Raw genomic sequence first — 130,934 nt, forward strand, 5'->3', positions numbered from 1 at the left:
CACAGAGGCATGCTGCCACTGAATCTGTAGGTTCTCCTGGATCTTGTGGCTTATACAGTGGTACCTTGGTTCTCAAACGCCTTGGTACTCAATCGCCTTCATTCTCAAACGCCAAAAACCCAGAAGTGCTCCAGTTTTCAAACTTTTTCAGAAGCCGAATGTCTAATGCAGCTGTTGGCTATTGTTTCCGGGGCACCTGCACCAATCAGAAGCTGCCCCTTGGTTTTCAAATATTTTGGAAGTCTAACGGATTAAGTTTGGCACTTTTGTTTTTGCTATTTATTTTGCATTTTTGTCTTTGAGGCTTTTTTGTTTAATTTGTTTTTGTGTGGAACCCAGTTCAGCTACTGATTGAATGTGTGACTGTGGAAATGGATAAAAGCCCCCCATCCAAACAGTGACTATCATCAGTGCAGGTAATGTTTTTTTAAAAAATTATCATCTACAATGCTGTCTTATTTATTTTCTAGTACAGTACATTGATTATTACGGGACACGGGTGGTGCTGTGGGTTAAACCACAGAGCCTAGGACTTGCCGATCGGAAGGTCGGCAGTTCAAATCCCTGCGACGGGGTGAGCTCCCGTTGTTCGGTCCCTGCTCCTGCCAACCTAGCAGTTTGAAAGCATGTCAAAGTGCAAGTAGATAAATAGGTACCGCTCCAGCGGGAAGGTAAACAGCGTTTCTGTGCGCTGCTCTGGTTTCGCCAGAAGCGGCTTAGTCATGCTGGCCACACGACTCGGAAGTTGTTTGCCGGCTTCCTCTGCCAGGAAAGCGAGATGAGCGCCGCAACCCCAGAGTCGGCCACGACTGGACCTAATGGTCAGGGGTCCCTTTACCTTTACCTTACATTGATTATTGCTTTCATTTTATGGATCAATGGTCTCGTTAGATAGTAAAATTCATGTTAAATTGCTGTTTTAGGGGTTGTTTTTAAAAGTCTGGAACGGATTAATCCGTTTTGCATTACTTTGTATGGGAAAGCATGCCTTGGTTTTGGAACGGACTTCCGGAACCGATTAAGTTTGAGAACCAAGGTACCACTGTATCTGTTAACATCTGTCATGAATGTTCCACTGTCGAACAGCTCTTACTGTGATAAAGTTATTCCTGATGTTTAGCTGGAATCGCCTTCTTGCCATTTGAAGCTTGCCCCATCTTCCATAATAATAATAATAATAATTTATACTCCGCCCTCCCTGGCCAGAGCTGGGCTCGGGGCAGCTAACACTAGTAAAATTACAGTAGAAACATAATAGGAAAAAAGAAAACAATTTAAAATACAGGTTAAAATGCAATTTAAAATGCAGCCTCATTTTAAAAGTAGCTCATAGATCAAAACCATAAGGGGAAGGAAACATAAGGGTCAGACTGAGTCCAAACCAAAGGCCAGGCGGAACAGCTCTGTCTTGCAGGCCCTGCGGAAAGATGTCAAGTCCCGCAGGGCCCTAGTCTCTTGGGACAGAGTGTTCCACCAAATCGGGGCCAGTACTGAAAAGGCCCTGGCCCTAGTTGAGACCAATCTAAGCACCTTGCGACTTGGGACCTCCAAAATGTTGTTATTTGTGGACCTTAAGGTCCTCCGCGGGGCATACCAGGAGAGGCGGTCCCATAGGTACATGGGTCCCATGCCACATGTGGATATTTGTAGATGGCTCTCATATACCTTTTCAGTCCTCCTCTTCTCCAGGCTCAACATACCTTGCGTCCATTAATTCTTTTGCAGAGAGTCCGGCTTGTTTGACAGTGAAACCAGATAGACAGGGAACAGATGAACACGAATAAATTGGTTGTTGCTGTTTCTTTAAAGGGCAGTTCCATGCATTGCTCCATTCCATCAGTTTGTCTCCCAAGGAGATGTTTCTCTCTTTCTCCTCCTTTGCAACCCCTCCCTGCTCCTTTCTCAATCCCCAGCAGGGACAGGGTGTGAAACCCAGGACTGGGGTGAACAGCAGGTTAATTTCCAGCCCTGGCTTCCCTCTGAAAACAATAGGACAATGCCCTGCCGGGGGCTGCCTGCGTAAACCAGCCCCAAGGAGGGGAAGTTGTAATATTTGTATTTAGCACTCAGTAAATTAGGAAGGGGAGAGGAGAAGGGGGGGAAAAACGGGGAGGCAATTAGAGCACTCCTTGGCCCAGTTCCTCGCTGAGCTGTCCAGGGGAAGTCTCCAGGGCCTATTCAGCCTTTGCTTGAAGGTCACCTGGACAACGCTCCATAAAAACAGCCGCCACCTCTCTGCAGAAGCAAGAAAACAAGGGGAAGTGGCATCTCTGCATCCACCCAAGAGCCCGAGGGCTCGACCTCCATGTGCTCTTTCCCCCTCTTCCTGGCTCGGCCAGCCCTTGTGGATCAGGTCAGTGCTGTGCTGCGAAACAGCCACGGAAAGGGGAGCCCTTAGGAATTAAATATGAACCTGCGTTCACATTTTATTTTACTTTTTTGCTGCTGTTTTGCACAGGTCACTTCTGAGCATTTTCAGGATGGACAAGTATGTCCAGATGGGTGGGGTGTAGATGATGATGATATTATTATTATTATTAGTGCTTTTTCTAAAAAAAATGTTTAGGGGTACAGTGGTACCTCTGGATGCGAACAGGATCCATTCCGGAGCCCCGTTCACATCCTGAGCAGAACGCAACCTGCGTCTGTGCGTGCGAGGGTCGCGATTCGCCACTTCTGCGCATGCAGTAACCCGTTCCGTTACTTCCTTCAGAATGGATAGGTGTGATCTTCTTGCAGTCCATGGGACTCTCAAGAGTCTCCTCCAGCACCACAATTCAAAAGCATCCATTCTTCGGCGATCAGCCTTCTTTACATAATAAAACATTAAAAAACCTTCCCTGTACAGGGCTACCTTCCGATGTCTTCTAAAGGTTGTATAGTTAGTTATCTCCTTGGCTCAGGGGTCACATAGCTCCTTACCCTCCCATGAAAATAGGGATGTCCCAAGGAAAAGCGGGACATTCCGGGATCATATCAGAAACCGGGACAGCTTCTGTAAATCGAGGACTGTCCCTGCAAAATAGGGACACTTGGAGGGTCCGCAAAAGTTCTTTTAAATGTGGAACAGGTATGATGTGGCACTTGTAGCAGTGCCAGTTCTGCCAAAGGAAAAAAGTGGGTTGGGGTAAGGCGACCTTGTAGGTAAACTGGTCCCAAGTTGCTAAGAGCTTTATAAACTGCATGTAACACCTTGAACTTGGCACAGGAACAAATCGGAAACCAGTGCAGATCTCTGAGCACAGGTGCTATAGCCTGACAAGGCCTCACTCTGGTCAGTCACCCTCCTATAGGTGTCTCTTCAATGCTGGGCCACTGCAATGAGGTCTTAAGAAGAAGAAGAAGGGTTTGGATTTGATATCCCGCTTTATCACTACCCAAAGGAGTCTCAAAGCGGCTCACATTCTCCTTTCCCTTCCTCCCCCACAACAAACACTCTGTGAGGTGAGTGGGGCTGAGAAACTTCAGAGAAGCGTGACTGGCCCAAAGTCACCCAGCAGCTGCAGGTGGAGGAGCAGGGAAGCGAACCCAGTTCACCAGATTATGAATCTACCGCTCTTAACCACTACACCACGCTGGCTCTCGTCCCCATGATGCAGTGCGACTGCGAGCCAAGCACCCCGGCCTTTAATTGAAAAGAGCCACTGGCTGTACCAAAGAAACAGCAGCCCACACAACAAAACTGGTTGGGCAGGTAGATGGGTTTCCCACGGAAAGGCACCACTAGGGATTGGGAGTAGCACAGAATTTGTCCTGGAAGGGATTTTTTTTTTTTGCAAATTTCCCTAGTGAATACAATAGGATGGGCTGGATGGAAAGGTTGATGGTTGAATGCAACCATGTTGGCCATGTTGTATTATCCGTTGACCCGGACACTTCCTGGCTTAGTCCTGGGTGGACAAAGGTGTCTTTGGGATAATGGAACAACAGAGAATCGTTTAAGGCTGTGGTCGGGTCAAAGAGGAGTCCGTCCAGCATTCCTCCCGGTCTTGGAGAAGCCCAGTGGAAAACCTGAGTCCCCGGCCACGTTTCACCTTGTTTTCCCGTTTCAGCAGGAGCTTTGCCCACCCCCTGACGGCAGCTTTCCTGCCCTCTCCCAGGGTCATTGGCATTGGGTAAAGGAGCAGATAATCTCTGGCTTGCAGTGTCTGTCTGTCTCTCTCTCTCGGCTCCATTTTCCTTGCATTGTACACCTCCAAGCCATCGAGGAAATCTTTCGGGCCTTTCTGCAGCCGAGTGGTCACTGGGGGGGAAACCCAGCCCCCTTCCCCCCATTGTCAGAGTCCTGGCTGTATCCTCACTCTAAAAATAGGCCTTGTTATCAAGTGATTGTTCTGACACCTCAGCTTGAAGCGTTTGACGTGGGTTTCGGCCAGAAGGGCAGGTGGGGTCCGATGGAGAAAGGCCCATTGGGAACGACCTCTTAAAAAATAATAAAAATTAGCCGATACTGAGAATTCTTCCAGTACGCTTCATGCTCCCGAGCCTGGGAGAAGCTGAAACACATTCCTGTATCCCCCTAAAAAGGTCTTTATAAGCACCTCAATTGGACAGGAGTGGGGAGAGATTTCTCCTTGCTGGCTTTCGTTAGGCAATTGGGTTTGCAAAACTCTTGCCAATATCCTGCAAATTGCACTGAGTTCTACCAGTACCACTTTCTGCCCACCCTTGGTGAACTTTCAGTAATGCAGCCACCATCAAAAAGAACTTCTAGCATTTTATTGTATTTTTCTAACTCTAAAAATACTCTTTATTATACACCAATCTACACAAAGCTTAAGCAGAACAATACATACAATACCGACATACATACCCAACATAGACACACCATGAATTAGACTTCCAGCTATTCTCATTGTGCTGCTTTATAATTTGTTAATCGGTACGCATTTCACTTTTATTATTCTGCTTTCCTATTTTTTATCTAAACAAGTTTTGCTATACATTTTCTCTGTTTTCAAGATTCATTCTAAATCTGCCAGGAGATTTACATTGTCCGTGTAATTTTTTAGGTATTCTTTAAATATTATCCATTATTGACTTTTTGTATTGTGTTTCCTCTTATTCTCCCTGTCAATTTTGCAAGGTGTAAATAGTCAATCATTTTCGCTAACCAGTCTCTTTCTGTGGGAATATCGTTACTTTTCCAGTTCTTGGCTATTAAAATCCTCGCCGCTGTGGTTGCGTACATGAATAGAGGTCTCCAAGTTTTCTTAATTTCCATGGACATGATACCAAGCAGGAAGGCTTCATGGTTTTTAGTAAAAGAGAATCTGAACATTGTTTTGAGTTCGTTATAAATAAGAAGTTAAGAGAATTTTGGGACATTATTTATTAAGAACTTCTAGCATTTTTCGTTTCACACCCACCCAGCGATACGTGTGTTCGGTGACTATCCACTGTGAACCTGATGGATTGCTAAAAGTCAGAGGGTGGGATGGGTGGGCGGGATTGCTAAAAGTCAGAGGGTGGGATGGGTGGGCGATTCAGTGCTTGACATTTCTCCAACAGGAGTTAATAACTGCCTTCCTTAATGATCTGGAATCTCTCTCCAGCCATTGGAGTGCAGCACCCTTTGGAGTTTGCGGGGAAGGACAGAGGCATATCTGGAGAGAATTTTGGCGGTTAAAATTTGGACACGGAGGGAGCAGAGTGGTATGAATTTCAGCTGTACTGGAGGCATGCTGGGGAACCGTGAAGGTATAAGTTGTTGGTCTCGGAACCTGATGCAGGACAAGAGGTTTTGCTATCTGTCTATTGATTCTGTTCGTGTATAAACTCAGGTTTGTAGTTCTTCCTCTAGGGTTTCCCACAACTGTTCCTTGAACTTCTCTGCCATTAGAACAAATGGGTCTGCCATCATAATCTCTCTCTCTAGCCCTGCCCAACCCACAGTCAACCTACCCAGCCTGAACATCTGGCGAAAGCTATAAATCAATGGGTTGTTGGCACCTTTCTGTCTTGAGAGACAACAGAGTGTGCCTTCAGCGTGATGTCAAATAGATGCAATAGCAGCACCAAAGTGACCTACTGGATGGAATCTACACACTTATAAAAAACAATGCTGTAAAAATGCTTTTTTAAAAAACGTTTTGAAAAATGCATTGAATTTGGCATAGCTCACTGTCGCCATCTAGTGTCACATTTGTATATTGCACTTTGCAACACATTTAAATCATTTTATTAGCAGCTGTGTAGCTGAGACCCCGGGTGAAAGAGGAGAGCACAAAATATGGTTTGAAGCTCAACATCAAAAAAACGAAGATCATGGCCACCTGGCCCATCACCTCCTGGCAAATAGAAGGGGAAGAAATGGAGGCAGAGAGAGATTTTACTTTCTTGGGCTCCATGATCACTGCAAATAGTGACAGGAGTCACGAAATTAAAAGACGCCTGCTTCTTGGGAGAGAAGCAATGACAAACCTAGACAGCATCTTTAAAAGCAGAGACATCACCTTGCCGACAAAGGTCCGTATAGTTAAAGCTATGGTTTTCCCAGTAGTGATGTACGGAAGTGAGAGCTGGACCATAAAGAAGGCTGATCACCGAAGAATTGATGCTTTTGAATTATGGTGCTGGAGGAGACTCTTGAGAGTCCCATGGACTGCAAGAAGATCAAACCTCTCCATTCTGAAGGAAATCAGCCCTGAGTGCTCACTGGAAGGACAGATCCTGAAGCTGAGGCTCCAAGACTTTGGCCACCTCATGAGAAGAGAAGACTCCCTGGAAAAGACCCTGATGTTGGGAAAGATGGAGGGCACAAGGAGAAGGGAACAACAGAGGACGAGATGGTTGGATAGTGTTCTCGAAGCTACCAGCATGAGTTTGAACAAACTGCGGGAGGCAGTGGAAGACAGGAGTGCCTGGCGTGCTCTGGTCCATGGGGTCACAAAGATTCAGACACGACTAAACAACTAAACAACAACCATGTTTCTATATATGTTCGAAGTTGTCCATTGTGGCTCAGGCAACCCAGTCAGATGGGTGGGGTAAAAATTAAATCATCATCATCCCTACTTAGGAACTCCCTGCCTATTGATATCAAGCAGAGGCCTTCTCTGTACAGTTGTACCTCGGAAGGCAAACAGAATCCGTTCCGGAAGTCCATTCGACTTCTGAAACGTTTGGAAACCAAGGCAAGGCTTCTGATTGGTTTCCGATTGCGCAGGTGTGCCGGAAACAATAGCGGAAGCTGCACTGGACGTTCAGCTTCCAAAAAAACACTCACTTCCAGTTTTCGATCATTCGGGAGCCATTCAACTCCCAAGGTGTTCGGGAGCCGAGGTACAGTGGTACCCCGCAAGACGAACGCCTCGCGAGACAAAAAACTCGCAAAACGAAAGGTTTTTTCGTTTTCGAGTTGCCTCGCAAGACGAATTTCCCTATGGGCTTGCTTCGCAAAACGAAGCTTGCCCCGGGGACAGCGGGTCTTCTCTTTTGAAGCAAGGGGCTGCGGGGAGATCGCTTCTCCCGGTGCTCCGAAGCGGGGCGGGGGGCGGGAACACCTTCTGAAGGCTGGCGGGGGGCAAAAGTCTGCCTGCCTTCCCAGGGGCTTTTAAATCGCCCCGGATAGCGGAGAAGTCCTCCGCTGTCCCGGGGCGATTTTAAAATGCCGCCCGCCAGCATTTTAAGATTGCCCGGACAGCGGAGAAGTCCTCCGCTGTCCCGGGGTTTTTTAAAATGCTGGGGGTGGGAAGAAAAGCCCTTATCCCCCCCCCCCAGCCTTCAGAAGAGGTCCGGGGACAGACTGTCCCCGGACCTGGTCTGAAGGCGGTTTCCCTAGGAACGCATTAATTGATTTTCAATGCATTCCTATGGGAAACCGTGCATCGCAAGACGAAAAACCCGCAAGACGAAGAGACTTGCGGAACGAATTAATTTCGTCTTGCGAGGCACCACTGTACAAATGTACTCCTTTCAGCACCTGCTAAAACCATTCCTACTCAGATGCTTAGAAAGTCGATGAGTTTTAATCTGTTTTTAGTCTATTGTTATCTTCACTTTTCAAAAGTTTTAAGTTCTTGCTAACTTTTCCTACTGATAACTTTTATGTTTTACCTTTTTCCATAAACCGCTTTGAGGATTTATTTTTTTTACAATCAAGCAGTGTATAAATGTTATCAAACAAACAAAGTTGGGCATCTTCCAAGGCCCAGATCCCCAACAGGAGACCCACTGCCAAACACCAGGGCCTCGCCTGAGCCTGCTCTCCTCCACCTTGCCCTCACTGACTGCTCACTTGCCATCATTTGCCCTCACTTAGTGAGTGAGCAAGGGACGCGGGTGGCGCTGTGGTGTAAACCACTGAGACTAGGGCTTGCCGATTGGAAGGTTGGCGGTTCAAATCCCCGCGACGGGGTGAGCTCCCGTTGCTCGGTCCCTGCTCCTGCCAACCTAGCAGTTCGAAAGCACGTCAAAGCGCAAGTGGATAAATAGGTACCGCTCCAGCAGGAAGGTAAATGGCGTTTCCGTGCGCTGCTCTGGTTCGCCAGAAGCGGCTTAGTCATGCTGGCCACATGGCCCGGAAAAACTGTCTGCGGACAAATGTCGGGTCCCTTGGCCAGTAAAGCGAGATGAGCACCGCAACCCCAGAGTCATTCGCGACTGGATTTAACTGTCAGGGGTCCTTTCTCTTTACCTTAGTGAGTGACCATTGGCACCCTCTGCTCTCTCCCTCTGGGTGCTGACTTGACCTTGAGGGACAGGACAAGGAAATGGGCAGCAGCAACTGCCAGCAGGAAAAAGTGGCATCTTTTGTCAGGAGCCCTCAAAACCTGGCCAGCACCTGGGAATGCTTGGAAGTGGTCTGATCACACTAGGGTGGTTGGGTGGCAGGGAGGGCCTCAAAGTTGCTCTCCAGCTGTTAACATCTGGACAGCAGAATAAGCAAGCACACAGGCCTGCTATGGTGAGATGTTTTTCTGTTTCCATTGCAGTCAAATGGCTTCTAAATTTGCATCTGTGCATATAAATTAGCCCATGCAAACTTTACGCACACCTGTCCCCTGCATCTTTTGCAGCGATTCACACAACCACATAATTCACACAACGACTTGGATGGATGCTAGCCTTCAGAAAGGTTATTGTTGTTTGGCACAGAAATGGAAGCAAGAAGAATTACTGACGAAAGAAGAATGGCAGACGAAATTAATGGACTATGCGGAATTAGATAAGATGACAGGAAGGATTTGAAACCTGTGGGACCAGAGATTCTCAGAAGACTGGAATAAATATGCGAACTATTTGAAAAGCAACTGTAATCAACAGATTACGCTAGTATGACTGCAAGAAGTTTTCTAAGGAGGAATATATGAAATATTGCAAGGAAGGCTATGATGAGAGAGTTAATAGATAAGATAATTAAAAGCAATAGTAAAATTAGGAAATGTAAATGAAGTGGAAAAAAATTCAGAAGTCCAAAAAATTGTACAGTGGTGCCTCGCAAGACGAAAAGAATCCGTTCTGTGATTCTCTTCGTCTAGCGGTTTTTTCGTCTTGCGAAGCAAGCCCATTGACAGATTAGTGGATTAGCGCTATTAGCGGCTTATCATCTTATCGGATCAGCTGATAAGCGGCTTAGCGGCTTAGAAAAAGGGGGGGGGGAGGAAAAAACCCGCAGGAACTCGCAAGACATTTTCGTCTTGTGAAGCAAGCCCATAGGAGATTCGTTTTAAGAAGCACCTCCAAAACGGAAAACCCTTTCGTCTAGCGAGTTTTCCGTCTTGCGAGGCATTCGTCTTGCGGGGCACCACTGTATAAGATATGAACTAACAGTATGTTGAATGACTGTTGAAAATGATATATTAAAAAACTAAAAAAGAAAGAAAAGAAATGTTATTGTTGTTGCTGTAGCAGACTGAGATGGCTAGGATTTACCCGTCCAGGCTACATTGGTACATTTATCCTTTTCAGGAATGGGTGGAAGCTGAACCATCCGTTTGTATGCAGTCCAAACTCCCATTCTTTTAATATACAGTGGTACCTCAGGTTACATAGGCTTCAGGTTACAGACTCCGCTAACCAAGAAATATTGCCGCGGGTTAAGAACTTTGCTTCAGGATGAGAACAGAAATCGTGCTCCGGTGGCGCGGCAGCAGCAGGAGGCCCCATTAGCTAAAGTGGTGCTTCAGGTTAAGAACAGTTTCAGGTTAAGAACGGACCTCCGGAACGAATTAAGTACTTAACCCGAGGTACCACTGTAGAGACAAAACTCTTTAACCTGAAAGCACTTTCAAAGCACAGGGCAATACACAATTCCTTGCACTTTGTCAAGTCAGCTGTGCACTTCAACACAGTCACTATTTTCAGATGGAATTCAATCAAATGCTGGCAAATTCAGATCACGCAGCTATAGTTGATCCGGAGGACTGGTGCAACCACCCTGATTTAGCTGCATTGCATGGGGTTGGAATAGATGACCCTCAGGGTCCCCCTGTAACTCTACCGTTCTATGATTCTATGAAAGACTGGGCTTCTTGCAAGGAGGAAAGAAAACGCACTGGAAAGTGTGAGTTAACACTGGCTTTTGACGCAGCATCCTCCAGCCTTCCTACAACTATATCAAAATGAATGAATCATAGAATTGTGGGATAGAAAAGGGTCCTTCAAGGATCATCTAGTCTAACCCCCTGGAAGGCAGGAATCACAAGTGAAGAATCCCTGACAGATGGCAATTCAACCTCTGTTTAGAAAACCTTCAGAGTCAGCCACCTTCCTTGGTTGGTCCTTAAACGCTCCTTAAAAATCTCCGTGCCACCATATCAGGATGAACAATCTGCTCTCTCTGTTTCTGCACACTTAAACAACAGGGTTTTTTTATTTTAAAAAAATCAGGCTTGCTTGTTCTGTTGCAAGAATCCAAGTCACTTTTCCCAGCGATACAAATCTTGCACCCAGTTTGGTTTAAAAACAGTGCATAAACGAAAGGATTAGCAGAAGCCTCATCAGTAAAAAACAACAACAACAATCACTGTTATTCAACAGGAAAATTTGAAATGTAACACGTTTGAGGAGCAGATCTATTCTGGGCTCAATATGGGAATGTTGGTTGAGAATGCGCTATTTGGGTTGGTGAATAGCACGCAGGGCTATCAGGCCCCCTAGTGGTGAATGCTCATTTGGCAATTGGATCCCATCAACGGCTGAGAAAGTTCCCTGCTTATTGGGCAAAATAATTCTGTTCATCGTTTATAGATTTATGAACCGCCTTTTACATGTGTAGGAGCAGATGGGGGTCGTCGGCCTGGGAAGGCGGCCCATCTAGGAACGATACGATAATCTTTATAGTCATTGTCCCATACAGATAAACGAAATTGAAAAATCTACATCAGACATTCAAAAACCAACAAGCCTGCTATCCCAGCTATCCCAGCCTGGTTAGCTCCTAAAAACTCTGATACCCCATTTTTAAATACAATATACTCCCATAGAGACTCCTTACACTGCGTTTAAAACCAAAATTGCATTTGGATAGAAACTGTTTCTCAGGCGGCTAGTCCTAGTCTTTATAACGCTGTACCTTCTTCCAGAAGGCAGAATCTGAAAGAGATCATTTCCATGGTGCGCACTGTCCTGCGCTATCTCTGCAGCTTTCTTATGGCACCTTGAAGCGTAGATTTGATCCAAGGTGGGAAGAGTGCACCCAATTATTCTCTCTGCAGTCTTTACAACCCTGGACAGCATTGTTTCTTCCCTGACCGTGCAGCTCCCAAACCACACACACAGACCATAAGTTAATACACTCTCCACAGTACAATGGTAAAATGCTGTCAACAGGTCCTTTGAGAGATTATTTTTCCAGAGGATTCTCAGAAAATATAACCTCTGCTGTGCTCTCTTCATCAGGAACAGGAAAACTCTGATCCTAAACCTCCTCTACCTTCCTTGAGGCTCTACTCATTTGTGAGGAAGACTTCAGGAGTAAAAGGAAGGAAAATCTGTACCCGCTGCCTTGCAAGAAGGACATGTTCGGGAGAAGAAAAGGCTAAGGAGTATATGCTCCACAAATCCAGAAAACCCAGAATGGAGTCTCTAAGATGGTTGGATGGTATCTCGTAGGCCTCCTTCCTGCAACTCCTGCACCTGGGTTGTTGTTGTTTAGTCGTGTCCGACTCTTCGTGACCCCCTGGACCAGAGCACGCCAGGCACTCCTGTCTTCCACTGCCTCCCACAGTTTGGTCAAACTCATGCTGGTCGCTTCGAGAACACTGTCCCACCATCTCGTCCTCTGTCGTTCCCTTCTCCTTGTGCCCTCCATCTTTCCCAACATCAGGGTCTTTTCCAGGGAGTCTTCTCTTCTCATGAGGTGGCCAAAGTCTTGGAGCCTCAGCTTCAGGATCTGTCCTTCCAGTGAGCACTCAGGGCTGATTTCCTTCAGAATGGAGAAGTTTGATCTTCTTGCAGTCCATGGGACTCTCAAGAGTCTCCTCCAGCACCATAATTCAAAAGCATCAATTCTTTGGCGATCAGCCTTCTTTATGGTCGAGCTTTCACTTCCATACATCACTACTGGGAAAACCATAGCTTTTACTTTATGGGCCTTTGTCGGCAAGGTGATGTCTCTGCTTTTTAAGATACTGACTAGGTTTGTCATTGCTTTTCTTCCAAGAAGCAGGCGTCTTTTAATTTCATGACTGCTGTCACCATCTGCAGTGATCATGGAGCCCAAGAAAGTAAAATCTCTCACTGCCTCCATTTCTTCCTCTTCTATTTGCCAGGAGGTGATCGGACCAGCACCTGAGTTGCAGCCAAACATATTGCTCTGCTTTCCTTTGGACCACAGCAGCGAGGCCAAGGCGGGAAGGGGAGGTCTTGTCGTCTGGGCAGCCCAAGATTTGCAGACACACTGCCCAGACTTGTGTCTAGGGAGGTCACTTAGGTGCCACTAACGCAGCAAAAACAGCGCGGGAGGCAGCAGTTACAAGTTCCCGGTCTCTACTGCCACAGCAGGCGCTGCGATTCTCCAGGAGTTTGACTTCGCTCCCAGAGACACACTCCATGGTCTCTCATTGTATGCCAACAACCTTTACACATGTGTCCTTCCAACTAAATAGTTCTATGATTCTAGGAACATACCATAAAAGCTTTGGTAAGCTTTTTGTCAGGTGGTTCAGACATTTTTTGTGGAGGAGGAGGTGCCCAAATAATGACTAGTTGATAGTAAACAGGGAGTTTAATCAGATGTGATTACATTTATGACTTATATGCATAAAGCCATATACAGCTTGGGACCAGGATTCCTGAAAGATCATCCCACCCCTTATCTTCTTCTTCTTTGGCGATCACTCGTAGCTGAGTAAGATTGTCTTCCATAAACACGGTTTAACAATGAGTCCGGAAGTAGCCATGAAGGCCAATTCTGGATCCACACGTCCTTCCACAGTGGAGACCTAGGTTTCTGGGTGGGAGTTGATCACGGTGTGGATTTGCCAAGCGTGCCTTCCTCTTAGCACGTTTCTCCCCTGCGTACTGAGTTTCCCCATTGTTGGTGTTTATACTACATTTTAAAAATTTGCCTCGAGACAGTCTTTAAACCTCTTAATGTTTAGCACTTACTGTCCCCAACCCTAACCCTGTGGAAAGCCATCTAATTAGACTTTAATTTGATTTTGACATGTTTTTAGGAGGTAATTTAATTATTGTTTCATTTTATACCAATATTATGTATCTGATGTTAGCCGCCCTGAGCCTGACTTCAGCCGGGGAGGGAGGGAAATAAATAAAAGATTATTATTATTATTATTATTAATATTATTATTATTATTTTGACCACCAGCATTACACTTTCCATTTTTAAGTTCGGAATAGAGTAGTTGCTTTGGAAGACGATAATCAGGCATCTGCACAGCATGACCAGTCCAACAAAGTTGATGTTGAAGAATCGTTGCTTCAACACTGGTGATCTTTGCTTCTTCCAGTACAATGGTACCTCTAGTTGCAGACACGATCTGTTCTGGGGTGCCGTTCACAACCCGAAAAGTCTGCAACTAGAGTAGTACTTCTGCGCATGTGCGAAGTGTGCAGAATGCTTCTGCATGTGCGTGTGCGTGCGCAGGGAAACCCGGAAGTATACACTTCCGGGTTTGCTGCATTTGCAAACCGAAAAGCCGCAACGTGAAGCAAACACAACAAGAGGTATGACTGTACACTGGCATTAGTTCGCCTGTCTTCCCAAGTGTTGTGTAAAAATTTTCAGACACACCATTGATGGAATCTTTTGAGGAGTTGGAGATGGCGTTTATAAGGAGTCCATGTTTCACAAGCATACAGTAAGATTGGTAGTCCAGCACCGAGGGCCTTCTGGCGGTTCCCTCACTGCGAGAAGCCAAGTTACAGGGAACCAGACAGAGGGCCTTCTCGGTAGTGGCGCCCTCCCTGTGGAATGCCCTCCCACCAGATGTCAAAGAGAACAACAGCTACCAGACTTTTAGAAGACATCTGAAGGCAGCCCTGTTTAGGGAAGCTTTTAATGTTTGATGTATCACAGTATTTTAATATTCTTTTGGAAGCCGCCCAGAGTGGCTGGGGAAACCCAGCCAGATGGGCGGGGTATAAATAATAAATTATTATTATTGTTGTTGTTGTTGTTGTTGTTGTTGTTGTTGTTGTTGTTGTTGTTGTTGTACAATAGCTTTGTAAACAAGCATTTTGATTTCCTTGCGAATGTCCCGGTCCTCAAGCACCCTGCACTTTATATACGCAATTTATCACTGTGCTCTGCAAGTGAGGGAGTCCTGCAGATGCCATCTTATATAAGGAGGTCTATCTCATGCAGTATAGGAATCACAGAACTGTAGAGTTGGAAGGGATCCTAAGGGTCATCTAGTCCAACCCTCTGAAATGCAGGAGTCACAGCTACTAATCAAGGGGAGGGAACTGTCTCTGTTGCCTTTGCACTGCCTACTGAAGATCTTCCTCTTCCAAAACGCCTTTCCAGTTCTCTCTCAGACTACATCTGTACTAGACTTATTTTTAAGATATTCTGAATATGTTTTCATCACTTTCTGTTTGCTGCCCGGGGCTCCTTTGGGAGGAAGGATGGAAAATAATAATAATAATAATAATAATAATAATAATAATAATAATAATAATAATAATAATGCTCTTGGAGCACCTAGGAAAAACACTTTTGAGTTTTTGGGTGACTAATTAGCATGAACACTCAGACTAATGGGTAGTTAGGGAACAGACAAAAGAGGATTAACATTCCTTAGGTCATTACAGAATCAGAGAGTTTTCCTTAATGGCCTGAGCAAATTCTCCTGCCTTTGGAATGTGAGAGGGACCACAACTTGCAAGTTTCCACCTAAATAGGTAAAATAATAATAATAATGATGATAATAATGATGATGATGATGATAATAATAATAATAATAATGGTAATAATGACAATAATAATGATAATGATGATGATGATAATAACAATAATAATAATAATGATAATAATGATATTAATGATGATAATAATAATAATAAAAATGATAATGATATTAATGATAATAATAATAATGGTAATGATAATAATAATAATAATAATAATAATAATAATAATAATAATAATAATAATAATAATAATAATACTCTCCCACCTCTGAACAGTTGCTAGTCAGAGTCCCCCAGCTCGGTCCCCAATCCTGCCTTTCAGAGAACTACACCTCCCAGAAGGCAACGCCTGGAAAGCGTCCTGCGCATGCGTCCCCGGCAGGCAGCGCACAGAGAAGCCTCCGGAGTTCTAGAGAGGCCCGAGCGCGCGGCGCGGCAGCGACTTCCGCTTCCGTCCAGCCTCGCTCTGGGCCCTGCGGCTGGCGGCCGAGCCTTGTGCCTCCGCCATATTGTCTGTGTGAGGCCGGCGAGGGAGGCGCGGTGGTGGCTGCTGCCGCCTCCTCCTCAGGTGGGTGGCCGTAGGGGCGCGGGGCGCCTTCCCCGTCCCGAATGGACCCGGTGGGGGGAGGGGAAAGGGCCCAGAGGCGGGAGACGGGGGAGGGCGGGGCTTCCTCGACTCCCCCTCCCCCCAATTTGGAGCCTCAAGGGAGGGGAGGGGGCGGCGCAGTGGGGGGGACATATATATAATATGAGAAAATGAGGGGTCTCTGGTTCTGGAAGTGCGGGTTTTGCTTCTTCGCCCCCCCTCATGAGGCAGCTGCATAGTATGGCAGCCTATGGGGGGGAGGGGAGGCTCCCCATCCTGGGTGAGGCTGCCAGTGGAGACGCCCCTGGGCCTGAAGGGAGCAGACCCCGCTCACAGAGCCCCCCCCCCGTGCACCAGTTGACCACTGGGACGTTTCCTTTTGTTGGGGGGGGAGGGGAAAGACAGATCCCCCCCATCCCCAATTATGTGAGTCTGGGAACGAAGCAGGGCAGTCCTTTGAAAGGTGCCCCCCTCCAATGTGGCCCTTCTTGCACTCTAGCAAAAAAAAAAAAAGGTTATCTTCCCTCGCCCCCCCCCATGTGTGTTCTGGCATATTCTTTTGCATATGATGTTGGGGGGGAGGAAGGAGGGGTCCTGCTGAGGGTCTGCAGTGATTCTTTTGGGGGCAGAACGGAGAGGATGTCTCCCTCAAGGGGGGCAGGGAGGGGTAGATCATGGTGGATTTGTGTGTGTGTAGGATCTTTTGCCCCTTTCCAAGGCTGTATAGGGGATCTCTTTCTGTGCCAGATGCTGAAGGGTACCTGTAAATCTCTTTATTTGTGGGGTCCGCAAGTGCTTGAGCCTGAGCATCTTTCAGCAAGGGCTGTTGGACTTGTGGTTCTGGGAGCCTGTTGGGCTTGTGGTTCTGGGAGCCTGTTGGGCTTGTGGTTCTGGGAGCCTATTGGACGGTTGAGGGTAGCCTAGGGTGGGGTCATTAATACATGCTAATCTGCATTTCAAAAACAGAAACAAAGGTATTATCATTTCCTAGGATTGTTTTCTCTTTGAGTAATTGTGGTTAGGACAGTTTAGAAATCTAGGGTAAATAGGTGAAAATTGCTGGTTCCTTTGCCCTATCATTATGGGGGATTTAAGAATTACCTGGTTGGATCAGACCAAGGTCTGTCTAATTTAGCATCCTGTTTCCAACAGTGGACAACTGGAAGCCTCTAGGCACCGCTGAGTAGAGTCATCCCCAGGGAACTTGTAGAGTCCGGACTGAGGTGCTCTTCTCCCAGCTAATTCCCAAGACAAGCCTCTCTGTCTTCTTAGGACTATGGTGGGATGGGAGGTTCTGATTGCCTTGTTCCAGCTAAATGTAGGAACATTTTCTGCACAGTTGAAGAGTGCTCTCCCCAATTACTGTGGTGCTGATACTGTGGGGATTTCTCCCCATCCTGCAACCATCTGTATACAAAGATCAGACTAGATAGGATAGGACAGATATGTGTACCTGAAAACAGTAAAGTGTGATATTTTAAAATTGACCCTTGATCCTACAAACTTGATTTCTTGCTGTCTGGGCTTCTGAAGTGCTTTCTTCCCTTGCTTTTTGTTTTATTTTAATGATTTGTTGTTTCTCCTTTTCATGGATCATGCCCAAGAAAGCTGTTCCTTCCTTGGTACGTGCAGTTGGTGTAAAGGGATGTCTTTTTCCACAGTGATAGACAAAAGGTATTAACTCCACACTAGGAAGTCGAGAAGCTGTACGTAAGTTAATGGGCTTAGAAATAAGAGAATGTGAGGAGCCAAAAAAACATTTCCAGTGAAAGTTTCAGAGCTTCTTACAGTGTTCTAGATTCCAGTCCTCATAGCAGTTGGGGGGGATGAATAAAAAATATTAGATGCAGAATATTTTCCCCATTGTTGGGTATGAATATATTTAGCAAGTGCCCATTTTAGTTCTGTTCATCTTCAGCTGAATTGGTTTCCTCCTTATCCCCATGAGAATGTAATATTACTAGGTAGGAAACACTCTTTCCCCATTACCTGACAAGTTGCATCATCTCAGTTTGGCTATATATTGGAACACTTTCATTTATTCTTGTAGGAATAGCGGGTTGGGAAGTGAGGGATAGCCTGAGAATGTTGCATGCTGCATACTGGAGCTTTTAAATCTTGGGTCTTTAGGGAGGACTTCTCCTTTCTTTACCACTAGAATAGGGAGAGATTCCTTCCCAGATTTTATTGTCAGCCCTTGCAGGAGTATGATCCCACTACCAAGTGTACATCTGCCCTGGCTAAGTGGGCATGAGGGATGCTTCCTCAACCAGCAGCATATGCAAATGTCTGCCTGTAATTTGGTGATGGTGGTCAGGAAACTCCTGGTTCCAATAAGCTGTGGTAGCTGATCTCTTATCTTCTACTGTTTTTCTTCCCCTTGTGAGAAGTTGATCTCTGTTGTTGGCTTGTTAGAGCAACAGGATTCTCTGCACATGCTTACCTGGTAGTTGAGTAGCATTGAACTCAATGAAACTTACTGATCAGTAGACGTGTATAGGATTGCACTGCTAATTGTTAATCAACTAACAATTTCGCTGGTTGATTGCGGAGACACACTTTTAACTGATAAAGGCAAATTTTAATTTGAGGTTGAGGGGCATCCCTGTTAGTGTAAGTCTTTAGACTAGTTCGAGTTTGTGTTACTGTATGTCAAGAAAAATAAAGATGGCCTTGTTATCAATGAATGGTATTTCATGAGGCTTCCTATATAAAGGATTTAGTGACATACAGACTTACTTAAAATTATAAGCAATACAATGACAGGCTTATCCCCAATACTTCGGCTGGCTCTCCATCCTGAAGCTGGCAGCTACTATTTTATTTATTAAAATTGTGTACTGCTGTGGTGGGAAAGGCAGGGTATCAATAAATTCATAATTAAAAAAAAGTATACTGCCTTTTATCCGAAGATCACAGGGCAGTTCACAACATAAAAGTACAAAGAGAACACAATATGCATCATAAAAAACAAACCAATAATCCCCTTCCCACAAACACATTTAAAAGGCCATAGAATGTTAATCAGGCAAAGGTCTGGTTGTAGAGAAACATTTTTGCCTGATGCCTAAAGATCTATGATAATGGTGCCAGATGAGCCTCCCTGGAGAGACTGTCCCACAAACAGGGAACCATCACAGAGAAGACCTTGCGTAGAATCATAGAATCGTAGAGGTACCATGAGGGTCATCTAGTCCAGCCCCCTGCAATGCAGGGGTTTTTTTTGCCCAGTGTGGGGCTTGAACACACAACCCTGAGATGTAGATCCTTTGAAAACATCTCCATGTAAGTCTTCAGCACCCTAGCTATGGTTAGGAGAAGCAGAATAAATTATGCAAAATAAGCTGATTCAAATGCACTTGGTTCACAGAATTTGGACAACAGAACACTGACTGCAAATCACAAAGTAGTGAGATCTGCAAGTCGTACAGTCAGGGGTACCTCATCTCTCTTTTTTACCATTTTGATAAGAATGTACCTTTTGGCCTGTGCAACCATGCAAGAAAAAACTGATTGCCCTGGGGAAAGTATCCTAAGCTGTTCGTACAGTAGAGGTTTATGCCCCGAGGAACGCTTTCTTTTTTGCTGCTGATGGAAGCTAGCTTTCAAATTCTTGATTAGAATCATTAGTCGCCGCCAGAATGGAGTTTCACAAAACAATCTCAGCTTTTAAAATCCTCCTGTGCAGACCAAATCAAGCTTGAGCTCCACATAAAGCTTGCAGTGCGTTACACCCTGTGTGTAATGTAATGGATGACCTGCTAATAAACATGGGAAGCTTTCTTGTTGACCCAGCTCTAAAGCAGTGTTTGGGTGAACATTTCTGTGGCCATTGGGCTGTCGTAGAAGCACACAGAATATAGCCAGTAGGGCTTGGAAATGTTGCCAGCTCCATATTTTTCATAGAATCATAGAATCATAGAGTTGGAAAAGACCACAAGGGCCATCGAGTCCAACCCCCTGCCAAGCAGGAAACACCATCAGAGCACTCCTGACATATGGTTGTCAAGCCTCTGCTTAAAGACCTCCAAAGTAGGAGACTCCACCACACTCCTTGGCAGCAAATTCCACTGTCGAACAGCTCTTACTGTCAGGAAGTTCTTCCTAATGTTTAGGTGGAATCTTCTTTCTTTGCTCCACCCCCTTTTCTCAAAAGCCCCACCCTCCAAACTTGGGAGATTTTCTTTGTCATTCAGTGCTTGGATGGATGTGTGATACCATGGCGTGCACACTGGCTAGAGCTTGTTATCAAAATGTGGGTGTGCCTTTCTAAAATTATTCCAAATGAGAATTGCTCCTTTTGATGAGATGTGGTGCAGATATAGCCCGGCTGACGCTTTGAAATTCAATATGCTTGCCTACCTACCCGATGGAAGAGTGACCTTGCATAAGGGTCTGCCTTTGCTCCCCATCTTTAACATAGTTACACCCTTTTCTTCAACTTAAATGCTCCGTTGTCCTTGCAGAAACACAAATTCATTCTTCCCCACAGAGAGGACCCAGGTGTTTTTCTTTTCGTTTTTTATTATGCTGCCCTTCAGAATAAATTTTTCCAGCTTACAAAAACAGAATAAATAAATAAATATGATAACTAAATGCAAGAATAAAAACTCCAGGGAAGCGTTAAAAGGCCTATTGCGAAAGTTAACCTTTTTGAGTTAGTCACCTGGAAAGAATGGCTAGTCAGCCATTACTGGCGAGTAGCTAACTGCAAGGTTACTTGGGTCCATGTGATCTCTGCTCTCAAACTCCAATCTTGCACTTTATGAGTCTGATTTATGTTGCTCAATAAATCATGCAGATTATCTTTGTGCTCACTTAGCTGTGCTTTCTGTCAATATTTAGCATTTCAGCATTGAGGCAGTGGTGGTATGGCAATAGAGGATTGAGGTGGTTGAATGTTGGAAGGCTCTAGAGAGAGAAGGTTAGGACTGGGGATGGGTGTTGCGGATGGGGTGGGGATGGAAGGATGCTGGAAAGGTTCATGGAGGTTCTGCAGCTTGCTAAAGCCCAGGTTAGTCAAACCCTGACTGGAACCATTGCCCGTCCTTTCTGAGCTCTGTATTTTCTTCACATGCTGAGATTTGCAAACTCAAATCTGCTGCAAAAACCAAAGACTCCTTGCGAAAAGCACACATTAGACTCTGAGACTGGCGGCTGTTTGTGTCTCATTTCTGTTTTGCTCTGTTCATGTGATGTTAGTTCTTGCATTTAATTGCAGAAGTGGCATGCTGGGCTCTCAGCAAGTGTGTTTAAATTATTTGCCACTGTGGATCATAAAGTGTGAAAAATAGGGCGAGTGAGAAAATGCCCCATTGAGATGAGTCAGGACAGTTTGCATTCCTCTTAGAGGTACAGTTCACACTCTCTGGGGAGGTGGGTACATGACACCACATCGTCTTTGCATCTGCTTATGGTACAAATTCAGAAGTCCATTCTTGAAGCTATTATGGTAAGCGATGCACTTTCTAAATAGAAATTGTGGGTTGAGGTTTTTATTTTTAGTTGGGGTTCTCGCCTCTTCCATCCCAAAGGCAGATAGCTGTACAGACAAATGCCAAATCGAATATTGTAATATTTGAATACTGTTGTTGGAACTTGGTAAGGAAGGAGGGTGATCTTAAGAGAGGTTTCTTTTAAGGTAATCCTTATTTTCTGAGCTTCCACTAGTGGGTCAGGACTAATGAGTGGACCACATGAGCAATGCTTACCACCATTAATAAAACAACTTTTGTAAGAGAAAGGGGGGAGACATCAAAAGATGCAGCAAAATGCACCTTTGCACATTTTACTCCGACTTGCTTCAGCTATGAACACTGTTAATAGTTACAAAAAAGAGAGAAACTCATCAGTTATGACTTCTCGGCTTTGCCTGTTGATTTGCAGGTAACAAAACACTATCTCTGTAGAATTGTTAAGATGCAGGGACCACTTCCTTGCTTTTCATCTGGTAATGTTAGGTCTTAAGAACGAGGTTATATGTGATAAATTAGAAAGTGAGTCCTATTTTGTAGTGTGTGGGGGTTAAGACTGTGTTCTGATTCTGAAAGACATGAGCACTGGATTGAGTTGGTATCTTTCCCTTTGATGCTTAGGAAATACAGTGGTTCTCAACCATAGCGGCAGCTGGAAAAGATAGCCTTATCAGCTGGGTGGGGGTAGGCTGTATGCCTGAGCTCCCTTCTAATTCCTGCATGGATCCAGCACCGATCCTGGAATAGTGGAAGTAGCTTCCTGGTGAGGTAATGGCCCTCTAAGTATGGGCCATTAAAGTAACAAAGGAAGTGTCTCTGTGCCGGATACCAAATGGGTGGGCTCCCTCCCTCAATGGCTGGTAGTAAGAAAGACAGACGCCAGAGTTGGGAGTTGGGTTATGTGAGCTAGAAGCAAGGCAACTGATGTGAGCTGGGCAACTGGGAGACAGAACCATGCTTGATTTCAGCTGGGATCCAAGGCTATGGCTATGGGAGAAGCAATACGTTCTTGGATGTTCATGCTGCAAGCTCAAGTTGTGTGTGTGCGTGTATGTAAATAAACCATCTATCACAGGGGTCAGCAAACTTTTTCAGCAGGGGGCTGGTCCACTGTTCCTCAGACCTTGTTGGGGGGGCAGACTATATTTTTTGGGGGGGGATGAATGAATTCCTATGCCCCACAAATAACCCAGAGATGCATTTTAAATAAAAGGACACATTCTACTCATGTAAAAACACGCCGATTCCTGGACCGTCCGCTGGCCGGATTTAGAACACTGAGGTCCAGCGCCGAGGGCCTTCTGGCGGTTCCCTCACTGTGAGAAGCAAAGTTAAAGGGAACCAGGCAGAGGGCCTTCTTGGTAGTGGCACCCGCCCTATGGAACGCCCTCCCACCAGATGTCAAAGAAAAGAACAACTACCAGACTTTTAGAAGACTTCTGAAGGCAGCCCTGTTTAGGGAAACTTTTAATGTTTAACAGACCACTGTATTTTAATACTTTGTTGGAAGCTGCCCAGAGTGGCTGGGGAAACACAGCCAGATGGGCGGGGTATGAATAAATTATTATTATTAAAGGCAATTAGGCTGGATCCGGCCCCCGGGCCTTTGTTTGCCTACCCATGATCTATCATAAAGACACCACAGTCTCTGCTGTCCCTCATTCTGAGGAAATCAATTCCTGGGTAAGAACATGGAACCTTCTGGAATCTCACTTGAAGATTGGGGTGGCTCACAACCGTGTGGTCTGAGGGGCACATACCTGGAAATGTGGTTGACGTTCCTAAAAATATGATCCGGCTTGCATGAAATAGTAAGTAACACCCAAGAATGACTATTTAGTTATAGTCGAAAGCAGAAGCATTTTTGGCATTTGGAGTCTTGTCAAGAAAGTACAGAGCACATTTCTCTTAGTAGTAGCTAAGATTTGTACATTGAAAGTAGGGAAATTGGCAGCTGTCCCAGATATTATTCTGTGGTTGAAGAAAAAAGAAAGTATGAGACCTTGGAGCAATCGAGAAATTAAGCATTAGTCAGATAACGAGACAGAAGATTGCATTTGGACAAATGCATGCAGTGGTTGCACAGTTTTGTCTTCAGGAAACATTGTAAGCATGAACATGGGTTTGTAAAAATAGCCTCAGAGTGTGAGATGTTTGTGTTGGTATTTGAATTTTCAATAATTGGGATATTTTGAGTATTTCAGATTCGTTAGAAGGTTGTGATATGCCTATATATTTGTGTTGCATATCATATTTGACTTTTCCACATTGTTCAGCATTTTATGAGTTAACAATGTGTGTGTGTGTGTGTCTCCATTTCCCCCCTTTCAGCGTGCAGTTGTGCATGGGAGGTGTGGCTTTCTCCCTGCACCCAAAGCGCTTTCAAGCTTGGAACACCTGTGCGACCCAGGCATGCCTTTGCTTTCCCTTCAGGTCTGAACTGTTGTGGTTTAGTTGTGTGTCAAATGAGTGCGCACTGCACCTGGCAGAGGCAGAGCAACTCTCTGCCTTCACTCTCCAGCTCTAAGCTACTGGGGGAGGAGTGAGGGCTTATTGTCTTCCCCCTCTTCATAACTCGAAGCTTGGAAAACAGAAAGACGAGCATATATCTCTCTTCCCTCCGCCATATCCCATCCCATGCTGTGCTTGAGACATAGCACCCTGCCCCTTGGGAAAAGGAGGTTCTGATGCCAAAACCTGTTGAGCTGTGATCCTCAGGGTTTGCGCGACTCCCTTCTACATCACTGCTTTATACATGGTTTGAGACCCGGTTGTCTTGAAGGATCACCCACTCCAACATAAATTTGCTTGTTGGTTTGAGATGGTTTTTTCAGGCCCTTCTCCTGGCGCCTTGCTGTTTGTAGGCCAGGGCTGTTCATCCCTCCGTTCTCCAAGGCTTTTAATGCTCCCTAGTCAGTTCTGCTGCTTTAAGGTCTTATTAATGATTTTGCTGCCGTTTTTCACAATGCTCTCTCTTGTTCACCTAGGTTTTGTTTGTGAGCCATCCTGAAAATGCCTTAAATTATAAGGTAGGGGAAATTGTTCTTTAAAAAATGAACTTTAGAGTATGGTAGTTTTTAGGAACTAGAACTTCTGTGAATCACCTTTACAGTGAGCCATTGCAGAGTTTGACAGACCAGTTGATCCACCTTAAGTTGTGGGTGGGCTAGTTAGAAGCAGATACGTTTTTCAGAGGAATGGGAAGCCGGATTCCAATGCCAGTCAAGCTAAAGGATCAGCCTGTTCCTCAACTGATGGAAAGGGAGAAGTTTTTTCCCCTTCTTGTATAATACTTTGATCTCTGGGCCATCCAGTGAAGCTGAATGTTGGACAGACAAAATAAAAGACAGATAAAGTAGCACATAAACTGTGGAATTAGCATCCACAGAAAGTAGCAGTGGCCACCAACCAGTGTTAGAAACTGATATATAAACTGGGCACTAAATGGCTCCTTTAACCAGGGTTACAGTCGCCAAAAAGGAATGCCTAGTTGCCATTTTGGGACCAGACAGCTTTAGAGTCATATTTTTCAATATGATTTTTTTGGTTCCTGAGATTCATTCTGATGGTGCAGATAAAATACTGCATTTACTCGAGTCTAATGAACCATCAAATTTAATGCGCACCTCAATTTTCAGAACCTTGAAACCAAAAAAAGTATTTGCTGGCGAATGTCAATGTGCCATGGAATTTAATGCATACCTTAATTTTCGCAACATAATTTGGCCAAAAAAGGTGCACATTAGATTTGAGTAAATACAGTGTAACAGAATTATGCAGGATGTGTTGATAGGGTGTGAAAACAGTCAAGGATCCCCAAGCATGCACCTCCAGGTGGTAGAGATGTTAGGTGCCATCCTTTAATCCAGGCATCTTCACTTGATCACAAGTGGCCAATAGCCAGGTGCAAAATGCGCCCGCTGATATCCTCCCCTTAGCTGGGTCGTGCCTTTTCCTTTCCATAAAACTTACATGATGCAGTCCACTCATTTCTAGTTCCTGCCAGTGTACCTTGAGGCTTGACTCTCCAGGCCAGACACAAGAATCAATTCATCGGGCCAGTTTGGGGAAAAAACCCTGCTTAACTGTGCTGCAGGAAGCTTTCCTCAAGTCAGGGCAAAGCCTTGTGTTTAAGCGTTAGTCTCACAGCCATGGGCAACAAGGAATTGCATGCATGTTGAGTGAAGGAAAAGGAGGGATCAAGTACTCTGTCCCTCCCCTTAGAAGCACGTGAACTATTAGAGGAGAGAAACTCCCTTGTTTGCAACTGTGTAGGAACGCTGAAGGTTGTTGCAGGAGAATCAGAGCTCTCTGTTTCTGCCTCTGCCAGCCCCCGGCAGTCTAGCACAGATGCTGGCAGGTTAGTAAGTTTTGTGGACTTTTTAAAAAAAACCAAGGATGCTTTTAGATGGAGCTGTGAGGGAGCGATATTAGGATATCTTCCCAAGGAACAACTTTTCTCTCTTCTCTGTTTGGGAGCACAGCCTTTCTGGGATGTTCCAGGGTCAGCAGGTGCTTTCAAATGTGGCAATGTTCTACTCTCCAGAGGTTATCCAGTTTCATCAGCACCACCCAGCTCCCAGGCTTCCAGGCAGTTGCGGCCTCGCAGGGATCCTACTTGCCAATATGCTAATACTCTGACTTTGTTTCAGGCCCTGGGCTTGTTTGCACTAGCACGGCAGAGAGAGGAGGTTTCCAGATTGTACATTTCACTCTGTTTCTAGCGCCAGGCTGCTAAAGCGGTTGTGCTTAATTTTGAAAATGAGCTGATTGAGCACCAGTTTCTTTTTTAAGTACTGGAAAAATCCTGTTTGTTTGGGTGACTAAAACTTTGATGCTGCTACCTAGGAATTCTGAATATTTCTTCAGCCTTGGTTTCCTGCTCAGGATATTGGCTCACTCAGGGTAATGCTACAAGATTTAGAATAAAAGGTTCAATGAAGAAATTGCTATATTGCTGGGAAATCACGGGAGAGTTATTTCCTCAGCTGAATTTTCCAGCTTAGTAGCATTAGAGCGAAGCCCCTGGCGCTGGCTACCAAGGCTGGCACAGTACTTACCAGGAGACTTGTTTTTTTCCTTTCCCCGAGCCAACTTGGGGTTGGGACAAGAGGGTCAAACATAGCATTAAAAGGAACCCCCTGGAGTTCATTCTGAGCCAGAGGGACAGGGAAATTGTTCTTCTTCCGCCCTTCCAATCTGCTTTGGCAGTTGCATGTTAAGGCTGAGGGGAGGAAAAGACCAGGTGTCTGACTGGAAGGAGGAAGAAATGGGGATGAGGAGCAGCACAGCAGCGGCTCAGGCCGGCATTTGAGGAAAGAGAAGCTGTGAAGCCTTGGGTAGCAGTGTTGGCTGCCTTGCTCAGGGCTGGGAGCCATCTCAGTAAGAAAGGCAAATCCTACACAAAAGAACTTTAGAGAACTGGTGATGGTGTATAAAGGAAGGGAAGGATTGGTCAGTAGAGAGCTGGAAAGCAGGATAACTATTCACTGTGATCTCTTAGGACAGGGATTGGCAAGGCTTACCGGGCAGGGGCTGGATCACTCCCGCGGAGATCCTCTGTGGGCCAGGCCAGTGCAGCGCGATGCCGGAAATCATGTCTGCGCATGTCCGCGGCACTGGCAAATGCTTCTGCGCATGCCCAGACACTGGAAATTGCGCCTGTGCAGAAGCGATTTTCGGTGGCTGGACATGCGCAGAAGCAATTTCTGGCACCGCGGACATGCACAGACGCGATTTTTGACGTCTGGGCATGCGCAGAAGCGATTTCTGGAGCCGCAGAAGAGAGTCCCCGTGCCATGCTGCGCTGGTTTAGCACAGCGCACGGGGACTCACCGAGCGGGCGGCTCGGTTTGGGGGTGGCTCATGGGCCAGTTAAGCAGCCCTCATGGGCCGCTTCTGGCCCATGGGCCTTAGGTTGCCGACCTCTGTCTTAGGAGAATCCTTGGTTTGATTTGGGGGTGCTTGGATATCGTGCTGCACCTCTCCCATAAAACACTGACTCCACAAATATTAGGCTGGAGAGAACAAGCCTAACAGCTGTGTGTTCTAAGAGGAGAAGCTGAAAGGCAAAGATTCTTTTCTGGCTTCAACAGAGGAGCGGACAGATTCATGGAGGAGAGAGCTATTGAAGGCGGCTAGGCATGATGGCTTTGCTGTGCCTCCACAGTTGGACGCAGCAATACTTCTGAATACCAGTTGCTGGAACCTGCAGGAGGGCCGAGAGCTCTTGTGCTCGAATTTTTCTTGTAGGCTTCCTGCAGGCATCTGGTTCGGCCACTGTGAGAACAGGATCCTGGACTGGGTGGGCCATTGGCCTGATCCAGCAGTCTTTTATGTTCCCTCCTCCCCTGGTTCAGCTAGAGAAGCCTCGTTGACAGCAGTCAGTGAGTAAAAGACTGGTTCCGAGGCACAATTCTTCAAGTGCTGTGATGGCGTCAGTAGAGTTGCTAACGAGGGGCCAGAAGAGTTTCTTCACTGGGAATGCTTTACTGTGCAATTTATACAGTCTCCAGCTATCTCCCTCCTGCAGAGTTTGCCCTGTGTGAAAAGGACCACATTCTCCCTCCTCAACCCCTGCTGTTTCCATGGGTGTAAATATTCAGTATGGATCTGTCCCGAGGTCAGGTGGGGGGGGCATAGCACTTAACTGTTGTCACCATGTAGATACCCCTCAAAAGCTAAGGCAAGCTGTGGCGCATGATGTGCCCTAGCTAGAGTTATCTGCAAACAAATGGGGAGGGTGTGGTTAGGGTGGAGAACACAGTGATATCTCCTGGTCCAGAGGATTTCAAGATTTGCCAGTAGCTGTTCTGTCATGAGTGCTTCAGATATGGAGTGGGAGCTGTGAATGGCTCCCTTCTCTTCAGTTTTATGATTTTGCTCCCTTGAAATTAAAAAAGTAATGTGGTGGAGCAATGGACAAGAAAGGGAATAAACATTTAATTTCTAAATTTGTGGCCAGAGTAAAAAGGAGGGAATGGGATAATAATAATAATAATAATAATAATAATAATAATAATAATAATAATTTATTACTTATACCCTGCCCATCTGGCTGGGCGGCTTCCAACAAAAGATTAAAGACGCATTAAAACACCAGTCATTAAAAACTTCCCTAAACAGGGCTGCATTCAGATGTCTTCTAAACGTCAAGTAGTTGTTTATTTCCTTGACATCTGATGGGAGGGCGTTCCACAGGGTGAGTACCACTACCGAGAAGGCCCTCTGCCTGGTTCCCTGTAGCTTCACTTCTCACAGTGAGGGAACCGCCAGAAGGCCCTCGGTGCTGGACCTCAGTGTCCGTGCTGAACGATGGGCGTGGAGACGCTCCTTCAGGGATGCTTCTCTGTGTGATGACTGTTCTGAGTTTGCAAGACCAGTACGAGTGCTCCATCCTGAAAGCCGCGTGAGATTTGGAAATGGCTAAGCCCCCAAGGCCAGCTCTCTTAGCAAAGAATGTGAAGAAACATGGGGAAGGGGTTTTCTTTTCACAAAGGGGGAAGCCCAGCCAATGGCAGGTTGAGGGCGATGACAGCAAAGGAAGAGGCAATAATAATAATAATAATAATAATAATAATAATAATAATAATAATTTATTATTTATACCCCGCCCATCTGGCTGGGTTTCCCCAGCCACTCTGGGCGGCTTCCAAAAGAATATTAAAATACTATGATACATCAAACATTAAAAGCTTCCCTAAACAGGGCTGCCTTCAGATGTCTTCTAAAAGTCTGGTAGCTGTTGTTCTCTTTGACATCTGGTGGGAGGGCGTTCCACAGGGAGGGCGCCACTACCAAGAAGGCCCTCTGCCTGGTTCCCTGTAACTTGGCTTCTCGCAGTGAGGGAACCGCCAGAAGGCCCTCGGTGCTGGACCTCAGTGTCCGGGTAGAACGATGGAGGTGGAGACGCTCCTTCAGGTATACTGGACCGAGGCCGTTTAGGGCTTTAAATTGTTTGCGTTTCAGTGTAACTGAGGCACACTTACCCTTGGCGGCAGGGGAACTTTGGCATTCTGATCTCTCGTTTTAGTCTCCTGTTCTGCACATCACAAAAGTTCTTGGTCTAATAGTTGCGGAACTGGCCTTGACAGCGTGTGGGCAAAGCCTCTGAGCAGGATTTCCATAGAATCAGGGAATTGTAGACTTAGAAGGGACCCCAAGGGCTCAGCACTTCAGTTGCTTGCATTGTTGTTCCTGCCCAGCCGACCTCACAGGGTTATTGGGAAGATAAAAGGGAGGAAGAACCAGCTTTGACCCCCCTTTTAGGCGAAATCTTGACTCATTTATATGCCTGGGCCTTTGGGGCTTAATTGGGCTTAGGCTCCAGAGTGGCATTATTAGCTACTGCTTTTTTAATATTGAGTCAGCATTTTAAATGCTTTTATGAAAACTGTATTGTTTTATGTTGTCAGCTGCCCTTTGATCCCTTATGGAAGGAAATGGGGGATTTGAAGATGATGCAATAGATGTGCCCTGACATGAGCAGCTTGGAGGAAAGCGGGGGCGGGGGAGGGATATAATGCAATAAGGGTAAATTTTGCAAAATAGTCAAACAATTGCAAAATTGCTGAACTTATACTGGTCATAGAATTTGGTTTTTCTTGGTTCAGAAGTCATTATTATTACTGTAGAAGCAGTGCCGAGTGGAATTGGAGTAAATATCCAAATGGTGTTGGTGTCAGAAAATTGGGGTTCCCAAACACTGGAAGGTTTTGACAACCTTTTCAGCCTCTCAGCCATTTTAATATTTACGGAACGTGAGTAAATATTGGGTCCAAAGTTCAGATGGAGTTGGCCTGGATTGGAGAGTGTCATGATCTAGAAATGTTTCGCTTGCAACTGTAACTTGACACAGCCCGGGAACTTTTAAGAGAAGGTGTGCAGAACAGTTTCTTTCCAGGTTGCATTACAATTTAAATTTTAGCATCTGAAAATACATGGATTGGGTTGTGTCTTTCGTTTTTTGTGTAGTGACTTTATTGGCCCCAAACTGAAATATATTAGCCTTTCAAGGTTTGCTTTGAATTGATCTTATGTTTTGAGATATGCTGGAAGCCGCCCAGTGTGGCTGGGAAACCCAGCCAGATGGGCGGGGTATAAATAATAAAATTATTATTATTATTCATATTCTTTACAGAAAAGGTTTTTGTGCTTCATCTATTCAAAGCCATCCTTTGACTGACATAATGGATTGATTTAAATAAAGGACAGTTTTAAGTCAAGCTCAATTAGAAAAGGACATATTTATTGCACGATATCCTTAAAACATTCTTATTGTACCTAGAAGGGCATTAACTATATCATTCAATAACACACAATATTTTTACTAATTTAAAAAATGGTGCACAGCATGCTTACTATTGGATAACATAACATTCACATGCCCATGATTTATGTCAAGCTATATTAGTGTATCTGATTTGCAGGGCCTAATTTCGGGCAATGACCTAAGCCAGTGTTTCCCAAACTTGATTCTCCAGCTGTTTTTGGACTACAACTCCCACCATCCCTAGCTAGCAAGAGTGGTCAGGGATGATGGGAGTTGTAGTCCAATAACAGCTGGAGGCCTAAGTTTGGGAAACCCTGCTAAACCCTTTGGACTCTTCCCTAGCCACACCCACTTCTGGGCCCTGTTTTGCATCCTCCTGGTGTGTTTTCATCTACCTGCAATGTGTGCTTGAGCTGCGGTATTGCCTCTTGCTTCCTCGGATGGAGGGCAGAGAGGATACATGTGTCGAAATTGGTCCAGTGTACAAAGGCAAAATTTGCCTTCTTTGCTCCTCCCAGTTTTGCCTCTGGCCCCAGCCTCTGAATGTTGTCCTTCAAGCTGAAAGAGGTTCCCCATCGCTAATCCAACTAGAGAGGTTAATTGCACAAAATGAGAGAGGGACCTGGATCAAACATCACGTTCAAACACAGTGGGCAATATCAAACTAACTTGTTCCACCAGCCCAAATATTTCTACATGCACTATGGAATGCCCCCCCCCCCCACTTTGCTCCGGAGGGTTTGGAAAACCTGCTCCTTCCCCCAAAACAGATTTTGGGGGGTAAACAGGGGGAGGAAGTTCTGTTGCACAAGTGCAAATCCTTACTCTGATGAAACGTGTTAGTTGGGGTACCACCCAGCGAAAACAAACTATGGTTTAGTGTGCATGAGCAGTGTGCTTGTGCAGAAACAGCGGGTTCTTCATTCCTCACTGCCTCACACTTGTGGGTAACAAGTCTGATCCGAACCTGAGCTTATGGTTTGTTTCCTCCAAACAAGCAATAAGCCAAGAACACACTTTGCTTCTGCTCATGCTTTAAACAGTGATGAACAAACCATAAGCCCAGGTTAAGCCAGACGGTGCCTGGTTTCCCTCAAGCAGGAACGGGGAAGAATGAAGAGCCTTTAGTTGCAGCAACCTGCTACTCATTCACATTAAAGCAGGGTTAATAAACTACAGTTTAATGTGACATTCCAAGCAGGCTGCGCGCACACACGTATATTGTACCTTTATTTCAAAACATGGATTTCTATTCATCCCTCTCGATGTCTATTTGCAGAAGCAGAGCAAGGCAATTTGCTGGCCGGCCGAAATGCCCAGGTTCTTGTAGAAACAAGTAGTTAGTAAGCAGAGCAGCGTTTCCCCCATTAAACGGGAAATAAATGTTCATGTTTGGTCATAAATATTTATTATCTGAGTGCTGAACAAATTTCCAAGCTTTTGGTAGAGTCTGCTGCTAAAACAAAGAGAGTACATGACTGCAGATGAGCTCAGTGATTCTGGAGAAATAGGTGGTGGCCTCTCCCAGGGCCGGTGATAATTAGTGATTGCAAACTCCATTTGGCCTGACTTGGAATTGGGCTTGGCAAAATATTAGATGGGAAATTACATAGTGGTCTCTCCGCGCCCCCCCCCCCCCAACTCAGTTCTAAGATCCAGGCCCTGTTCTGATGATACAACCACCCCCTTCACTTTCCACTCTTGCTAGCAAGGATTGGGATGGAGAGCAGAAATTAACATATATGAGTACAGTTGTACTGGTAGAGCAATTAATTCAGAGAGATAGCAAAGGTTCCATGTTCTGTAGAGCTGCTGAGTCATCCAGATGTTTTCCTTGCTGGCAAGAGATGCTCTGCAGGTGTTTCTTAGCTCTTGTGCTGTCTTCAAAGGATGGTGCGAATGCAGCTCCATAACAATCTAGGTTACCCTTGTATTGCGCGTAGAGGACAATAATTACTACTCTGGACTACATCAAGTCAAAAAACAGAGGCAGGGCCCTTACCCAACAGTGTTTGCTGAAATTTTGCAAGTCCTGGACAGATGCCTGGATATTCTTCTTCTTTGGCGATCACTTGTAGCTGAGTAAGATTGTCTTCCATGAACATGGTCTTAACAATGAGTCCGTAAGTGACTGTGGAGGCCAGTTCTGGATCCACACATCTTCCACAGTGGGGACATTGGTTTCCGGGCAGGAGTTGATCACAGTGTGGATTCACCAAGCATGCCTTCCTCTTAGCATAATAAAAAATTTCCTTCCAGTAGCACCTTAAAGACCAACTAAGTTAGTTCTTGGTATGAGCTTTCATGTGCATGCACACTTCTTCAGATACTTCCTCTTAGCATGTTTCTCCCTTGCGTTCTAAGTTCGAGTGTCTTCAAAGTCCATGACACCTTTGGTAAAGGCTGTTCTCCAACTGGAGCGCTTGCAGGCCAGTGTTTTCCAGATACAGTGGTGGGCTGGATGAGGGCCAATAAGTTGAATTAATTCTGATAAGATACAGGTCCTCTGGATGACCACACTGATTGGCAGAATTGGCCAATCTACCATTCTGCATCTGCAAGAACTCGACAGTTCAGTGTGGCAGCACCTGCACTTTGGAACTCTCTGCCTATTGATATCGGGCAGGGGCCTTCACTGTACTTTTTTCAGCGCCTGCTGGAAACATTCATGTTTAGACAAGTCTACCCAGATGCTTAGAAAGTTGAGACAATATTTATCTGTTTCAGTATTTTAACTTTTGTATGTTTTAAAGTATGGCTGTCGTGTTTCTTGATTTTCTTGTGTGTGTGTTTTTGTAAACCACTTTGAGGTGGTTTGTTTGTTTGCTTGTTTTGCAATAGAGCGGTGTATAATTATTATGGAACAAATAAATACATGAGTAGTTCCCAGCTGAGAACTGAGTAAATTGCTTATTCTGGGGCTTGGGGGATTGCACTCACTATTAAAGAACAGGTGTATAGTCTGGCGGTGCTCCTAAAACCAGCACTCACCTTGGAGGCTTAAGAGGCTTCTGCAACTAAAAATTTCTTTTACCGGCTGCAAATATTCCTGAGCAGGAAGAGCTTTGCCGCTGTGGTCCAAGCACTGGTAACCTGGAATCAGCTTTCAAAATTCGCCAGGCACATTTTGCACCTGACTTATTGGCCACTTGCGACCAAGTGAAGGTTCCCAGGTGCCAGGATGGTACCTAACGTCTCCACCATTTGGAGGTGTGCACCTGGGGACCCTGGATCTTGACTGTTTTCACACATTAGCAACACATCCTGTAGAATTCTAGCCGTTATATTTTATCTGCACCGTCAGAATGAATTTCAGGAAGCAAAAAGTTGTGTTGAAAAATACGATCTTCGAGCCGTCTGGCACCAAAATGGTAACTAGGTATTTTGTTTTTGCGACTGTAACTTGGTTTAAGGAGCCATTTGGTGCCTAGCTTATACAGTGGTGCCCCGCAAGACGAATGCCTCGCAAGACAGAAAACTCACTAGACGAAAGAGTTTTCCGTTTTGGAGGTGCTTCGCAAAACGAATCTCCTATGGGCTTGCTTTGCAAGACGACAATGTCTTGCGAGTTCCTGCTGGTTTTTTCCCCTCCCCCCTTTTTCTAAGCCGCTTATCACCTGATCCGATCAACAGATAAGCCGCTAATAGCACTAATAGCGCTAAGCTGCTGATCAGCTGATCCGATCAGCAGATAAGCCGCTAATAGCGCTAATCCGCTAATCCTTCAATGGGCTTGCTTCGCAAGACGAAAAAAACCGCTAGACGAAGAGAATCACAGAACGGATTCTTTTCGTCTTGCGAGACACCACTGTAGTATATATCTGATTTTCTAACATTGCCTTGAATTGGATTGCTGTATTGCGCTTTATGTGGGGCTCCCCGTGAAACTGTCTTGGAAACCTCAGCTAGCGCAAAACTCTGTAGCTAGGCTGTAGTCAAGAGTGGCCTCATACAAGTATGTAACACCAGTCCTGAAAGAAAAACATTGCGAACAAGCCATCAAAAGCATCCTTCAAGGTACTTGTATCGGTTTGTAAATCCATATGCAGCTTAAAACTTACAAAATTATATCGAGGAATGAGTTTAGGGTGCTATTTTCTGTTATCATCATTGCAGATTTAAACGATGACCGCGACTCTCTCGCTTTTGGCAAGGAGAAACATTTTCCAATTTATTGGCCTTAATTGGGTGCCCAGGCCATGTTGCTTCTGGAGCTGGGAATTTGTTAAACTTTTAATCGAGTTTGGCCTGTTTGTTTTGCTAGAGTAAATAGCAGATGTTTGTCCGCAGGGTTGGTTTGGGATCAAATTGCCCTCAGCCTTTGAGAGAGAGAGAGGGAGAAAGAAAGAAAGTAGGAGATAAAGGGCAGAAAATCAAAACAAACACATTACCTCCAGGGGAACACCAGTTAACCTGACACTGGCAGGGAGTCTCGCTGGAGTCCTCTTACTGAGGTTGCTCCCCCCCCCCCTTGGCATCTTGAACATTGCAAAGGAACCCTGAGACGTGTACTGTCCAGGGAGTCTGTTATCCAAACTAACAAACAGGGCACCCTGGGGGGACAGGGAATGCATTTCTCAGCATTACTGCATGTTCCTGCTTTTGCCAAGTTCAGAGTGCTGGAATGAATTACGATCTGAACCAGGGGAGAACTTTGGAGATGAACGGTGCTCAGATCCTTCCAGGCAGCAATCTCTCCCATCCGCAACCACCCTAAAACTGACCCAACTTGCTGTGTTGCTATCGGAATGACAATATAATGCACATGAGGCACACTGAATGATGAAAAGCGTATAAATGCTGCTATTACGCATGTCTTGATTTAGATTGCATCAGCAATTTGAGAAGTTGTTGCTGTTTGTGTGGAGTGTGGCTCTTAATATTGTAATTACAATGGAGAAGTGGGAGGTTCAGATCACGTGTAGCAAACCTAGTGTGTTGCTATATTTACAACTTCGAAGGGCAGTTCGGGATTACATACTTCAGATTTGTAGTTCAGAGCCAAATGATACATTAAATGTGTATTTGTATGTATGTGCCTTTTGAAAAATTGCCACGGTGGTCTCTAACCCAAATCAGGACCACAGGTGTGAGGGGGAAAATTAAAATCACCCATTCTCTAAAGTGGCTATTTTCCCCTGGAGGAAAGCTGCAATTGCAGTTTTTTGAAGAAGAAAAAACCACACCATGCAAATGCTCATTTAACATAATGTGTAGTTTGGCTCTCAGTCCCATTGCCATTATGCTACATTAACTCTCATAAGGACCATGCAAGAAGAGGACACCACCCCTCAGCTTAAAAGGGGAACGTTCCCTGGGATCATGTGGGATCAAACCTTTGCAGAATTACACGCTGTCTCCATATGCCTGTGCTAGTGGCTAAATGTGTGTCTTTATCCTCGCATGGGGTAGGGAGTGTTATACTTGGGTGGTTGCCATCGCTGGGAGATACAAAGGAAGGAATGCTCAGCAAACATCTTTGCTTGTGTACCATCTGTCTGCTTTCAGCCACATGACATGACGAAAAAGATTCCACGGTAGAGCTTTCGTTTCTTTCAGTAGCGTGATTCACCCACTTTCTTCCACAGACCAACATTCTTTCCTCTTTGTAGATAGAGCCAATATGGATGGAGCTTTAGAATTCTTCTCTGATAGTGAAATCTTTTGAGTGTTCATAGCTGGAAAAGGAATCACTATGTCTTTCTGCTCTCCCCACCCCTTCCAGCAAGTCTGTCAGGTGTATCTGGGTATTGTTTTTGTTGGGTATTATGGTGCGATATTTTTAGGTTTTTATATTGTAAACTGCCCTGGGATTTCTGGATGAAGGATGGTTGTTGTTGTTTAGTCGTTTAGTCGTGTCCGACTCTTCGTGACCCCCTGGACCAGAGCACGCCAGGAATTTCTGTCTTCTACTGCCCCCCTCAGTTTGGTCAAACTCATGCTGGTAGCTTTGAGAACACTGCCCAACCATCTCGTCCTCTGCCGTCCCCTTCTCCTTGTGCCCTCCATCTTTCCCAACATCAGGGTCTTTTCCAGGGAGTCTTCTCTTCTCATGAGGTGGCCAAAGTCTTAGAGCCTCAGCTTCAGGATCTGTCCTTCCAGTGAGCACTCAGGGCTGATTTCCTTAAGAATGGATAGGTTTGATCTTCTTGCAGTCCATGGGACTGTCAAGAGTCTCCTCCAGCACCATAATTCAAAAGCATCAATTCTTCTGCGATCAGCCTTCTTTATGGTCCAGCTCTCACTTCCATACATCACTACTGGGAAAAGGATGAAGGATGGTATATAAAGTTAAATAATAAAAAACCCCACAATAATTTCATGTGACAATTTCTGGAGTTAAGACCTTGAGTCTAGGAATTGCCTGAAGCTTTCACAAGACTTACACTGCAACCCCTTGTGTGTTTGTTTCAGAAGTGGATCTTTACCCTAAGAAACCAGGGGGGAGATTTTTTTTTTAATGGCAAGGGCTGCCTTTGAATCCATTGAAACGAATGCGTAGGTTTGAAAAGCTAGCCACCAAGCTTCCTTTGGTGACTATGAGTTATGTGCTCACAACTGGCTGCCTGATGAAAGCATGATGTGCGAGATCCCCTCTCCTGAGTTTGATGTGTGTTGTAGCAATCTCAGAGGGGAAACTTGCTTTTGTCTGGACGGGAGAGTGAACAGCCCTTCTGCTTTCCTGAGTTCCAGAGGTCTTTGGGCAGGATTGGGGTCATCTTCCCTCTGTGCACCAGGATTCGTGACCACTGTTGCAGCAGCAGTCGTCCTTTTGCTTTCGAGCACATTCATGCTTGAGCCATGCTGTGCTTTGAAGATGCTGCAAAGCGAAGGACACAATACGAATTCTTGCTGCTTTTAAGTGTCTACAGATCCCAGTGCAAAGTGGCCTCCCTTCTCTTTGGGAAGAATCGAGCAAAGTAATTTCGCCTGTACCATAGAAAGAGAAGACCACATGCTACTGCTTCTAATCCCGTCTGCCAGGATGTAAATCATTAGTATACCCATCTCAATATGCTAATATTTGGGGGAGGGATTGGTGATGGCACACCAGAAGAGGGATGCTAAGGTCATGGCACATTATTCAGTTTAAGAGGCTGACCCAGTTTTGAAAAAGGCAATTCCATGCTAGGAATCACCAGGAAAGGAATCGAAAATAAAATTGCCAGCACTGAAGCAGGTTTATGCAAATCTGTGGGGCACCAACACTTTGAATACTCTGTATAGTTCTGGTTGCTACTAGAAGGATATTGTAGAACTAAGAAAATGGCAGCCCAGTGATCACATGGCTGAAACAACTCCCTTGTTTGGAGCTATTTAGTTTGGGGGGGGGAGGAGATAAGGGGGACATGCTAGAGTTGTATACAATTAATGCTTGATGTGCAGAAAGTGAACAAGGGAGAAGCTTTTCTCTCACACATATTTCTGGATCCCAGGGCCATCCAGTGAATCTGAATGGTAAGAGATTCAGGGCTGCTGCACCGTGCTGAACACGCGGAAACTCCTTTGCCTCTCTTGGGAGGGATACCTTTGTGTGTTTGGGGAAACATGAAAAAGCAGCGTTTGTATGAAATGCCCCAGACACAGTGAACATGTAAATCGCCAGCAGACCGATGTCCATGTAGAATGATCCGCTACCTCTAGAAAACCGATTTGAATGCCAGAAATAGTTGTTGTGGAAGGAAAACTTGGACATTCAGCAAATGCTTATTGCAAGGCTTCCATGGAAGTGTGTCATGTCTGTGAGCAACGTATGTATTATAATCGCATTGTTTTAGGGTGTTGTTTTTAGGTATGACTCTCTAGACCAGGGGTCGGCAACGTGCGGCCCACAAAGACTGCTTTACCGGCCCACAATCTGCCCCTGAACTGAGCCGCCTGCTCGGCGAGTCCTCCGCGCCTTGCATTAAACTGGCACGGGGACTCACCGAGTGGCGCCGGAAATTGCATCTGTGCACGCGCAGATACTGGAAATCGCGTCTGCGCATGTCCAGACACCAAAAATCGCTTCTGCACAGCCACGATTTTCGGCATCTGGGCATGCGCAGAAGCAATTTCCGGCATCACGCTGCGCCAGTCCGGCCCACAGACGGTCTCCGTGGGAGTGATCCAGCCCATGGCGGGTAAACCTTGCCGACCCCTGCTCTAGACCATGCTTCTATCCAGATACAATATGAAGAGTTGGCATTAGGCTCACCTAAATCGTATTTTATTCTTCCATTAGAACATGTACATGTTATAGGACAAGTCAAAAAATACAATTGGCATGTTAAGGTTTGAAACAAGTAAATTCAGTAATAGGCTATCTTGTTCTTCTAATAGCTCTGACACTGAATAACTGTTTTGGTGACTAAAACACAGCTTGATAAACAAAATTATATGCATACATATAAAAAAGAAGCCATTAACATTAAATTTATTATCATTATATGATATTATATTTCAGTATGTCAACCTCTGGTAAGTGGCATCTTGTACCACCTGTAAAAACCAGTTACTGGCACTAAATAAACATATAGAAACATCAACTGTTTAAATCAAAGGCACCTCATGTGCTGTTACACATAATTGTATAGGCCCAGGTACTTTAAAGTGTGTAAAGCATTAAAGCGATCTTTGTAAAAACAACAACACTGTATGGCCAAGGGTATAGAACTGCTTAGAATAAGATTACACAAAAATAGAAAAAAGGCTATTACATATAGTTGAAATACATACGAATTCAAGTGTTCATCAAATTAAATGAATAGCATTTTTAAAGCTTAAAAAAAAAATGTTTTCTGTAGCTAACATTTCAGAACTGCCAGTGGTGAATGACACAATACCCAGTAATGTAGCTGGATAAAAACAAACAAACCCCAACAACATTATTCATTACTTACAGTGGCAATATCACAGCTTGACTTATTGTTTACTAGATTTTCTAATGTGGGTTGTAAAACTGGTTCTTACATTAGAATTTACAGTTTGCGGAGAATATTCTCCGGAGAATTTTCTAGCAGAGAATATTCTCATTCTCGAGAATGTTCTCCGGAGAATATTCTCACCTCACATCACTAGTGATAGCATTGATCTCACCCTGAAAAAGAGAAGCAGTTGAGATGCTTGCTGCCAACCAGTTAAAGTGTTACTTGGCATTTGGACGGAATTCACGCCTGGGAGAAGCAGCCGTGCCATTCTCCACCCCACCCCACCCCAGGGATCCGTGCAAACTACCTTATTAACCGTCTCAATGTGTTGCCTCATTTTAACAATAGTTCGCTTTGTGTCCACAGTTGGAAACTTCTGAGTTCTGCCTGAGGCCCACCACCACGATTTGCACTGAAATTGGAAGCGGCGTGAACACCAGATCCTTAAGCTAGCTCGGCCTGCCAATCTGCCCACAATGTCGGGACCTGTGCCAAGCAGGGCCAGAGTCTACACAGATGTAAATACACACAGACCACGAGAATACTGGGATTACGAGTCGCACGTTGTTGAATGGGGGTAAGTGCCCACATTAGTTTACTGGCCGTGTACGGCCCGTGTTGGGTTTGGGGGATTGGCCCTGGTTCCTTCTGTATTTGCAAAGTGCTGTTTGTTTCAGTAGATGTAACCTAGTGCTATTCCCCACATTTTGTTGTGGGGAGGAGAACCTGGGAATTCTCTTGTTAGGGGAAAAAAGGAAATCTGTAGAGAGAGGGGCTACTTAGCTCTTCAAAGGAGAGTCTGTTGCTCAGTGGTGGGGTACAAACTTATCACATTAAGTTCCTGGCATTTCTGTTAAAAGGATAATTGGAGATGAACATCTGCCTGAGACTTTGGAGAATTGTTGAGCAGCTGGTACTGGTCTAGGCTGGCCAGTGCTGTGACTCTGTTCCAAGTTGCTTTGTTGTTAAAATAGCATTTTATTATTCTTGCACCATCAATCTGTATGGAGACTGCAGAGTAATATCTTCAAATTTGTCCTTATGGGGGAGTGAGGGGGGCGGACCTCTAGAAACATTCTCTAATGTGTCCACCTTTGTGAATAATCTGGCGACACGTTTTGAAATAGTGATTTTGGAGTGGTGCATAATGGATTTTGTTGGCTTTGTCTTTACAGTAACCAAGATGACTACCAACTAGTCCGGAAATTGGGCCGGGGCAAATACAGTGAAGTCTTTGAAGCCATCAACATCACAAATAATGAAAAAGTAGTTGTTAAAATCCTGAAGGTGAGCCTCTAATGCTTTGGCGGCTGCTGCTGCAAGCAGAAATATTTTTGTGCATTATGTCCAATTGGTTCTTGATAATGGGTAAGGGTAAAGGGACCCCTGACCATTAGGTCCAGTCATGACCAACTCTGGGGTTGCGGCGCTCATCTCGCTTTACTGGCCGAGGGAGCCGGTGTACAGCTTCCGGGTCATGCGGCCAGCATGACTAAGCTGCTTCTGGTGAACCAGAGCAGTGCACGGAAATGCCATTTACCTTCCCGCTGGAGTGGTACCTATTTATCAACTTGCACTTTGACATGCTTTCGAACTACTAGGTTGGCAGGAGCAAGGACCGTGCAACGGGAGCTCACCCCGTCGCGGGGATTCGAACCGCCAACCTTCTGATCGGCAAGCCCTAGGCTCTGTGGTTTATCCCACAGTGCCACCCGCGTCCCACATGATAATGGGTAGCCACTTGTAAAGGACATAGAGTTCATATTTTTGAGGGACGTGTTACAGCCAGTTTGCAAGACCTTGAGTCATTTGACTGTTAAGGGCAGGTTTCTAAATGTTGTCTTGTGATGGGTGGGGTGGTACTCTAATGACTGGCCTCTGCCCTGACACATTAGTGTGGGTCGCCATTAGCAGCCCCATATTCCCCAGGATTTTCTGCAACTGTCATGTGGATGTACCCTGGGTATATGGTGGAATGACTGATGTGATTTTATACTGTAAACCAGCCTGTGATCCTCAGAGGAAGGGTGGTATATAAATTTAATAAATAAATTGAAGTGAAGTGAAAACCCCCTTGCCCAATTTATAAGATTTTAAAGCTGCTCTACATTTATAGGATATATGAAAGGCATACAGAATTAAGAATATACACATAATATAGAGCATGAAACACTACAACATACAAGCCAACAAGAATTAGAATAGCCTAATTTGAGAAGGCATGGGGGAAAGGAATGAAATACTCCCGTGCATAGGGGTGCAGGCTTTCAAAACTAAGTGGGTGGTTTTGAGAGATTTAAGGGAAATAGGGGGAAGTTGGAACTAATTTGGAAAATGTTCCGAAAATGCTCAGAATAGTTGAGAGAACATAAGCAGCAGATGGGCTTCTGGCAAAGCAAATGTTTCAACGAGACTGAAAATACAACAACACTCTAGTATTTTCAACAGTAGTTGAAAACCCCTCTATCTCCCTTTGGGGAATAACAAGTTGTTAAAGTCTCCGCTTCTTAGGTTGACACCAAATGGCCGTTTAGAGCTGCTTGCATAAAGCCCAGCTTTCTCTAAAGTAGAGGCAGTAATGAGCTTGCTGAATGTTAATGATGCCCTGGCCTTACTCGTCCTCTGCAAATGCTCACCATCTGGTTTTGAGTGGCTTTCTTAGCGGCAGATGTTGGCTTTCTGTAGCCATTGTTCTCTTTGGCTAGTAGAACTTCGCTTGCAACTTCAGACTGGAATTTCCCTACAGTTGGTGGTTTCCAGCCTCTCAGAGAAGTTTTAGACACGATCTGAAAGCTGCTTGAAACATAATCTGGCAAACGGCACAACATCGCCTGCGGTGCAGCTGAATCCTAAAATTCCTCTCCCTGCTTGTAGGTTTCAAGTGCTTTCTAGGGTTCCACCTGGAAGGTGGCGTGTTTGCACTAAATGACTGCGAAGGAGTGGGGAGGGGGAGATGCTCCTCACTGTGTGTGCTGAGAATGGGATAAAAAGCAACAGATTTAAACCTTGAGGAGATGCACGTGAAACTTTAGGATAAAGCAGAGCAGGAAATCTTTTAGATTGCTGACAGTTTATATTCCTATTTGTGTGAGCTTGATCAATAAAATTGGAGTAGGTAGTGCAAACAGACTCAAAATAGGCACACAGGCCTAAAATTGCAAAACATTTCAAGCAGCAAATTTGGGGTCTGTGTGCTCGAGCCTGGGCAGCCCTGACTGCAGGCAGACAGTAACCACAATGATGGGTTAGCACAAGAATGGAATAAAGTCGCCTTGCGTATCTCTGATGAAGCTTAGGCTTTGACCAAGGTTAAGGCAGATGGTGAAACAGGTGGCCTGGCTTAGCTTCCCCCAGACACGACAGCTGCCTCGGCAAGAGGTTCGACGTTCACCACTTGGTCGGCCAAGCCGCTACAAGCACTTATGGTTTACATGCAATATCTTGTGAGTGGCTGAGATGACCTGTTTTAATGGGAAGGACAGAGAAGAGCTAGAAATGAGCAAACAGGGCAGGCAGGTCAGTATCCCATGTTCTTATGCAGAAAGCTTCATGGAAGCTTTCAGTGAACTCCAAACTTTCCAGATGTTTGGGACTCCAAACCCAACGGCTGCGCTGGCTGGGGCTAATGGGAGTTCCTGTCCAAAACATCTGGAGGGCACCAGTCTGGGAAACCTTGAACTATTTGGGCTCCTGAGTATTTATTACACGGTTTGTTAATTACGAGTTGGAGGATAGCAATTAAGTCTTATTCACCAAGATCCAAAGAGTCTCTTTAGATGTTCTCAAGGGCTTGGGGCTTAGCATGTTTTTCTTCATAACCTCAGCCTTCCACGCAATATTCCAAACTGTTTTTCAGTTTCCCCTTTATTTGAGAAGTGTTTTGTCATGCAACAGGTGTGTGTGCGTGTTCTGCAGTTTTGAGAGAAACAAGCCCAGATCCCCTAAGACGTGGTTCTTTGTGGCCCAGCCATTGAAATTAAAGGTGGCATTTCTTCTTCACATGCTGCCCAGCTTAGTATATGGGTTCATGCGATGTTGCAATGGCTGCTGGGCCATTCAGAAAGCGTTGGGCAAATACTTGAAAGCCCTTATTTAGGGCTACCAACTGTGGGAGGTGGAAATGACGCTAATCTCAATACTGAACTTCCTGGTGTTGAATGAGATGGTCATCTTATGCTGCTTGTGAACTTCCTGGCTTGCCTCATTCATTCCATTCGGATCAGATGCTAGGAGCTGATTGAAGTATTCCTCTGGCCTGGTATAGGAATCCATGGTTTGTGTGCATAAGATAAACACACACACACACACACACACACAGACACACTTTAACCCACATTTTCACACATTTTCACACACACACACACACACACAGACACACACACACAGACACACTTTAACCCACATTTTCAGGTGCGACACAGGCTTCCAAGTTGCAGGCAGCAGTTTAAAATGAAAATTGGGTAGGAACTCACAGCTAGATTGTTCTTTGTAAAATTAAAAAGATCTCATAATAAAAACCAGGTGCAGCAGTACTTTCAAAGCTGCAGTGGGATTCTTTCCCCGCACTCCCACTGGCTTCACTTGGGCTTGAAACATTGCCTTGGGTAAACGGAGGGCATTTCTCTCACCAGCCTGTGAAAAAGAAGAAAATCAAGCGTGAAATCAAAATCTTGGAGAACTTGCGAGGCGGTCCCAACATCATCACCCTTGCAGATATAGTGAAAGACCCTGTGGTGAGTAGCTCTGAGGTTCTGGAGCAGCTCCAGGACTGCGCGGTAAGCGGAGGGGAGAGAGGAAGCTGTGACAGTTGGTTCGTAAAAGGGCTGGAGAAACTCCGGGGAGAGAGATCCATCAGTGTTTAGGAGTCATATTAGCAGCCCAGTGTGGCCTGCTTCTGCAGAGAGAGCCTGCCTTTGAGTGTCAGGTGCTGGAGATGAAGAAGAGGTACCGTATTTTTCGCTCTATAAGACGCACCAGACCACAAGACGCACCTAGTTTTTGGAGGAGGAAAACAAGAAAAAAAATATTCTGAATCTCAGAAGCCAGAACAGCAAGAGGGATCACTGTGCAGTGAAAGCAGCAATCCCTCTTGCTGTTCTGGCTTCTGGGATAGCTGCGCAGCCTGCATTCGCTCCATAAGACGCACACAAATTTCCCCTTACTTTTTAGGAGGGAAAAAGTGAGTCTTATAGAGCAAAAAATACGGTAGCTGCCATTTGTTGGAAACTGAATGCTAGACTAGACTGGGCCTTTGGATTCTTTTGACCTATAAAGCCTTAAGCGGCTCAGGACCACAGTACCTCAAGGACTGCCTCTTATCATATGAACCTGCCCAGACCCTGCAATGATCACTGGAGGCCCTCCTTTGTGTGCCCCCTCCTCGAGAGGTGTGGAGGGTGGCAACACGAGAACAGGGCCTTCTCTGCAGTGGCTCCCCATCTGTGGAATGCTCTCCCTAGGGAAGTTCGCCTGGCACCTTCATTATACACCTTTAGGCGCCAGGCAAAAACGTTCCTCTTTAACCAGGGATTTGGTTGTTCCAACTTACATCCTATGCCCTTTAAAAAAAAAAATTGAGGGAGGAATTGGGTTGTTTTTGCTCTTATTTTTATTATTATTTATTTTGTGTTTTTTTATCTTGTATTTTTATGTTGTGAGGCCCTTTGTTGTGAGCCTTTGGCCCTCCAGAGGTCCATTGGACCTCAATAGTTGAGTCCTAACCAGTTGGGCTAATAGACAGGGATGATGGAACGTGAGGCCCAGCAGCAATCGGAAGCGTCACAAGTTCCTCGCCTCCTTTCCGGTGGGATGCCAAGAAAGGTGTTCGCCTTCAGATGTCAGTGGGACAAGGCAGATAGATTGTCAAAGAACAGCTTCTTTGCTTGTGTCTCTGACACCGATGACTTTCTCTCTGTGTGTGTCTGGTGCTCAGCGCTGGGAATGCAAGTGTGCAGTCAAGCTGTATTATCTCGCCATTTCCGGTTACGCGGTCCTTTTGTGGAAGGGAGGAGAGGTAATGCGCCCCTGCTTGAATAATCTGTCCGCACTCACAGAAAATGTGGGCTGTGAAAGAGCTCTGGGGGGCTGTGCTTTTAGTGGGTAGAAAGCCTGCCGAGTGGGCCAGCTTGTGAATTACAAACCCCCCTCTCCCCGTTTATCCATCTGACTGTGAGAAAGAGGTAGCAAATGCTTCACTCGAATGGGGTGGCAGGTTAAAAAGAGCGCAGAATTGTGTACACGTATGAGCTGCTTTTGTCGTCCCAAGTAATGACACAGCAGGAGAACTCCTAGCACTTTATGAAATATAAAACATGCTGGCATTTCAGGCATCTATTGATCATAAGATGCAGCATTACTTCCGCACAGCCCCGCTCCCTGTTTGCTCTCTGGTTTTCCTCTAATCCTATTTTCGAATTGCTTAATCAGATCAGGCCTTTTAATCAGTTTAGCTTCTTTCAGAGGAAGCTCCCCCTCCCTGCAGTTCCTTCTAGATTTTGTGGAAATGTGGGCTGTTGCATTTGGTGTAACTACAACTAGTCAGATGCTTGAAACCTTCTACAGAGGATGGCGGAGACGTGAGGGCATGTTTGTGTTGATAAGTATTAGGCCTATAAAGCAAGGAAGGTCCCAACATGACTGACTGTTTTGGTTTCCTTCTCCTAGTCTCGGACCCCAGCCTTGGTTTTCGAACATGTAAACAACACAGACTTTAAGGTACGGTTTGTCACTCAGCCTTTGGGGTTTTAGAGTATTTAAGGACGGATGCATGCCTGGTTTGGGGGATGCTGCCATAGTGAACGTCCTATATCGGCAGAGGGTTCAACCCAAATGACCTTTTGTGGTCCCTCCCAATTCTGATTTTAATGAAAAGGAAATTAAAAATCTAAGTCGTTTTTGGTAAAGTGCGATCAAGTTACCCAAGGCCAATTACTTCCACCGGATAAAAGTTTGTTTATTCCAGCAGATAACAGTAACACCCCCATGTTCAGTCTACAAAAGGCACTTTGTACATGGCATTTCATTCATTTATTTTATTGTGTGTCTGTCTCTCCCTCTCATGGCAGCACAGGTAGTTCTCCCCCTCCTTTCCTCCATTTTTATATTCCCAGCAACCCTGTGAGGTAGGTTAGGAACTCTCTTGTTCATCTAGAGCAGGGATGTGTAACAGGTTGATCACAATCTACTGGTAGATCCCTGCAAAGTTTTGGTAGATCGCGGTTGATCGCTGGCTCTCTTTCCTTAGCGTTGGTAAAATAGAACCCGGCCCCCTCACCCCACCCTCCATTGTTGGTCAATCTCCAGCTAAAAAGCTCAACAACTTTGACACCTGAACCTCTAAAAAAAAAAGAAAGAGGGATTTTCCTCCCTAAAAAAGCTCAACAGTTTTGCCCTGATCCCCCCACAAAGGGGTAGATCACTGCCAGTTTTTTATTCTGTGAGTAGATCTCAGTCTCTTAGGAGTTGGCCGTCCCTGATCTAGAAGCAAGAGCACATGAACACAGCAAGCAGGTAGTTAATGTGCATGCATGCAGGTGCACATGTGTTACTTACAGGTCCCCTCATTAGGGAGTCACGATTGGCTGCAGCTTTGTCCTGAGTGTACACTTGGTAGCGATCCAGGTTGGTCTCCGCCAGTGCCTTTTTTCTAGAACGATAGGTGCTGGTACTCACCATGAAGTTGTTACAGTAAGTGCCACACTTTTTAACAGCAACAAGAAGAGGTGTCGGTACCGTGCACCCTTGAATACCCCTTGGGAAAAAAGCACTGGTCTCTGCATAATGTGTGACAGAGCCTCAATAATGTCCCCAAATACTGAATTACCCTCCTCATAGCACATCCCATAATAGATGAGAAAAAAACAAGCAAAGCCCTAACCCCCATAATTTGTTGCTTGAAAACTTAATTTTTTAACGTTGATGTCTTACAGCAATTATACCAAACGTTAACAGACTACGACATCCGGTTCTACATGTATGAAATCTTGAAGGTGAGTTTGCCTTCTCCCTTCCTGTTTGGGATTGGGGTGTGTGTGAAGCGTGAGGTTGGCTGAGAAATGGCAACCAGCCGCCCTGAGGAGTTGAAGGATTTCTCTCTTCCATTGGTTATTCTGAGGAATCTTTGTGTTCCAGACGTAACCTAACATTGCCCAGGCAGATCCTGCTTGCCTCGTAGCCGTCACTTGTTCCATCGACCCATTACCGTGATTACCAGAAGTGCTAGTAATATTTAGCACCGGTAATGTTTAGCATGGATATTGGCGCCTGTTCTCGATGGCTGTCAGTACTTCGCTCCAAGTGCCATGCGGACTGAGCATGTGATTTATTAGAGCAGGGTTGCAGAGCATAAGCCCAAGAGCCTTATCAGGCCCTTTGACGTCTCTGGTGCAGCCTATGGCATGCACATGGTTGAAATCAGTGTTCGAAATTAGCTAGGCGCGTTTTGCGACTGGCGTAGGTCCATTTGTGATGACATGGAGATCTCTAGATGCTAGTTTGTTCAGTGGACATCTCCATCTCCCTCTGGCCCCTCCAGATTTCTTATGCAGGTAAGCAGAAGAGCTTATTCATTGCATTGTCCTCCCACCTTTTTCTCCAAGGAGTGCAAGGTTTACCCCTCCTCCTCAGCTAATCCCTACAACGACCCTGTGAGGTAGGCGAAGAGGCTGCGACTGACTCCAAGGTCATCCAGTGAGCTTCATGACTGAGTGAGGATTTGAACCCTGATCTCCCAGGTCCTAGTCTGACACTCTTAACCTCTACACCACACTGCCTTCCTAGAGTACTTCTGCTGTGGTGCAGTGATATAAATTAAGTAGGCAGATCAATATGGGGAAAGCAAAATGCCACTTAGAGAAGGGTCTGAAATATAATCCTTGAAGGTTGAATTTGTTTTATTCTGGACTGTCTCGGTGTTTTAATGTGTGGGAAACCACTTTGAGATTTTTCTTCAAATTATAAAGCGGTATAGAAATGAAATGGATGATGATAATAATAATAATAATAAAGCCCACTGCAATAAAACATTGCTGCCTAGACATTCCGTTGTGGCGAACATAACCTAGGTTTAAGGTGCCATTTGGCAATGAATATCTGAGGTTCTAACGCTGATTGAAATCCCTTCCACTTTTTTCAGGCCCAGGACTCACTTTTAACTCAAGCATGCATTTGAGGACCCAGTTCTTAATCTTCTACCATATATTTGCAGGGTGGTGTTGCTCCTGTAGGTGAAACCTGCCTTGGATCAGGCCATGACCCACTAGCAGGTCCCAGCCCCCAGCAGTTGAAGACCAGTGCCTTGGAGCTAGGAAGTTGACGCCTTACATATAGGGCAATGGGGCAGGCTTGGCAATAGATGCTGCTGAAGCTTTTGGCCTCTCCCAACATTCCCAGTTAATCAGGCGTGGGGAACCTGTGCTCATTGACATGTTGTTGGACTCCAACTCCCATAATCCCTGACCATTGCCCATGCGTGGTGACTGGGGCTTCCGGCGGTTGTAATTTAACAGTGCCTGAAGGACCACCTGTTCCCCACTCCTGCTTCACAGTACAGCTACCTACTGTAGCTTCCAGTAACGTGGCAATCTGAGAGGCTTTAAGTGGGAAGGAGGGCTAACTTTCAATGGATCCTGCCTGCCTGCTCCAGTCAGCCTCTGCAGCCTTGTTTAGCATCCCACCTACAGTATTTCTGGTTGGAACCTAAGACCTTTCTGTTTTGTGGTGTTGTAAGTTGTGCAACTCCCTCTTGAGGGAGGTTTAATTAGCTCCCTTCCTTTTCGACCAGCTATTGGGAACTCTTCATCTGACATTCCCTTGTGAAAAGGCTGTGTCTCCCCACTCAACTGGCACTCTTGCCGTTTGATTCTGCTCCTGCGACCTTTGGGAAGGCTCTGTTTAGGGCTGCAAAGCACCATGCGGATTTTCATACAGATAAAGTTAAAACGGGCGAGGTGGGGATCTGATCTCTGATGCCCGCGGGCATCTGGTTATAGCCACTGTGAGAGCTGGATTCTGGACTAGGTGGGCCACTGGCCTGTTCTGATGTTCTTAGGCTCTTGTTCGTGATCCACATGCCTCTTTTCCCCAGGCCCTGGATTATTGCCACAGTATGGGGATAATGCACAGAGACGTCAAACCCCACAACGTCATGATTGACCATGAGCACAGAAAGGTAAGGCTTGGGGGGTCTTTGTCCTCTGTTTCTAGTTGGGATTTAATTGTGGCAGAAGCAAAATTCCTCTGGTGCGCTGCTGCTGCTGCTGTTGTGTGTGTTTGTGGCCTGTTAGTAGCAGGAGTGGAAAAGAGATTTCCAAAAGAGATTAGTATGGAGGGTAGGAGTGAAATCTTGCACGTTTAGCTTCTTCAGAACTCCTATTGGCGTTCAGACATTTTGCCTTCATTGAGTACTTTACGTACCAAACTTTCTCTGGGTATGTGCTGCAAACCCTTTCGTGTTACAAGCGTTCTGGAGCATGTCCCAGAACAGAGTTGGTTCATACAGGATACTGGTCAAGCCTATTGGACTTCACCACCATTTTTTGTGAATTGACAGTAAGTTCTAAGATATGTTCCTTGTGACTACACCTCACAAGGGGAGGGTGGTGATGGTGGTTGGTTTGTCGTTCGTTCGGGGAAAAACATGACCACTCATTTCAAGGTACAGTGTAAAATGTTAAAGATACTGTTATTTTTATTATTCTCGCTATTTATTAAATTTGCACACTATTCATCTGTAGATTTCAGTTCACAATATATCGGTAAGGAGCAGCAGGATTCCCCAACGTGGTTCCTCCTGGACATTTTGGACTACAGCTCCCATAGCCCCTGAGAATTGGCTGCCCTGGCTGAGACTGATGGGAGTTGCAGTCCATAACATTGGGGAGGACACCAGGTTGGGCAAAGGCTGGTGCATGGTGTGCTGAGAAGGAAGAAGGATGTTTTCTGCAGCTCCCATTTCAACTCTTCAAGGGTCAAATTGATTTTTTTCAGTTTCTTCCGTTTTGTATTTTTCTCTTCCCCCTGCCTGCTCGTCTAATTTACCCTTGTGTGAACTTTGAGCCGAAGCTATTCATTGCTGTAATTATTGATCTTTCATCTGAGAAACACTGCTTTTTGGTGGCTTGACTCCTATTTTCCAGGCCTTGGCTACTCATCAGAGCAGAATTATCCTCTGCCCTCCTACTCCTCCCTCTCACTCACAGTTCAATAGTTCGATTGCACTATTTTTGTCCCTGACCACGCCAGATGGTGTCAGTTACGTTTTGCGCTTCCGCTCAATTAAATCTTCGCATCATTTCATAACATTCCATTTATTTCTGATGCTGTTATTTCCTGCAACAAGCAATCTGCACAGTCACTGGAAGATGCAGGCCAAGGTAAAGAGGTTTCTCCTCCTCCTCCTCCTCAATCTCCTTTCCCTTTTCCCTTTTTAGCTCCGGCTAATAGATTGGGGTTTGGCTGAATTCTATCATCCTAGCCAAGAGTACAATGTCCGAGTGGCTTCTAGATACTTCAAAGGCCCAGAGCTCCTCGTAGATTATCAGGTAACTGTCCCAGCTACGGAAATAATCAGGTTTGTGGAAAAGCAGCACAAACAATTTAAGAACACAAGCAGGCTCAAGTACTGGCGCGTTCAGCCCTACGGTTAGAAAAATCAGTTGAACGTTTCTCTTTCCCCCTTCCCCTCGAGGTAGAACTGCATTTCCTTCGATTCTCATTTTAGACACCCCTGGTGCTAACTGCATCCTTACCTATTTAGCTTTCAGTTTGGGTGTGGAATTGATGGAGGGTTCATTTCGTTTACTCTGCTCCAAAGAGTGCTGGCTGCTGCCCATCTGGGGCTTGCAGGGGTGTAAGGCAGGAGGCTGCCAGCAGGTGGAGCCGGAGTCAACTAATTCTGGTTTGCCTGCACCGTGCTCCTCCTCGCTGAGTTCTGCAAGGTCAACACTGACACTAAAAGAGGAAGAAGGTGACACCCATTGCCTCCCTCTGATTGCCAGAAGGCAGGCTGGCTTGGATGAGATTGAGGTTGGTGGGGAAGTGCCCCATTCTTCCCAATGGACCAGTCTCTGGGCCTGAATCAGGTATGGATTGTCCCTGTTTGTAACATGGCAGTGGTCTCAGCAGATGAAAGAATCTGCTTCTCTCTCTTGGGTGTTGTTCCTTGAAAGAACAATAATGATGATGATGATGATGATGATGATAAAAATTTATTTATACCCCGCCCATCTGGCTGGGTTTCCTCAGCTACTCTGGACTGCTTCCAACATAATATTAAAAACACGCTACAGTATCAAACATTTAAAACTTCCCTAAACAGGGCTGCTTTTAGATGATGATGATGATGATGATGATGATGATGATGATAATTTATAACCCCCCCCCCAATCTGGCTGGGTTTCCCCAGCCACTCTGGGCTGCTTCCAGCAAAATATTAAAATACAATAATGTCTTCTAAAAGTCAGATAGTTGCTTATTTCCTTGATATCTAATGGGAGGGCATTCCACAGGGCTGGCGCCACTACCGAGAAGGCCCTCTGCCTGGTTCCACTAACACAGAATCGTAGAATTGGAAGGGTTCAACCCTCTGCAATGCAGGAATCTCAACTAAAGCATCCATGACAGGTGGCCAACCAGCCATAAAAACCTCCAGTGAAGGAGAGTCCAATCCTTCCAGTGAACATTCAGATTTGAGTAACCCCTGAAGAACTACAGGGACTCCTCACCCTGTAGTGCGTATTTTCTTTGTGCCAAGCTGGTTGCTGTCAACTTGTCATGGGGATGTGTTTTTCTGTCAACTTGTCATGGGGAGAGCCAGTGTGGTGTAGTGGTTAAGAGCGGTGGACTCGTAATCTGGTGAACTGGGTTTGCTTCCCTGCTCCTCCACATGCAGCTGCTGGATGACCTTGGGCCAGTCACACTTCTCTGAAGTCTCTCAGCCTCACTCACCTCACAGAGTGTTTGTTGTGGGGGAGGAAGGGAAAGGAGAATGTTAGCCGCTTTGAGACTCCTTCGGGTAGTGATAAAGTGGGATATCAAATCCAAACTCTTCTCTTCTTCTTCACACACAACAGGGCTTTGTTTGCAGTGTTCTTTTTGCCCCTTTCACGCCTGCTAAGTGCACCAGACTGATGGGCCTTCTTTTGCTTCCTTTGCAGATGTACGACTACAGCTTGGACATGTGGAGCTTGGGTTGCATGCTCGCCAGCATGATCTTCCGAAAGGAGCCCTTCTTCCATGGTCATGATAACTATGATCAGGTGAGAGAGAGAGAGAGAGTGAAAGAGACATGATGGTGATGTTCAGGCACAGGGCTTTCTCTTCCTCCGTGACGTCTCTGTTCTGCATGTTCTCAGCTTCCCAAGGGTTGGAAAAATCAAGAATTCACTGGATTGGCTCACATGCACGTTTCTCATTTGATCGCCGCCACCTCCAGTTAGGACCTGCACATATGAATGGGTCACAGATATAAATTTCAGTTTCTCTTTCAATCTGGTTTCTGCGGTTTCCAGTAGATTTTAGCTAGCACGTATTGGCTGCAAGGTGACATGCAGCAATGTACATGGGTGGTATTCGGCTAAGCCAGACTCAAGAGTTAGACGTCACTGGGTGTGCAGTCTAATGCCAGCCCATGTTCATCCAAGGCTCCCTTGCCAAACAGATCTCTTGACCAGAGGCGTAGCAAGCCCAGGTGGTACCCGGTGTGGAATATTTCTTGTCACACCCTCCCCCCACATCGACAGCTCGGGGTAGGCTTGGGAGTCACGGGCGGGTGCCGAATGTCCGCCCCCCCTTCCTACGTCTCTGCGCCCCCACTCTCGCGACTCCCAAGTACCCTGAGCCGTCAGAGGAAAGGGGGGAGCTATGTCGCTTTGCTGGGGCGCTGGCAAAGCTGCACAGCTCATCCTCTCGGGAGCCACAGCTCCCGTCCATCCTCCCCCCCCCCCCAGCTCGCTGTAAAGCAGCAAAGCGGGAGCCGCTTACAGCGAGGAAGGGAGTAGGGATCCCACTGCCGTCTGTACGGCGCTCCAGTGGCACCGGTGGCAAATCGCTATGTACAGCACATGTGCGGCATCGCTACGCACAGCGCATGCACACAACACCGCGCATGCGTTGTACGTAGTGGTTTGCCACCGGCGCCGCCCGAGAGCCGTGCAGACGGTGGGATCCTCTGCTCGCGGCTGCAGCCGCAAACGGAGGATCTTCCATGTGCGGCTGTGGCGGCGCGATGGCTGCTCGCGCCTCCACGCCTGGGCAAGTACCCCACGGGGTGCCTTCTTGTCACCCTCCCAGGCGTGAAACCTGGGGTTCACCGCCCCCGCCCCCAGCTTGCGACGCCACTGCTCTTGACTTGCCCTGCAAATACTCTTTGACGGGGAAACGAAGAGCAGCTGCCAGGGATTGTCGGGTGGGTGACAGTGATCATATCCTGTTTTCTAATATCTCACAACTGCCCCGAGAAGCTCGTGTTTCTGCCATGGGGGAAGTTAACCTCCTGGTGCCTGAAGTGGCTGTGATCACCGTCTTCCAGCTGAAGCTGCTTATTTGGGGAAATCACATTTCACCAAAGTCAAGATTGGTGTTCCCATTGTAAGGTTTTTTAATGGCACTTGGTGTCACATGGGCCTGTTCTGTGGCTGACACAGGGAGGCTCTTTGTGTGAATTTAGAGAACTCGCTCCTTAATGAAGTACATTTTGCCCCGTCTCTCTATAGTTCAGGCACATCTTTTTCAGCAGGCATTTGGAGAAGGAGAAACCTGATGGCTGCTGCTATTAGCAGCTGTTCCTTATTGATTTGCTACTTGTTTTTTTTAAAAAGCATTAGTTGCTTTATGGATTTTTTTTAAAATCCCATTTGCTTGTTGTCAACCATCCTGTGGCTTGTACACAGGGCGGTACATAAATATCTCAAAATATAAAGATGAGCTGTCATTATAATTAACCCTCATATAGTGCTTTCAAGGGTTTAGAGCGCTTGGCCTTTATTACTTAGCTGTGATCCTTATAGTGACCCTGTAAGGGAACTCAGTAATGTTGTTCCCTGTATTGGTGGGTGGGTGGACGGACTGAGGCCGACAGGGAAGAGTGCCTTGCCCAAAGTGAGATCGTGCCAGAGGCAAGACTTGAACAGGAGGCCTCCCCGATTCGTTGCTCCGTCTCCCAGCCGCTACATTCCACATGCTGGCTTACGCCTTCTGTTCACAGTTGGTGAGAATAGCTAAGGTGCTCGGGACAGAAGACCTGTACGACTACATTGACAAATACAACATTGAGCTTGACCCCCGTTTCAACGACATCTTGGGCAGGTAAGATGAGATTGATTTAACACAGTGCTTCCCAAACTTTTTGAGGCCATCCCCTCCCCAGTTCCATAAACCAATAATATAATAATAATAGTTGGCTGCCCAACTGACTAGGTTGTCCCAGCCATTCTGGGCGGCTTCCAACAGATAAAAGAACACAATAAAGCATCAAACATTAAAAACATGCCTAGACAGGGCTGCCTTGAGATGTCTTCTCTTTTTGTCTATTTAGAGGTCTGGAAGGGACATGTCCTTTTCGCTTCCTTCCACTTGCATCTCCAAAACGATGCAGTGTTGAAACTGCTTTGTAAGGCGCTATAGAAACGGCAGGCGACTTGACTTTGAGTTACTTGTGTGCGTTCCTCTTTCCATTCTTAAGAGTCGCTGACAACGTGCAGAAATACTTGTATGCTGGTAAGGTTAACAGAGGCTGTCCAAGGGGGACTCATCCATTCACTCTGTGTTCTCCCCCCCGCCTGGCTCATAGGCATTCCCGCAAGCGATGGGAGCGCTTCGTCCACAGCGAGAATCAGCATTTGGTCAGCCCCGAGGCCCTGGATTTCTTGGACAAGTTGCTGCGATACGACCACCAATCCCGTCTGACGGCGAGAGAAGCCATGGAGCACCCTTACTTCTGTGAGTCTGGCCCTCCATGGGCCTAGCTTTTCAGACTTTCAAAGGGGCAACGGTCAGGAGGAGGGAGAGGTACACCAGAAAGGGCATTCTGAGCCCGTTTCTCCTTCCTTGAAAAGCCATGTTGGCGGTGGCACACAAAATAACTTCAAAATCTGTGAGCTGCATATGGCAAAATCTCATCGGAGCCGAGCTTGATTTGGGGCGGTAAAAGGAGGTGGGGGGAAGTAAGCTGCCCGTTCCCTCCCATCCCTGAGCTTACGAAACAGCCCAGCTGAATCCTGCAGTTCTTGTGAAAATATTCCATATTCATGAAGAATCTGCCTCTTGACTGTCAGGCCATTTTGCAGCCGAAGATGCTGCTTTGTGTCTCAATATTACAGGGTGAGTCTTTTAAAAGAGGCCCCGTGGAACATGTGTATTCTTTTAAAGGACTAGCCCTGTGTATGTCCTGTTGTCACAAGGACTTGTGGGAATAAAAGTGTTTGCGGATTTTGCTTCCCCCTTTCCCATCCCCGCCAGTGGGAAGCTCTCTTGGGTATAGTGAAACCTGTTTAGATCGCACCGGTCCCAAATCACACTCCACAATTGATCTACCAGTGAGTTGCCATCCTGATGAGGGATGTTTTTAAGAGGAGGCAGACAGTTTGCCTTGCCTTCTTTTCCTCCATCCGGATAACCTCCAGCTCAGGGATGAGATTTCTCTGCGCTGCAGCAGCCCTGGCTTTTCACACCTACCAACAAAACCTGGGTTCTGCAACTTGTGTGAACTATAGCTGTTAGGAAACAGAGAGTAATTCAGCAGTTGTCATGCCAAACCCAAACCACCAAGCTGCATCTCCAGCAATACTTGCCTTCCCAATATGCAAGGCTGCATGTGTGACATGGGATTCTTGCCAGGCCTTCCCATCCATATTCCAGCTTCTCTTCACAGCCTCCGTGGCTGGAGACTTCCCTGCTTAAATAAATGAAACCTGTGATCACCAGCTGTAGGGCTGGGTGATACCTGGTTTTCAACATTGTGATATACCAGCAGCTAAATACCACAGTGTGCTGATATATCGTGATGTATGGAATGTTTTTCAGCTGCTGCTTCCTCCCCACTGTCTGCGGGCAATTTGGGCAGGGAATACATCGTGGCTTCCCGGCCACCGCAATGCATTTCCAGCTCATAATGTCTGAAACCGGTATTGCCATACTGGTTTCAGACAATTTACCAATATATCACCCAGATCTAATCAGTTGAATGTCATGCAATATGTGTGATTCAGAAATAACGGGAGTGCACCCACCCCCTGTATTAATCAAGATGCCTGGTTTGTTTGTGTTTTGCAGACCCCATAGTGAAGGACCAGGCTCGGATGAGCTCAACCAACATGCCGGGCAGCAGCACCCCTGTCAGCAGCGCCAGTATGTTGTCAGGTGGGTCCACAATCGGCCACGCTCGTGTCTGCACGGGCTACTGGGCCTCTGCCGGGCAAGCCTCATCCCACAGCCAGAGGTGGTACAGTCTGGGAAATGCTTGAAACCCCACTGTTCCAGCTGTTTGCATGAGTTTGGTTGATTGATTTGAGTTTATGCTGCTTTCCCACAACAAACTGTGGCCAAATCAGTTTCCAGAAAGCATTTGGAACACAGATACACAAAAGACAGAGCCCAAGTGTCAGTGCCATTTTCCCCACTTGCTTTCAAAGTGCCAGGACTCCCAAAGGGGCTGGCTGGCACATGGCTCGCTTATCACTTGATAGCTTAATCGTCAGGTGGTGGTACATGCGAAAGAACCATCGCAGATTGATTTTTTATTTTTTAAAGCATTGCTTTGATGCTTTCTATGGGATGCGGGTGGCGCTGTGGGTTAAACCACTGAGCCTTGGGCTCTCTGATCAGAAGGTCAGCGGTTCGAATCCCCGCAACGGGGGCAACGGGGTGAGCTTGCGTTGCTCAGTCCCAGCTCCTGCCAATCTAGCAGATTGAAAGCACTCCAAAAAAAGTGCAAGTAGATAAATAGGTACCGCTCCGGTGGGAAGGTAAATGGCGTTTCCGTGTGCTGCTCTGGTTCACCAGAAGCGGCTTAGTCATGCTGGCCACATCACCCAGAAGCTGTACGCCGGCTCCCTCGGCCAATAAAGCGAGATGAGCGCCGCAACCCCAGAGTCGTCCGCGACTGGACCTAATGGTCAGGGGTCCCTTTACCTTGATGCTTTCTCTGTGTGGCTGGCTTATGTGTTCAGCAGTCAGTTAGCGTTTCTGCAGTGGCCCAAAGGTGCTGGGCTCTGACAGGGCCACTGGCCCCGCACTCTGACACGAAACTGCCCCCTCTGTGGCTCTAACACTCTTCTCCTTCCCATCTAGGGCTTTCTTCAGTGCCAACGTCTTCACCCCTGGGGCCTCTAGCGGGCTCGCCTGTGATAGCTGCTGCCAACACCCTAGGTATGCCAGTTCCAGCTGCCGCAGGAGCCCAGCAGTAGAGGAGGACACCCCGTCTCCCAGATGCCTGACCGGAGCCGGGTTGGGGCCGAGGTCGTTCCTCCACCCCCTTCCCCAGGACAACAGCAGCCGCTTGTGGCCCGCGTTGTGGGGAGGGAGAAGGGAGGGGATGGAATGCTTTGGAGGAGTTATGTCTGAACAGTTGCTTGTGGATTTATAGTAGTTCAGTCATAAAAAAAAGAAAAATATATAGGCCGATTTCCCCCCTTTTTTTACTTGAACTTTTCGTATCTCAGGGGGTTCCCTGACAAAATCTGCAGATGGAGTATTTCGTGGACAATTCTCCCCGCCCCCAACACTTTCCCTGTTCGTTTTATTATTTGTAAGATCCAAGGCGATACGCCTGTGTATCTCGAGGGTCTCGGTTCTTGCCGGAAAGCTCTCCCTCTTTCCCCGTTCCTTTCTGCTGGCTGATGCCGCGTCAGGGATGGGGTGAGGGGTGAGACTTGCAAGGACATTTCGCTTTCTCCCCCTTTTGGGAATTCCTGCGTTGTGCTCCTCAAAAGGCAGCCAGGACGGACGAAGGTCTTTAAGCAGCGGTTGTGCCGTTTTTGCCTCTTTGCGATTGACAGCTAGAGTGGGAGGAGTTTCCGCTACCAAAAAATAAATATTCTAAGTTGCAGCAAAAGGTTTGTGGGACGGCAGCTTCCGTGTAGGAATGGGGTCTTCTCCTGTGAGCCCCCGTGGCTCACCGGCAGCACCTCCCCCCTTGCACGTGTCCTCGTTCGGAAGTTTTCACGTTTCGGATCCAAGTCAGAAGGAAGCTGCCTTGTCCCCTTGAAAGGAGTCTTGGCATCTTCCCATAAGTCGCTCTCTCTTCCCCGCTGCCCCCTGGCAAGATCCATCAATGTCTTCTTGGTTTGGTATTTTGGAAATGCATTTGTCAGTGGGTATCTCTCTCTAAAAGCAACTCAAGCTTCTGGTTGGCTGGTTGGTTCCGCCCAAACTGGACCATGCAAACTGACAGTGGGACAATTCACCTACTCACCTTCCTCTCACGTGCCATGTGGCGAGAGATGCCGCTGAATGCTGGGGTTTTGTTTTTTGCTTTTCGTTTTATTTTTAACCTAACTCGTGGTCTTGTAAATAGAAAGCGGAGGGGTGGGGGAGGTATGAACAGCCTCGAGACTTTGACAGAGAAAGGAAAAGAGAGCAAAGAACAAGATGGTAGACCTGTCAGAAACCCTAGCCGTGGAAAGCATCTGCTTCCCCGTGTGAGCGTGTGTGTATATAACTCTTGTTCTTCCTATGCTGAAAGATCCAGTGTTGGAATTCCTTGATGTAAATAAAACTGTTGGGGTTTTTTTTTTTAATTTATCAAAAGGTTAGGTTTTACGATTCCTGTGCAGAGGTTCTCCCTGAGCCAGCGCCACGCTTCTTAAAACTCAGCGTGCGGCCCTCCAATCCACGAAGCGGGAGGGGGGGCTTTGGGGTAGGTGGGTGAGCAGGGTCAGGCCGCTTCTCCTTCACTGTCTATTTTGCACCGTGCACAGATTTGGTTCTAGTAGCAAACAGCGCTAAGAAGCCTTACCAGAAGCATCTCACAAGCCAAAGCTCACGGACCCTCGGCATACGTTTTTCCTTTTGCACCTCAGCAGCGCTGGAGTTTAGGATGGACAGAGGGGTGGCTCTCTGCATGCTGATTCAAACCACTGATGGGGGAGACTTGGAGGCACAGCAGCCCCTCCCCGTTTCCTCCAGAGTTGCCTCCTCGTTCGACAACCACTTCAAGAGGCGGTTTGCCTCCGGGGGAGCACCGATCACTTGATTTTTCAATAATATATGCAACTTTTGGGAGTCGGAGTTAGGTAACCACGTATTTCTTCCTTTTTTTATTAACTTTGCTTTCCCCCCCGTTTTTGTTCTTCTGGGTTGTGACACTTTTGAGGGTGTGGTCGAAGCATGAGTGAATTGCATAGCGAAGAACACGAGACCCTGAGCTGCGTTCTCCGTGGCCTCCCCACCACCACCTTGGAAAGTTAGTTCGGACTTAAAAATTCACGCGGCAGTAGCTTAATGGAAACTCTGGTGGGGAATTGTGGTGGTTCATGGCCTCCTCTGGATGTGGAAGCTAGGCCCACGCTAGACAACCTCTTCTTGGCAACAGTCGGTGACTGAAAGATTCAGCATTCAGAAATGTTGTGCCCATCTTTGCACCGGCATGGAGAGACCTACAAAACACCTCTTCAAGCAGGCGATAATTTTCCCTCCTGTCACCTCCTTAACTTGGCAAAAGGGTATCCTAACGTCGCAGACCAGTTGAGAGGAGAGCCCACACAGGGCGCAAATTTCAGTAAGCATCCAACCTTAAATCATGAGAAGGTGAGGGGAGAGCAGGAGGTTTCTGATTCAGGGAGCGATGCAAGCAAATTTCCTTCTCCGTCCTTAATGCCAGTTTTGCTGCCCACCAAAGCAGCAGTCTTGAAAGGAGCGCGAGGAAACTGCAGATTGTTAACAGCATCTGTGTTGTAAATTACCTCATCTGTATACCTTGTATCAGAACACATTTTTTAAAAGGATTTCTCAGCACTTCCTGGTTTCACCGCCCCCGCCCCCCCTGCATTGTGTTAGATGGCAGGAAAATCAATTGCCAATACAGATAGTCTTGTTGGCAACTTAACTTTAAAAAAAGTTTTTTTAAAAATAAGAAAAGAAAAAGTTTTTTTTAATCTTGTTTGAAGTGATCCTTTTTATTTTTATCTGTTGAAATTTAGATTATTATTATTATTTTGTTGTTTTCCTTTTGAATTTATTGGTTGTAATTGTATTGTACTTGTTCAGAACTAACCCTTAACTGTGCTGGGAAGAAGTTGTGCCATGGAGGTCTTTAATTTTTTTAAAATAAAATAATTGAAACTAAACTACACCCCAGCCCAGTAGTCGCTCCATTTTAAAAGCAGGCATAGTAGGGAATCCTCAGGGATTTTGTGATTTCCGCACGTGGTAGAGGGAAGTGAGGGGCAGGTGGAGGTCGTCCACCTGGGAACGAAGCCCATCTAGGAGAAGGAACTCTCTGACCCTAAACCTCTGCAGCCTTGCAAGATATCCTCAGGAGAAGAAAAGGCTCAGGAGTAAACCTCACACAGATCTGGAGTGGAGTCCCTAAGGTGGTTGGATTGCACCTTGTATGCTTCATCCTGGCAACTCCTGCAGCCAAGCTGGTGCCAAACTCATTGTCCTGCTTTCCTGTGGATCCCATCAGTGAGGCCGAGAGAGAGGTCTTGTCATCTGGGCATCCCAGGACCTCCATACATACCTCCCAGGCTTGCACCCTGGGGAGGTCCCTTCGGTGTTGCAAACATAGCCAAAACAATGCAGGAGGAAGTTATGAGTCCCTGCAGCCGGTCCCTGCAGCCACCGGTCCCTGCAGCTACCCTGCAGCTACCGGTCCCTGCAGCCACAGCAGGCTCTGATTCTCCAGTGGTTTGACTTAACCTCTGGAGGTGCCCTCCATTATCTCTCAGACGGACGCCACACAAAAAAAAGCTCTTGCATCCAAGATTTGCAGCAGTATTGACCAGGCCAAGTCACCAGCCAACTGGTTGTGTTCTTTCTGTGTCCTGCTAATCAAAGAATGGAATGGCGATGTTGTGCCTACTTTCTTTGGACCAGGCTGGCCAGCAGAGGGTGATGAAGCTCCATCTGCTTTTTTTCCTTTTGCTGTAACTTCGGTAAAATTTATTTGGTGTCTCCCAGCTCTGGAGCTATAAAGAGTCCTTTCTGGGTCATCCTATATGACTAATGTGACCCAATCTGAGTGGTTTATCATCTTCACTTTTCCACCCTGTCCATCTTCAAAAAGAGGATGGGATAAAAATTATTTTTTAATTGTTCAGTCACTCCTGCCTTCCCTTCATTTTAATTTTGGTTGGAACCCTTCTGCTATTTCAAAGATACAGAGATCGCTTTCCAAACAGAATATGCTCTCAATAAATTGTTTGGCGAGCATTTGCATGATGAGTTGACGATTTCCATTAATTCCTGTGGGGAAATCTCAAATAATAATAATAATAATTTATTATTTATACCCAGCCCATCTGGCTGTGTTTCCCCAGAAAAACTGTTCCTGACCCCAGAATTTTGACCTCCAAATGATGGGGAAGAAACCAGGGGAACCCTCTGAAACCTTGCAAACAATGGAAGGGAAAAAAATGCTCTCTTACATGTCCAACCTCTCCCCCGTCCTCCCCACCATAATTTCAGGCAAAATGACTGCCGCAGACCAGCAAAACAAAAAATAAGGCTCACTTAAGCCTGCTTATTTTTTTTACAGCACAACACAAAGGTTCAGCGGAATGGACATTGAATCTGCTGCGTGTGTAGTGAGGTTTGGGTACTGATTCCTTGTGTTTGGATAAGTAAATTTTCATATAACGAGCGTTTGGGTAACAGGGCCTCCGCTTATAAGCAACTTCTCGAGGCTTCTTGTTGTTTAGTTGTTTAGTGGTGTCCGACTCTTCGTGACCCCCTGGACCAGAGCACGCCAGGCACTCCTGTCTCCCACTGCCTCCCGTAGTTTGGTCAAACTCATGCTGGTAGCTTCGAGAACACTGTCCAACCATCTCGTCCTCTGTTGTCCCCTTCTCCTTGTGCCCTCCATCTTTCCCAACATCAGGGTCTTTTCCAGGGAGTCTTCTCTTCTCATAAGGTGGCCAAAGTATTGGAGCCTCAGCTTCAGGATCTGTCCTTCCAGTGAGCACTCAGGGCTGATTTCCTTCAGAATGGAGAGGTTTGATCTTCTTGCAGTCCATGGGACTCTCAAGAGTCTCCTCCAGCACCAGAATTCAAAAGCATCAATTTTTGTCCATGGAGTTTTCTTGGCAGGGATACTGGAGTGGCTTGCCAGTTCCTGCTCCAGGTGGATCACGTTTGGTCAAAACTCCACTATGACCTGTCCATCTTGGATGCTCTGCTTGGCATAGTTTCATAGCTTCTCTGAGTTATTCAAGCCCCTTTGCAAGGCAGTGATCCATGAAGAGGTTATTGAGGCTATTTACGGTAAAATTCAAGTAGGACATCAACTTGAAAACCGAGACCTTGCCCATGTCTCCATCTAGTTGGCATTTGCTCTCACAGGAGGTAGCGTTGGCCGCAGACATGGATGGCTTTAAGAGAGAATTGGGACAAATTCACAGGGAAGAAAAGGGCTTTCAATGGCTACTAGCCACCACAGGCTTTGCTCTGTTTCCTTCGTGCAGAGGCTTCTGAATGCCAGTTGCTGGTGATATCGCCCTGGTTGGGGGGCTGCTGTGTGGTGGCCCCAGCTGGGACTGCCCACCCACCTTCCTCTCTGCTCAGTAGCCCCAGGAGGAGCAGCAGACAGAAAAGGGGGATTTTGCGCTCCCTCCTTGAGTCTTTTTGTCTGGCTGGGCAATGGGTGGAGGATAGAGAGGGTTGCACAAGCCTTTGTAGGATTGAGGCTACTGCACCCAAAGGGAAATGCTGCTTTGGTTGCCCTGCCCACCAATGACAATGTGGCCCCCGAAAGCTTGCCCAGGAGGCAGTTTGGCCCTCGGCCGGAATAAGGCCCCTGGACTTAATAGATGCACAGAATTGGCCAGAACTTTACCATTTTATGTTGCAAACTGCCCTGTGATGAAGTATAAATTATATATATCTATAGGGATATAGATATATATAATAAATGTAATAAGCTGATACATTAATTTATCAAACAATTTTAATAAATTGTATATACTTGGACTGAAATGAGACTTTAGCAGCCACGTGGGCCATGTGTGGAGAACCTTAATCCCCTCAGATGCTGCTGAACTACACTTCCCATCATCCCCTGCCATTAGTCTTCCTTGCTGGGGCTGATGGGAATTGAAGTCCAGCATCGACGTGCGGGGCCAAAGGTCCCCGGAGCCCCCGCCCCTTGGCTGCGTTGCCTAGCGCCAAGCTCCGCCCTTTCCTCTAACGTCCGCTTCCGGTTGATCGGGGCGCAGGTCGAAGACAAGAAAGGCTCGAGCCCTAGAGATAGAAAAAGGGAAGAGCTGCGCGCGCAGCTTCGCTCTGTAAGCCTGCGGAGAGGCGATTTCTGAGGTAACCGAGGCCAGGAAAACGGGGGAGAGACCTGGAGGTAGGGAAAAGGGGGTGCTCGGCCCTTATTCTGAATTTCTATTTTGGGGAGGGACAGCGGGGTGAGCAGAAAGGGAGAAATGCCCTCCACAAAGATGGCGCCAGCGGTTTCCTCCCAATGGCGGTCGAGGGCGAGCGGGAGCGCTCTCCCGTCGCAGGGGAAGTGACGCATCAGCCCGCGCGACGGCCCTTTCCGGTTCCTCCTTTTGCCCTTAGGCGCACGTGTGCGAAGCGGGGAAAGGAGTGAAGGGCCGCCGGGAAAGACGGAAATAGGTCAGTCTGGGTTCCCAGATCCTGGGGAGGTTTATTTCAATTTATTGACTTTTAATTTATTTCGTATAAACTTAAAGGGCGAAGGGAAAACCGGCTGGGCGGGAGGGGAGCCGGGATTGGGGCCGCCCCGCTTTGTCCTTGGCGCGGGGCCGCCTCGCCACACCCACCAGCCCCCCCGACCCCTTCTTTTGCCTTGCTGCAAAGGGGCCACCGGGAGGAGGACCCAGAAACCTCTTTCCGGATTTTTGTGTAAAGCATCTCCAATGTCCGTGTCCGGGGTCTAATCCGGCCTGCCGGTCGGTTTAATCCGGCCCCTGTGGCACTCTATCTCCTGCGGTAAAATCCTTTAAAAAGCTCAACAACTTAAATCCTAAAAAAAGTTCAACAGCAGGCATAGGCAAACTTGGCCCTCCTGGTGTTTTTGAGACTACAACTCCCATCATCCCTAGCTATCAGAACTGGTGATCAGGGATGATGGAAGTTGTAGTCTTAAAAACATCGAGCAGGCATACACAAACTTGGCCCTCCTGGTGTTTTTTGGGACTACAACTCCCATCATCCCTAGCTATCAGAACCGGTGGTCAAGGATGATGGGAGTTGTAGTCTCCCAAAAACACCTTGAGGGCCAAGTTTGCCTATGCCTGCTCAACAACTTCAATCCTAAAAAAAGTGCAACAACTTTGGGGTAAAATAATAATAATAAAAGCTCAACCACCTCAGTCCTAATAAAAAACGTCAACAACTTTGGTCCGCTCTCATGCATGTTCTCTTCATCCAATCTGGCCCTCTTTGAAAAAAGTTTGGGCACCCCTGGTATAAAGGATCAGATGTGGCGCTGGGAGTTGGCAAGTGGGAGAGCAGCTGCCTGGCGCCCCGTGGCCCTTGCAGAGGAGGGCAGCTTTTGAATCATAGAGTTGGAAGGGACTTTGAGGGTCATCTAGTCCAACCGCCTGCCATCCAGGAAACTCCACTAAAGCATCCATGAGAGAAGACCATCCAACCTCTGCTTAAAAATCTCCAAGGAAGGAGAGTCCACCACCTCTCATGGGAGACTGTTCCACTGTCAAACAGCTCTTCACGTCAGAAAGTTATTCCGTTTGTTTAGCCAAAATCTCCTTTCTAGTAACTTGAAGCTTCTGCCTTCTGGAAGAAGGTACAGGGTTATAAAGGCCAGGGCTAGCCGCCTGAGAAACAGTTTCTACCCAAATGCAATTCTGGTTCTAAACGCAGCATAAGGAGTCTCTATAGTAAGTGTATTTTAAAATGGGGTTTTAGAGTTTTTAGGGGGTTTTGAATGTTTTATGTAGTTTTGTAGTAGTTTTATGTAGTTCTGCATGGGACAATGACAATAAAGATATCGTATATCGTATTGAAGCAATCGGTTACAACAATCTATGCTGGGAAGTTTTTGCCTCTGCACATGAGTCTGAGAATGTTCTGAACAGTTCCCATTGAGTTCATGAAACAGTGTACCATGACCTGTTCTCAATGCATTGTTGACCACATCTACAGACTGCAATTGTTATGTTCTTTCAAGTCATGCAATATCAATCATTAGTAACCATGTGTTCCCTTTCCCAACCTTCATGATTAATGCCCTTACATTGTATTCATGTTAACCAATCAGCAATGAGCGCACCTGTGGCAATGTTGTAATATTCAATAAAATATTCTCCTCGGGACTTGCTCCGAGAGATGCCTCTCACATGACACTTGCTACTCGTCTGTTGTTATTTCAACCCAACAAATCTATATGGCTCCTGCCTCTCTTCTCCTCTCCACCAGGGACCTCGGTGCAGCCTCCAGCGCTAAAGTTGGGGTGGTGCAGGATAAAAGCTATTTATTTCACATTTTTTATTACATTTGACTAGTTGCTCTTATCTTGCCAAGGGCAAACCAGTGACTTAAAAACAAACAGAAAGGCGTTAATTACCTTACAAACACAGTTCTGTTGTGCAATGAGGTTAATGTGCTTCTGCTTATATTATTTGTGTAATTCCACAAATGCAACTTGATTATCTCTATCGCAGAACTGGGAATAAGGTATATTTCTTTGGCATAAACTTTTTTAAAGGGTTTCCTGTTAGTAACCTCAGCTATCTTTCTAAGCACCGTGGTAATCCTCAGTATATATGTTTAAAAACTAAACTGTCTTCATCTTTCTCAGGCTTGGAGTGCACAATAATGGGAGACCAGAACAAGCTCCTGCGTAACACAGCAAATAAGAAAGATGTGTTTTGATCCTTATGCCTAAAGTGGGATGATCTGGAAGAGTGAGGTGAGAATTGATACAACCCAACACAAGTTGGGTTTGAATGAGGATCAAACTAGCCTACAAAGTGTCCCATAGTTCAGAACATGCTTGTTTTAGGATCTGCTTCCAGTTTGTCCCATTTTTCTTTTGCTTGTTGTAGTGACCAAAGCCTAATAGTACACAGCTACTCCTCTTAGCGAGTCTGACTCTGCCCTCTGCAGCTGTGTCAAATTCATTGCCCGCCTTTTTGTGGTGGGGAGTGGTCCAAACAGCTGCCACAGCAACAATCTGCCGTCCATGGGCTTCAGAACCCTTTGTGGGCTCTGGGGACAGTTTTTCTGCAGACACTGGTGCCAGACTCTCCTACCTCTCCAACCCTTTAGCGTTTACCTCCCCTGACACCCCCCCCCAAAAAAAGCCCCTGAGTGGAGCCCTGTTACCGGAGAGATTTGGGACAGTCTGGATTTCTCATTAACTCATTCACACAAATGATTCTGGTGCAGTTGATTTGGCACAGGCTCATACTCTAGGGATGCTGCTGGGTTCATCTCTGGACTTGGGTTATCTCATTGGCTAAGACTGTCTTGTATCTGTTTTGGTTGGTAAGATAGCTAGGTCAGTTTTTGGGCCAGGAGAGCCTGACCACTGTAACCCATTTGCTTGATACCTCCGGGTTGGACAGTTTCTATTTTTTAAAAAAAATTAATTCATTTTTCATTTTCGTTCATTACATACATCTCAAATTCTTAACGTTTACTATATATTCCTCCCTCCCTCCCCTCCAAGGCTTCCCCCAACTTGCGTTTCTGGTTTGTTTCTATTTTCACCCGCTTTGCTATCTCTCAACAGAAAAAGTTATTAATAACATAACATCAAACCTTAAAAACATAAAAATAAAATTCAATACATCATCTTATTTCACTATCTTTCAAACATTTTCTGATGCTAATAATGTGGATGTTTATTTAAATCCTGCCATCAAGTCTATTGACTTTCTTTGTTTCTGCAAATATACTATGAATGGTTCCCAATCTTTTTCAAAGTCTCTGTTGTCTTTTTCTCTTAGTTCTTCTGTCATTTTTGCCAGTTCTGCATAGTTCATCAACTTCTCTTGCCATTGTTCTTTAGTTCAGGTTGGACAGTTTCATTGCGAGATGTAAACTGATTCAAACTGGATTTAAAGGAGGATCAAACTGGTTTACAGGGTTTCCCAAAGGGAGTTTATGAGCTGGTGTCCTACAGGTACCATCTCATCAGAGGGGCTACCTCTTTGGCATAAACCTTTCTTTTAACTTTGTGATTAGTAACCTTATCTGCCTGAGCACTGAGATCTCTTTATCTGCCTCTTAAAAATTTCCCTGTCTTCTTGTGCCCAGATTTCTCGTGTTTGGAATGCTGCCCTTTGGTTAACCTTCTGAAGGACCTTCATTTAGACACAAAGAATTCTAGAGTTGGAAGGGACCTTCATGATCATCCAGTCTAACCCCCTGCAGTACAGGAATATGCAGCTGCCCTATAACAGGGATCAAACCTGCAACCTTGGTATTATCAGCCCTACGCTCTAACCAAGTGAGCTATCCAGGATGACAATCTGATGGCAAATAGAGCAGAGCAGGAGGTGTGCTGGTGAGTAGAGCACTTAACTTCCAAGGTGCTTCCTAGAGATGTGCAGGCCGTGAAAAAGAAGAAGACAATGTCATCACCCCAATTTTGCTTCTTCCCACTAGGCCTTCCCTGGCTAAACACACAGCTGCCAGCACCATGGATATATACCAAATGCATGGTGATGCTTCGGCCTAAAGAGGAGTCTCTCCAGCAGTTGAGGTGAGAACCAGGTGAGAACAGGTACAGTCCAGCAGTTAAACTGGATTTTATAGGAGGCTCAAACTGTGGGACGCGGGTGGCGCTGTGGGTTAAACCACAGAGCCTAGGACTTGCCGATCAAAAGGTCGGCGGTTCAAATCCCCGCAACTGGGTGAGCTCCCGTTGCTCGGTCCCTGCTCCTGCCAACCTAGCAGTTCGAAAGCACGTCAGAGTGCAAGTAGATAAATAGGTACCGCTCCAGCGGGAAGGTAAGCGGCATTTCCGTGCGCTACTCTGGTTCGCCAGAAGCGGCTTAGCCATGCTGGCCACATGACCCGGAAGCTGTACGCCGGCTCCCTTGGCCAATAAAGCGAAATGAGTGCTGCAACCCCAGAGTTGGCCACGACTGGATCTAATGGTCAGGGGTCCCTTTACCTTTTACAAACTGATCTACATGGGGGATGTCATGCTTGTTTTAACGTCCCCTTCCAGTTTGTCCTGTTTTTGCTCTGCTCATTGGGGTAACCAGAGTTTTTTCGACCTACACAAATTCTCTTCTTCCTGGCTCAACCCATGAAGCTCTTTGCAGCTGTGTCAAATTCATTGCCCGCCTTTCCTGTGGCAGGGAGTGGTCCAAGCAGCTGCCACAGCAACAATCTGCCGTCCATGGGCTTCAGAACCCTTTGTGGGCTCTGAGGACAGTTTTTCTGCAGACACTGGTACCAGACTTTCCTGCCTCTCCGAATATGAGGGCATGCACCTACCCCCAGCTATAAATAACAATGTATTTATGTATTTATATGTCACCCATCTGACTGGGTTGCCACAGCCACTCTGGGCAAATTCCTACAAATTAAAACATGTTTACTGATTACACACTTTGAAATGTCATTGAACGTTTGGCCTTTAAACACTGCAGATTTTATAAAAAGAAATTAAAATAAAATAAACACTGCAGATTTCGATTAGGAATTCCCCAGGGGACTGCTTTACTTTGCCTATCCCAGTCTTTTGAAATGGATGCGGAATGTACAGCATTAACGTTTCTTTCTTTTTGTAATAGGTTCAGAAGATTTCATGTTTAGATTTGGAATTCCCAGTATTTCAAAGCTTCATGAAAGCACAGAACTGTTGAGTGAGTGAGCGATGCACGGCCTCTTATGAATATACCCTGCTGGCAAATAATCGTTTTCTTGTCAGACTACCTGCAAGGAAGAACAAAGTCAGAACACATCTGGCAGCTTTAATTGGATTTCAACAGTCAGACTGGGGAGTGTGGCTTGTTCATATTTCCTCAACGCCATCTCATTACAGTGGTACCTCTGGTTACGAATTTTCAGGTTACGAACACTTTTAACCCGGAACTGAGTGTTCCTGCTTGTGAATTTATTTCGGCATGTGAACGAGGCCTCGGTAGGCCCAGCCGTGGCCCGGAGCTAGCCCCTGGCACCTACCGAGGCCTCCGCTACCGGGTTCTGCCCACGGGAGGTCTCAGGAGGCCTTGCCGTGGCCCAGAGCTAGGTCTCCGCTACCAGGTTCCGGCCGCAGGAGGCCCAGCAGGTTGTACCCCAGCCCCCAAAATTAGGTAAGGAACACTACCTAAGAGCGAAATCCAGCGGTGAACCTAGTGAGCCTGGGCCAGAAAACATTAGCCCTTTACTGACCCTTGCCAGTAAGCTGGTAGCAAGGTGGGTGGCACCTGGCCAGGTAAACCCACCCACCCTGTGGGAGGTGGGAATTGAAAATTTTGCAAGGGATTTTGGGATTTGTTTATGTGAGTCTGCCTTGTGCCTTTGTCTCTGCCTTGCTCCTTCCTTTTGGGGGACTCTGCCTTCTTCCATTGTTTTGGGGATTGTGTGGAACCCAGTTCAGCTTCTTACTGATTGACTGGGGGGCTGCAGACATGGATAAAAGTAGCAAAGGCAAGAGAACCGTGATAACGGTGGAGGTAAAGAAGCAAATCATTTCCAAGCATGAAAGTGGGGTCCGTGTAAGTGATCTGGCAATGCAGTTTGGTATGGCCAAATCGACAATTTGTAGCATGTTAAAAAACAAGGATGCCATTAAGGGGGCCAGCGTTGCGAAGGGTGTTAAAACACTCAAGCAGCGAACACAGACGATGGAAGAAATGGAAAAATTGCTTTTAATATGGATAACCGAAAAGCAGTTGGCGGGCGAACGCATTACTGAGAGCATAATTTGCGAAAAAGCTTTACATTTGCACGCCCAGCTCGTCGCAAACACTCCTGGCGCAAGTGCTGAGATTGAGAGTTTCAAGGCGAGCAGAGGGTGGTTCGAAAAATTTAAGAAGAGAAGTGGGATCCACGGTAAACATGCTGAAGCCGCCAGCGCCAACAAATTAGGTGCTGACCAATTTGTTTTGGAATTTAAAGATTACGTTGTGTCGCTGGGCTTCGTTCCCCAGCAAGTTTTCAACTGTCATGAGACAGGCCTCTTTTGGAAGAGAATGCCAAGGAATACGTACATCACAAAGGACGAGAAAGCGTTGCCAGGACACAAGCCCATGAAAGACAGGCTGACCCTTTTATTATGTGCGAATGCAAGTGGAGATTTCAAGTCGAAGCCTTTGCTAGTCTACCATTCTGAGAACCCCAGGATATTTAAGAAGAACAATGTCATAAAAAGCAAGTTGCATGTGATGTGGAGGGCAAACAGCAAAGCTCGGGTAACCAGGCAATTTTTTATCGAGTGGGTTCATGAAGTATTTGGGCCGAGCGTGAAAAAATACCTCCAGGACAAAAATCTTCCAATGAAGTGCCTGCTTCTTATGGACGATGCTCTAAGTGACCCTCCAGGCTTGCAGGACGAGTTGATGGAAGAGTTTGCGTTCATCAGTGTAAAGTTTTTGCCTCCCAACACAGCTTCTCTCATCCAGCCCATGGACCAGCAGGTCATATCTAATTTTAAGAAGCTTTACACCAAAGCAGTCTTCCAAAGGTGCTTTGAGGTGACCTCAGACACAGAGCTAACCCTAAAAGAGTTCTGGAAGAATCATTTTAATCTCCTCCATTGCTTACATATGATAGACAAAGCATGGAAGGATGTGACTCAGAAAACTCTGCAGGCAGCATGGAAGAAATTGTGGCCAGATGTTGTCCCAGAACATGCAACGGAGGCTGTTGAAGAGGATGTGCCTCTTGTTGAGGATATTGTGTTTCTGGGAAATTCCATGGGCTTGGAGATGAGTGGTGCTGATGTGGAGGAGTTAGTGGAGGAGCACGGTGCTGAGCTCACCGCCGAAGAACTTCAAAACATTCTGCTGGAGCAGCAAAAGGCGGCAGCTGAGGAAATGTCTTCGGAGGAGGAGGAGAGCAGAGAAAGTGTACCTACAGCAAAAATCAAAGAGATGTTTGCAAAATGGGCTGAAATGCAAGCTTTTGTTGAAAAATACCACCCTGATAAAGCTGCTGTAAGTCATGCCACAAACACTTTCAATGATTTCGCTATGTCTCACTTTAGACAAATCTTAAAACTTCGGCAAAAGTCTCAAGGGAAACTCTTTTGGTAAGGAAGAGATCTAGTGAGTCTGAACCAGGTAGCGGTGGTGTAGGTGGCAGTGGTGTAAAAAAAAGAAGAGGAATGGCAGGAGAGGAATCGCCGATTGTGAATCTTGAAGAGGACCCCAACCCCCCTATCCAAGCAATGACTATCATGAGTGTAGGTAAGAAAAAAACCACGTTTTCATTTTTTAAAAATCATCAGTACTGTTTTATTGATTTTACAGTACAGTACATTTTTATTGCTTTCATTTGATGGATCAGTGGTCTCATTAGATCAGGAGTCAGCAAAGTTTTTGTGGTTTGGGCCGGTTCACGGTCCTGTAGAAGCCGCGGTGGGCTGGAGTGCACGCATGCACAAACGCTATTTCCAGTGTTCCTTCTGGCACGGAGGAGGCGTGCGCAGCTTCCCATTGGCTGCAGGAGCTTCCTGCAGCCAATGGGAAGCCGGCCAGCAACGCGGAAGGCGGTCCCCACTCTGCTCTGTGCTGGTTTAGCACAGTGCACAGGAGTCGACCAAGTGGGCGGCGGGGGTCCATGGGCCGGTTAAATGACCCCCGCAGGTTGCCGACCCCTGCATTAGATAGTAAAACTCATGTTAACTTTTTGTTTTATGGGTTGTATTGCATTGTCTGGAATGGATCAATCCATTTTCCATTACTTTCTGTGGGAAAAACGCTTCGGGTTAGGAACAGACTTCCAGAATGAATTAAGTTCGTAACCTGAGGTACCACTGTATTTCAAAATGGATATAGATACGACACGGAGAGAGGCAGATCAATAAGCACACACACGTTTGAGGCTTACATTTGTTAATGCATTAAAGTTGATAATTTAAAAATAAAAATTATTTCAGATTTTTTGCTGGGTTTTCATATTTTATTGTTTATTAACGAGGGGTTCATCAGAGTAGGCAGTGTGCTGCTTGATCCACCATTCGGCTGCGGTTGCAGACTTTTCCAAACACCTGAAAGAGGCGTTCCATCCACAGAGGGGGCTTTGTGTCAGCTGTTTTTGCCACTGCTCCCTTCCCCATGTCTCATGAAAATCTGCTTTGGGAGGTTGGAGCAGCACAGAGGACAGTGCAAGAGGGGGAAGCATCGCTTTCCGTAAGTAGAAGCATCTGCTAAATCATGGTGCCTTCAGGCAACAAAAGGAGTGCCCCTTCCATCAATGGAAGCTATGTTGGGACAGAAGTAATAGAAACATTTGGATCACTTGTGAAGTTCATTGGCTGATAATGTTAGAGGCGGTTTTTCTTCTGGTGGCAGACGACAGGACTACGAGACCAGTGTAAAAATTCAAACAAAGGTTTTATTACAGCTATACAAAAACAACAAAACAAAGCATGTGGGTGTTTTCTCTCTGCAGGCAAAATTCAAACTGTGACTTCTTTTCTTTTATACAAATCATCAGCCTAGAAAACCACACCCAGAACTCACAGAAAAGGTTCTTAAACTTGCAATCATCTTTTCTGTTTCTTTGCAGAATGACTCCTAACAGATAACTGCTGTATATAGCACACCTTACAGAATAACGTATTGAGGTATGCATAAGAATAAAAAATGTCCCTAACAGCAAAACAGGAACCTGACTCAAAAGGCAAATTGTGTCTTTGGAACAGCAGCTGCCCCATAATGAGATCTAAGTGTTTCTGTAGACAGTGGCTAGACTTTGCCCGTCTTTGCAGTGTGGTGAATTGACTGCAGCACTGAAGTGGCGTCAGGGCACAAAGCTGGGCAGTGTGTATGGAGCTCCTGGGCTGCACGGGCAGGAAAAAAACCCCTCTTTCTTTCTCGGTGACGTTCAAATTTGCTCCGAGAATTTATGAGCAGGGCAAGGCGCGAACTTCTTTGCAAAATACTTGCCAAGTGCATCAGTGTTGAAGGTGCAGTGCAGTCCAAACAAACCAAGGCTAAGCACAGTGAACCGGTCTAGGTTCAAAATGTGATCCAGAGGCAAACTCTGCAAAAGTCCAACAGTCAGTGTTGCAGGGAGTTCAGGGAAGGGTGCTAGACTCAGGAGCCAAAAATCTGTTTCCAGCATTTGTAAGGCTCAAGAAGTAGATCCTATCTGCTTCCTAGATCACAGCTGCTGGTAATAAAGGGAGTTTCGGGGCTTCCTTAAGCGGAGACCCCTTTCACAAAAGTCACACATTGACTATGGGTCCATAGATGCATGTCATGTCTTGCTTCAGCCTGGACCCAGACCATTTGGCACCAGTGTTTCTGAAGATGGGTTGCTCCACAGCTGGTGGGTTTCTTCAACAGGTCTCTCTAGGCCAGCCCCTTAAGAAGGTCCTCGACCTTGGCTCCAGAGGATCCTGCCAACAACTTAAGGGCCTAGTCCTATGGAGTGTTTGATTCATCCTCCAAAGGGTCTGTGTTGGTTCTCAGCCTTGTGGGGCAATCTTCTCCAGCTCACCAGAAAAGGTTGCTGTAGTGTCACCTAACTCTGTGCTCTGTGGCTGGCTATCAGATTCTTTTCAACAGCACTTTCCATAGTTATTTGAGCAATAGTCAACATGGTTATGTGTTTGTGGGTGCTAGACATCCTAAATTCTTGGGTCTAGTAAGTGTTAGAATTTAATCAAGCCAAACCTTAAAATATAAGCCAGGCCACACTCCTGACCAGGAAATCGCCTGGGGTGATGGGCCATTTGGAGGACAAAAGGAATGTGATGAGCCCTCAGATTAGAGTGAGTTAGAAGAACCAAAGCCAGGGTTTGTGACCTGGAGGGAAAAGGTTGCACTCTGGTAGATGCGGCTAGCTGGAGAAAGGCTCAGAGATCTGGCTGGTGCCTGTCTGAATTAGCTTGGCATGTTAATGCTGTGAGCTCCTCCAACATAGGCTCAAGTCATATATATGTGTAAGTAAACCCCCTATAATAAAGGCACTGTAGTATCTACTGTATCTACCTCATTTCCAAAATAAACATGAACCCCAGGTAAGTGCCTAGAACCACTGGAATCTTGCAATGCTCTGAAAGGGGGGTGGCATGCAACAATATTCTGTCAAGTTATGTTGAAAAGCTGCATATTCACATCCTATTTTGTCTTTCCTGTAACCATTTTTATTTTTTTTGCCTTGCCTTGCAGATCCCTCTTCCCCAAGTTTCATTTATGTATAATGTGCTGTTGAGCTCCCTGTAACATCACGCTTACAAATTGTCACAAACAGAAATGCATTCAAGAGCTTTCCACTAACATAGCTCTTTTTAAGTTTGCAAACTGATTTCAGCTGCTTCTTGTGTGTTGGTTACAACCTTCTCATCCGCTGCAGCAAATAAAGGCCTGGTGTTTTCATTCACTCCCATAATGTTTGTTAGGGATTCCTCTTGCGATGCTGTTTTCTCAGGAAAAGACATAGGAGCAAGAAAGCAGCTATGACCTTATTTACGATAAATCCAATCCAGAAAGCAGAACTGGAGAATAGATGTCCTTCGCCTGTTAAGAAAGAACGGCAGATCAGCTCTTGTTTGTTATTCACAATTATAGGTTTCTTTTCCAGGAAACATTTAAAAAAACCCCTCCCTCCCAGCACCAACACCGCTTGGGATGCAAAAACTGAAATAAAATAATATTCATTGGAACCCTACAAAAAGTACTTTGGAGAAAGGAGCCCCTTTATTCTGGGATTGTGGGGCTATCAAAAGGGTCATGATTAATTGCACGTTTATTCAAAATCCAGTGAAAACTACTGTATTTTTTGCTCTATAAGACACACTTTTCCCGTCCTAAAAAGTAAGGGGAAATGTGTGTGTGTGTTATGGAGCGAATGCAGGCGGGAGGCTCTGCTCAGCGCTGCCTTTAAAGAGCCGTGTGGAGCGTGTGTGCGGGTCTTGGGGGCTTTTCCCCGAGGAGGGAAAATGGAAATGGAAGCTATTTATCTGCCCTTTTCCCCTCCTCTCTTCTTTGCTCAGTCATTCCATTTCCCACTCTTTGAATCTTCCTTTCAAAACAACCATGCCTGTTTTGAGAAGATTTAGGAACCGGAGTGCAATCATTTGATCTCTTTGCTGTTCCTCCATACTCCAAGCACTTCTCATTTGCACAGCCCTGGTTTCTCTCCTTGACTATTACCATTCTTGATTAATACAGTGGTGCCTCGCAAGACGAAATTAATTCGTTCCGCAAGTTTTTTCTTCTTGCGAGTTTTTCGTCTTGCGATGAACGGTTTCCGATAGGAATGCATTGAAAATCAATTAATGCGTTCCTATGGAAACCGCCTTCAGACCAGGTCCGGGGACAGTCTGTCCCCCGACCTCTTCTGAAGACTGGGGGGGGGGGCAAGGGCTTTTCTTCCCACCCCCAGCATTTTAAAAAACCCCGGGACAGTGGAGGACTTCTCCGCTGTCCGGGGCAATCTTAAAATGCTGGCGGGTGGCATTTTAAAATCACCCGGGACAGCGGAGGACTTCTCCGCTGTCCGGGGCGATGTAAAAGCCCCTGGGAAGGCAGGCAGGGGGGACAAAGACTTTTGCCCCCCGCCCGCCTTCAGAAGAGGTCCTGGACAGCTTCTCCCCGCCGCCCCTTGCTTCAAAAGAGGTCTGGGGACAGCGGGGAAGACGTGCTGCGCTTCCCACTGTCCCCGGACCTGGGGCTGCGGGGAGAAGATTGCTTCTCCCTGCCGCCCCTTGCTTCAAAAGAGGTCCGGGGACAGCGGGAAGCGCTTCCCACTGTCCCCAGACCTGGGGCTGCGGGGAGAAGATCGCTTCTCCCCGCCGCCCCTTGCTTCAAAAGAAGTCTGGGGACAGCGGGAAGCGCTTCCCGCTGTCCCCAGACCTGGGGCTGCGGGGAGAAGATCGCTTCTTCCCCGCTGTCCTCGGACCTCTTTTGAAGCAAGGGGCGACGGGGAGAAGCGATCTCCCCGCAGCCCCTTGCTTCAAAAGAGGTCGGGGGCAGCGGGAAGCTCTTCCCGCTGTCCCCGGACCTGGGGCTGCGGGGAGAAGATCGCTTCTCCCCGCTGCCCCTTGCTTCAAAAGAGGTCCGGGGACAGCGGGGAAGACCCGCTGTCCCCGGAGCTTGCGGGGCAAGCTTCGTTTTGCGAAGCAAGCCCATAGGGAAATTCGTCTTGTGAGGCAACTCGAAAACGAAAAAACCTTTCGTTTTGCGAGTTTTTCGTCTTGCGAGGCGTTCGTCTTGCGGGGTACCACTGTAACAGTAAAATGCTCAAATTTTAGTTTATGTGACCGCTGCCAATACTGACTTCCCAGTGATAATGAAAACAGCTACATTGTAATGGAATGTCTATCCTTTCCCCATTCTCTTCATTATATACCGTGGCTCGCTTTAAAGCAGCAAAGCGGATAGGAGCCACCCACTTTGTTGTTTTAAACAGTTTAGTACAACATTTGAGTCAGAATTCTCCCCCCTTGTTTTCCTGCTCTAAAAACTAGGTGCGTCTTATGGTCAGGTGCGTCTTATGGGGCGAAAAATACGGTAGATTGCCATGTTGGCACTTTGCGGTAAATAAGTGGGCTTTGGGTTGCAGTTTGGGCACTCGGTCTCTAAAAGGTTCGCCATCACTGCCCTAGATAATCCCACTGTCCTCCAGGGGATGATCCTGACCAATTGGGGAAGCGTGACAGTCATTAATTCACTTTAAATGTGCACAACTAAAGATATGGCCTGTGCTCGTATCCTTCCTGCAAAATCATAACAGTCTGGAGGCCCCCAATCAGGTCCACCGTGGTACTGCTGGCTGGTGGCAGGGAGAGCTGATACATTTATTTGAATCCCAATTCCAAGCAAAACCAAAAGGGGAAGAGGAGGAAAAGTCTGCAGTGTTGCAGCTATAGGACAATAAGGTCAGAAAAGCAGTATGCGGGCAGACAAGGGCATCTTCTGCGTGGAGGCGAGTTGCTGGTTCTAGCTCTTCACAGTTTTGAAAGTTGGCATGAAGTGTTAGGAACTGGCAAGCTTTCTCATCTGATTTCTCCCCGATGATCCTCTATGGAAAGATTCTACTTACATGTGTTATTCTTAATTGCCGTGCTAGCGCAGGGGTCGCCAGCGTGATCTCTGTGGGAGCCAGTGTGCTCACCAGTAGAATCATAGAATTGCAGAGTTGGAAGGGAGCCCCAAGGTCAATCTAGTCCAGCCCCCTGCAATGCAGGAATCTCAGCTAAAGCATCCCTGACAGATGGCCACCCAACCTCTGCTTAGAAACCTCCAAGGAGAGTCCACCACCTCCCGAGGGAGACTGTTACACTTTCAAACAGCTCTTAGTGTCAGAAAGTTCTTCCTGATTTCAGTCAGAATCTCCTTTCTTGTAACTTGAAGCCATTGGTTTGAGTCCTACCCTCTGGAGCAAGTGAGAACAAGCTTGCGCTCTATTCCATGTGACAGCCCTTGTGTCAGGTGTGCCTGCAGGAGCCAGGCCCTGTGACCAATAGGGCTCTGCAGGACTGGGGCCTTCCTAAGTTTGTTCTGAAGAGGCAAGGTGAGGCCGATTGGTAACTCACAGCACCTGGTGGCAAGAGCCGGGAATGGTTATAAGGTCAGCATTTCCCTTCAGCTTTTTGCCACAGCAACACCTTTCCTGCCTTGCTGCGTTTGGCTTCTTGCTTCCTGATCCTCTGACCCTTGACTTCTTGACTCCTTGCTTCCTGATCCTTGGGCCCTTGGCTTCGTGACTCCTGGCTCTCTGACCCTCGGACTCTTGGCTTCCTGACCCCTGGCTTCTGGACCCCCGTTCCTGCTCCCACCCCGCCATCTTGCCCCCGGTCCTGACATCCCCTGCTGGGACTTCGATCGCCCATGAACTGACCGTGACAAAATCTCCTTTCTAGTAACTTGAAGCCATTGGTTTGAGTCCTACCCTTCGGAGCAAGAGAGAACAAGCTTGCTCCCTCTTCCATGTGACAGCCCTTGAGATCTTTGAAGGTGGCTATCGCATCTCCTCTCAGTCTCCTCTTTTCCAGGCTAAACATTCCCAGCTCCTTCAACCGTTCCTCATAAGGCTTGTTTTCCAGACCCTTGGTCATCTTGGTTGCCCTCCTCTGCATACCTTCCAGCTTGTCAACATCTTTAAATTGTGGTGCCCAGAATTGGACACAGTACAGTGGAACCTCGGGTTACGTGCTGTCGTCTTTACAAACGCGTCGGGTAATGAGCTCCACTAACCCAGAAGTAGGTCTCCTGGTAACGAACTTTGCCCTGGGATGCAAGCAGAAGTCACGCACCAGCGGCACGACAGCAGCGGGAGGCCCCGTTTGTGAAAGCTTGCCTCAGGTTAAGAACGGTTTGGGGTTAAGAACGGGCCTCCAGAATGAATTAAGTTCATAATCGGATTTACCACTGTATTCCAGGTGTGGTCTGATCAAGGCTGAATAGAGTGGTACTGCAACTTTCCTGATATGCAGATGACACAACCTTGATGGCAGAAAGTGAGGAGGAATTAAAGAACCTTTTAATGAGGGTGAAAGAGGAGAGCACAAAATATGGTCTGAAGCTCAACATCAAAAAAACAAAGATCATGGCCGCTGGTCCCATCACCTCCTGGCAAATAGAAGGGGAAGAAATGGAAGCAGTGAGAGATTTTACTTTCTTGGCCTCCATGATCACTGCAGATGGTGACAGCAGCCACGAAATTAAAAGACGCCTGCTTCTTGGGAGAAACGCATTGACAAGCCTAGACAGCATCTTAAAAAGCAGAGACATCACCTTACCCACAAAGGTCCGTATAGTTAAAGCTATGGTTTTCCCAGTATGATGTATGGAAGTGAGAGCTGGACCATGAAGAAGGCTGATCGCCAAAGAATGGATGCTTTTGAATTCTGGTGCTGGAGGAGACTCTTGAGAGTCCCATGGACTGCAAGAAGATCAAACCTATCCATTCTGAAGGAAATCAGCCCTGAGTGCTCACTGGAAGGACAGATCCTGAAGCTGAGGCTCCAATACTTTGGCCACTTCATGAGAAGAGAAGACTCCCTGGAAAAGACCCTGATGCTGGGAAAGATGGAGGGCACAAGGAGAAGGGGACGACGGAGGACGAGATGGTTGGACAGTGTTCTTGAAGCTGCTAGAATGAGTTTGACCAAACTGCTGGAGGCAGTGGAAGACAGGAGTGCCTGGCGTGCTCTGGTCCAGGGCGTCACGAAGAGTCGGACACGACTAAACAACTAAACAACAACAACAGCAACTTTCCTTCGTCTGGACACTATACTTCTATTGGTGCAGCCCAGAACAGCAGCAACTCTCATGGCACCTGCAAAAGTCCTCAGTAAATATCCACAATGCACGAAAGATGGTTTGCTGAAACCTTTCCATCTCCCTCTCCTTCAGATATAAGACGGGAGAAGGGCTGAAGCGCTGGCCATGTGCTTGGAGAGACTTGGTGTGCTGCTGCAGGTGGTTGCCGTTCGCCAATGGGATTGCACAGAGCTCTCCGTCAACACTCCGCAGAAATTGGGATTGTGCCAAAAAAGTTGCCTATGGAGACGGTTGCCTTGGCGACATGTTACTTTGCTGGAAAGTGTTGGTGTTGGCAACAGAAGACACTTTCCATGAACCCTTGCGTTCATCATGAGTCACTTGCATTGGGCAACCTTCAAGGAGTTTCCACAGAGAAGGAGCCACCACACACTTTGCTTTCAGAAGGTCACAAGTTCGGCAGTGGTGACTGGTGCCCTTTTTTGGATTGGTGGCATGGAAGGCAGGGGCACCAGGGCCAATGATGGACAGAGCCAACTCATTCTCTTCCCCTCTGAGTTCAACCAACGGGCAATGCTGAGCTTAAGAAGGAGGAAGCTGAGAGACAAGGCCAAACCCTGCATTGATTGTAAGGAAAAAGGTAAACAGATGGTGGCTGGCTGAGCTCAGATTCAGGGGTGGTCTGAAAGTGCCGCATTCTTCCCAATAGACCAGCCTCCACTGGCTCAGTTCAAGCATAGAGCATCTCTAGTAGCCAGCTTAAAGCCAAAATCTGGAAAGTCCCCACAAGTCAGATGTCACAGGCTAGTCAGTAATCACCCAGTTCAAAGTTGGAGTTGACTTTTTACCAGCTAAAACAGGACCTCCATAGACCTGGCTGAGTGTCAGAGCAGTGTATTCCAAGTGGCCTTTCTCCTTTAAAATTAGTTGCTGAGACTGAAAGTCTCTGCTTCCCTACAGTTGTCTAAGTTCTCTCCAGGGCTTTTTCTAAGCAATCAGAGACTGCGCCAGCATGCAGAGAACCACCCTTTTCATGCCTCTTCTGGTTCTGGGGAACAAGTGAGAAGGGGAGCTTGTCACAGCAGAAGGAAGAGACACTCTTGCTTCTTCAACAGCCGGACTCATCTCTGTCTCTTGGCTTCAATTCCCTTCTGCTTCAGCTTCTGCCTCTGATTCTGGCCTCCTCTCCACCACAGACACCTGGCTTGAGAGCAGTACATGTGAAAAGGATCTAGGAGTCTTGGTTGACCACAAACTTGACATGAGCCAACAGTGTGACGCGGCAGCTAAAAAAGCCAATGCAATTCTGGGCTGCATCAATAGGAGTATAGCATCTAGATCAAGGGAAGTAATAGTGCCACTGTATTCTGCTCTGGTCAGACCTCACCTGGAGTACTGTGTCCAGTTCTGGGCACCACAGTTCAAGAAGGACACTGACAAACTGGAACGTGTCCAGAGGAGGGCAACCAAAATGGTCAAAGGCCTGGAAACGATGCCTTATGAGGAACGGCTAAGGGAGCTGGGCATGCCTGGAGAAGAGGAGGTTAAGGGGTGATATGATAGCCATGTTCAAATATAGAAAAGGATGTCACATAGAGGAGGGAGAAAGGTTGTTTTCTGCTGCTCCAGAGAAGCGGACACGGAGCAATGGATCCAAACTACAAGAAAGAAGATTCCACCTAAACATTAGGAAGAACTTCCTGACAGTAAGAGCTGTTCGACAGTGGAATTTGCTGCCAAGGAGTGTGGTGGCGTCTCCTTCTTTGGAGGTCTTTAAGCAGAGGCTTGACAACCATATGTCAGGAGTGCTCTGATGGTGTTTCCTGCTTGGCAGGGGGTTGGACTCGATGGCCCTTGTGGTCTCTTCCAACTCTATGATTCTATGACTCTCCCAGCTCACTAAGCCCTGTTACCTCTTCAGCTTCTGACACTTCCCCTTCTCTGTCTTCTCCCTTTGACATTGTCCCACCACCAATCCTTGGACTCTGAGTCTTCTTCCCTTGTTGGTTCCCCAGCTGGTTCCTCCCACCATTCCTCTGTGCCCAACCAGTCCATGACATCAGAAAGACAAAGTAGCTTCGTTCCAAAGCAATCTGCAATTTGGGGGAAGGCCCCAAGCCACACTGGAAGAGTACATGTGTTGCATTAAGATGGTCCCAGGTTGTATACATGGGGTTTTAAATGGTTTTAATTTTGGTTCCCCTGTTTTGTTTTGTTTTGTTTTGTTTTGTTGGGTTGGTGTTGGTTAAATGTTAGTTGGGGCTGGTGGTTATTTTAATTTGGGTATAACTGTAAACATTATTAATAGTATTAGCCCCAAGATGTGGTGAGGACCACTGGCTTAGAGGATTTTAAAAGGGGAGAAGACAAATTGAGGGAAGCAGAGATAGCTATGTGGGTCCTCCATGTTTAGGGAAGCTTTTAATGTTTGATGTATTACGGTATTTTGTTGAAAGCTGCCCAGAGTGGCTGGGGAAGCCCAACCAGATGGGTGGGGTATAAATAATAAATGATGATGATGATGATGTCAAGAGGAAGCACGCCACAGAATACCAGCAGCTAGGAAGCATCAACAGGAGAGGACTATTAGCCACCTTGCTCTGCCAGTATGTGTCTCAAAAGCATCTGTTCTGCACTGTGGGGGGAAAGGGAATGGGACTAAATCGGCCTTTGCCAACGTGGTGCCCTCCAAATGTTTTGGACTACAACTCCCATCAGCCCTGGCCAGCACAGTTTGGCTGCCTGCGGCTGGTGGGAGTTGCACTCCAGAGCACCTTCTTTGAAGGTTAAGGATGAAGGAGATGAACATTTGATACAATACAGCAGGGCTCTTCTTACTAATGTCTTTGTTACTGGCGGTCCAGTAGCAGGACTGGGAAGCCATGGAGATCTTCAGCGTCACTAGGCAATGCTGAGCAAGCTATTGTTTTGATTCGGTAGAAAGCAGCCTTCACATATATCCAGATACTTCTGGGGGAAATGGGGTTCAGGCTTACCTGTGCTGCTTAAGACTTTTAGCACCGCAGATTTGCTAATGGGCTGGGAGATGTGCACAACCCGGCAAGTGAACACAGAAGAGCTGTTCTGCTTAGTTGCTGTCACTTCCAGGGAACTCCGAAGGGAGAAGGTCCCATCCTGATTCAGGATTTCGGAAACTGGCGCCTCCAGCGGGGTTTCCTCCCGGTCCTTCAGCCAGTTAAAAATGATGTATCTGGGATAAAAGCCTTCCACGTAGCAGGTGACTGTCACAGTGTCATTCACCTGGACAGGTGAGGGAGGGTCCATTTTCAGCCACACTTTGGGCGGAACTGAGCAGACAAAGCCAATTGTTAAAATGTGGACTTTTTGTGCTCTGAGCTTTTAAGGAAAGATCAATATTAATTAATTAATTAATTAATTAATTAATTAATTCATAGGACTTATATCCTACTCTTCAGCCAGAAAGACTCCCAAAGTGATGTTCATATAATTTTTTTTTAAATGCAGTAACTAGCAATGACTTCAATCTGAAATGTTACAACACAAATGGAAAAAGGGAAGGGAAGAAGAAATCAACCAAAGTTGCGTCACCAGGGTCTCCTTTTGACTGACAGGGTGCTGACGGGGATGGAAACAGACAGCTTATAGTCCTAAAAATAAGCCTTGCTGGTCCCTTGAGAAATAGCCTGGTGACCCCATCTTCCCTGAGGTATCCTCCTGGGGGAGAATTGCAGATTCGGTCCCTTCCAAACTACAATTTTATGATTTTATGTGCTCGCTGTGGGTTACACCAGAGTCTAGGACTTGCTGATCAGATGGTCAGCGGTTCGAATCCCCGCGATGTGGTGAGCTCCTGTTTCTCAGTCCCTGCTCCTGCCCACCTAGCAGTTTGAAAGCACATCAAAGTGCAAGTAGATAAATAGGTACCATTCCAGCGAGAAGGTAAGCGGCATTTCCGTGCGCTGCTCTGGTTTGCCAGAAGCAGCTTAGTCATGCTGGCCACATGACCTGGAAGCTGTACGCCGGCTCCCTCAGCCAATAAAGCAAGATGAGCGCCACAACCCCAGAGTCGGCCACAACTGGACCTAATGGTCAGGGGTCCCTTTACCTTTATATGTGTAAATAAAGACCCAACAGTCCCTGCTGATCTTCATTCAAAGGAAAGGAAATTCTGGAAAAACACAGGAAGGCAGCCCTGGAGCCTCTCACTGCTAGGAGATAATGTTCTTCCCCACCAATGTAAGACAATTTGTCAGTCACTTACCAACCACAGAAACCACACTGCCTTTCCCCTTGCGCTTCATTCCAAAGATTTCCTTCGTACAGTAATAGGTCCCAGCATCCTGGAGTTCTATGTTGGGGATGAGGATGGAGAAGTCTGTTTGCGAGTCAGGATGGAGTCTTCTCACCCGGGAATCGGTTCCTGTGTCAAGAGCTTGGGACTCCTTGTACCATGTCACGGTAGGGTGGACAATTGCCCGGGTCAGTTGGCAGTGCAGGGTGATGCTCTCTCCAGGGGATGCAGATAGAAATTTGGGCTCCTGCTTGACCTTTACAAGGGTGGCATCTGAAAGAACATCATAGAGTTCTGGTTCCTCTCCAGATTCTGCTTTTACCACCCCTGTTTGATTGAAAACATTTTAATCACTTTGGAGGCAGCCTTTGACCTCCAGTTCAAAACCATGGAAGAACAACCCCCAACCCCACTCTTTTTGGGAGAAGAAAAGGCCGAGGAGTAAACCCTACAAAAATCCAGAGTCGAGTCCCTAAGGTGGTTGGATGGCTCCTTGTCCACCTCATTCCAGCAACTCCTGCAGCCAAGCTGGAGCCAAACGCCTTGCTCTGCTTTCCTTTGGACCACATTAGCGAGGCCAAGAGGGAGGGTCTTGTCATCTGGGCAGCAAAGGACCTCTATACACACTGCCCAGGCTTGCACCCCGGGGAGGTCACTTGGGTGATGCAGCAGAAATAACTGTGGGGATACATCCATAGCAATCACCAGAGGACAAATGACCGCTGGGAGGAGCGCAGAGAAGAAACGTCCTGGTGCATCTGCGTTGGCGCAACCGGACGCCTTCATCTGCCCCAGCTGCAACAAAACCTGTCGGTCTCTATGGCCACAGGAGGTGGTGCAAACTTCCAACAGTTTGGCTTCGCCCTTAAAGGCACACTCCTCCACTGTCTCCCGAGACAGACAGATGCCAATGATATTCAGGGGCATGCTCCCTAACCGGTCACCAGCTACTAATGTATTGAAAGAATTATTTGTTGACGGCCACCAACTTTGCAGGCTTTTAAAGAGAGTTAGACAATTTCTTGCAGGATAAGACTACCAATGGCAACTAGCCCTGATGTTCTTCCTCTACTCTTGGAGGCAGCATGTGTCTGAATACTAGTTGCTGGAAACTGCAGGAGGGGAGAGGGTCTTGTGTTCAAATCCTGATTGCAGGCTCTTTCCCCCTAAGCATCTGGCCAGCTGCTGTGAGAACAGGATGCTGGACTAGATGGGTCACTGGTCTGATCCAGCAGGTTTAATAATAATAATAATAATAATAATAATAATAATAATTTATTATTTATACCCCGACCATCTGGCTGAGTTTCCCCAGCCACTGTGAGCGGCTCCCAATCATCGAGTGTTAAAAACAACACAGCATCAGACATTAAAAACTTCCCTAAACACGGCTGCCTTCAGTTGTCTTTTAAAAGTAAAATAGTTTATTGCCTTGACATCTGGTGGGAGGGCGTTCCATAGGGAGGCGCACCACCACCGAGAAGGCCCCCTGCCAAGTTCCCTGTAACCTCACATCTCACAATGAGGGAACCGCCAGAAGGCCCTCAGAGCTGGACCTCAGTGTCTGGGCTGAACAATGGGGGTGGAGGCACTCCTTCACATATACTGGACCAAGGCCGTTTAGGGCTTTCAAGGTCAGCACCAACACTTTGAATTGTGCTCAGAAATGTACTGGGAGCCAATGCAGATCTCTCAGGACCAGCGTTATGTGGTCTCAGCGGCCGCTGCCAGTCACCAGACTCGCTGCCACATTCTGGATTAGTTGTAGTTTCCGGGTCACCTTCAAAGGTAGCCCCACATAGAGCGCATTGCAGTAGTCCAAGCGGGAGATAACCAGAGCATGCACCCCTCTGCGGAGACAGTCTGTGGGCAGGTAGGGTCTCAGTCTGCATACCAGATGGAGCTGAGAAACAGCTGCCCTGGAACACAGAATTGACCTCCATGGACAGCTTTGTGTCCAAAATGACTCCCAGGCTGCGCACCTGGTCCTTCAGGGGCACAGTTGCCCCATTCAGGACCAGGGAGTCCCCCACACCCATCCGCCCCTTGTCCCCCCAAAACAGTACTTCTGTCTTGTCGGGATTCAACCTCAATGCACTTATGTGTTAATGTAGTCAACATGTCCAGTAGCCCTTGAGAAATTGCTCCTTCTAGCATTTACCCCTATGGAGGCCCTAACTGCCACCCTCTGAGTCTCCGGTCCTAATCTTCTGGAGATCCAGTGGCAACGCTATCAATAAACTTTTGAACCCAACTCTGGAAGGATCTGAAATGGACCGCAATGAAGAGACTTGAAAGGTCCTCTTCATCTGGGTTTCTACTGCATGCAAGCAGCGTGAAGCCACAAATCACTTCCCTCCCTAGAGAGCATGTTTCACCGGGATTCACTAAGCTCAGAAAGCAGGTCCTAGTCGATTTAATGGCATTTACGAGTTTGTTTGTTCCAGACTCACCAGGGGTTTGCAGGAAGAGGTGGAGCTGTAGGAAGAGACGGATCAGCCACAGCGAAGAGTTGAAAGCAGCCATCAAAGTGGCAGGAAAACCCACATTCCCGTCTGCGTTGTGTCTTGGGAACTCTTGTTTCAGTTGCAGAAGAAAGGCTTTTCTTTTCTTTTGGCTGTGACACTTCCTTCTGCAATTAATACAAGCCAGTTTCACTTCCCCAAATTTGGAAAGCCTATTTTGCTTTCAGGCTCCCCTGCACAGAATGATATCCACACACCCACATACTAGGTGCTGCAACGCCTGCTTGCCTCACTTGCCAACTCCACTGCTTGACTGTAAACAACAAAAACAACAAACATGAAGCCATTTACAAAAAAAGTCTCAATAATAATTAATTTACCCCCTTGCCCATCCTCATACTTGACCAACCCCTCTCCCTTTGCACTTCACCCACGCCCCAAGCCCCTCCCCTCTTACCTAAGCCCCCCCTCTCATTCCGTCACACCTATTTTAAAAGGGAGGAGAGGCTTCACCCAGCTAAACTGCTGAGTGAAGGGCCTTCCCCCTCCATTCATCCTCACTGCAGACATCATCATCATAATTTTTTATTTGTACCCCACCCATCTGGCTGGGTTTCCCCAGCCACTCTGGGCGGCTTCCAACTAAAGATTTTAAAATGCATTAAAATGTCAGACATTAAAAACTTCCCTAAACAGGGCCGCCATCAGTTGTCTTCTAAACGTCAGATAGTTGTTTATTTCCTTGGCATCTGGTGGGAGGGAGTTCCACAGGGCGGGCGCCACTACCGAGAAGGCCCACTGCCTGGTTCCCTGTAGCTTTGCTTCTCGCAATGAGGGAACCGCCAGAAGGCCCTCAGAGCTGGACCTCAGTGTCCGGGCAGAACGATGGGGGTGGAGACACTCCTTCAGGTATACTGGGCCTTTGAGGCCATTTAGGGCTTTAAAGGTCAGCACCAACACTTTGAATTGTGCTCAGAAACTTACTGGGAGCCAGTGTAGGTCTTTCAGGACCGGTTTTATGTGGTCTCAGCGGCCGCCCCCAGTCACCAGTCTAGCTGCCGCATTCTGGATTAGTTGCAGTTTCCGGGTCACCTTCAAAGGTAGCCCCACGTAGAGCGCATTGCAGTAGCCCAAGCGGGAGATAACCAGAGCATGCACCACTCTGGCAAGACAGTCCATAGGCAGATAGGGTCTCATCCTGCGTACCAGATGGAGCTGGTCGACAGCTGCCCTGGAATTCCTGGACATGGGATTGACCTGTGTCTCCATGGACAGCTGTGAGTCCAGAATGACTCCCAGGCTGCACACCTGGTCCTTCAGGGGCACAGTTACCCCATTCAGGACCAGGGAGTCCCCCACAACTGCCCGCCCCCTGTCCCCCAAAAACAGTACTTCTCTCTTGTCAGGATTCAACCACAATCCTGGCAATGCCCCTGGGCGCAGGGCATGCACACCTCCCCAGGCGCCCGATCGGCTTGCTCCACCGCTGCGTTGATTCACACTTTCTCTCTCCATTTCCCTTGGTTTCTCATTTTTCTAATCTTAAATTCAGTCCACCAAGTTCCTTCATCCACTAGCAGATTTATTTCTCTTTTTTTAAGTACAGTGGTACCTCAGGTTACAGGCGCTTCAGGTTACAGACTCCACTAACCCAGAAATAGTACCTCAGGTTAAGAACTTTGCTTCAGGAGGAGAACAGAGATCGTGTTTCGGCAGCGGGAGGCCCCATTAGCTAAAGTGGTGCTTCAGGTTAAGAACAGTTTCAGGTTAAGAACAGACCTCCGGAATGAATTAAGTTCTTAACCCGAGGTACCATTGTATTGATGACAATTAATCAGCTGCTTAGGGCACATTTTCCCCAACAGTTACCCCTTTGTAGGCATGTTTTACCTAATAGGCACATTTTTGCTAATTTCCTTAATATAATCCATTTTATTCTGTCATTTTCTACCAACATTATATTTTTATAATTATATTTTCATAACTGGTTTTTGAAAAAACTTGTAAAGTGCTTAGAAGCCATTCTGGAAAGCAAGCAGTATATAAATTAAATACTACCTCTACCACGACTACTAATAATAATGCATTTTGAAGCCTACTGTCCTCTAACATATACATTTTTTAATACAATGTTATTGTACAAATAATTAAGGTATCCTCCCCTCCCTTTTGGGGGGGGGTAATATTTATGAGATTTTTAAAGCTATATATTTTAGTTGTGTTGTTTCCTGATGTTGTACCTTGCTGTTTTGACATTTTCTATATGATTTGCATTTTGCATTTATTTTGCTTACAGATATTTATTTGTCTTATATGCTAATGTATGTTGTTCTGACGTATCCTTGTTTCGTCATGTTGCTTAAAATGTGGCTTTTTAAATATTAGTGTTGTTAGCAGTCGCATTGAATGTGGAATGTGTGTTTTTGTTGAGATGTGCAATCCACTTTGAGAGTTCTGCTGGAATGTAAAGCAGGGTGCAAGTTGGTTAGATCAATAAATAAACATTATGGCAAAAGCTCTTAACGACACACCTGAAATGGGCTCATAACATAGTAGTAAAGGAACCACCAGCTAGAGTTGTCATATTTTTAAAAGTACAAACTAGGACACCCCAAATGTTGTTGAGCTTTCTTTAGAAAGACCCCAAGATCTCCAGATTACCATATTTTTCGCTCTATAAGACGCACCTAGTTTTTGGAGGAGGAAAACAAGAAAAAAAATATTCTGAATCTCAGAAGCCAGAACAGCAAGAGGGATCGCTGCGCAGTGAAAGCAGCAATCCCTCTTGCTGTTCTGGCTTCTGGGATAGCTGCGCAGCCCGCATTTGCTCCATAAGACGCACACACATTTCCCCTTACTTTTTAGGAGGGAAAAAGTGAATCTTATAGAGCAAAAAATACGGTACATTTTGTGTTGCTGCTTTGTCAAAGCTGAGTTTTAAAATGAGCAATTTGTTGTGTCCGGCGGCTAAAAATAACATGACCAGCGGTCTCTGCTGTGCCCCTTTCCAGAAGGGTATTATCTGATGTGAATCATGCACAGTTGCTTAAGAAGCAGTTATTTAACCAGCAGAACTTCCCCAAATGGGGTTTATTGTTCAATGGAAGCTGCAACGCAGAAAGCAATTGCCCAGATTTAGAAAGTTGCATAGGCCCACTGAACGTTGAGTGTTGTTTTGCTACAGCGTGAGTCTGTTTCACACAGGTTACATGATGATTTCCTTTGGGGTGTGTTCTCATGCACTATTGCTGTAATATATTGAACTGTTATATCAACAGGTTGCATTGATGACCTTTTATACCAGCGTTTCCCAAACCTTTTCAGGCCAACACCCCTTTGGTTCCATAAGCTCATGCCCAGTGCCCTCTACCCTGTAGACAACATTATTCAGAAGAGTGGTTTGCACAACCTGGATAGCACAGTTGGTCAGAGCATGGTGCTGATAACGCTAAGGTCACAGGTTTGATCCCCGTATGGGGCAGCTGCATATTCCTCCATTGCAGGGGGCTGGACTAGATGATCCTCAGGGTCCCTTCCAACTCTACAATTCTTTTATTCTATGACCCACTAAAGAAGATAATGGAGTTTTCTTGGCAGGGATACTGGAAATTACAAAATTAAAAGATGCCTGCTTCTTGGGAGAAAAGCAATGACAAACCTAGGCAGCATCTTAAAAAGCAGAGACATCACCTTGCCAACAAAGATCCGTATAGTTATCCCAGTAGTGATGTATGGAAGTGAGAGCTGGACCATAAAGGTGGCTGATCGCCGAAGAATGGATGCTTTTGAATTCTGGTGCTGGAGGAGACACTTGAGAGTCCCATGGACTGCAAGAAGATCACACCTCTCCATTCTGAAGGAAATCAGCCCTGAGTGCTCACTGGAAGGACAGATCCTGAAGCTGAGGCTCCAAGGCTTTGGCCTCCTCATGAGAAGAGAAGACTCCCTGGAAAAGACCCTGATGTTGGGAAACATGGAGGGCACAAGGAGAAGGGGACGACAAAGGACGACATGGTTGAACAGTGTTCTCAATGCTACCAGCATGAGTTTGACCAAACTGTGGGAAGCAGTGGAAGACAGGAGTGCCTGGCGTGCTCTGGTCCAGGGGGTCACGAAGAGGCGGACACAACTAAATGACTAAACAACAACAAGAGAAGATATTAACACAATTAAATTCAAAACAGCAACTTTTTGTTCAAAATCCAATTAAAACTATTTAGTTGCATTAATTCAACAATGTGGATGAACTTGATCCAGGGCTTCCAGCTATTACCAGTAACTGGAGATCTTGTGATTTCCACAAGTACAGTGGAATCTCGGTTGTCAAATGTAATCCGTTCTGGAAGACCAATCGACTTCCGTAATGTTCGACAACCAAGGCTCAATGGGCGGTTGGCAAAGCCCATTGAGAAAATGGAGAAATTGGCCTCGGAAGTCATTCTACTTCCACAGCATGTTCAAAAATGGAAGCAATACTTCTGGGTTTTTGGCGTTTGAAAACCGATTTGTTCGGCTTCAGAGACACTCAAAAACCAAGGGTTCACTGTACAAACAAAAGTGAGCAAAGGAAGTAACTTTGAAAGCAATAAGAGCAGTAAAACTTTACAGTGGTACCTCAGGTTAAGAACTTAATTCGTTCCAGAGTTCTGTTCTTAACCTGAAACTGTTCTTAACCAGAAGCCCTACTTTAGCTAATGGGGCCTCCTGCTGCCGCCACGCCGCCAGGACATAATTTCTGTTCTCATCCTGAAGCAAAGTTCTTAACACGAGGTACTATTTCTGGGTTAGCGGAGTCTGTAACCTGAAGCGTCTGTAACCTGAAGCGTCTGTAACCCGAGGTACCACTGTATTTATAAGGACATTGGACAACAATGGGCCCAGCACAGAACCCTGCAACACCCCACTTGTTGCTTTTTTCCAGGACGATGAGGAACCATTAGTGAGCACTCTTTGGGTTTGGTCAGTCAATGTCCTGAAACTCAGTGTCAACCTAAAGCACGATGAGTCGCAACTTCCATTCCCTGTCCACCTTTCAGTGCTTTTTGAATATCTATACTGGGTTCTGTCAATAAACATCACATGAGCATATATCAGCAATATCTGGAGGACCACAAGTTCTGGGTTCTGAGTTAGCGGAGTCTGTAACCTGAAGCATCTGTAACCCGAGGTACCACTGTAAATACAAAGCGAGGAAGGTGCTGTGGCGATCACACAGGGTCCCCAGACATTTCACCGTCTATTGATCCCTGTGCCACCACTTGATTTCTCGCTGCCACCACCCAGGCCCTACCTGGTACAATACTGAGTCCAGTCAAAGTTAAATTGGAACATAAACTTCTGTTTATTTATTGCAGTTTAGCAAGCGTGTGGTTTCATAAACGGTATCGGTCAATTACAATCATGGGGTGCCTATCCAGACCTATAACTTCCGCTACCTGCTCTCACTCACTAAACCACCTCTCAGATATTTACTCGTCTTCCTAGCTCCTAACTGTTCCTGACTCAGCTTATTTCGCTACACTAACTCAGCCTACCCACAAACTCTATCCCAATTCACTCCCACTCCAACCAACCACCCAATGAACTCCTCCCTTCGCCCCTCCCAGAGCTGGTTTTATAGTCCCTCTGACTCCACCCCCCTGGGTTCTGATTGGGTAACCTGTTTAACTATTTCACCTCCAGCACTCTCATATGTTAACGTCACAGGTGTTTCGCTCTAGCCTGGTCAATCATTGATAAGAGATGAATGCATCCAGAAGGGTCCATCTCCAGCACCCCCCTGCTGCCTCCTGCCTCTTAGCACCCCTTAGGCAATCCCACCCACTTGGGGATTGACTGTTTTATATGTTCCACAGATCTCACTGACTTTGCCTGTGACTTTAAATGCCTTTCTGGGCTCCAATCAGGATTACCAAGTTTCCACAACAGCCCCTCCAAGTGTCCCTGTTTTCCAGGGACGTCCCTGATTTAGAGAAGTCATCCCGGTTTCTGATTCAATCCTGGAATGTCCCACTTTTCCTAAGTATGCCCCTATTTTCATTGGAGAAATGTTGGAGGGTATGGGGAGTTATCTGACCCCCCAGCCGTCTGAAGGCAATGCTGTATAGGAATTTAAATAATAATAATAATTAATGTTTTATTACATTTTTATATACAGTCATACCTTGGTTTCTGAACAGCTTAGTTCTTGAATGTTTTGACTCACAAACGCTGCAAACCCAGAAGTTTGCAAACTATTGGGGACTTCCGGGTTGACGCGATCTGGAAATGGCGGATTTCCTCCGAGCTCCGGAGGGAATCGGCTCCACTGAGGATGGGTCTTTGCCGCGCCGGCGACGCGGGGACCCTTAAAAACCGCAGGCGCGGAAGCCTGCGGACTGAAGACTCGGCGGGTGCCTTAAGCGCCCCCCCCTGATTCGCAAAGAGCCTTTTTAAAGGCTGCGGAGGGGATACGGGGGTGGCGTGGCACTGAGAGTCGATCGCTACCTCGGTGGAGCGAAGCCGCGAGCCATAACCAGAGAGCGCCGACTTCCTTCCTTGAAAATCTGGACTGAAAGAACTACCCGTGAGTAAGACGGATTGGGACTTTAAAAATTTTTACCCTGAATTAGAGACGACCGGGGGGTGTGCTAAAAGGAAGTCCGCACCCCCCCCTTGCAGACGATCTAAGCAACGACACAAGAGCTAAGCTGGAGAGCCTACCCTTGGCGGGGTGAGTGAAAAAGGACATTAACTTCCAAGATTTAATTAAAGGAAATTTTGGGCTGGAGAGCGGAGTTTTGGAAACCTTCCTTTTGTTTTAAACAACCCCCCCTCCCGGGCTCGGGAACGTCCTGCTTTTCTGCCTGTGTAAGAGCTGCGGAGTTTGACAGCTGTCAAAGCTGCCAAACGGGTGGTTTAAAGTGAGAAATTGCCATTTAAGATCCCTCTGGACTAAGACGAGTTATAATTGAGACAAAACTGTTGGAAACAAAGTAACAATAATCAGTTAAAGGATTGTTGGTGAAAAGGCAAATAAGTAACCAGATTCCCCCTAGGGGGAATTCTGTGAAACTACAATGGATACAATGGCTGTGGAAGGAAAGTTACTAGTGGAAATCGAAAGGATGTTTCAATTGGTGGGAATCTTACAAGAGCAGAGCTTGGCCATGAATAAACAACTTGAGACTATGACCTTGGGAACAGGCAACTCTGCTCTTTGTATTGAGGACCTTAATGAGAAAGAATCCACAGCTGATTGGGAAACAATATCTACAGAGCTGGAAGAGACTAAACAACAAGAAAAAGAAGAAGTAATCCTGGGAAGCAACAACCAAAAGTTGACATCTGCGGAATACAAGCAAGGAGACGCTGGGAACATATCTACCACAAGTCTGCGAAAGACACAGAAGAAGAAGGAGGAGGTCCCAAGACAAAATGGAATACAGGAATTTAAAATAAAGAAATATGATTGGGGCCTCCGTTTGGACTTAGACTTTGAAGGGATAGACTTTGTGGAAACTCTTCAGCAGTCACTTTGGAATCTTCTTGTGGGAAGAGGATACACTTTGATGGTGAAAGAACTTTTCCCAGACTTGACGACTGACATAAAGGGCTACCAACAGGACAGGCGAAGAGGGACTGAAAGAGATTTGAAAGCCTCGGACGTGAGGAACCCAGGCTGAGAATCTCGAATTTGGATTTTTATTGGGAAGGGACAAAAACCGGGGATGGGAGGGAGGGAAGAAGAGACTCTTATAAACTCTTAAGACTTCTAGGTTTGGTTAAGATGACTCTTAATTAAGATAAAATGAAAATCGATGGAAGAGAGCTTAAGTCCAACTTATGAAAATCAATTTTTATTATAAAAAAGGTAATAAGATGAATAAGATTGTTAAGAGGAGAAACACCAACTTGCTGATATAATCTTGAAACTGGGATGCACGAGGGGAGGTGGGGGGAAGTCAAGGAACAAGGTTATGAAATGGGGATTTGCTGATTTTATACATGTTTTTGTCTTTTGTCTTCTTTGTGTATGTTTTGTCTTTATAAAAGCAGAAAACCAAATAAAAATTTTATAAAAAAAAGAAGAAGTTTGCAAACTATTTTTAGAAGCCAAATGTCCGATGGGGCTTCCGTGGCTTCTGATTGGCTGCAGGAGCTTTCTGCAGCCAATCAGAAGCCGTGTTTTGGTTTCCGAATGTTTTGGAAGTCGAACGGACTTCCGGAATGGATTCTGATCAAATTCCAAGGTACGACTGTATGTTGGAAGCTGCCCAGAGTGGTTAGGGCATGGGTAGGCAAACTAAGGCCCGGGGGCCGGATCTGGACCAATCGTCTTCTCAATCCGGCCCGTGGATGGTCCGGGAATCGGTGTGTTTTGACATGAGTAGAATGTGTCCTTTTATTTAAATTGCATCTCTTGTGTTATTTGTGGGGCATAGGAATTTGTTCTCTGCCCCCCCAAATATAGTCCGGCCCCACATAAGGTCTGAGGGACAGTGGACTGGCCCCCTGCTGAAAAAGTTTGCTGACCCCTGGCAACCCAGTAAGATGTGTGGGGTAAAAATAGTAAAGTTATCATTATGGAATGGGACGTCCTATTTTCATTGGAGAAATGTTGGAGGCTATGCCACTGCCAAGGCAAGCAAAGAGTCCTGCATTTCCCTGAATGAGTACTCAGGGTGAGAGTCTGTTGGTGGAGAAGGGCTTAAACTCTACTGGGGAGAAGTCGAGAGTGTGTCTGGATTGCCCCGGGCGAGAGATGCTTGGAAATGATGATGGAGCAGGGAGACGGGACTTTTCACCTGATGTGGGAGACAACCACAATGCCTGGAGACAGACGGCCAGGTCGTGTCTCCACAGCAGTGACCAGAGGAGAAATGACAGCTGGGAGCAGCACAGAGAGAAGAAACATCAGGGTGCATCTGCAGCAGCACAACCGGACGCCTTCACCTGCCCCAGCTGCAACAAAACATGTCTCTCCCCTATCAGTCTCTACAGCCACAGCAGGCGCTGTAATGAAGGAATGGGTTTCCCAAACCCAAAACTGACTGTGCAGGCAGTTTTAAACTGCACCAAAATCCCTATTTTCCCTTAGCTAAAATGCATAAACTTGAGCCATTGAGCAAATGCATAACAAGAACATAGCTCTCTCCTTTATCAGTTTGTGACGTCAAGGATGACCCTGACTGTACCAGTAGAACAGAGAAAACACGTCTGTGCCTTAACTTATGTTCTAACCACAAAGACGCACAGACCCAAGTCTGGGAACAACGCCAGAGTGTGTTCTCGGAAATGGTGACCTCTGGCTCCAAGATAAGAGTAGGAACAGGAATATCCTTTTATGGTCAGGAGTGCAGGAAGGAAATCCCTTTTATGGTTAAGAGTGCCAGAGCAGGAACATCTGTGATGTCAACCTGCGTACATAGGCTGACGTGGTTGGATTCCTGGGGAAGGAGGGAGAGGGTGCCTGGAGGATATATATACTGCATGTAATCTCTGATTTCTTTGGACTTGCTGTGGACTCACCACGCAAGTGCCTTCTGCTATCCGGAGAGCAGAATAAACTCTTTCTTTGAACCAACCTCGGTGTCATTTGACTTCCTTCCTTCTGTCCCGGAGCAACGCAGACCCAATCGGTGAACTCCAATAAGGCTACAGTAACTCTCCAGTAGTTTGACTTCACCCCCAAAGACACACTCCTCCACACTTGTCTCTTGGGGCAGATGGATGCCAACTCCGGACTTAAAAATGGAATGCTTAATGGTGGTGGTCAACAAAAGAGGCTCAAAGACTTTGCATGGACAGGCGGAGTCCCCCGAACCCTGGGCGGCCCCCCGTGTGGGATAACGACTCAAGACAATGTGCTATGGGATTAAAATTGGCCACAACTTTATTATATTTGAGATGTGGGTAGGCCTTGGCTCAGGCATTGGGTGTTTATCCCTCCCAGTCCCTTGCCGGGGATCTGGGGAACATCATGATTATCCAGTTTGGGGGGGGAATGGGCTGGCTCTGGAGAACATATGTTCAAGCAGAGAGAGCCCGCCCCCATTACGCCGCCGTTGCAGGGGAGAGCAATGACGACCTCTAGGCGTACGACCAAAGCCTCCCCTCAAAACAACCCCTTTAACGGGGAACCATGGTATCGCCACTGCCAAGAGGAGGGAGGCGTGGGTCACCACTGCACGCCCCCCCCCCCCCCATTCAGGAAAGATAGACTAAAGGATTCTGCCCAAGGCCTGATACCGCCAAAGTTGTGACGTTTTGCTACGGGAAAAGCAAACCTGCCAATGCAGGGAAATTCCTTTCCAGCCCTTCAACAGCGACCTTGACGTAGCAGCGCCCGCGTACCTGTGGAGAAAAGGTTAACCTGCAAAAGAAGTCTTAACTGAGGGTGGGGAGGGTGGGAGAAGCTCTGGAGCCGATTCCCAGGTAAGATCCTCCCTCTATTGTGTGGGCAGGTGATCCCTCCCCCTACCTGGCCTGGTCACCTTGGCAACGCTTCCCCAGGCAGGATTGGGCAACTGACTGAGGTAGGCGGAGACCTCCAGGTATCCCACCTGGGGGAAGGCAAAGCCAAGCTTGTGCTAATGTTGCCGCATAGGGTCCAAGGGCTGCGCACGACTACGCAAAGGGCGCCCCCCATTCAATGTGGGGAGCTGTCACTCACAAGGCAAATCGAAAAAAGTAGTATAAACACTCGAACTCAGGACGCAAGGGAGAAATGAGCTAAGACTTGGCAATTCCACAGCGTGATCAGCTCCTGCCCAGAAACCAATGTCCCCACTGTGGAAGGATGTGTGGATCCAGAATTGGCCTCCACAGTCACTTACAGACTCACTTTAAAAATTGTGTTTATGGAAGACCAAAGAAGAAAGATTAGTTGCTGAGTGTTCAAGTGTTTTATTGAAGTTGATAAAGCAATATGGTTGGTGCAAAGTGTGTTTGGGGAAGACAGCAGGACTCCTGAACTCTATCTTTACATGTGAGGGTGTTTTGCAATATTTATGAGGTATATATATAAAACGTTGTACTCCAACGCTTAACTTGATGTATTTATTTTTCTAATATCATTCTCTCTTGTTTATTTTACTTAAGTACTCGGGTGTATTTGTGCAGAGAGATGTATTGCTTAATTATCCAACTTAAAATATGGACTCTTATTATTAGCAGCTGCGGTTGTATTCAGTGTGGTGTCTTTATGTAATAAATGTTGATTTTTGTTGAGATGTAGGCTGCTTAGGAATTTCATGAAATGCACCCGTTCCATTAGCAGTAGGGTTTATGCTTGTGCAGCAGATTTCTCCCCTCTCTTCCCACCCCATGTGTGCCCCACACCCTCCCCAATTCTTATCTAGATGGTGGACAGCAGCAAAAATGGGGGGGGGGGTGTTTCATCCAGCGAGTGCAGAATGCCACGGCAAGGCTCCTTACGGGGTCCTTGCCGCAGGATCACATTCACCCGGTGCTATACCAGCTGCACTGGCTCCCAGTGGAGTACAGAATCAGGTTTAGGGTGCTGGTTTTAACCTTTAAAGCCCTATATGGCCTAGGACCCTCGTACCTATGGGACCGCCTCTCCTGGTATGCCCCACAGAGGAACTTAGGGTCTTCAAACAAAAGCATCTTGGAGGTCCCGGGCCACAGGGAGGTTAGGCTGGCCTCAACTAGAGCCAGGGCTTTTTTGGTTGTGGACCCCAATCTGGTGGAACGCTCTGTCACAAGAGACCAGGATCTTGTGGGACTTGACATCTTTCCACAGGACCTGCAAGATGGAGCTGTTCCACCAGGCCTTTGGCCAAAGCACAGTCTGACCCCCTCTCTCCTTCGGTAATCCTCATAGAACTCTAGCCCAATGGTTACCATTAATTTGATTCTGAATTGATTTTACAATGTATTTTAATTAATTGACTGTGTGATTTTATGTATACTGTGCTATTTTTACTTGTTCTTAGCCGCTCTGAGCTCAGCTTTGGCTGGGGAGGGTGGAATATAAATTATTATTATTATTATTATTATTATTATTATTATTATTATTATGCAAGTCATGAATCCTTGCGCTAACACAATTTACACAGCAGTGCATTTGATTCAACCCATAATCCACAAGTTTATTTCATACACACACACGCACACACACACACACACACACACACACACACAATGTATATACGGCCTGGGTCCAGTATAACTGAAGGAGCGTCTCCACCCCCATCATTCTGCCTGGACACTGAGGTCCAGCACTGAGTGCCTTCTGGTGGTTCCCTCACTGTGAGAAGCCAAGTTACAGGGAACCAGGCAGAGGGCCTTCTTGGTGGTGGCGCCGACCCTGTGGAATGCCCTCCCACCAGATGTCAAAGAGAACAACAACTACCAGACTTTTAGAAGACATCTGAAGGCAGCCCTGTTTAGGGAAGCTTTTAATGTTTGATGCATTACTGTATTTTAATATTTTGTTGGAAGCCACCCATAGTGGCTGGGGAAGCCCAGCCAGATGGGTGGGGTATAAATAATGAATTATTATAATATTATTATTATGCTCCGGGGCATTGCGTGAGTCGTGTGCACCCAGCACGCCGAGGGGCTGGGGCTGATGAAGCTCGTTTCTCCACGCTGCATATAGACACTCAAATCTGTGACTGACATTGCCACAGCCTCGATATCTTGGCCAAATATGGGTCGTGATTTGAAGGAACAAATTGGAGAAGAGGAGTCTGTGAGCCATCTTCAAATATCTGAAGAGCTGTCACACAGCTTCTTTCCTGCTGCTCCAGAGCGTGGAAACCAAGCCAAAGTTACAAGAAAGGCGATTCCGACTAAACAATAGGAATATTCTTTCTGATTGTAAGAGATGATTGACAGTGGAGCAGTCTCCCTCTGGAGGTGGTTGGACTCTCCTTCCTTGGAGGTTTCTAAGCAGAGGTTGGGTGGCCGTCTGTCAGGGATGCTTTAGCTGAGATTCCTGTATTGCAGGGGTCAGACTGGATGACCTTTGGGGTCCCTTCAAACTGTACAATTATATGATTTTACTGGTTGGGTACATTGGCACTCACAGATATCACGCTGGCGACCCCTGCGCTAGCATGGCAATTAAGAATAACACACATAAGTAAAATCTGTGCATAGAGGATAATCAGAGGAGAAATCAGATGATAAGGCCTGTCAGTTCATGTACCATTTTGTACCATATCTCCTTATTCAAAAAGTGAATAAGAAGTGGGCTATTTTTAAGGAATGCATCAAAATTTATGTGGAAAAAGTAGAATTTCTGACAGATACTGCGTGAATCCAGAAAATGATTAGAGTGAAAGGAGAGTAAAGAGAAAAGAAGAGATTAAAGAAATAATGAAATGCGTTTAAGCTACCGTATTTTTTGCCCCATAAGACACACTTTTTCCCCTCCAAAAATGAAGGGGAAATCGGGGTGCGTCTTATGGGGCGAATGCCTGCAAGCCTCGCGCGCCCGGCAGGAGGTCCCACCGGGTGCGCGAGGCTTGGGGCGGCACCCTGTCGCCCGAAGCACGGTGAGCCCTCGGGAGGGCTCCCCCTGCTTCGGGCGAGTGTCTGCAAGCCTCGCGCACCCGGCAGGAGGTCCCACCGGGTGCGCGAGGCTTGGGGCAGCAGCGGACTGCTTGCGCGCACCTAGAAGCTTGGGGCGCGCTGAGCTCAGCACGCCCCAAGCTCCTGGTGTAGCGCAGCGATCCGCTAGCCCTGGGAGAGCCCCGCGGCTCTCCCAGGGCTAGCGGACTGCTTGCCGGCACGCAGAAGCTTGGGGCGCGCTGACCTCAGCTCGCCCCAAGCTTCTGGATTAGCGCAGGGGTCCGCTAGCCCTGGGAGAGGCGCCCGGCTCTCCCACGCTAGCGGAGACCTTGCCGGCACGCAGAAGCTTGGGGCGCGCTGAGCTCCGCACGCCCCAAGCTCCTGGTGTAGCGCAGCGCACCTGGGGGGGAAATAAAATTTTTTCCCTTTATTTCCCCCCAAAAAAACTAGGTGCGTCTTATGGGCCGGTGCGTCTTATGGGGCGAAAAATACGGTAGTTGGAAAAATAAAGTAGAGTAACAAGAACAGCTGGAAGTCAAGTCACTTGGTGGGTGTCCGTGTGGGGTAGGTGTGTAGGTATGTTGATATGTATAGTACAGGTAGATATTATATAGAGTAATGTAGGTATCACCTTGAGAGACATCACCTTGTAGAGACATTACCTTGCCAACAAAGGTCCGTATAGTAAAAGCTATGGTTTTCCCAGTAGTGATGTATGGAAGTGAGAGCTGGACCATAAAGAAGGCTGATCGCCGAAGAATTGATGCTTTTGAATTCTGGTGCTGGAGGAGACTCTTGAGAGTCCCATGGACTGCAAGAAGATCAAACCAATCCATTCTGAATGAAATCAGCCCTGAGTGCTCACTGGAAGGACAGATCCTGAAGCTGAGGCTCCAAGACTTTGGCCACCTCATGAGAAGAGAAGACTCACTGGAAAAGTCCCTGATGTTGGGAAAGATGGAGGGCACAAGGAGAAGGGGACGACAGAGGACAAGATGGTTGGATAGTGTTCTCGAAGCTACTAGCATGAGTTTGACCAAACTGCGGGAGGCAGTGGAAGACAGGAGTGCCTGGCGTGCTCTGGTCCAGGGGGTCACAAAGAGTCGGACACGACTAAACAACAACAACAACAACACAATGTAGGTATGTTTTATGTTATGAAAATTAGGTAGTGTGTTGTGTACGTGTATTGTGCTAATGTATATGTATGTGTTTTATATGTTAATAAAAATAAAATAAAAGAAAAAGAAAAGAAAAAAGAAAGCCTGCCAGTTCCTAACACTTCATGCCAACTTTTGAAACTGTGAAGAGCAACACAACTGTGGCCTCTTTTGCCTGCTAGGATCAGCAGCTCGCCTCCACACAGAAGATGCCCTGGTCTGCCCACATGCTGCCTTTCTGACCTTATTGTCCTAATAGCTGCAACACTGCAGACATGCAGACTTTCCCTCCTCTTCCTGATGCCTAAAGATAAAGAGGGTGCCAGCTGAGCCTCCTTGCATCTCCCAAGTGTGGAGGCACCACTGAAAAGGATGGTTCTCCTGTTACCCCCTCCTGGCACTCCCACAGAGGGGAGCACACAGAGAAGGGCTTTAGATGGCAGTCGCAGGGTCCCTGTGGTCTCTCACTAGGCCATGGCTCACTAACCTGGTGCCCTCCAAGTATGACATCCATCAGCCCCAGCCAGCTGCTGGGAGTCAGATATTTGAAGATAATTATCCTATCTCCTCTCAGTCTTTTCTTTTCCTGGCTGAACATACTCCACTCCTTCAACCGCTCCTCATCAGGTTTGGTTTCCAGACCCTTGATCCTCTTGGATGCTTGCCTAGTATCCTGATCAAAGAGAGTGTGACAAAGAACTCATATGGTGGAACTTCATGATGTTTGCAAACACACCAGTAAATGAAAGATCTGTCCGAAACGTTCACGCCAATTTGTATAACAAACAATTCTTTTTATTTGCTTCTTGCTTTCATATAATGCTGTAAGAGAAGAACTAGGTTCACATGGTGGTTTCTCCAGGAACAAAGTTAATACAGTTGATTAGGCATGAATAATTTATGTTGCTCTAGCAACAGGTTCTGAAATTCTGTTGCTCTGACACCAGGTTCTGAAATGCTGGGAAAGAACAGTTAAGAACATTTAAAAAATAATAATAATGAAAAATATATTTGAAAACGATTTCTAACCCAATGGACATACAGAGCAGGGTAAAACTCTCCAGGGAAAAGGCTTGTTGAAAAAAGAATGTATTCAACAGGACTGGGAAAGGCACTAGGGAGGGAGTTTAAAAAGGAAGATGGCACTGTTCCCATGTTGTACAAAATGGACCTCATGAAACGGTATCTGCAGGAATTGCTCTCTGGCAGAGGAAAATGACAGACTGTGATATAAGAGATATAAGCAGTGAGATGATCTCCTACGTATCTCAGCTACTTAGGGCTTAGGGCAGGCTTCCTCAAAGTTGGTCCTCCAGATGTTTTTGGCCTACAACTCCCATGATCCCTAGCTAGAAGGACCAGTGGTCAGGGATGATGGGAACTGTAGTCTCAAAACATCAGGAGGGCCAACTTTGAGGAAGCCTGGCTTAGGGTCACCAACTTGAAAGGTAGACAGTTTCTAGGCTGGTCTGTCCTCCGGCTCCTGTCCCTAGGTGCTCACAGGTTTGTTTCTCAGGTTCCCCTTGCCAAGTCCTTTTTTGAGGAAGAGGTATAAGAGGAAAGGAGCAACAACAAGGAGTTTGCTGGCCAGAATAAGTCCGATACAGAGACCGAAGGGGGACAGCTGAAAAGGACCTGCAAGGGAGAAGACAGGAGATTTAACACCAAGCACAAGAGTCTGTCCGAAGACGCTGGCAAGGTAATCTTCAGAGAACTTACAATAGAATACACTTCTGTGTATCTGAAGAAGTGTGCATGCACACAAAAGATCATACCAAGAACTAACTTAGTTGGTCTTTAAGGTGCTACTGGAAGGATTTTTTTTTATTTTTACAATAGAAAGGCAGTAAAAAGCAAGCTGCTGATATTAACACTTCACTGTGATTGGAGAGTGTTGGGTGAGATGCTAGCCCTGAATTGGACGCCTGAGCTATCAATCCAGCTCCACACTTTCTAGTGTTCTCCTTATATGGTGTCATTCTGCAAGACTTTGGTGGCAGACTGTCTGGCTTTCTTAGAGAGTGTTTTGAGCCCCAGATTGGTCTGAACTGCCCTGGATTGACCCATCTGCTTCAGATCAATCCAGAAATGCACTGAACTGAGGCCAGCATCAAAATGTCACCTTGAACTCTGATAATGACTCCTGCTTTCCTGGATGGGGGTTAAAGTTGGGTATGTGAATGTGTAGAGAAAGTATTATATTTTACAAAGGCTAATTTGTTGCTCCACAAACATTTGCCTCAGGCCCCTCCCGCCAATGGCATGTGGCCCTCATAAAGTTTCCTGGAAACCAATTCCACCAAGGGCACCCCAAACATTTTTGGTTCCAAGGCCAGATTTGGAAAGCTAAGAATGTGTGCTGCAGGCAACAAAAGAATCTCAACACATTTCACAAAAGAAAAACTGGTGGTGCCCTCCAAAATGAGAAGAGGCAAGTGAGTCTTATTGGGCATCAAGGTGGGCATAGCATGAAGCACTATGTAGGGATCCTTTGATCTATTCCAAGCAGGAAGCACCTTTGGCCCTCCAAACATTGCTGAATTTCAACTCCCATCACCCCCCACCATCAGTCATGTTCACGGGGGCTGATGGGAGCTGCAGTTCAGCAAGCTCTGGAGGACCAATCAGTGCCCATATCTGGTCTACATTAACTAGCAGGGCCTCTCCAGGGTCTTGGGCAGAAGCCTTTTTCCTGGGAACTATTGCATGGAACAAAGGGACGTGGGTGGCGCTGTGGTTTAAACCACGGAGCCTAGGACTTGTCGATCAGAAGGTCGGCGGTTCAAATCCCCGCGATGGGGTGAGCTCCCGTTGCTCGGTCCCTGCTCCTGCCAACCTAGCAGTTCGAAAGCAGGTCAAAGTGCAAGTAGATAAATAGGTACCACTCTGGCGGGAAGGTAAACTGCATTTCCGTGTGTTGCTCTGGTTCGCCAGAAGCGGCGTAGTCATGCTGGCCACATGACCTGGAAGCTGTACGCCGGCTCCCTCGGCCAATAAAGCGAGATGAGCGCCGCAACCCCAGAGTCGGTCACGACTGGACCTAATGGTCAGGGGTCCCTTTACCTTACTGCATGGAACATGGTTGCTCTTCCGATGAGCTGTAGATCCTCACCTTTAGGTGTGAAGTGGTCTGAAGATAAGAAGACCAGCACACAGACAGACATACGTGTTGACAAAAAAGCAAACATGGATTGAGGGGTGGCGGCCAAAAACCACGAAAATATGGTGTCAGGACCCACATTTACCTGGCTCCATACTGACGCTTTCACTTCCTTCAGTCGGCACCCTGATGTTCAGCACTGACGTTTCAGTCGCTACGGGCTGAGAGTTTTGCGTAACCAGGCAAGTAAGTGCAGACTGGTTCCTGTCTTCCGTGGCATTCAGCTTCAGGGAGCTCCTGAGGGTGAATGTCCCATCCCAGTTCTGGGCCATGGGCTCAGCCGTTCCTGTTTCACTCAGGTTGCCATTCAGAGTCAAGGCCAAGGTTGTGTCTTCTGGGTAAAACCCTTCTGCGCTGCAGCTGAAGGTCACCGATTCGTTCAACGGGACGGGGTTGGCTGGGTTGGCTTCCAACTTCACTCTTGGTGGAACTGTGTGGACAAAGTTACAGATAGGTAGCCGTGTTGGTCTGCCATAGTCAAAATAAAAAAATTCCTTCCAGTAGCACCTTAAAGACCAACTAAGTTGTTATTGGTATGAGCTTTCGTGTGCATGCACACTTCTTCAGATACACACGAAAGCTCATACCAAGAACTAACTTAGTTGGTCTTTAAGGTGCTACTGGAAGGAATTTTTTTATTTTGTGTGGACAAAGGTAAAGAAATCTGCATCACCATGCTGCTCCTGAGAGGGAATAGCTCCTGGAATCTCAAATGTGCTGGAATTGCATTCCTCCTGACAGAGGTATATAAGATTATGCAAAGGGTGAAAAAATGTAGGATTGGGCTTCTCATGCCTGCTACACGGCTTAAGCAAATGTGGCCTCACCCCCTCCTTGAGATCAAGACCCTTAGACATGGGCGTAGCCAGGATTTTTGTTAGGGGGGCAGAACCTCAGTTAGCTATATATTTTTATTTATTTTTATTTAGGGGGCAGCTGCCCTTCCCTGCCCCCTTGGCTATGCCCCTGCCTCTAGAGGTCTTGGACACTGAAATATACTTGGAGTCGAGAGTGGATTTCATGCTCTTTACTCAGCTCATAGTGGTGAGGAGGAATGGAAGTTCCCCCAGAATGTCTGCTTTATAGACATTATTTACACAATGGGCCCCACGCGATTGGCTAATTCCGGGATTGTCCTGTAGGCCAATCAGGTTGCAGATTCACTTCCACCTGGAGCTGGATTGGGTGGCTCCTGTGGACCAATCAGACTGCTGCATTCTGGATCCTATTGTTTTAGGGCCAATCAGACTGCTGCATTTTGGATCCTATTCAACTCAGTACCTAACAGACATCAAGAGCTGTGCTGGCTGGGGCAGATGGGAATTATAGTTCAAAATGTCTGGAAGACACCAGGTTGGCAAATGGGTGATCTATGGAGCCCCATTAAGATATCAATATCAGGTGGTCTTGGTTGGATGCTACTGTCCATATCCACAGTGGAGTCTGGGCAGGCATCAATCGAACATCTAATCTCCTTCAGAATTGGTGTTTGGCTGAGCCTTGGCCTCTGTCTTAGTAGCAGGAATTGTATTTCCCTTCAATCTAAGGACCAAAGTGGATGCTACATGCATAACAGTGGCTCTTTTTTCTTAGTCCTTTGTGAGGAGCAATTGAGAGTGAAGAAGCAGCATAGTGGGGGCAGAAGGAGACCTGACCCCTTGCCCTGCCACTTGACTTTGTGGGATGTAATCCACTGGGAGCAGTCAAGTACAACATTCCTTGTTTTCCTAGAGTGGACATGCAAGGGAATGTTTGGTCCAGCCAGTCAAAACTTTCTGTTCCTCCTGGGCTGGAGCATCCGTCCTTTTGCATGTGACTAGTGGGTGGGCGTGACCTTTCCAGACCTGGTATAAAAGGCCAAGGCGTGCTGCCACTCTCCCTCTTTTCCATCTTCCTTTTGTCCTACAAACTTCCTGGAATGAACTGCTGGACTGCTAGTCTGCAGTCACTAGGTAAATCTCCCTTATGGGGTAAACCTGTTAGTATAAGTTTGTAACTTTAAGCCTTAAGCCTGCCTTCAGGGATCACACTGTGCTGTGCCTGATCGTGAGTAAACTTTCTTTTTATTGCTTATCAATAAGACTGTGGTGTCTTTATTCTTTTAGGAGAGATTCAAGGGGTCTTACCAGGAAAACTCACATGAGTTTCTTAAGTTTTCTGCTGTGTAAAGGGGAATGCACTCTGTTAAGTATAGGATCTTGCTAATGCAAGTTAGGAAGGATATTAATAAACAATATATCCTATCCTGCCACCCTGAACATTCCCACAGACTTTTCCCATGTCCCCACCCCCCGTCCAATGAAGCTTCTCCAGCAAGGGGACTAGTAAGGGGCCTGCATGTAATGTGTCACTTGACCCAAAATTCCCACCTATACTTTAGAGAAAAGGTTCATCTGTGCATAATGAAGACATGGAGAATGTTCTTTGCCAATAATGTACCCTGAGGTCCCCAAGTCTCCTGGCCAATCACTCCAGTCAGCTCACTGGGATCAAGCAAGAGTTATTGGGAAGCCAGGTGAACCGGTTTATAATTACAGAAATTCCCCAAGTTAGGCATGAATTGTCAGTCTTACCAAGAAGTGTCAGGGAAATATTGTGGTTCAGTACCCAATACCCCGTGGATTCAGCTTGGACAGCCAATGAAATCCACACTCCAGAGGTCAGCAAAACAGGACATTTACTTAGGTGTTGCAAGGCCAGTGTGACACAACAACCATCAAGGAGTGAGGACTAGCACACAGGATATGAAAACAGCACAAACATTTATACACTTACAAGCAAGAGGAAGCAAACAAGCATGTCCACATATGGCAATACAGTCATACCTTGGGTTACAGATGCTTCAGGTTGTGTGTTTTCGGGTTGCGCACCACGCCGAACCCAGAAGTACCAGAATTGTTTACTTCTGGATTTTGGCGCTCGCACATGCGCGAAAGCACAAAATCATGACCCACGCGTGTGTAGACACAGCAATGCGGGTTGCGAACACTGCGGGTTGCAAACGTGCCCCCTGCACGGATCACTTTCGCAACCTGAGCCTCCACTGTACTTCCTTCGGCTAGCTTCTACTAGTTCAATCTTCCCCTACAACAGTTCCTAATAACCAGGTCTGGCTATCACCCTCCTTTGTCCTTCTCTCATAGTTTCCTTGCAAACACAGCCTTCAGATTCCAGCCTCCACTTGCTCAGCCTTTCTCACACGTATTTCAATTTTCACTCCATAGTTCCTGTAGTTTCAGTAATTTCTCTGACGGAAGGAAAGCAAATCAAGCCACACAGTCCAGATGAGAAGCTGGATCTGAGCCTTCGTGCTATCCCTTTTTCATACCAAATCTTGCTCAAAGTCCTAGTAGACTGTTCCTGATTCTTATAGAGTATAGTGGTACCTCGGGTTAAGTACTTAATTCGTTCCGGAGGTCCGTACTTAACCTGAAACTGTTCTTAACCTGAAGCACCACTTTAGCTAATGGGACCTCCTGCTGCTGCCGTGCCGCCAGAGCACGATTTCTGTTCTTATCCTGAAGCAAAGTTCTTAACCTGAAGCACTATTTCTAGGTTAGCAGAGTGTGTAACCTGAAGCATATGTAACCCGAGGTACCACTGTACAAGGATTACCTTGTTGGATCAACCTGACTCTAGCCAGATACTCTTGGGAAGCTACAGAATGCATAATGGAGATAGATTTATGTATTGAATTTATACTCTACCCTTCCTCCCAAAGGACCCTGGAGCACCAACCTGCTCATCTCTCGTTCCCTCTGGCATCCAAGACCCACAGCTTCTTCCCCTTCCTTGCAATGATCCGCCACCCCACAGCCAGACCCCCACCAGTCTCTGTACCTCGTAGGATATCTCCAAGTTTGAAAAGCTCCCGCAGGGGACTCCGCAAGGTCTCGTGTTCAATCTGGCAGATGAGCTGGGACTTCACATCGTCTCTTGTGAGTGGCACCTGCGTGGTGCTCAGCACTTGGTAGGAGATGCTGTCTCCTTCTGGCAGAACGGTGGGCTCTGGGGACACGATCCTGGTGTTGTCCTTCAGCCAAGTGACTGTGATGGCTCGAGGGGAGAATCCATCCGACGTGCAGCTGAAAGTCGCCGAGGTCCCAGATAACACTCTGCTCGCGGGACCCTTGATGGATGGCTGGGATGGCGTGGCTGCGGGGGAAAGCGTGACATCACCTGTCATTCCCTGCGGGATACGGCCCACCCCAATCCAATGGGAAATCCTTTGGGGTGCCAGGGGGCCATTTTGGAATTCTGAGATTGTGCTGCGGGCACCAGTCACAAAATGGCTGCCTGGGTGCAGGGAGGGGAGGAGGCACAACACAGAATGTCTGCCATATCTAAAAGCAGAAAAAGAGGGAAGACCACAAAATGATGTGGGCATAGAGTTGGAAGGGACCTCAAGGGTCATCTAGTCCAACCCCCTGCAATGCAGGAATATGAGCTGTCCCCTATAGGAAGTGAACCTGCAACCTTGACATTATCAGCACCCTGCTCCAACCAGCTGAGCTGTCCAGGGTGACAATGGTTCTATCAATAGTAAAAAAAGGTCCTTTTATTGGCCACCACTGTGCTTCATCAGAGAGCGATGCTCTTTGCCCCTCTCCCTCTTCCCTCAAATGCCCAAATTATTAACAGATCAATTAGGAAATCAGACCAGGCTGGGGGGTGGAGTCTTTATTCCCACGGAGAGCAGGAGTCCTGAGAGCAGGACTTGCTAGAGGGGAAACATGACTACCTGGCCCCTGGGACTCCCTCAGGCCACACCCCTTCTTCCCAGGCCATGCCCTCATTGGTCCTGATTTGCTGGCCTGGTAAAATTTCACATTGGTCGCTCTCCCACTTTTTGACTCTATCCCATCCCCTGGCATGACCAATTCAGCCAGCTAGCCCTGGGGATTATCTAATTGATTTTTGAACTTTATTGTTATTCATGTTTTTATACTGTATTTTATGCTGCTTTTATAATTAAGTGTTTTAAACTGTTTTAAATTTGTTGTTAGCTGCCCCGAGCCCGGTTTTTGAACCGGGAAGGGCGGGGTATAAATAAAAAAATATTATTATTATTATTATTATTATTATTATTATTATTATTATGTGCCCCTTTGAAATTGACCAGTAGGGAATAGAGTCCTTAGGATGAAAAAGGTTGTCATCTCCCTCCCCCCCCCACTCGCCCCACAACAGGCTCTCCATTGGGCTGTAGTTCTGTACCGGTTAAATTTACGTTGCACGCAGATGGTTATAAGTGTAGATTTTCAAAGAATGAAAAGCAGCTTTGGGACCCTTGGGGAAGGGGAAGGAAATAGATTTTTGTGCAGAAAACCCCCCAGCAGGGAAGGAGTGATGTGCCCTTTCTCCTCTCATCACTGCTTCACTCAAACATGCCGCCCACCAAGGCTATTTTTCACTTTTTAAAAAGGTCTGAGCCTCCAGTATACCTGAAGGAGCGTCTCCACCCCCATCATTCTGCCCGGACGCTGAGGTCCAGTGCTGAGGGCCTTCTGGCGGTTCCCTCATTGCGAGAAGCAAAGCTACAGGGAACCAGGCAGAGGGCCTTCTCGGTAGTGGCGCCCGCCCTGTGGAACACCCTTCCAGCGGATGTCAAAGCGATAAACAACTACTTGACATTTAGAAGACATCTTAAGGCAGCCCTGTTCAGGGAAGTTTTTAATGTGTGATATTTTACTGTATTTTTGGTTTTTATGGAAGCCGCCCAGAGTGGCTGGAGAGGCCCAGCCAGATGGGCGGGGTATAAATAATAAATAATTATTATTATTATTATTATTATTATTATTATTATTATTATTATTATTATTATTATTATCAATAGATGCCTTTGCTTTTCTACATAATGTGGAGCTTCTGGGGTGAGGGGGGCAGATTATCCTCCTCGGAAACAAGGAGAAATTGAGGGATACTTACCAGTCACAGAAACCTCAGTGCCCACTCCCGATTTCAATTCTGTTTCTTGGGATCCTGCCCTGTACTTGACACAGTAATAGGTCCCGGCATCCTCAGGTCGGATGTTGCTGATGCGGATGCTGAAGTCTGTTTCTGATTCAGGAACAACCCTGGTCACGCGAGAAGGATATTGTCCTCTTTCACTGTAAATGGGCTGCTTTCTGTCCAACCCCTTGCGCCATTTTACTTGTCCTGGTGGACCAGTTCCTCCTACTGTACACGTCAGAGTGAGGGTCTCTCCTGCGGACACAGACAAGGGTCCTGGGGGCTGCAGAACTTCCAAATCTTGGCCTTTGGCACCTGCAGCAAAATGAGTAGCACGTAACCTCCAACATTTCTCTGATGAAAAGAGGGACTTCCTATTCCTTAATAATGATTTTACTATTTATACCCCACCTAACTGACTGGGTTGCCCCAGATACTCTGGGCAGCTTCCAACATATATAAAAACATAATAAAACATTAAACATAAAAAAATACCTTCCCCATACAGGCCTTCCTTCAGACAGCTCGGGGGTTGGAGAACTCCATCGCCTCCAACATTTATCCAATGGAGATAGGGACGTCCTAAGGAAAAGCGGATGGGATGCGGGTGGTGCTGTGGGTTAAACCACAGAGCCTAGGACTTGCCGATCAGAAGGTTGGTGGTTTGAATCCCCGCGACAGGGTGAGCTCCTGTTGCTCAGTCCCAGCTCCTGCCAACCTAGCAGTTCGAAAGCACGTCAAAGTGCAAGTAGATAAATAGATACCGCTCCAGCGGGAAGATAAACGGCGTTTCCATTCGCTGCTCTGGTTCACCAGAAGCAGCTTAGTCATGCTGGCCACATGACCTGGAAGCTGTATGCCAGCTCCCTCGGCCAGTAAAGCAAGATGAGTGCCACAACCCCAGAGTCGGTCATGACTGGACCTAATGGTCAGGGGTCCCTTTACCTTTAAGGAAAAGCGGGGCATTCTGTGATTAAATTAGAAACCAAGATGGCTTCTGTAAATGCGGGACTGTCCTTGGGAAACAGGGACACTTGGAGGGTCTGATAACAGCATCTTCTTCTTTTTCTCCAGACTTTGGGTTGTATTAAACATTGTTTGTGTGTGAGTAAAACAGTACCGGATTGAACCCTGTGGAGGCCCCTAGGCAGTCCAAAAAATTTTTTTTGGGGGGAGGGCTCAGAAATTATCTCCTAATAATACTTGATTGTAATTTTCTTTCAAGATCAAATCAATATTGTTTGATCCCTTGTCATGGGGCCCCTAAAAGATGTGGGGCCCATAGGTCAGTTCCTGGCTATTTGGAGTTGAACTGTCTTTCACCCATGGGAAATGGAGGCAGTGAGAGATTTTACTTTCTTGGGCTCCATGATCACTGCAGATCGTGACAGCAGCCAAGAAATTAAAAGACGCCTGCTTCTTGGGAGAAAAGCAATGCCAAACCTAGACAGCATCTTAAAAAGCAGAGACATCACCTTGCCAACAAAGGTCCGTATAGTTAAAGCTATGGTTTTTCCAGTAGTGATGTATGGAAGTGAGAGCTGGATCATAAAGAAGGCTGATCGCCAAAGAATGGATGCTTTTGAATTATGGTGCTGGAGGAGACTCTTGCAGTCCCATGGACTGCAAGAAGATCAAACCTCTCCATTCTGAAGGAAATCAGCCCTGAGTGCTCACTGGAAGGACAGATCCTGAATCTGAGGCTCCAAGACTTTGGCCACCTCATGAGAAGAGAAGAACCCCTGGAAAAGACCCTGATGTTGGGAAAGATGGAGGGCACAAGGAGAAGGGGCCGACAGAGGACGAGATGGTGGGACAGTGTTCTCGAAGCTACCAGCATGAGTTTGACCAAACTGCGGGAGGCGTGCTCTGGTCCATGGGGTCACGAAGAGTCGGACATGACTAAACAACAACAACAACAACCATTGTTCTGGGTCCCTCCTGCGTGTGGTGAGTGAGCACCCTGTTGCAACAGTTAATAAAGATCAGGCTTACTAGCTGCCTTGCTCCTCAATATACTCCAGTTGGCCTCTGTTATTTTCTCCCACCGATAGGGGACCCACTTAAGGACTCTATACGGGCTCTTGGATACCCCATAAGGAGAAAGAAGCAGTTTTTTTCTTATGTAAACATGAAATCTGTTCACAGAGAATAATTGAGGGATAATTGGGGTGGGGAATGGTTTCCACTCTAACCACAGTCCTCTAACCTGAATATTTTGTTTGAAAAGCTACAAAGCCGTGATTTAAAAAAGAAGAACGAAGACAAATCTTGCCTCGTGTTTTATTACTTTATTACATTGAAAGCAGGAATGGGGAACCTGTGGGGAAGATCTGAAAATGGGGCGTTCACTGTTGCAAAATTGGGGAAGCATTGCAATTCATCTTCAGAAACAACAGAATCAATGTCCTACGAGAGAACTTGCTAATACCTGACTTTTCAATGAAATATACAAGTTCAATATAATGCAAACTGTGGAGACTTTGAGATATGCTTATGAAAACTGAAAGGACTGGTTCCTCCAAATTTGCCACCTTTGGTCATGTCCACCACAAGTGCCTATAGCATTATTCTATATTATTATTACTTCACAAAAGTTACCCAAAGCTACTTACAAGCACTATCTAAACACTAAAGCCAATTGTGAGAAACACAAGCATTAAAAATCTAGAAAACACATCTCTACAAATGCAAGTTGGGTCTAACAGATCCTGCAGCACCAAAAAAAAAAAAGACCACCAGTACTTGAAACCTTCTACTTCAGGGCTAAAAAGGGAGAGCATTCCACAAATGGGGAGCCACCACTGAAAAGGCCCCTTATAACACAGGCACTCCCGTAATAGAGGCACACAGAGAAGGACCTTAGATGACTGCTGCAGGCTCCCTATATTTTCTTGCTACACCGAGGCTCACCAACCTGGTGCTCTCCAATTCCCAAATATATTGGGGGCACCAGAGTGGCAATTTCTGGAAAGTTGTAGCTCATACTGGACTTCACCATACCTAGAAATCTGTGCAAGCCTGCAAGTTCAATGTCTACCTTTCAACACTCACCCAGCATTTGCAGGAGAAGGAGGAGCAGCAGAAATGAGTGAGGAGATGTAGAGAAGGAGCGCAAAGCAGCCATCGGGGTGACAGAAAGGAAACCCTTCTGTGCTGTGTCTGAGCTCAACCTTTTTACATCAGATGTTGCCTCCGCAGAAAGGAAGAGGAAACGGTTGCTTCATCTAGTTCCCAGCAATCCTGTTTAGATTATTTAAAAGCCCCGAAAATTGCACAAGAGATGGAGGTTGCAGGTCACAGAATCACAGAACTGCAGAGTTGAAAGGGACCCCGCGGTTCATCTAGTCCAGGGGTCAGCAACCTGTTTCTGCAGGGGGCTGGTCCACTGTCCCTCAGACCATGCGGTGGGCCAGACCATAGCTGTCAACTTACAGATTTGAAAATAAGGGACCAGCAGCCTCGAAAATAAGGGACCAGCAGCCAAAATAAGGGATTTTGCTTAGCTTATACAGAAATCCGGCACTGATGGAGCCAGGCTGCTTTGGCTGCGACTGACTGTGTTTTGCAGGGGATTGGACTAGAATGATCCTAAGGGTCTACAACTCCCACCAAAGAAGAGGGGCAGACAAAACTGATGAACGACGTCCAGATGGCAAAGCTTACAGGCAGAATTAGAAACCAGGAACTTTAATAAAGAATGGGGAAAGTTTATAATTTAGTTGAAAAGCTATTGTAAAGAGTTACGTACATTGGTAGGATTGACAGAAAACTTGTAGTAAAAATTTGAACTATGTATGGACAAATGATTTATAAAAATAGAGTTATGAAAGGGATGCAGAGGGGGAAATCACTACATTAAGATGCTGCACTGGTTGGAGGGGATGCTAAGCAGCACGTCGGGGCTGCCGTCGTCCTGGCGCGAGGTGTTCCATCAGCCCTTCCCTGCCTGAGAGGGGGGGCGGGAGAGAGACTCTCGCCCTCGAGCCCGGCATGAGGCATTTGCGGCATGGCCACGGCCGCTGAAGTGCCGCAATTCTGCGTCTCTCCCCATCCCCTCCTCTTCCTCCTCTCTCAGGCTGCCTCCTCAGCCGCCGCTGCCACCTACGGCTTCCCCTGGCAGTGTGGCGGAGTCTCGCAAGAGAGGGGCTGCCTGCCTGCCCGCCGCCACCCGCCTCCTCACAACGCGCCCCTGAGGGGGAAAAGGGAGAGACAGAGACACGGCAGCTGATGCGCATGCTCTCTCTCGCAGCGGAGAACCCCAAGCTACTGCTTCCCTCCCGAGCCGGGTGAGCATGAAAAATTTAAGGGACATCATCAATAAGGGACAGCAGCGGGAACCAGCGCTGGGATAAGGGAGTTTCCTGCCAAATGAGGAATGGTTGACAGCTATGGGCCAGACTATTTTTTTTTGGGGGGGGGAAATGAACGAATTCCTATGCCCCACAAATAACCCAGAATTGCATTTTAAACAAAAGCACACATTCTACTCATGTAAAAACACCAGGCAGGCCCCACAAATAACCCAGAGATGCATTTTAAATGAAAGGACACATTCTACTCATGTAAAAACTGTTAGGATATAGTTCCGCTCCACCTTAAAAGGGTACAGGCATGACTGTTGTGTGTCACATGCTTGTTTACTTCCAGCACTCGCTGGGAACTTCCGTTTGTATATTGCTTTTGCTTTTAGCTGCTGTTTTGCTGGACACGAATGAAGCGGACATGTTTTTTTCCTTTGTTTCTGAACTATGCTGAATAAATGATGCAAATATGCTTACATATTTCTCTGTCCGCCACTTCCGCTATGAGAAGATTTACTGTATTTTTCGCTCTATAACACGCACCTGACCATAACACGCACGTAGTTTTTAGAGGAGGAGAACAAGAAAAAAAATATTCTGAACAAAACAATGGATGTATGATTTTTGTGGCTCATGCTGTGGCCACAGACATGTGATCTGATGGTGAATTTGGGGTGACCCAATGCAAAAATCCTGAGGACCCATGTGGATCTGTGCTTTATAACCACGTTTTTGCACCATTGCGGCCCCACGCAACAGTGGGTGTGTTATTCTTTAGGTGCAGGCTGTAGCCATGGACATGCTATGTGATGTGATGGTGAATTTGGGATGACTCAATGTAAAAATCCTGAGGATCCATGGGCTTTTACCTCCCCCCCCCCCAGGCAGCCTCCGCTAGCGTCCCTTATCTCCCTCCTGATCGCTTACTGATCAGCTGCTTCCTTTCAACACTCCCTTCCCTCTTATTTGCCTTAGTGTCTTTTCCTTAGCTGGATCAGTTTTTTGCTCCTCCTTTTCTTCTAATTTATCTCCTTATTGCTCTAGTCTTCCTGTTTGCCCCCTTTGCAAGTTTGCTCTCTTTACCTCCCCCCTCCCAGGCAGCCTCCTTTATCTCTAGCGTTCCTTATCTCTCTTCCCGATCGGCAAATGATCAGCGGCTTTGTTTCAACACCCACTTCCCTCTTTCAAAAAAAAGAGAACATGATCTGCTTTTTGCCCCTGGGCAATTCGGCTCCAGGGACCATGCATTCGCTCCATAAGACACACAGACATTTCCCCTTACTTTTTAGGAAGAAAAAAGTGCGTCTTATGGAGCAAAAAATACAGTATTCACTCTGCTGATAGAGCGTGCATGGGTCTCTAAACGTATCTGAGACTCGTGTCGCTGATTGATGCTGTTCCAAGGGAGACCGGTGATCATCCGGCTGCCGGCCAGTGGCTGGAGCCAGCTGGAGGCCTGCCTGATGCCCCCGTCTCCCCGGAAGTATCCCAACAAAAACATGCAGATTTCCGGACTGTCCGTGGGCCGGATTGGGCCGCATCTGGCCCCCGGGCCTTAGGTTGTCTACCCCGATCTAGTCCAACTGCCAGCAATGCAGGAATCTCAGCTAAAGCATCCAGGACAGACAGCCATCCAACCTCTGCTTAAAAACCTCCAAAGAATGAGTGTGATGGCCTGGGATTCCGAGTCTGAGAGTGAACCGGAGGAATCCCAGCCGGCACAGGAGTCCCCGCCTCCAGGGCCGGCTGAACTGGGGCAAGGCCTAGATTCTGAGGAGCCTGCACCTATGCCAGATCCTCAGGAGCAGGCACCAGGTGAAACCATTCTGGCCCCAGAGGTGCTTGAGGACTCAGTGTCTACAGGTGAGCCTTCCCCGGGGCCCAGTAACCCTTCGGTCTCTCCTGAACTGCAGAGGCTTAGGGCAGAGAGGCGAAGGGAACTGGTTTCTCCCAGGAGGAGTGCTCGCCTTAAGGCCAGGAGAGGCGGGGCTCCTGGGGGCCGGGACCGCCCCTGGCCTTAGAGAAGATAAAGGGCAGTCAGCCCGGTCCCAGGTTGCGGGAGCAACGTCGTCATTGAAGAGCTGTTTCAGCCAGCATCCAGTCCTGTTCCTCCAGTGTTCCTGTTCCCCGCCCGGCTTCCTGCTTCTGATCTTCGAGTGTTCCTGTCCCCGCCCGGCTCCCTGTTTCGGACCTCAACTCGCACTTTGTGGACTATCTCCAGGCTAGTGACCTCCCCCCCGGGACCAGCACAATGAGAGTCCACAACTTCTCGAGGGAAACTGATCCACTGTTAAACAATTCTTGCTGTCAGTAAGGTCTTCCTGGTGTTTAGTCAGAATCTCCTTTTGTAAATTGAAGCCACTGGTTTGAGTCCTACCTTCCAGAGCAGGAGAAAAAACTGTCAGTTTGCATTTCTTAGTGCAGAAAGTATTGATCTGATGTGTAGAGATCTTTCCTATTCTAATTAATTCAAGAGGGTTCTGGAAGCTTCTGGAAGCTTCTCTGTGTGAAAGGAACAAGCAGAAGGTTCCTGATGTTTGGGTTGTTCCTTCGGAGAAGCTGAGTATAGCTGGTGTAAACTGATTCTGTTATCTGTTCTGTCAAGGTCATGCTGACTATAATAAGAGGCCAGAAGGAGCCTAGGTTTCACTTTCTCTTTCTATCTCTTTTACTCCTGGTGTGGTATTCTGTATACAGTGGTACCTCTGGATACAAACCGGATCCGTTCCAGAGCCCCATTCGCATCCTGAAGTGAACGCAGCCCGCATCTGCGCATGTGCGGGTCGTGTTTCGCCACTTCCGCGCATGTGCGTGACGTCATTTTGTCCGTCTGCACATGTGCAAGCTGTGAAACCCGGAAATAACGCATTCCATTACTTCCGGGTCACTGCGGAGCGCAACTCGAAAGCGCTCAACCTGAAGCAACTTCAACCTGAGGTATGACTGTATAGTGTTAAGTATTAGTCTTATTATAATTCATTACAGTGGTACCTTGGGTTAAGAACTTAATTCGTTCCTGAGGTCCGTTCTTAACCTGAAACTATTCTTAACCTGAAGCGCCACTTTAGCTAATGGGGCCTCCCACTGCTGCTGTGCTGCTGGAGCACAATTTCTGTTCTCATCCTGAAGCAAAGTTCTTAACCCGAGGTAATATTTCTGGGTTAGTGGAGTCTGTAACCTGAAGCGTCTGTAACCTGAAGTGTATGTAACCTGAGGTACCACTGTATAAGTTTAAGTTAAGTCTGCTGCAACTGGATTTCTTATGGACAGGGCCAATCCTGAATGTATTGGATTTGTGACCATTATGCTCTATTGCCTTCAGTAGCAGCAAAGGACGAAATATTAATTGCCTCTGGTCTATTTTGGGGGGAATCCTGCAACGTGTTTAAGTTGTTACTCTGCTAACTATACATTGGAATCTACGCTTGATCAATATTGAGTAGAATTTCAATGACAAAACCAGCTTGCGCCATCTTCCATGTGACAGCCCTTTAGATGATAGCTATCTCCAATCATATCTCCTCTCAGTCTCCTCTTTTCCAGGCTAAACATACCCAACTCCTTCAACCGCTCCTCATAAGGCTTGGTTTCCAGACCCTTGATCATCTTGTCGTGCACCTTTGAATTTAAGAGCCACTGAGCATCTCTGTCTGAGCATTCAATGAAGATGGCGAGCTTCAACGAAAGAGGTGAATGCCATGCTAGGGGTCATTAGGAAAGGGATGGAAAACCACTGTACCAATATCTTAATGCTGTTGCAGGAAATCTATGGTGACATGGCAAATACCACGCTAGGGATGGAAAATAAAACTGCCAATATTGTCATGCCGTTGTACAAATCTATGATGGCATAATCAAGTCATAGTCACAAAGACAGCAGGGCATTTATTGTTTGCTGTATTTAAAATTTCTATCCTGCCCTTCTTCCCAACTAAGCCCAGAGTGGCAAACAGCAAAATGTTAAAACAGTATAATAATAATAAAAAAGTAAAACCAACTTTAAAACATGGGAGGGAAATTGAGAACATCTAAAAGCAACCACACACCTCCACATTATTAATATCGCTTTTGCCATGACTCATATCTATTTGCCATCAAATGCCCAGGTAAAATGGAACGTTATTACATTTCTCCTGAATAAGAGAGATTTACTTCACCAGGAGTGCTTTCTGCACATGGATCCCAAGTCCAAAAAGGCCCTGTCCCAGGTCAGCACTAACCATGCATTATGAACTGTTAGCATGAAACATTTTAAAGAATTAACAATTAAAATAAATGAATAAACAATAGGGGGTTTGAAGCACTGATAAGTGATACGGACCGGGAAAGGGGGGGGGTACCTCCTTTCCCCCTCTCCTTTGAACAACCGAGGCGATGACCTCGAGGGTGCCCACAATACACCCACCCTCAGCCCCCTCACCGTTACACAAGCACCACACGTCTCCCGTCACCCCCTTTTCCTTCTTTCTTTCTGGAGCGAAATAAGCTCAAATATATGAACATATCCTCCTATCTCTTCCTATGGCTATTCGCGCTCCATTTTTAGAACGGGTAGACCTGGCGTTCCAGCTTCTCCGCTAATTCCTATGGCTGCGCCTTAGCCAATCACAGCCATGCATTTATCCTGCACGAGCTAGCTCACGGAGCCCTTGCACGCCTCGTTGAGCCTACTGACAAGCTGCTGACGGCCCCCCACGGTGAGAACAATGGATCCGAAACCAAGGGCCTCGTAAAGCTGTCAAAATGTATCCATTCTTGCTACAATGTATCCATTTTGTTTCCACTTTCAATCACCGATACGGAATAGGTCAGACAGCATAGGAAACCTTTAAAAATTAATATAAAATCAACCGTAACTCCGATTTCTTTCCTCTTGGTGTCATTCAACTCGGCTCCCTATGGACTCCATGATGCTGCCCCTACCTCCATGATCCCCTGAGCGACAGGTCACGTACTCAGGAAGACCTTAATCCTGTCGGATCGTTCTGCCATACCCTTCCTCCGGGCGATGCCAGGTGGCAGACGATGCATATCTCCGCCATTGTCTCCCATCACCTGTACTCAGGAAACGCTTATCTGTGTTTATCTGTGCATATCTCTTACTCTGCATATTTTCCCCCTCCCTTCCTGAAATGCTAATCCATGTAATCCCACCTTCCTGTAATGTATTCATGATGTAACCTGGAAAACCCAGCCTTCTTTTAATGTATTCATGACGTTTTGTTGCACTGTATTCTGGGACTTGGAGGGAACTTTTAAAAGTTTATGTCGCCCCATGCTCGGGGTTCAATGCCATTTTGAACCTGTTGCGCAATAAACTCGGATCTTTGCGTTTTGCTCCTGCGTCCGGCTGAGCTTCCTTTTCCTCCGCTAGAATCCACGGACCTGGTCCGATTGGCTGGGTGGCAGGGTAAATACGCACCCAGATTTTCCGTAACAGCTTGGCGCCCAACGTGGGGCGGGCGGTTCTCCCGGGTTGCTGACCGGGGGCCCCGAATTCTTCAGCCGGCGGCGGGCCAATTTGCCCGAGAAGACTCTTTTGGACCTCCGGCCATCTCCCGGGCGGTAATCGGAAGCCCCAGGAGTTCAGCCGGGGAGCAAAAGGGATCCAGCCGGCTTATTCATCGATCCCGGGATCGGATCGACGTAGAAGACGCGTGAGTATAGGAAAATCCAGTGCACTGGTGGGAAGGGGTGGAAGTCTCCTGGCAACCGAATTCTCTGCCCTCCTCTCTATCGTTTCTTCTCACCTGTCTCTTGGTCCGAGTGATAAGAGAGATCGTGGACCACTGCTCAACCCGAAAAAGGGGGGTCCTGAGCTCTATCTCTTTCTCCTCTTAACTCTCTGGCCAGCCGCACCGATTGAGAGTCCGAAAGTAAGACGGAGAGACCCGGCTTGGAAAGACAGCCGACTCCCTGCAACGGGCATCTCAGTCGAAAGCAAGGGGTTGGAGTTCCTTTCCGAACTTCCCGAGCGCCCTTACGGAGGGGGCAGGAAGGGGTCTTGCTTTCCTATCAATCAATCCCAGCCGCACCGGTCGGGCCACGTAACACGTGTATCGTGCGTGAGCCCGCTTCCGAAAGCAAGGGGGATTTTCCGTTCAAATCCTGTCCAGGGACTACCCGATCTGGCACCGCAATACGCGGGCGTTCAGTAGGGCCCCTTTTCCTGAGAGTGTGACGATAGGTAGGAGGTTGCCAGGAGGGATAGCCCATGAGGGATTGGGCGGGACCGGCAGAGTGGAAAGAGACCCCAGGTTCAAAAGGTTAAAGGAATAGAAAAGAGAACACAAGGACCGGATAGCTAGAGCTCTTTAAAACCCCACTAAGAAAGTTGCCAAGCAGCTAAAGACCCCACTTTACTATATATCCTCGCATTAGGCATACCAATTCCCCAGGTATACCAACCCTTACCGAACCCTTCTTTCCTCTTTCCGTCTAGACACGTGTGAATCTAAAATGGGTACCCAGGCTTCCAAATACGAGCGGGCTCACTCTGGGAGGAAGGCTTCAAGAAAGCCATCCAAATCTCAGAAGGACCCTGACTCCCCTCTCCAATTTGTCATCATGTATTGGAAGTCCATTCCTGGCCACAAACTATTATCCCAACGTAAATTGGAGGACCTCTGCACCGAAATCTGGCCCGCCAGCACCGCCTCCTCCAAGCCGGAACTACGCTGGCCGCCGGGGGGCTCCTTTAATGAAGAACGTATGAACCACCTAAAAAATTACTTAATGGAAGAAAAACCCCGCCAATTAGAATACTGGGCTACCTTTAAGACCGTGAGGGGGTTGCTCCAGGCTTCAGAAGGTACAACCTCTTACCAATTACCTATAATGAACCCGGGACGACAGCCCATGCCCCCTCCATATGAGGGACACCTCGCAGATGACGAGGCGCAGCAAGCCCTGGTTCCCTTCTACTATGAGAGACCAACCCCGCCTGCCCCTAGCGACAGCGACAGTTCAAGTAATAACGAAGACACAGGGGATGAAGGGACACAGGAGAATGAAAATAGAAGAGTTACGAGACTACAGGTTAAAAGGGACCAGCGGGGCCCCGGTCAAGCTAAGATAAAAACTCAAGATCCAATATCCCGCAACCCCATAGAGGACCCCATCCAAGCTAAAAAGAAACCCATCCCCTCAGCGCCTCACGAGCCCACAGCACAAACCTTAGATCAGAATGAAAAGACTCCAAGTACTTCCGACCAAGTGAGCTCAACCGTAACCTCTACCGCAGTCCAAATGCCTTTAAGGGCCTTACCAATACCACCTCTTCGACCCGATGGACCGCCGAGAATGGTTTATACACATCACCCCTTCTACACCTCTGACCTCGTAACTTGGTCAAACCAGATGCCCTCCCTAAGGGACGACCCCGATAAATGTCACCGGCAGATTAGTGCCATCTTCTCTACCCACAACCCCACCTGGCCAGATGTTCACGTCCTATTGAATGCCCTATTCAACGAGGCAGAAAAAGCAGACATTATAGCCAAGGCGGGGGAAGCAATAGAATCGCCAGACTACCAGAGAGGACGGCCCCAAGACGTGGAGGCTCTCTCAGCACAGTGCCTCCGTGTAGAACCTACATGGGACTACAACACCACGGATGGGATTTGGTGCTTGAACCTGTTTAAGAAAGCCATCCTGGACGGCGTAAAGGCGGCCGGACAACGCACCGTTAACTGGACCAAGGTCCAGACAGTAATGCAGGGGCCGAACGAACACCCGTCTGATTATTATACCAGGCTGGTTTCCGCCATCAAAACTTGGGGGGGAATAGACCCCGAAAATTCCCAACATGAGGTGATAGTCAAGGGTTTCTTCAAGGACCAAGCCTGCCCGGACATTAGAAAGGCCCTAAACCTACAAATTGGTTACGATGGAAAGAGCATTAGTGAGATCTTATCCATCGCAAAATCCGTTTATAACTCCAGAGACGAGAGGAAGCGGAAAGAAACAAAAACCGAGACAGAGCAGATCTTGGCTTTAAGTATGGAGGCCACCCAAGATCCTAACCGAAACAGAAGCTTCCACCGAGGAAAGGGGGTCCGGGGAGGAGGACCACCCAATCCCCACAGGCAATGGGGGTCGACCAACGGAGGGTGCTACTACTGTGGGCAGGAGGGGCATATAAAGAGGTTCTGCCCCTATCTCAACACATCATCCTACGGGGGGCAAGATCCGAAACTATACCCCGTTCGAGCGAACCACCCCCCTTTTCCTTCCCAACCCTATCCAACTCAGGGATACTCAATTCGCCAACCGGCAGCCTATCCTCCGCAAAATCCAACACCCCAGCCTCAACGACCTCAACCGGGCCCACGAACTTTAATGCCGACCCTGAATACTCCTACCCACCCGTGGGCAGATGCTACTGCCCCCTCTCTACACCCCCCAAACCAGCCACCACCCGATGATCAAGTAAACTACTGACAACCAGAAGGGGATCCCAGTCCTACCCAAACCATTTGTCCCATGCTAACATTGTCATCTGAAGATCCGGTTTGCACTATAGAGATCGATGGCCATCCCTACCAGTGTTTACTAGACACGGGGGCCACTTATTCCACCTTAACAGACAGCCATCTATTACCAGGGACAGTAACGAAAAAGGTAATGGGATTGGATGGGATACCCCGCACGTGCCCACTCTCACAACCAGCCAAGGTCACCCTCGGACCCCTACTAGCAGAACATGCCTTTCTCCTAACCAACAGCCCTGTGAACCTCCTCGGTAGGGACCTCCTTTGCAAACTTAACGCCACCATAAAGTGTTCCGCGGATGGCATCTACCTCTATATGCCCGAAGATTCCGTCACCGCTTTCCAGGGCATCGTACAGGAAGCGAAATCGAACCAACAGTTTCCCGAACTCCCCCCAGACTTAGAAAGGGAATTACCCACCTCCCTGTGGGGCACTGAATCAACTTCGGTGGGACTTTTACTCTCAGCTACCCCAGTTAAAATTACCTATCGGACCGACCTGCCCTTCCCTTGCACCAAACAATACCCCTTGCCCAAAGAGGCCATTGAAGGGTTAACCCCAATGATCGAAGATTTCCTCGAAAAAGGGATTCTAGTTCCATGCGCTTCGCCTTGTAATACCCCGGTACTCCCAGTAAAAAAGCCCTCAGCGGAAGGAGCCCCTGTCCGATATCGTTTCGTCCAAGACCTTAGACTAGTCAACCAATTCGTCATACCCCGCCACCCTGTGGTTGGCAACCCAAACTCTCTTCTGAATGCCATTCCAGCGGGGACAACATGGTACTCCGCCGCGGACTTATGCTCCGCCTTCTTTAGTATACCCCTGGACCCTGCCAGCCAATTCCTCTTTGCATTCACCTGGGGACCCAGTCAATTAACGTGGACAAGACTGCCCCAAGGTTACGTGGAGTCGCCCGCAATCTTCTCCGCAGTGCTACATCAAGATTTAGAGGACATACGTTTACCTGCTAACTCCGCCCTCCTTCTTTACGTAGATGACCTCTTGCTGTGCTCTACTAGCGAAGAGGCATGCAAAGTTGACACAAAATATCTCCTGTCCGAATTGGCGAAAAAAGGACATAAAGTATCCCCCAAAAAGCTTCAATATTGCAAACAGGAAGTGAAGTACCTCGGGCACATCCTAGGAGTAGGTACCCGAAGCCTAGCCACTGACAGGATAGAAGCCGTCACAAAAATTCCCCTCCCAAAGACTAAGCGACAGTTACGCGGCTTCCTTGGGATGGCCGGCTTTTGCCGAGCATGGATTGCCGGCTACAGCGAAATCACAAAGCCCTTAACCCTCATGACCCGCCAAGACCACCCGGACACCTTGGCCTGGGAAGAAGAAGCCTATAAATCTTTTGAAAGACTAAAACGGGAATTGAGATCTGCCCCTGCCCTAGGACTACCTGACTATCGCATCCCCTTTAACTTGTTCATCCATGAACAAATGGGGGTAGCCTCCGGTGTCCTAACCCAACCATTCAGGGACCAAGAAAGGCCAGTGGCCTATTACAGTTTACAATTGGATAACACCGCGAAAGGGGCAGTTAGTTGCCTGAGAGCCATTGCCGCCGCCGCAATTCTCCTCGAAAAGGCTCAAGAAACGGTTTTGGGACATGAGATCACCATTCATGTACCTCACTCTGTCTCAACCCTTCTTACCCTAAAGGGATGCCACCACTTCTCAAATTCCCGCCTCAACCGCTATGAAGCCCTCTTATTGACCCCGTCGAACGTCACAATTAAGCGAGTAAATTCCCTAAACCCAGCCACCTTATTACCCCTCCCGGAGGATGGCACCCCGCATCATGACTGTGCCACAATAGTCCGTCAAGCCGAGAAACCCAGGGAAGACCTAGATCACATACCTCTAGAAAACCCGGACCTCGTACTATACACAGATGGCAGCTCCAAGGTTGTAGAAGGGGAAAGGAAAACGGGATATGCTGTAGTCTCGGAATTTGAAGTGTTAGAATCTAACCCCATCAACCCACAATATAGCGCCCAAGCAGCAGAACTAATAGCGCTCATACGCGCCTGTGAACTCAGCGAGGGCAAGCGGGCTACCATCTACACGGATAGTAAATATTGTTTCGGCTTAGTCCACACCACGGGTCAAATCTGGCTACAAAGGGGCTTCCTAACAGCTGCAGGCTCCAAAATTTCACACGCCGCCCTAGTGGAGAGACTATTAACCGCTATCCACATGCCCAGCGCGATCGCAGTTGTGCATTGCAAAGCACATACCCGGGGAAGGGACCCAGTTTCAAGAGGCAACCGACGGGCCGACTGCGCGGCTCAAGCAGCCGCTCTCCGCCCCCCCAACCAAGAATCAGAGTTTCAAGCCCTTCAGATCCCATTTAATGTAGATCCCACACAGATTTACAAAGAAGCCCCTGAGGAAGAAAAGACTTTCTGGCGTTCAGTGGGTGCAGTACAACAAAATGACGTTTGGGTCCTCCCCGATGGCAGACCCGTTCTTCCAAAAACATGGGTTCCAAAATTGGTGAGGATTCTCCACCAACAAACGCATTGGGGAAAAGGGAGACTGATAGAACATGTTAGGAGATCTTGGTACGCACCAGGCTTGGCAATCGCAGCCACTACAGCATCTAAGAACTGTATTACCTGCAGCTCCTACAACCCCAAGAGACAACCCAGGGCACCTCCGGGTGCCAGACTATGGGCATTCGTCCCCTTCGAAAGCCTACAACTTGATTTTATCGACCTACCACCCTGCCAAGGCTTTAAACACGCCCTCATTATAATAGATAAACTCTCTTCCTGGGTAGAAGGATTTCCCTGTAGAAAGCCAACCGCCTCCGTAGTAGCCAGAGCCCTCTTGCAGGACATCATTCCCCGGTTCGGAATTCCCCGCCGCCTAGACAGCGACAGAGGAACCCATTTTACGGCTCAAGTAGTGCAATCGGTCACAAAGGCTCTACAAATAAAATGGGATCTCCATACACCCTATCACCCACAATCTTCAGGCAAAGTAGAGCGTATGAACCAAGAAATTAAAACACAACTTGGAAAACTCTGCAGACTTACTGGGCTAAAGTGGGTGAACGCACTCCCATTAGTTCTCCACAATATACGAAGTGCCCCCACAGGACCCTTGAAACTATCTCCGTACGAACTCCTATTCGGGAGGCCCCCTCCCGTCTATAATACTCTGTTTCCCCTTTCGGAGCTCGAACTAGGGGAAGCAGAACTTACTAACTATGTCATTCAGCTCCAGACGCAACTACAGCGCCTCCACCAGTACGCGGCCATCGAGGGACAGAACCTGCCCATCGACGTGCAAGCCCACTCCTTCAATCCCGGCGACTGGATTCTCGTCAAGGTTTACCAAAAGGAACCCCTTCAACCCGCCTGGGACGGCCCCTACCAAATCCTCCTCACATCACCAACCGCTGTGAAGGTAGGAGAGAAGAATTCGTGGATCCATCACACGAGGTGTAAGCCCGCGCCACCCCCTCAGGAGACGGAAGAAAACCCCGGAGAGGACTTCACTTTCTCGACCCCTCCCACACCACCGACCTCGTACATCGACGACGACGAGGAACAGACCGGACCCGCAGATCGGGGCCAAGTTCGGGCTCAACAGACCGGACCAGCAGATCGGGGCCAAGGTCGGGCTCAACAGACCGGACCAGCAGATCGGGGCCAAGGTCGGGCTCAACAGACCGGACCAGCAGATCGGGGCCAAGGTCGGGCTCAACAGACCGGACCAGACACCGCGACACCCAACTGGACGTCTGAAATCATCCCAGATACCAACACCATCAAGCTACGTTTCAGACGCGCTGACAGCCACGTTTGACAGCTCCGTTTGACAGCTCCATTGACAGCTCGCTTCGTTCATCTGACAGCTCCGTCTGACAGCTCCATTGACAGCTTGCTTCGTTCATTTGACAGCTCCGTTTGACAGCTCCATTGACAGCTTGCTTCGTTCATCTGACAGCTCCATTGACAGCTTGCTTCGTTCATTTGACAGCTCCGTTTGACAGCTCCATTGACAGCTTGCTTCGTTCATCTGACAGCTCCGTTTGACAGCTCCATTGACAGCTTACTTCGTCGACAGCTTCGCCTTTTGACAGCTCATCTGACAGCTCCATTCAACAGCTTCCTTTGATAACTTCGATCTGCAGCCTCGCCCTACCTAACACCTTTGTTCGTTAGACCATCTGCGCCCTCCCTACACGCATCCGAACCATGGGTCTGCTTGGCACCGCCCTTCTCCTCGCTGCCCTATCCTCGGTCGCGTCCATCTCATCAGACCACTGCACGGGCTTGCAAACGAACTACCACTTCTTGGACTATCATGAGGTCGAGACGGGAAGGTCAAACCCTGATCGAATGGGGGACTTTGATTTCTGCCTTCCTGAGTCCCGAACCCTGCTGCGCCATTCCCTAGTTCCCCAACTCGCCGAAAACGAATATTGGGAACTTTTCATCCGGAACAAGGATTTACACCGCATCGGCTCTGCGGCTCTCACTCTTGACCACTCCTCTTACCGGCTGACCTGCAGAAATGGGACTTATCTTCTTTACGAGAGTGGAGAGGTCTCACAAACCCCGAATTGGACCGAAGTCGAGACAGGAGGGGCTACTCACGCTTATACGCAATCAAGCCACCCCTCTGGAAACTTGATTTTCGGGTTCCAATGCCTCCGCTCCACCCCAGAAACCCGAAAGCCCCAACTCCAAGGACTCTGCCTGCGACGGTTCTGCTGTTTATGGGACTTAGGGGTCACTCATGAGTGGAAAGGGGCTGAATATCTTGAAGGGTGGCACCACCCTATACACCCCTCACTCTCCCCCTCCTGGGACCACGTCGGACCCCTGCGATGCGGCGGTATCGCCAGGGATAGGCGACTACTGAACACCACCGACCCCCTCCATCCGGTTGGTACGGCACCCCGACAATTCGGCACTGACTCGGCACTCCCGGGAGAAGATCTCCTATCATCTTGGGAGCAGAACTCCTACATTAAGCTTCTCAGCCAGGTGGCGAAGGAGTCACCCTACCCGGACTGCTGGATTTGCGCTCACGCACCCAGCCATCTCCAACAGAGCCTCCCACTGGTCCCTGTACCAGTGACCCTAGAACAGTTCCGTTCCGGAAATGTTACCTCCTGGAACTTGACCGCACTCAACTTAACACATCAATACCTCTACCTCACCGGCCCCACAAAGGGACCCCTTTGCCGCAGCTTCTCAGGGGAAGGAACCTTCATCGGATCCAGTACATGCATCAACACTCTAGAAATCCTACCAACTGGACTGGTCACCGTCTCCAACACTAGGGACTCCCGGACTTTTCCTAACCTTACTGTTGCCTGGGCCGCTGCGGTCGGACACCCCTTGGACTGGAAGCCACAACCCACAGACACCATGCTCCTGCAAACTTTTGCCTCAGGCCGGATGGAATCTTACCTCAGCGGACTATTCTGGGTGTGTGGACACCGCGCTTACACATGGGTGAGCCCACACATGTCCGGATCCTGCTTCATTGGCTACATCGTTCCCGGAATTAGAATAGTACCACACCTACCCCCTGGAAGACAACGAAACAAAAGGGAGCAAAAGGAGCTGTCAGACCTGTCAGATGTCGCTGCAAATGGAGAGACCGTAGGCCGGTCGCTTTTCCCCGCCTACGGTGCCGGTTCAAATCATGTGGATATTCTCCGACTCACCGACATCCTCCTTAAGTTCATGCAGGAGGCGACTCAGATTACAGACTCTCTCATGTCGGAACTATCCGAGGTAAGACAATTGAGCCTACAGACGAGAATCGCGACAGACTTCCTCTTGTCCAGTCAAGGAGGCACCTGCGCATTAATAGGCACAGAGTGCTGCACATATGTGACTGACCAGACTTTGAATATAACTGGACATTTAAATAACATTCATGAGCTAGCAGGGAAGCTCCACGACATCCAGCATGAGGGACTATCCGACGTGGACTTATGGGGATGGTTGCCCAAGCTGGGTTGGCTCAGGCAGTTATTGAAAGTCGTGGTGTTCATCATTTTAACTGTTTTCCTTTGTGTCTCCATCCTCTGTTGTACTATGCATTGTATTACCCCTTGCTGCTCTTTCCTCCGTCATTCTGCCTCTCCTAGCTCCTTCCCTCTTCGAGCCTATTCCCACTCCCGACATGCTCCCACTTTCCCGGACTACGTACAGATGAGGCATTTGGGAGAAGGGGAGTATGAGATCACCGAAATTTGATGCTCCAATGGTGCGGAGAAAGGATTTGCAAGTTCTTACAGAACTTTAATGCAAATCTATCTCCGAATGGGGGACTGATACGGACCGGGAAAGGGGGGGGGTACCTCCTTTCCCCCTCTCCTTTGAACAACCGAGGCGATGACCTCGAGGGTGCCCACAATACACCCACCCTCAGCCCCCTCACCGTTACACAAGCACCACACGTCTCCCGTCACCCCCTTTTCCTTCTTTCTTTCTGGAGCGAAATAAGCTCAAATATATGAACATATCCTCCTATCTCTTCCTATGGCTATTCGCGCTCCATTTTTAGAACGGGTAGACCTGGCGTTCCAGCTTCTCCGCTAATTCCTATGGCTGCGCCTTAGCCAATCACAGCCATGCATTTATCCTGCACGAGCTAGCTCACGGAGCCCTTGCACGCCTCGTTGAGCCTACTGACAAGCTGCTGACGGCCCCCCACGGTGAGAACAATGGATCCGAAACCAAGGGCCTCGTAAAGCTGTCAAAATGTATCCATTCTTGCTACAATGTATCCATTTTGTTTCCACTTTCAATCACCGATACGGAATAGGTCAGACAGCATAGGAAACCTTTAAAAATTAATATAAAATCAACCGTAACTCCGATTTCTTTCCTCTTGGTGTCATTCAACTCGGCTCCCTATGGACTCCATGATGCTGCCCCTACCTCCATGATCCCCTGAGCGACAGGTCACGTACTCAGGAAGACCTTAATCCTGTCGGATCGTTCTGCCATACCCTTCCTCCGGGCGATGCCAGGTGGCAGACGATGCATATCTCCGCCATTGTCTCCCATCACCTGTACTCAGGAAACGCTTATCTGTGTTTATCTGTGCATATCTCTTACTCTGCATATTTTCCCCCTCCCTTCCTGAAATGCTAATCCATGTAATCCCACCTTCCTGTAATGTATTCATGATGTAACCTGGAAAACCCAGCCTTCTTTTAATGTATTCATGACGTTTTGTTGCACTGTATTCTGGGACTTGGAGGGAACTTTTAAAAGTTTATGTCGCCCCATGCTCGGGGTTCAATGCCATTTTGAACCTGTTGCGCAATAAACTCGGATCTTTGCGTTTTGCTCCTGCGTCCGGCTGAGCTTCCTTTTCCTCCGCTAGAATCCACGGACCTGGTCCGATTGGCTGGGTGGCAGGGTAAATACGCACCCAGATTTTCCGTAACATAAGGGAAATGGAAAATACAGCGGTACCTCGGGTTAAGAACTTAATTCGTTCTGGAGGTCTGTTCTTAACCTGAAACTGTTCTTAACCTGAA

The 130,934-nt window shown here is 47.1% G+C and overlaps 4 protein-coding genes across 14 annotated transcripts; 2 read left to right on the plus strand and 2 right to left on the minus strand.

Annotated features, from left to right (window-relative positions):
- The first annotated feature begins 15,750 nt into the window (after nucleotides 1–15,750).
- On the plus strand, nucleotides 15,751–60,847 carry CSNK2A1 (casein kinase 2 alpha 1). Of its 4 annotated transcripts, XM_083507655.1 has the most exons (15): nucleotides 31,666–32,887; nucleotides 32,993–34,094; nucleotides 34,467–36,482; nucleotides 36,930–40,138; nucleotides 40,737–40,848; nucleotides 44,193–44,294; nucleotides 46,225–46,275; nucleotides 47,490–47,549; nucleotides 49,646–49,729; nucleotides 50,991–51,101; nucleotides 52,716–52,817; nucleotides 54,764–54,864; nucleotides 55,349–55,497; nucleotides 56,830–56,916; nucleotides 57,847–60,847. In XM_083507655.1, the coding sequence occupies exons 4-15, from the start codon at nucleotides 40,038–40,040 to the stop codon at nucleotides 57,960–57,962; spliced, it is 1,176 nt and encodes a 391-aa protein (XP_083363781.1). In that variant the 5' UTR covers nucleotides 31,666–32,887; nucleotides 32,993–34,094; nucleotides 34,467–36,482; nucleotides 36,930–40,037; the 3' UTR covers nucleotides 57,963–60,847. The 4 variants fall into 4 exon arrangements, with proteins under 4 accessions (XP_083363779.1, XP_083363780.1, XP_083363782.1 ...); XM_083507654.1 differs by lacking the exons at nucleotides 31,666–32,887; nucleotides 32,993–34,094; nucleotides 34,467–36,482 and adding exons at nucleotides 15,771–15,889; nucleotides 24,369–24,410 and having other exon boundaries at nucleotides 39,928–40,138; XM_083507653.1 differs by lacking the exons at nucleotides 31,666–32,887; nucleotides 32,993–34,094; nucleotides 34,467–36,482 and adding an exon at nucleotides 15,751–15,889 and having other exon boundaries at nucleotides 39,928–40,138.
- Nucleotides 60,848–63,885: 3,038 nt separating this feature from the next.
- On the plus strand, nucleotides 63,886–72,770 carry LOC310708749 (tigger transposable element-derived protein 1-like). Of its 8 annotated transcripts, none has more exons than XM_083507514.1 (6): nucleotides 63,905–64,026; nucleotides 64,279–64,335; nucleotides 66,503–66,613; nucleotides 67,966–68,215; nucleotides 68,317–68,424; nucleotides 69,456–72,770. In XM_083507514.1, the coding sequence occupies exon 6, from the start codon at nucleotides 70,296–70,298 to the stop codon at nucleotides 71,919–71,921; it is 1,626 nt and encodes a 541-aa protein (XP_083363640.1). In that variant the 5' UTR covers nucleotides 63,905–64,026; nucleotides 64,279–64,335; nucleotides 66,503–66,613; nucleotides 67,966–68,215; nucleotides 68,317–68,424; nucleotides 69,456–70,295; the 3' UTR covers nucleotides 71,922–72,770. The 8 variants fall into 8 exon arrangements, with proteins under 8 accessions (XP_083363643.1, XP_083363645.1, XP_083363640.1 ...); XM_083507518.1 differs by having other exon boundaries at nucleotides 68,317–68,413; XM_083507517.1 differs by lacking the exon at nucleotides 64,279–64,335 and having other exon boundaries at nucleotides 63,886–64,026.
- Nucleotides 72,771–73,204: 434 nt separating this feature from the next.
- LOC310708843 (immunoglobulin kappa light chain-like) lies at nucleotides 73,205–87,047 on the minus strand. The gene is made up of 4 exons (XM_083507724.1): nucleotides 86,793–87,047; nucleotides 84,310–84,612; nucleotides 83,063–83,374; nucleotides 73,205–75,356 (listed from the first exon to the last, which is right to left on the minus strand). Exons 1-4 carry the CDS (start codon nucleotides 86,863–86,865, stop codon nucleotides 75,235–75,237), a joined length of 810 nt encoding a protein of 269 aa, XP_083363850.1. The 5' UTR covers nucleotides 86,866–87,047; the 3' UTR covers nucleotides 73,205–75,234.
- A 15,214-nt stretch (nucleotides 87,048–102,261) lies between these two features.
- On the minus strand, nucleotides 102,262–113,895 carry SIRPB1 (signal regulatory protein beta 1). The gene is made up of 5 exons (XM_083507628.1): nucleotides 113,655–113,895; nucleotides 110,577–110,915; nucleotides 108,489–108,803; nucleotides 104,734–105,078; nucleotides 102,262–103,123 (listed from the first exon to the last, which is right to left on the minus strand). The coding sequence occupies exons 1-5, from the start codon at nucleotides 113,725–113,727 to the stop codon at nucleotides 102,978–102,980; spliced, it is 1,218 nt and encodes a 405-aa protein (XP_083363754.1). The 5' UTR covers nucleotides 113,728–113,895; the 3' UTR covers nucleotides 102,262–102,977.
- Nucleotides 113,896–130,934: the final 17,039 nt, after the last annotated feature.

Source organism: Podarcis liolepis (assembly GCF_965112155.1).
Source record: "Podarcis liolepis genome assembly, chromosome: 6".
Classification (NCBI taxonomy): domain Eukaryota; kingdom Metazoa; phylum Chordata; class Lepidosauria; order Squamata; family Lacertidae; genus Podarcis; species Podarcis liolepis.

Excerpts from the sequence above, each read along its gene's own strand:
- CSNK2A1 (XM_083507653.1), top strand. The coding sequence starts at position 40,038 with ATGTCGGGACCTGTGCCAAGCAGGGCCAGAGTCTACACAGATGTAAAT. Across the intron at positions 40,849-44,192 it reads TAGTTGTTAAAATCCTGAAG|CCTGTGAAAAAGAAGAAAAT; the intron begins GTGAGCCTCTAA and ends TTCTCTCACCAG. Across the intron at positions 56,917-57,846 it reads CAGCGCCAGTATGTTGTCAG|GGCTTTCTTCAGTGCCAACG; the intron begins GTGGGTCCACAA and ends CTTCCCATCTAG.
- LOC310708749 (XM_083507517.1), top strand. The coding sequence starts at position 70,296 with ATGGATAAAAGTAGCAAAGGCAAGAGAACCGTGATAACGGTGGAGGTA.
- LOC310708843 (XM_083507724.1), bottom strand. The coding sequence starts at position 86,865 with ATGGCTGCTTTCAACTCTTCGCTGTGGCTGATCCGTCTCTTCCTACAG. Across the intron at positions 83,375-84,309 it reads CAGTGTGGTTTCTGTGGTTG|TTCCGCCCAAAGTGTGGCTG; the intron begins GTAAGTGACTGA and ends TTGTCTGCTCAG. Across the intron at positions 75,357-83,062 it reads AAAAGTCTTAAGCAGCACAG|GCGAAGGACATCTATTCTCC; the intron begins GTAAGCCTGAAC and ends CTTTCTTAACAG.
- SIRPB1 (XM_083507628.1), bottom strand. The coding sequence starts at position 113,727 with ATGGCTGCTTTGCGCTCCTTCTCTACATCTCCTCACTCATTTCTGCTG. Across the intron at positions 105,079-108,488 it reads ACTTGGAGATATCCTACGAG|TTCCACCAAGAGTGAAGTTG; the intron begins GTACAGAGACTG and ends TTGTCCACACAG. Across the intron at positions 103,124-104,733 it reads AAGCGTCAGTATGGAGCCAG|GTCCTTTTCAGCTGTCCCCC; the intron begins GTAAATGTGGGT and ends TCTCCCTTGCAG.